At 41.2% G+C, this 121896-nt stretch overlaps 5 protein-coding genes across 11 annotated transcripts; 4 read left to right on the top strand and 1 right to left on the bottom strand.

Annotated features, from left to right (window-relative positions):
* Window positions 1-764: 764 nt before the first annotated feature.
* Olr1 (oxidized low density lipoprotein receptor 1) lies at window positions 765-16151 on the bottom strand. Its single transcript, XM_028881500.2, has 7 exons — window positions 16030-16151; window positions 13006-13107; window positions 10921-11157; window positions 7764-8000; window positions 2594-2733; window positions 1855-1970; window positions 765-1581 (listed from the first exon to the last, which is right to left on the bottom strand). Exons 1-7 carry the CDS (start codon window positions 16112-16114, stop codon window positions 1437-1439), a joined length of 1062 nt encoding a protein of 353 aa, XP_028737333.1. The 5' UTR covers window positions 16115-16151; the 3' UTR covers window positions 765-1436.
* A 7621-nt stretch (window positions 16152-23772) lies between these two features.
* Window positions 23773-31198, top strand: Tmem52b (transmembrane protein 52B). Of its 2 annotated transcripts, none has more exons than XM_037204086.1 (6): window positions 23773-23875; window positions 24191-24339; window positions 25380-25423; window positions 27157-27195; window positions 27666-27832; window positions 29609-31198. In XM_037204086.1, the coding sequence occupies exons 2-6, from the start codon at window positions 24286-24288 to the stop codon at window positions 29851-29853; spliced, it is 549 nt and encodes a 182-aa protein (XP_037059981.1). In that variant the 5' UTR covers window positions 23773-23875; window positions 24191-24285; the 3' UTR covers window positions 29854-31198. The 2 variants fall into 2 exon arrangements, with proteins under 2 accessions (XP_037059981.1, XP_037059980.1); XM_037204085.1 differs by having other exon boundaries at window positions 23773-24082.
* An 11176-nt stretch (window positions 31199-42374) lies between these two features.
* Window positions 42375-51060, top strand: Gabarapl1 (GABA type A receptor associated protein like 1). The gene is made up of 4 exons (XM_028881499.2): window positions 42375-42718; window positions 46627-46705; window positions 47716-47834; window positions 49821-51060. Exons 1-4 carry the CDS (start codon window positions 42629-42631, stop codon window positions 49884-49886), a joined length of 354 nt encoding a protein of 117 aa, XP_028737332.1. The 5' UTR covers window positions 42375-42628; the 3' UTR covers window positions 49887-51060.
* Window positions 51061-82913: 31853 nt separating this feature from the next.
* Window positions 82914-94189, top strand: LOC114701459 (killer cell lectin-like receptor subfamily E member 1). Of its 2 annotated transcripts, XM_037204084.1 has the most exons (8): window positions 82915-83132; window positions 83519-83579; window positions 86786-86985; window positions 89359-89463; window positions 90167-90205; window positions 90854-90999; window positions 92087-92187; window positions 93942-94189. In XM_037204084.1, the coding sequence occupies exons 2-8, from the start codon at window positions 83566-83568 to the stop codon at window positions 94060-94062; spliced, it is 726 nt and encodes a 241-aa protein (XP_037059979.1). In that variant the 5' UTR covers window positions 82915-83132; window positions 83519-83565; the 3' UTR covers window positions 94063-94189. The 2 variants fall into 2 exon arrangements, with proteins under 2 accessions (XP_028737401.1, XP_037059979.1); XM_028881568.2 differs by lacking the exon at window positions 83519-83579 and having other exon boundaries at window positions 82914-83132.
* Window positions 94190-97837: 3648 nt separating this feature from the next.
* Window positions 97838-109164, top strand: LOC114701394 (natural killer cells antigen CD94-like). 5 transcript variants are annotated; one of them, XM_037204079.1, is made up of 7 exons: window positions 97843-98296; window positions 102528-102615; window positions 103874-103966; window positions 104107-104169; window positions 105840-105991; window positions 107278-107381; window positions 108765-109164. In XM_037204079.1, exons 2-7 carry the CDS (start codon window positions 102609-102611, stop codon window positions 108883-108885), a joined length of 540 nt encoding a protein of 179 aa, XP_037059974.1. In that variant the 5' UTR covers window positions 97843-98296; window positions 102528-102608; the 3' UTR covers window positions 108886-109164. The 5 variants fall into 5 exon arrangements, with proteins under 5 accessions (XP_037059977.1, XP_037059978.1, XP_037059974.1 ...); XM_028881479.2 differs by lacking the exon at window positions 97843-98296 and adding an exon at window positions 101817-101976; XM_037204082.1 differs by lacking the exon at window positions 104107-104169 and having other exon boundaries at window positions 97838-98296.
* The last annotated feature ends 12732 nt before the right edge of the window (window positions 109165-121896 follow it).

Raw genomic sequence — 121896 nt, 5'->3', positions numbered from 1 at the left:
TAAACACACAGACACATAACACACACACAACACACACACACACCACACACACACACAACACACACAACACACACACCACACACAACACACACACACACGACACACACAACACACACACCACACCACACACACACACACACACACACACACCACACACACCACACACACCACACACACACACCACACACACACACACACACACACACACACACACACACACACACACAGAATTGCTGGCCCAGAACAATGGAAAGCTTCCTTTGAAGTGGAAGCGTCTGTGAAGTGTGTGGAGAATGGAGGCTTTGAAAATAGAAGTTTCTAAGTCCGTCTGTTCCAATAGAACACTAGTTTTATACCTAGCTCATATTGCTCTAAGAACTTGTCCTGCAACTTAGTTTCCTCCATTTTGGTCGTGTATGTTTCTGAATCATAGCATAGCATGACAGGATCAAGGAGAGGTTGTCTACAAAGGATGTGTAATTTAAGGGGAAAAAAATCTAGGTTTGCTTTGGGGCCACATATTATGTGGTTCTAACAAATACTGTTTTAAAGGATTAAAGTCACAGTACTGTTCTTTGGTAGAGAAAAGATGAAGAAATAACTTATGCAAGAACTGACCACAGGGACTGAAGAGGTAGTTCATGGCTAAGAGGACTGGCTGTTCTTCCAAAGGACCTGAGTTCAATTCCTAGGACCTACATAGCAGCTAACAACCATCTGTAAATTCCAGTTCCAGGGGATCTTATGCTCTCTTCTGTCCTCCAGGTGCATAGACACACATGTTGGCATCCCCCCCATAAAGATAAAAATAAAATTAAAAAATGTAAATGTGGAAATAGTGCAGTATGGAGATGGACCACAGTTACAAAGGTCAAGCTGTGGATGTGGAAATGGTGCAGTATGGAGATGGACCACAGTTACAAAGGTCAAGCTGTGGCTCCTAGCAGGAACTTGTGCTTCACTGTGGCTTTCCCTCTGTTCTCTTCTTGGCATGCTGCTTCTTAGACACACTTCCCTGCTGAGCCCTCTGCCTGCACTTCAGTAGGTTCTCTACAGTCTGTCTTCTGTGCAGCTCCATAATGTCTTGTGTACATTGAGGTATAGGAGACTGATTAGAATGCATTTTCCAGGTCAGGCAGGAGTCATCACTTAAACAGGAAAGGGAGGAAGAATTGCAGGTTGGTTGGGCGACTTGGGAAGGGCAAGGCTAATGCATATGGATAAACAATCGAACTCACGACTTTAGATACAAAGATGTCAAACAACAGGATCCCCTGTCTGTGCGTCTGGTCCTTGCCTCTGCTCAGGTGAACTGAAGTTAGTAGTTAGCTCACAGCTGTCAGGAAAATCATGTTTTACATTCAAGTACGCAATAATAGCTTAAATTTCATGACAACAGTCAAAGGTCTTCTCCTGTTCTTCCAGAATCTTTAAATTCACTGCATTAACAATAGTTTTGCCCGCTTCTGACATAGGCTGAATGCAGTTAAAATGCAGTTGTCAGCAAAAACAACTCCCTCTTGAATGTACACACAGGTGCCTGATGGATGCGTCTGGGGAGGAATACCCCTGATCGTAAATCTGCAGGTGAAGAGAAAAGGAAAAAAAAAGACATGTAGCATCTTTGTGTTAGAAATCAATCCTGACTCAAAGCTTGAAATCAGCAGTAAGGTGAAGGAAACGTCAGCGAATGTCTGAAGGGGCAAATAGCAAACCCCCTTGGGACTTCCATGGATTCCCCCCTCTTCATTCTGACAAGAAGAGGATATATGTGGAATGTGACAGGGACTTCAAATCAGGTCCAGCCAGGGACAGAACACTCACAATGGGCACCCAGAGGAGTAATGGACTTACAAGTGAGGACGCAAAGGAGAACCATTCTCCCACAACCATGGGTCATTTTTTTTCTTCCGACGCAGTCCCATCCAGAATGGGGAGGTGGAATGGGAAGTGGTTTGTGAGATGAAGTTCTGTAGAAAGACACCACTCTGACTTTAGATTCATCAAACTAAATATCAAAATGATCTTCGACATCCCTTGGTGATTTAATGACAATTTACAGAAGCCTACTGAGACACAGACACACCCTGTATGCCCAAGGCCAAGTATGCAATCAGACTGAAAAACAGCTGTTTTTCCTCTCAAACAAGTGTTCCTCCCTGTGGTGATTTGAATGAAAATGACCCCCATAGAGAGTGGAGGGAGGTGTGGCTTTGTTGGAGTAGGTGTGGCTCTGTTGGAAGTAGTGTGTCACAGGGGGTGGATGGGCTTTGAGGTTTCAGAAACTCAAGCCAGGCCTAGTATCACTCTCTTTCTGCTGCCGGTGGATCCATATGTAGAACTCTCAGGTCCTCTCCAGCATCATAGATGCCTATGTACCACCACGCTTCCTGCATGCTGATAGTGAACTAACCCTCTGAAATGTAAGCCAGCACCAATTAAATACTTGTCTTTATAAGAGGTGCCATGGTCATGACATCTATTAACAGCAATAAAACTCTAAGACACTCCTCCAGAGACCTAAGCCTGATTCTTTTTTTTTTTTTTTTTTACTAACCCATAATCTATTCCATCATCACCCCAAATGACTCACCAGATCGTCTATGCTATTAATTTGTAGCAACTGAGCATCCAAAGACAGGCAGATTTCTTGGCTCTTTGCCCAATAAGACTGCTCAGAAGAGAACAGATAACAGTTTTCTTTATGCCATAACCAGTCTTGTGGACACGGACCTAGGAAGTGTTAATAGAACAGATGAGTTCTGAGTAAAAGCATTTCTTCAGTTCTTCCTTAGAATGATACCCAGAATCTGCAAATAGGAGAATGGCCAGAGTCTTTATTTCCTTTTTAATACATCATTATCATTTTTTGCATTTTATTTTTATTTTCTGTGTGTGGGTGTTTTGCTTGCTGGTGTATATGTGCACCAGATGCATGTGATGCTCTCAGAGGCCAGAAGAGGGCATCAGATCCACTGGAACTGGGGTTGCAAACAGTGATGAGCTGCTATGTGGGAGCAGAGAACCCAACCTAGGTCCCCTGGAAGAGGAGCCAATGCTCTTAACCACTGAGTCATCCTCCTAACCCTTATTTCCCTTTATACACTTTTTTCTTTTGTTAAAAATATATTCTTTCATACAATATATTTTGATTATGGTTTCCCCTCCTCTAACTTCTCCCAGTCTTTTATGTTTATAAAGGAAGAAGAGAGTGTTTTTAAAAGAAGAAGGGCTAAAGCATTCTAATTTTAGTAAACTGAGTTAACTTTCCACTTAGCATTTCATTTCCCTTCTTAGGAGACATAAGTTGGTATGCAAGTTTAGAATTTGAATTTTAAAAGTTTTGTTTGAAATTACAAAAATGAGAGTTAAAGAAATGGATGTGTATTGGCTGTTCTGTTATTACAAAGCTAGACATGCATTTAAAAACTTCATTTCTCTGAATAACAGAATTAGTTGTGGCTACTCTCCCTCCTTCTTTTATCCCTGTGTTGTCCAGAACAGTTGCCAATGTGGTTTCTGAAATGAGGTGAGTTTGCAGTCACCCATGTTTGCACTTAAAGCATACATGTGATTTTTAGCGCTTCATCAGAATCATGCAGCCTAGCCCGTTGAGAACCTTATAGGTTCATGTCAAATTAATATTTCATAGGTTTTGATTAAGTAAAGTATGTCACTACAATTAATTCCATCTGCTTCTTTTTCTTTCTTTAAACATGTTCATGGTGGAAAATTACTCTTGTATAGTAGCTCACATTCTTTTGGACAAGTTTGATTTAGGTAGAATGTTGCATTGATATAAAATGAGTATTCCCAGTTTCAGTGAGATTTCAGTAAATAAGATGTTCTCAGCAACAAATTTGCTGGGGCATCCAGAAAATTCCCCTCTGGGAGAAGGAAATAGGCAAGGGTATCAATTTCTACATGTTGATCCCAGATCATCAGCATGGTCACTAAGCGCATTGTGATGGTGACACACAAGGAACTACCTTTTGCTCTAATGTGTGGCCAACATGGGGGAAAAGTCATTAAGAAGAGTTAGATCACAATTTCAATTTTCATTGTGGCACAAACCCACCTGATAATTTTATAAAGCAAGCTTTACCAGAAAGGCAAATGTAGACCTGGTATAGTGGTTCCTGTCTGCAACCCCAGCACACAGGAGACTAAGGCAAGAGGAATTCCTTGAGTTCAAGGCCAATTTTGTCTCAATAATGAGTCCCAGGCCAACCTGGGCTACAGAGTGAGAAGCTATCTAAAACAAAAGAAACAACACAGAACTACAGAACAAATATATATACATAGAGGATAGAATGTGGTATTGTGTTCCCCAAAATATTGTGTACCCTAATAAACTTATCTGGGGTCAGAGAACAGAACAGCCACTAGATATAGAGGCCAGAAAATGGTGGTGCACATGCCTTTAATCCTATCACTTGGTAGGCAGAGATCCATCCTGATCTCTGTGAGTTCAAGGCCATACTGGAAACAGCCCGGCATGTTGACTCGCGCCTTTAATCCCAAGAAGTGAGCCTTTAATCCCAAGAAGTGAGCCTTTAATCCCAGGAAGTGAGGGCAGAAAGCAGAAAGGTATATAAGGCATGAAATCCAGGAACTAGGCTGGTTAAGCTTTTAGACTTTTGAGCAGCAGTTCAGCTGAGATCCATTTGGATGAGGACACAGAGGCTTCCAGTCTAAGGAAACAGGATCAGCTGAGGAATTGGCAAAGTGAGGTAGCTGTGGCTTGTTCTGCTTCTCTGATCTTCCAGCTTTAACCCCAATACCTGGCTCCAGGTTTGTTTTTATTAGTAAGACCCTTTAAGATTTGTGCTACATCAGAGTAGGAAGTTTCCAGAAAAATGAAAGCAGAAAGTAAAGTAGAAAGGGCATGCATGAGTTTAAAACAGGGTGTACAACTTCCTTCATAATTTGTCTATCCCCATCACAGTATATAAATGTAAACAAATCAGGCTGTTGTGGAATAGAGAAATGGTCTAGACAGCTTGTCTTTATTATAACAAAGTGAGAAAGACATGTCTCTCTATGTGATATTAAAATCAACTACATTTCTTTGTGTGTGTGTGTGATATGTGTGTAATATCATATAGCATATAGTATCTACTATTACATACAAAGTTTAATGAACACAGATATTATTTACCAAGTGTACAAACTGTTGGAAGAACTTTGAATATGTGAACTCATTTAATCCTTGTTCAACTCAGAGTTTGATCCACTAATGTCTTCATTTGACAGATCAAGAAATCATGAATTTGAACCTCATGCTCACTGTGTGTTTAATACCTGTGATGGTGTACCTCGATAAGCCTTGGCTGTCAATTTGTCTGCATCTGGAAGGAACTAAAAGCCAAGCAGATGGGGATTTCTGTGAGGGATTTTCTTAATCAGATTGTCTGAAGCGGGACTTCCCCTAAACATGGGTTATTACTTCCTATGGCAACACAGAGACAAGAGGAAGAAGGAAATTTTGCCCTGTGCCTGTGTGTATTCACTCTGCAGGCAACTTCATTGATCACAGGGCAACATTCATTCCTTGGTATTATAACCAGCTTCTTCTAGCTTCAAAAATAGACTGAAGATCAGCAGCTCTTCATAGATACTCCAGGACTTCAGTGCCAAACAGCGAAGTCTTAGACATCCAGCCTCACAGACTAAACAGCTGCTAAATTTTCCACCCATCCAGTGAGAGATAACCATTGTTCCATTCCCCAGATACGTTATGCAAAGAAATCTAATAAATCCCTTTTTAATACATACTCATCCTGTTGGCTCTGTTGCTCTTGAGAACCTAATACAGACGCAGTAGTACATGCCCGCTCAAACTTCCCTGAGGATGAACTAATTGAGGAAGTATTCTGCTGTGGGCTCAGAGTTTGAGGGCCTACATGGAACTTGCCATTTATATCAATCTATTTGCATAGCTAAAGACGAATAACAAGCACCAATTCTGGTGCTAAATGCAAAGATCTATCTTTTTGAAGACCCTGAATCTCCTTAGCTTCCAAGGAAATCATCCTACTGATCAGCTGAGGACCACAGAACTGTAGTAAGACAGAAAGAATCTGCCTCAAATTTGGAAAAAAAAACCTAGTATAAATTTTTCCACTTGGGATTTCAGTATTATGATATTTTCCTGAGGCTCTCCCTAGGGCAACATGAGTAAAGCAGACATTCACCTGAGAGCTCTACTACTTGGCCATATCTAACACTTCAAGGAATGGAACAAAGGACCTAATTATATATGCCAGAAAAGGACATGTGAATTCTGTGTCTGATCCATTGTTCACGTCTGGCCTCTCTAAGAGAAGGTTCTTCATGGTCCTAACACAGATCGAATCCCACACAATTTACAGCTGATAAATGCAAAAATGCTTTACTGCTGTGTCTGTGAAATAAACCATTGGCTGGGATTTTGGCTGTTTACATCTGTAAACACTCCCATTCTTGATAATTAAGCCTCCGTTCCTTAAACCTGGTTTGAAGTGTTGCATCCCTTACTTTATTGAAAGGTCCTTCCCTAGAAAGATTAAATACATATTTGACACTAGTCAAAGGTCAGTTTGTTTAAAAATTTCTGATTATTTTTGCAAAGCTAAATTACCCCTTTTATACTGAAACAATTTGTTTGTTTGTTTGATCTCTCATGTAGCTCTGGCTGGAACTTGTTGTGTAGACAAGTTTGGTCTTGAACTCAGAGATCCCCTTGCCTCTGTCTCCCCAGTGTTAGGATTAAAGGCATGCCCCACCATGTTGGGCCTGAAAAGACTTATAAACTGTGTAACTAAAAGAATTAAAAGCTGAGTAACTTTACATCAAACCACTCATTAATATTATTGTTATTCTCTATCCTGCTCTCAATATATTTTGTCTATACAATGAAGGGATGACTATCTATATATTATTATATAATCTTTATTTAACAAAACTGCACAATTGAACAGTTAGCCACAGAAGCAAAAAGTTGGAGAGACATGCTTTTGAATGGCACTTAATTGCTAATCCTGAGAAAAGCACCCTCTTTCGAGCACTTCCCAAGAAAGGACATTTGATTCTGTCACTCCTAACTCTGTAGTCAGAAGCACATACCTCACTTGATTACACAATGCAGAAAAACTCAACAATGCAGAAAGTTTCTCTACTAGCACAAAAGTTGACAGCACAATCTGTTCTTTGTCTGCCCCTACATTCTGAATCCCTTTAGACAGAGGAAATCATCTCAATTCTTATATAAACTCATTTTCTAGACTTCTTACTTTTCTCAACTTTAAGTACCTACCTAAACCTTCCCAGTCAAGTGGCCTCCACTCTGTACATAGACAGATGTAATGCCCATGTAAGAAACAGTGTCCCAGCATGAAGCAAGCACAGGAGCTGAGGTCAAGAATGGCAGGGACAGGAAGACTCTCAAGGAAAGGGAAGCCAGTGACTAAGATGCATTTGGAGGGGAATAATAACTTGTCTGTGGCAGAGGCTATGATGAGCCAGGATGGCACTTCCACACAAACCTCAAAGCTAGAACTGAAAAGAAGGAAGAAAATATGAAGCCCACGAGAAGGAGAGCTCCATCAAATGAGATGTTCACAAAGCTTAACACAAGCTAGAGTAAAAACGGCACTGACAGAGCTTGTGCAGAACACTCTGAAGGCATGGCGTCTATGTGATGTGGTGGTTTTGTAAAACCTTTTAAAGACTGAACAGAAGAACACCCATCACCACCCCCCTTCACTGACCTTCCCCTGTACCTGTAAAGTTTTCAGCTCTCTGCAGGGCTTGTTGGAGGTCCAGGTTCTGTTGCAGAAGTCCCTCCTGCTCTTTGGATTTCTCCTTCAGCTCCCAGGTGAGAGTGTCTATCATTTCCTTGAGTTTCTTCTGTGAAGCATTTGCTGCCTGCTGCTGGGCTAAGATCTGTCCCTCCAGGATATGTTCCTGATGAGTAAGGTTTGCTTGGTATTGCTTGAGGAGGTTGGATACCTGGAGAACTAACCATAGAGAATTAAAACTCACCCTCCCTTCTCTAGTATAATTGCTGCCAATGGATGCCCAGGGCATTCACAGACTCAAATAATCTATCTTGACAACAGATGAGTGTTGACAAAAATCTTTTATGAATTTGAACAATAATGGAGGAAGAAATGTCCTTGAAAGACTGCTGCAGCACAGGGATCAGAGGAAAATCCACAGTCAGCATGTACTAGACTTTTTTAATCTGAGTGGCTTAGGGAAACAGACACACATTCTCTTGATGGTTTCTTTCAGACATTTTCTTTATTCTTCTTTTACATTCTCTATTCTTTATTTTCCTGTTGATTTCCTTCTCTCATTATTGATGTTTTCCTTCTAACTCCATCTTTATTCTTGATGTTTCCCTTCTAGTTCCTTCTAACTCTCATTCTTGTTATTTTCCATCTAACTCATTTTAATTCTCTCAATCTTTTTTTCTTCTAATTCTCATTCTTGATGGTTTCCTTGTAGCCCATTTTAACTCCATCTTTATTCTTTTTCTTACATCTTATACACCTCAACAAAATCTTTCAGGTAATATGAAAATTACAATGTAGTTACATTCTGTTTTTCAAGTGAATGGTTATAATGAATATAAAACAAACAGTGAAAAAACATGTTTTCCATTTCCCTTACATGATTAAACATTTTATGTATTATAGGTGAAAAACAAATTATCCCAAGAATCCACATACATTCATACACAGCAACTTGTTATAGATTAACTATGTGGGCAAGCAAGGTATTTTTCTCAGTCAGGTCTTTTACTGGCAGGCTACATTTTGCAGTTATAAAGAAAGGGCCAATTACTTTATTACTTATCCTGAAAGGTAATCTTATAAGGAATCTTAAAGGAATCACAAACATAAACTTTTATGTATGAAAAAGAATCAGTCACCTCCACTTTAAATCTTCAGGATGCATACCCACTCAGCAATAGTTTCTTATATCAGGATACTGAGGGCAACAATGGACACAAGAAATTAATCATCACCTTTGATCACCAACCAAATCCAGCAAGGAAAGTGTGTCAGCTAGCAACAATTGGGCTGCTTTGTATTTTTTACCCTAAACTAATGAATCTATAACTCAGCTATGTGTCCTCATGAATTTTAGATTGTTTTCTGGGGTTTTTCATCTCAAAGCTATTATCAAAACATCTGATCTAACCTGAAATTATTTTAAGGCTTTTTTTCAGCTAATGATGCACAGCGAAACTTGTCACTGCATTGTTCAGTATTAAGAGAATTAGAGCCAGACTGTCATCTGGGGACTCTATTGTTTTCCTTAATCACTAACCTGAACTGTAATCTGTGCAGCTCCTTAGGTGAAACACATCGGCCCTAGCTATGTGACATTTCCTTGCATTTATTTTTCTTAATCAAAGCTCTGTATGAACTAACATGATTGTTATCAAGTAGACAGTACAGCTTAGGAAGAAGTCATCTTCATAATAATCCACAGGTAAAAATGCCCAGTAGAATGGGATGTTGCCACGAGACAGGCACATGGCATGACAAGCAGTGGGGTCTCCCCACACTCATTCACACCATGCCAGATACCAGAGAAAGATGGCAGGGGTAAACATGCAAAGGCACAGCAGAAGCAAAAGGCACTCTGGGGTCTGTGGTCTCAGGGCCTTGCCTATCCGAGATTCACCCATCAGGAATTTCCCTCCTGGTGGGCTGACATGCCGAAGTCAGTTGTCATGGCCACTGGCATGACACTAGGCAAAGGTCAGTTTGTCTAAAAATTTCTGATTATTTTTGCAAAGCTAAATTACCCATTTTATACTGAAACAATTTGTTTGTTTGTTTGTTTTGATCTCTCATGTAGCTCTGGCTGGAACTTGTGTAGACAAGACTGGTCTTGAACTCAGAGATCTGCTTGCCTGTCTCCCCAGTGTTAGGACTAAAGGCATGCCCTACCATGCTTGTCTGGAAAAGACATAAACTGAGTAACTTTACATCAAACCACTCATTAACATTGTTGTTGATCTCTATCCTGCTCTCAATATATTTTGTCTATACAATGAAGGGATGACTATCTATATATTATTATATAATCTTTATTTAACAAAACTGCACAATTGAGCTGTCAGCCACAGAAGCAAAAAGTTGGAGAGACACGCTTTTGAATGGCACTTAATTGCTAATCCTGAGAAAAGCACCCTCTTTCGAGCACTTCCCAAGAAACGACATCTGGTTCTGTCACTCCTAACTCTGTAGTCAGAAGCACATACCTCACTTGATTACACAATGCAGAAAAACTCAACAATGCAGAAAGCTTCTCTACTAGCACAAAAATTGACAGCACAATCTGTTCTTTGTCTGCCCCTACATACTGAATCCCTTTAGACAGAGGAAATCATCTCAATTCTTAGATAAACTCATTTTCTAGACCTCTTATTTTTCTCAACTTTAAGGACCTACCTAAACCTTCCCAGTCAAGTGGCCTCCACTCTGTACTTAGACAGATGTGATGCCCATGTAAGAAACAGTGTCCCAGCATGAAGCAAGCACAGGAGCTGAGGTCAAGAATGGCAGGGACAGGAAGACTCTCAAGGAAAGGGAAGCCAGTGACTAAGATGCATTTGGATGGGAATAATAACTTGTCTGTGGCAGAGGCTGTGATGAGCCAGGATGGCACTTCCACACAAACCTCAAAGCTAGAACTGAAAAGAAGGAAGAAAATATGAAGCCCACGAGAAGGAGAGCTCCATCAAATGAGATGTTCACAAAACTTAACACAGGCTAGAGTAAAAATGGTGCCGACAGAGCTTGTGCAGAACATTCTGAAGGCATGGTGTCCATGGGATGTGGTGGTTTTGTAAAACCTTTTAAAGACTGAACAGAAGAACACCCATCACCACCCCCCTTCACTGACCTTCCCCTGTACCTGTAAAGTTTTCAGCTCTCTGCAGGGCTTGTTGGAGGTCCAGGTTCTGTTGCAGAAGTCCCTCCTGCTCTTTGGATTTCTCCTTCAGCTCCCAGGTGAGGGTGTCTATCATTTCCTTGAGTTTCTTCTGTGAAGCATTTGCTGCCTGCTGCTGGGCTAAGATCTGTCCCTCCAGGATATGTTCCTGATGAGTAAGGTTTGCTTGGTATTGCTTGAGGAGGTTGGATACCTGGAGAACTAACCATAGAGAATTAAGGCTCAGCCTCTCTTCTCCAGTATAATTGCTGCCAATGGATGCCCAGGGCACTAAAACACAGACTCAATCAATCTTGACAACAGATGAGTGTTGACAAAAATCTTTTATGAATTTGAACAATAATGGAGGAAGAAATGTCGCAAATTTATTCAAAATTTATGGGTTTAGAAGTTATTCAATTGTATCTTTGCAATTGCAATTCTGTTGTAATTTTTATTAGTAATCATGTAGATGTTTCTGAATAAAAAATTCCACAGCTTTATTTTTGTTGAGATTTATACACAAATTAAAAGTAATTTCTGGTGTAGTAATATAGCCCAGTGGCAAAGGGGAGACAGGTGGGGGTACAAGTCAACAGCAGAGGACTTGGTCTGCATGTACGAGCCCCTGGGGATGGGGATGGGCTCTGAGGTTCCACCTCAGTTGAGGAACTAGTGGCAATTAATGGCTGCTGCAATGGGAGAGTCAGTTTTCTTCATGGATGTGGCTCCTGTGAGGCCACCTACGCTCCAGCAGATGGCCCTATACCCATGCACATGCAGGCAGCATTAAATGGTCTAAAAATTAAGAGCAGAGCACGTGAAGTTCAGAGGAAAATGGGGATGGTGGGAGGAAAATGGGGATAGGTTTGATCAAAATGCATTATATACATGAGTATGAAATTCTCAAACAGTAAGAAAGTAAAATAAAAATTTTTTAAAGTAATGACAAGGTAAGAAATAATATAATGGAATAAATATAGTATTGGTAATCTATAGTAGTCACCTCTCCCCTAGACGCTGATTCATAGGAGGAATTGCCATTAGCAATTTCTTCTGCTTAATTCCTCTTTAGCTCCCCCCACTCTGTCTACACCGCCAGACTTCCTAATTTTATTTAGGAGCTCTGACATTTGCCTTCATTTTCAAGGCAACCGCCCACGAAATATTTGTAAATTTTTGTATGGTGTCATCGAGAGTAAATTTTATTTTAGCCAAAGAACAGTTTGGGAGGGTGGAGAAGAAACAAATGTGTAATCGAGCAGAAATGAACGCTGTGCTAGGAACTCGGCCCAGCTCTAGCGCACCTTGCTGCCGACCCTTTGCTTCAAGGCTTAGTCTGAGCCTGCTGGATGGTGACGGGCACCCCAGAAAGGTTCTTCTGACTGCTGCCATTGAGTGGGATCTCCTGCCCCATCATTACGAAAGGCCTCAAGTGCCCACAGACAATTAAAAACAGGTTACACAGAGTTAGACATGTAGGAAGCAAGTGGTGTTTCTGAGGACTTCAATCTTGGACTGTGGCTGGCAGAATAACCCGGGCCTGAATCCTGCTCGTGCAGCCTGATGCCAGGAAAATATTATCTTTCCTTCATGGCCACTCTGCTCCTTTTTCTCACATCTTCTTTTTCCCTCTCAGTATCTCCACTTTCCTAAGTGTTATAAACTCAAAGTACATTTTGCTGTCCCTGTTTTACTTATTTTAGGGGGACAATTATGATTCCTGGCATTTAATCAGATCCATCAAAACAAAACTAAATGGGACCTCTTTTCCTCTTGGGTTATATATTTATTATGTATTAGAAACTTCAAGTTATTATCAAATTATTCTAGGTTGTAATTAGGTCCCTCCATGAAATTATGAAGCAGAACAAAAACACTTCACAGTGAATAAGCTCCATTCCACGCCCATCTCTAGTGGGCAGATGAACAGAATATATCCATTAATTGCTTGGCTTATTCTCAAAGTATTTAGCCTAAAAGGAATCAAATCCAGGCTGATCTGTAGTTGTTACAAGTTGTGCTCATAACCCTCATTGCCCCCCTCCAGTTCCCTATGTCAACACTTACATTGCATCCGTTGTATAATAAGGGTCACTGATAACCCTAGGCAAAGGATGACCAGAGTCATCGCAGCAGGGCACCACCATGGGGAGGAGAGAAAATGCAAACCTGCAGGGAAGGAGAATCCGAAAAATTGGAAAAGCCGAAGGCAGGTCATCAAGCCGGGCTCGGGGCTCTGGGTCCTGCCTGAGCTCTGTGCTGTGCACCCCTCAGCCCCCTCCCCAACCCTACTGGCTCTGCATGTGTGCAGACGGAACAATGGATGGTTATAAAACTGAAGTAAGTTACTCATGGACTCACATGGGGAAAAAAATAACAGCTGGGATTCAGTAAGGTATCAGACACTTACTGAACGTTTACTTCCTCTATTCTATGCACAATGATGCCCTTCAAGAAACTCTCAATGCAGCCTAACTTCATCTATGGTGCAGAAAGTCTGATGTTTACATACACATGTACACAAGTATTCATAAGTAACATTATGCAAACCACTGTCAGATGTCAAATAAAATATTTTAATCAGTCACCTGAGATTTTCTTAAGAAATTCTATGCCTGATCTCACACCATTCAATTTTTATTATACTAAAATTACTTCTTGTAACTGGAGTTGTTAACCAAAGGAAACTAGGAATGAGACCTTGATATGCACTTGGCTTATAATAATAGCCTGACTTGCACTTATGTTGCATTTATGTTAATTGTGGTAACCCCACTACTGTAAATAGAAAAATAAAGCCTAGCACTAAGAGTATAGCAGGGGGTCATTGGATGTTTCCTCCATGAAGTATAGAGAGTTAGCTGAAAACTTTTACTCCAGTTGGGATTGAAATAATTATGGTGGTGATACGAAGTAAACTCAGGCATCTAGGCCTATTATTCCCAGGTAAGAAGTTGCCTTGTTTATGAAAACAAGTTATGCAGCTCTGACATGAGAATGTACAGTTATATGGCCACGTATTAAATAACCACAAGCATTACAGACTCAAGAGGAAAATATCACATACAATGTATTTAGTTTCTTCCTCTTGTAAGATAAACAGAACACTGACATTATTTTTCCTCCTCTTCATGTAAAGAAGAAACTGAAAGCTTCAGTCACTAGCTTGAGAGAACACATCTAATAAACTTAAAAAGGTAGGTCTTTGGGTTTTATTTTGTTCTTGCTTAAAACGATGCTTACTTTTAGTCCACACTTCCTTGGAACTCACTAAATAGCCCAGGATGGTCTTGGACAGGTGAGCCCTCTTGCCTCAGGCTCCCTAGTGCTGGGATATCAGGCATGCAGTACCACATCTGGTTCCAAACACAGGCCTCTACTCCAATACTGATAAGCCACAATGCTTAGAGTATTACATTACCAAGCTTTCAGTGTGAATGTGGTAAGGGTCCAAGTTAATCAGCTGCCTAATATATTCACAGAGTTCTCACGTGTGAATATTTTTTTGAAGATAGAAATTGTGACAGCTCATTCTCTGACTAAATGATTTCTGTCTCTGCACTTGTGGTGAGCTGGCAGACAATAGAAAAGCTAATATCTTTTACTGATGGTGACCTAATCTTGGCACCTGGCATCATGTATCTGTGTGTAATAACACATTTCTCTTTACACTCTAGTATTCATTCCACATTTTATGCCCACAACTGGAATAAAACACCAATCCCATGAACCACCCATGTGAAAAGAACACACATGTTCCTATTGTCTACAATATACCTTCATCCCATCTCAGTGGTAAGAATTCTTGGTGGTCTAGTTCTCACCTGACTTATGGCATTTAGTCAGAAAGCAACCTTTAGTCAATCAATAAAGGAACAAACAAGCAAAATATTTTTTTCACTGAATTCTGTGCCTAATTTATACAGTTTGCAGTAGGTCACTAATTTAATCAGGAATTTTAAAAATGAATCATATTTATGTCAAAAGTCAGGCAAGCATTATCACACAAACAATGAATGAATGGTTGAACAAATTAATGTTTGGCATTAGTTCCTGAATCTACTATTAAACACCAGGATGTCTTCACATCAAGCTAGATCAGCTGCTGCTGGGTCTACTACTAAACACCAACATTGTCTTCAGTCTGTGCTAGTTCAGCTACTCAGATATTAAATCACACCATACTCACCCTTATTCTATCTATGGAAAGATTCCAATCTTGTTTACAGACACAGTCTGTCTTTCTTCCTCTTCTTAAGGTTTTATTTGCCCCTCCCACAACAGGGCTTCTCTGTGTAGCCCTGGCTGTCCTGGAACTCGATCCATCTGTAGACTAAGCGGGCCTGCTCCTGCCCCTCAAGTGCTGGGATTAAAGGTATGCACCACCACCATCCAGTCCCTTTTCTCTTAATTTTATAAAATAATAGGCATTTTATCTGTAGTTGTCTACAGAATTGAGATTATCAATTAAACCTAAGTGGTTCACAGTTTACTATATTGGCCAATCATAAACTATAATTTTTCAAAGCAATGATAGACAACAAAAGCTAATGTATGCTCATCCATACTGAACACACTGAATTTGCTTTAGATAACTCATAAAGCACTTCATAGTTGTGCAGTACTTCAACAACACATATAAAAAATAATCACTGTGTGCTCTGAATGAATATATTTCCTGCAGTTTTTTATGAAATAGATTCTGTATATGTGGGAATCTGTGGTATGATTTTGGCACTACTGTATATGATTCCATGAAACTAAGTGACTTCATTAATCCTTCTGATTCTGGGTTAGCTCTCCGTAGAAGGCAGATACTATCAGCACCATTCTTGAAAAGTATAAAAGATTCAGAGAAGTCACTAATTTAAAGAGACAGCATGGAGAACAGCTTACAGTAAAGATGTAGTACAGGTAAGTTATTATCTTGAATCCTACCTGCTTTTCTTCCAAATAAATGGTATTAGTCTCTTATATTTCCTGATATTTGAAGGTTTTTAATTTCTAAAGTCATTCTCCAGTACATTTAATTTACATTTCTAAGCTAAGCTTGACATTCTGTCTTTGTAAGCATCCACCCATCCCTGGTACCTTTAGCCTTCTTGTGACATGACTTCTCATCAGGCTGCTCGTTCACAGGCGTCATCTTGCCATTAAAAGTCATTTCCAAACTCATGCCAGGAATGAGAAACTGAAGCAGTCAAGGAACTCAACCAACTGCCAGTGGTTGAGCTTCTGGTGCAGTTTAAATAGCTACTCTTATCTAGCAGAGGATGACTCAACCATCACAGGAGGAAGGGGGAGACTTTGCTTCATATTGGAAAGTTGGCTAACACAAATTCTTAGGTTGTGTCTGTTGTGGGTGGGGAGAATGGTAATTCCAGCCCTGTATTATGACCTTTCACTAAGAAAAAAGGCAGCAGGGAAAAATGCACCGTCCATGACAATCATAGGAAAGACGCCGCCGACTTATCAGATAAGGGCTTGAAACTCGAAGGAAGCGCATACCTCAAGCTAGGTTTGTAGAAAGGAATGTCACTTCATTGTCCACATTTATCTGCTTGCTGATTCACTGAAGCTTATTTTCACTATATGGCATCTTTTTTGTAAGTAGTACATTTTACTTTTCTTTGCTTTAATTGGCAATTAGAAATGTAACATAAATCATGTAAGATTCCCATTTCCAGCCATGGTACCCTGGGTACAGGACTCAGTGGGGGCATTCTTGCATACAGTGACTTTAAACATCATGAGCCCACTGGAACTAAATAGAGTAAGTTTTTGGATCTTGCCCTGGGTCTGCCATCTGGGCATGGCAGACTTATATCAAATCTATCACTTATATCAAATCTATATCAAATCTGTGATTTGAGGATAATGCATATTTGATAATGTTTCTTTAGCCAGGTGTAGTGGCATAAGTCTTTAATTCCAGCACTTAGAGTCGGGGTTACAGAGCCCGGTGGGTCTCCGTGAATTCAGGGCCAGCCTGGTCTATAATACTGAGTCCATGCCAGCAAGGGTAGCATAGTGAGCCCTGTCTCAATTTTTTTTTTTTTTTAAAAAAAAAAAAGATAATATTTCAATAGGAACTTAAGTGATATTGTGAAAATGACAAGCTTTGTGGTTGGGGCATAAAACTCAGAACTAATAGTTAAAACTACTATTAATTGCTATACCCAGGATAGTTAAGTTGACCAGAAAAGAATATGTTTTAGTTTGACCAATGTTTCCTGGGCTTTTTATACCTATACCTATCCATAGATAGAATCTTCACCTAGTTTTCCATCATGAAAAGACACATATTTTTGAAATTATTTCTATTTTTTAACCTGTGTGTATGTATGTGTGTGTTTGCTTGTATGCGTGCACAACACAGGTACATTTGGAGGTCAGAGGACAAGCCAGGTGTTGATGGGCTCTGGTCTCCCACTGTTTAAGCAAAGCTCTCTTTGTTGATGCATGCTCTAGGCTAGCTGATCTGCAAGATTCCAGGATCCTCTCATATCTCTGCCCTCCATCTCACAGTAAGAGTACTGAGATTACAGACAGGTGTGTCTGTAATGGGCTTTTGATGAGTTCTGGGGATCCTAACTCAGGTCCAGCCCTTGCAGGTGCTTCTGTAAAAGGGACCCCTTATCTACTGAACGTGGTTTATGGAGTTTGTGTGTACGCTGGAGTTTGTTTTAAACCACTTAGCGAAAAGGCGGAGTGGGGAAAGGGATGGATAAAAGAATGGGTAAGGTATCTAGGGAGTTACGTAGGAAAAAACAGCAACACTAACAGTGTGTATAGGATTCCACATCCTTCCTCCATGCTAAGCTTTGTGTTTTCCATCTTCCTACGTAGGATATTCAGCACAAACTGAGAACAGCTTTTCTGCCATTTAGTTTTCGTTTTCACGCAGTTTGCAAAACAGCCCACAGAGCCAACACAAACTTATCAAAAGATTGCATTTTAAAAACAACAACAATGCTCCCCTAACCTACTCCTGACCCCTGTTTCCTAGCTGGGGGGTGGATGCCAGGAATCGAATACATTCCTCAATTTCCAAAGTGGCCTTTTCACTTTCACTTTCACTAAGATTCAATAGAATCTCAGGAAATTTCTTATGATGATGAATTAATAAACACTGAAATGGCAGTACAATGAGAAGGACACTTTATTATTCTCACAGTGACTCAGTTATCTCAGACACCATTAATATAAAAAAATATAAACTATACAATGACTGCTACTTTAACTACTTTAGATGTACTGCTTAATGTGGTGTTAAGTGCATTCACATTGTCATAACAGCTTTCACCACATTCCACCTGCACAGTGTTTCCATCTTTTCTACCTGAAAACATTTTCACAGTTCCTGTGATGGTTCATTCTATTTCCTGCCTTGTCCAGACCACTTGGTACCTCGGCAAAATGTTTGAGGATGGAGATTATATTGTACACCTATTTCCTCTGAACTAAAACATTTCTTTGTGAATGAGGGAAGGATGGGATGATTCTTTGGTCTGTTCTTGTTTCCCTATCTGTGGTGAACAGATTTTGTTCATGTCTTGCCATGAGAAGTCACCCAACAGATAAATAAGTCAGTAGAGATGGCCTATTTATATATTGAGTGAGCTTCATTCAAATCCGGAAAGCCGAAAGAACAGAAGCAACCATCCTCCTCCATGTAAGGAGGCATTTTTTAGCAGATGGCCTTTGGGCTTCATTTTCAGCACCTGTTCCCTCTGGTCTTCATACCAGCCTTTGGACTGGAATTAGACCCTCCCTTGACTCTTCCAGATCCTCAGTCTGCTGGGTAGCACTGCAGATTTAGACTAGGCAGCTCCTATAATCACATGATACAATCTCATCTGAGAAATCTCTGTCTTTGTATCTACACTCTACACATTCTATCAGTTCTGCTTCTTTGAGAAACTTCTGTGGGTTGGTATTGTGTTCCCCAAAATATTGTGTACTCTAATAAATTTATCTGGGGTCAGAGAACAGACAGCCACTAGATACAAAGTCTAGAAAATGGTGGCACTCACACCTTTAATCCTAGCATTCCAGAGATAGAAATCCCTCTGGATCTCTGTGAGTTCAAGGTCACATTGGAAATAACCAAGCATGGTGACACATGCCTTTAATCCCAGAAAGCCAGGCTTTAATCCCAGGGAGTGGTGGTAGAAAGCAGAAAGATATATAAGGCGTGAGGACCAGAAACTAGAAGATTTTGGCTGGTTTAGCATTCAGACTTTTGAGCAGTAATTCAGCTGAGACCCATTCTGGATGAGGACTCAGAGGCCTCCAGTCTGAGGAGACAAGACCAGCTGAGGATCCGGCAAGGTGAGATAGCTGTGGCTTGTTCTGTCTCTCTGATCTACCAGCATGGACCCCAATAACTCGCCTCAGGTTTGATTTTATTAATAAGAACTTTTAAGATTCCTGCTACACTTCTGTCCTTATATCTACACAGTCCATCAAGTCTGCTTCTCTAAACACTCTATTAACCACTTCCTGTTCCTCCTTAAAGTCAGCCCTGTATTTTCTGTCCCTTGAAGTTTGATACTTTGTGTCAGATTTCTAATTCCTTAACAAAATATCTGAAGTAATCAATACACAAGCAAGAAAGGTGTATGTTGGCTCAAGGTTTCAGAGATTTGATCAATCAAGGGTCAATTATCGCCACTGGTTTTGGACCTGTGAAGAGACAGAACATCAGCATGAAAAGATGCTCAACTCATGGGTGTAGGGAAGGAGGAATCTCATTCAAGGACTTGTTTCTGAAACCTCTCGTTGCTCCTGCAATCTCCGAGCAGTGGGCACAGGCTGGCAACCAGCCCTTCAACACTTGAGCCTTTGGTGGACATTCAATCTCAACTACCTCATGTTAGTAGAAGAATCCACCAGTTTTCTGTCTATGTTTGACTTAGTTTATTGAGAATTGTGTCTTCAAGGTTCATCCATATTACAGCACAGCTTAGAATTCCCTTTTTTTATGTAGAATACTTTATTTTATTTATCTTTTTATCTGTTGATATGAGTTTATCTCCCCCCCACACACACCCTCTCTTTTGCTCTTGATACAGGTTCTCACTGTGTAGTCCTGGCTTTAAACTTACTAGGTAGAACAGGCTGGGTTCAAACTCACAGAGATCCGCTTGTCTTTGCTTCCCAAATTAAAGGTGACACCACACCACCACACTGGGCCTTTTCTCTTGTTCTTAAACATTCATAGAGAAAAGTTTCCAAGAAACTGTAAAGACTTGAAGGAATACAGGATGTCCCATGACCCCTGCTGCCTGCTGTCATGCATTCTTTGTGAGCATGTGTTCTCAGAGCTATAACTTAAAATGTAACAAAGGTCAAAGAATGCAGGTGACCACGCACAGGGAATTGCTTCAGGCACATGAGGAGTGTGCTGAAGCCTCTCTTCTCCTGTGTCTGTCTCTGTGCTCATCGTTAAAATTTAAAGAACCATTCCTTAGTTGCCTATAGTTCTTTGTCTATGAATGTGGTCCTGCGAGCCTTCCCACTTCCACATTAGCATGTCTATTGGTGTTCAGGTCTAGTTTAGACACTATATTTTTAAAGTACTGTAAGTGATGCCAATGCTGAGAGAGGATGAGCCCCCTCATTGATTATCCAACACCAAGTGCTCAGTCCTGAAATCAATCAGTCATGCACATGCAAGTAATACTAGATGGAGTGATCAGGAAACAATGTAATTATACTTCTATTAAAGACTTTCAAAAACCCTGATTATACTAATCCTATAGCCACTAAGAAATACATTCTGCCAAAAAGAGATTGCAAGTGGATCCTCTGTCATGACAGACTTCAGACAAAAAAAAGAAAATGTTACTAATCAGACACTTTGATCTCAGCCTTGTAAAATTCCAAGCAATGGACCCAGTTAAGCTTTATACACATTTCTGGCCCTACTGTGAATGCTATTGATAGTGTGTGTGTGTGTGTGTGTGTGTATTGCCTTATTTTGCTCACACAATTTGTAGTAATGAGCTAGATGGCATATAAACCATACATCCTTTGATAAACTGAATCCTTCTGGCTTGTTTAATTTCCCAAGTTGAGCGCAAAGCTCTGAGTTTGATCAGCAACACTGCCCAAAGGGGGAGTGATGTCACATGCTTGTAATCCCAGCACAAAGGCAACAGCAAGATCAGAAGTCAAGGTCACCCTGAGCTACATAATAAGTTTGAGGTCAGACGTGAAGCTAACTCAAGGGTGGAACAACCTCCTGTTGAATCCTGTTACTAATTTTCAATGCCTCTGAGGTTGAAATTCAATACTTATGCTGTGATCTTGGCTCCTAAAACAGAGACAACTTCCTAGTGAAACACCCAGGCATTTAAGAATGAATCTGACTTCTGCCACCTTCTCTGCTCTTGAAATCATGGTCATGGCCCAATCCACTGCTCAGCCATGTGCAGCTTGATGTTGTTGGCTCAGCGTACCAGTAGTCCTGGTCACTATTTTATTGAGGGATAGAAATGTAGGAGAGCATGGAGGGGGTGCACCAGACAGCCAAGGTCAAAAGAGAGTAATCACAGGAACCACAAGTTAGCAATTCTTTGGCTACACTTGTTAGAGCGCTTGTATAACAATTCCCTGAAGCACAGGTGAAGAGGTCTGTGTACATGTACCTCCTACTGGCCCAGGTCCCAGTCCTTCACAACAGGAGTATAAGCTAATGATTCACAAACTTAATGGAATGAGGTTATGTAGTTTGGTAATGAGAATATTCCCATCTTCCCTAACTCCATGCTTGCCCCCCCCATCCTTATGACATGCAGACCTTCAGTTTTCTTCTCTGACTAATCTTTCCTTTATCATCATTTCCTACTTAAAGGCTGTGATTCTAATGTGTTACAGGTCATTGACACATTGGAATAAATAAAGTTCTATCTCCTTGGAGGATAAGAAAGAAATGATACCAGTAATTCTGAAAAAGAGAAAAAAAAAAACAACAAGGCAGCCATTCACAGAAGCCTGTTTTGTTCAGGCCTGTTAAGAAGCTTGGGGGCAAGAAAGATGATTGCAATCATGTGGCCAGAAATTGCCATGGGGAGAAAGCCAAAGTAATTGGAAAACCTGTTCATGCAGGTGAAGGCTGGTACGGGGAGAAGTAATGGTGGGGCTAGTCATGTGAACTGTTCAAGAAAAAAGAACACTAGAAAGGTATAGCACAATCTAGAGAGGGCTGGTAGAAAGATGGGGTAGGCATAGTGGACACTAATGATCCGCCATCTAAGATCATGTAATGATCACATCTAAGATAGGGCTGAATTAAAAGCATCTTAACTAACATCAAACGCTTGCTAACAGAACTGTAATAGGCATCATAAAGATTCAGTTTTCAGTTTATCTGTATGAGTATTTTGCCTTTGTGTATGTAACTCACTACACATCTGCCTGCTTCCCAAAGAGGACAGAGGGTGTCAGATCCCTCTGGAACTGGAGTTGCAGGCCATGAGCCACTATGTGGGTGCTAAGAACAAAACTGCTTTTTGTATCAAACCAAACTCAGTTGACAGAGAGATGGAAGGCCCTGTCCACAGCTAACAAGTGGTTAAACAAGGAAATGCTCCAACCCCCTGAACTATGCTTTTAGCCGTGGTTGTTTATGCTTTTTCCCACAAGAAGAGGAAAAGGGAGGAGTTCATGGGGTTTTCCACTATGTGGTGTTTAAACAGAAATACTCTATGCAAGATGCTTCCTTGACCCTGATTTTCCCTTTTCTATGAAACAAAAGCTAATGTAAGTCTAGTGGGCATCCATCCATTATGCTCCTACTCTGTGAGTGGGAGCAGTAAGACCTAGACTGTGACTAACGTCCCTCTCCAGTCCTACAAAATACCTATGTCTTAATGAATTTTCAATTGAAATCTGGAAAACACTTTTCACTCAAGAGTCTGTGTCCTAAAAATAAATGGATAGAGTTGGAAAGACTAAGATTGTACCAGTGAATTCTCTCACTGTTTGCTTCCTTTAGCTGAGAAAAGGAAATTGTTTATATTCTACATTCCCACGTCATATTGTCACAGTGTGATCTTATGGTTTGTGAGCCTTTGATATGATGGAGCCCACCCTGCTGTCTCCTCTCATTAATTAGAAAACATCTGAAATGTGATTTTGTTCAATCTTGTGAAATGGACATGTCACTGTAAATTAACACTGAATATTCTTACTCAGTATTTTGCACTGGGTAAAGGATTCCTGCTTAAATGTCAGGCATTGGTCTGACTGTTTCCATACAATATTTTTCTTTATAGTCATTTTACATCCTTCCATTTTAGTGTGCTTATTTTTAAATGTGACTTTAAGTTTTATTATATTTCGGATAATATGTTTTTTGAGATAGAGGCCTTGCTGTTTCCTAGGGTAGCCTCACGCTCCTGAACTAGACTCAAATGATCCCCTTACCTCAGCCTCCTGAGTAGATAGAAACACAATTGTACACACTGTGCCTGATTCTCACACAGCAACATCACAATAGTGCTTTGAGAGGGGCAGGTACCAAGAGAGACAGAGAAACAGTGGAGTTGTCTTGGAAACCAGTTTTTTAAACCATGCCTGTGTGTCTACCTTGTTTTAATGGGATTGAAACTGAAGTAGAGTGGAGGCTGAGAAGATTGATAGCACCCAGAGAGTTTAGTTTTCAAACCCATTTCCTACTCTAAAGATGGGACCGGTTTTCTGGCTCATTTGGAATCCTTCAGTCCTGCTGAGTGGTTGCAATAAATGACCCAGAACTAGCAGGGTTGATTATCAACATGGGGTGGGGGGAGTTCAAGGAACAAGAAGGGGGATGCCAATCACATGGAGAGAGGGTGGAGGGAGATTGGCAGAGTGGCTTTCCGACTCCAGCAGTCATCCACGAGCCAAGACTGTAACCAGTTTTCTGATGAACACAAGAACACTTCTGGTCACTCGCAATCTGCCTTTGAACTATTTCAAATCCAAGTCTCTTGTTATAGACTGGAAAAAAATCTAATTCAGAGGACAAGTGTGTCCTTGAATGCCTTTCCATTGGGGGCAGAAGGAGAAAAATTAAATACACAGGAAGGTTTGATAACCAAAAGGGAGGAAGAAAGGAACAAATGTGGAGACCATGTGAAGAGAAATAGAGAAAGTAAAGGAAACTAAAAGGAAAGAGGAGAGAGAAATCCTGAAACTTGAAGGCGAGGGGTGTAAAGGGAGAGGGATATTGATTTATTGCTGAGAAAAATTTTCTGTTTAGGAATTCTGGACCAGGAAGTTCCATGTGGCACTGAGCATGGATAGGATACAGCAAATGCACCCGGCGTGACCCTTCTGGACCAGGTATTCGGCCTAATGGCAGCCCGGGCCCAAGTGGTGATGGCTTCTGTCCTGGTTTATTTGATCCCGGTGAGTTCAGTTGTGAAAAGGTGAGAAGAACCTTTCCTTTGCTCATTTCTTTGGCTATACTGACTCTGGGAGGAGATGGATGGGATAATAACAGATTTAGTATGGAGGAGACTCACAGGTGTGTGTGTGTGTATATGTGTGTGTGTGTGTGTGTGTGTGTGTGTGTGTGTGTGTGTGTGTGTGTGTGTGAACGATGTCCACGGAAAGAGGGACAGACAGTAGGACCATCAGAGATGGCACATGCTGCTGTACACCCGGCTTTAGCAAGGTGCTGAGATCCTAACTCAAGCACTTTACCCACTGAGCCGTGTCCCACCAGCTCCAGAGGACCCTTTAATGCTATTTTAATATTCTAAACACTTTATTTTACTCCATGGTGAAAGAAAAACCTCTGAGTTACCCATTAGCTGAGAAAAGGATGGATAGACTGAGAGATTCTGGCCAAATCCCAGGTCCATACAGCTGCTAGGACGTCTAGCAGAGAAAGAAACGGCGCAGAGACTAGCCTGAATCACATTCCTACGCAGGGAGCAGGCTGTCTGCTTGGCTTCCCACACAAGTGAACTGATATACGGAAGCACATTTTTTCTTGTGTGTTCTCTTGGCTTCCTCTTTTCCTTCTCTCCTTTTCTCTTCTTTCTTTGTAACATTTTGTCCCTCCATTGCTCTTCGTGGGTGGTGAGTTACTGATATATTGAAGACTGAATTCAGTTTTCAACTGGGCAGGGGCAAGGAAGATCATCGCAATGTCCCAGGGGATCGGTCAGGAGATTTCTAGGGTGACAAACTGATATAGAAGCATTCCCCAGGGCAGTGATGCTCAACCGCTATCCAAACCACAGTTAAGATCCCCGCCCTGCCTAGAGCTTGTGCTTCATGAGAAGTAGTCATGGGCAAAGGAATGCTCAATGTCACAGCCCAGTGCAGGCCAACCCTATGGCCATAGGTCTGACAGAGCACAGCCCTGAGGGATGATTGTCTGGCGGCAGAATGATGCAGATGTGACCATTTCTCTGTCTGACATTATTTCCTTCCCCCAGCTTCCTGGAGCCAGATGCGAGGAGAACTGTGTCAACGCTGAACAGTAAGTGTCTGAGAGTTCAAGCCGGGAGGAAGGACAGACAGACAAGGCACCCACACCCAAGCTAAAACGTCGGTACATAGCTCTGACTTCCTTTTCTACTTAAGTGGGCACCGCCTACCCACACAGACGTGTATGTCATCCCAAGTGCTCAGAATAACCTGGCCAATAGCACTTTTTTTGTAAACCAGTCTTCCCATCAGCCCAGCACAATTCATTAAAACATACGTCGTTAAGGAGACCTGCAGATGGCTTCTTTGGCCGTGCTTTCCAGTGACTCATCAGGGCAGACTGGGTTCAACAGCCAGTCACTGGTTTATCTATTTGGGCGATTCCCATAGTAGTATACCCACTTCAAATCCTTAGTTTTAAGTGAGTACAGACAATAACAATGCAGTTCATGCTAAAGGAAAACACATATTCCGCTGCAGAATCATTTCCCCGCAGCCAACTCTATCAGATGTGAGGGGAATTAAGCAATTAAGGATCACCGCAATTACTTGGCATGTGTGTATTTGATACTGGGAATGTGACATTAAGATTTGGACAGCTGTCACTATATGGAATCTAATGTAGAAGTGAAAGGCTTTGAGCAAATGATGACTCAAAGGGAGAAGCAAGATGATGCACTGTTTCAGGGAAAATGCAAAGTGTATTTTCTATGCAAGTGTGACCCAAGTTGAAATGCAAGAATAGGTTTCAATATACATTTAGTAGAAAGTGGTTTTTTTAAATTATGACTTTAGTGACAAAACTGGTATATCTTTAAAGACACACATGTTCCTTCTCTCCACCCCTGACTCGGTTTTAGTCTTTCCCATGCTGTCCTCCTTGTAGTCCCTCCAGAGAAAGTTTACAGCTGCCGAAGCTCCTTAGCTCTCCTTGCGTGAAGCCAGCTTCTCCCTTTGCTCCCTTCCTGTTTGGTCTCAGTGCATGCACCCATCGGTTCTGTAGGCCCTTCTTAGGGGGAGGATGTTGCAAGAACTTGTGAAATATAAATTACAAATGTGACTTTTTTCATGCATGTAACTGACATTTTCCTGGTATGTACATTTTATTGACCTCACATGCATATGAACTTAATGTTCATGTCTGTTTTCAAAGCCACTTCTAAAAAGTTTGTATGCCAAATGCTTTCTTGACGATTTCCATCGTAGTAGCTCACAACAGTAATGCAGACATTTTCTTTTCCTTTTGTTTTATATCAGTTTGGAAAGAATTAGGTTTCATCACAGCGTTTTTCAAACAAAATTTGTTGTAATTGTTTTTCTTCTCTTCTCCTTTCTCAGACCCCCCATTCGCTTAATTCTTTTCACAGCCACCCTTTTTTAATGCAATTTTTTAGTGACTAACAAAATGATTTGCACAATGGTATCTTTTTTTTTAATTAAACTCTATTCAACTAGCTACATTGGACTTTTAAAAATGCATGTCTTAGCTGAGCATGGTGGCACACACCTTTAATTCCATCACTGGGGAGGCAGAGGCAGGTGGATCTCTGTGAGTTCAAGGTCAGTCTAATCTACAAAGTGAGTTCCAGTTCCAGGCTAGCAAAAAGGTTACAAAGTACGACTTTCCTAAAAAAATAAAAAATAAATAAAAATAAAAAATTAGGTCTTATTAGGTCTTGATGTTTTGATGTTTTTAATTATAACATAGTATTAAATGTAACAGCGTGATTATTGCAGCTCACACTATTGATTTTTAATGTAACACACTTCTTTCTGTCTCCACAGTTGCCTGTCCACCGACTGGGTGCATCTCTGGTATATATGGTAAGTCTGAGTTATATAATACCCTCAAAGAGACTTCCTTTTGTGTATTTTTTTAAGTTTTTAATATGCTAATAGTGTGAATAAAAACACAGCTGCATTTCACAAGTTTCCTTAGTTCATCTCTAACCTATGTGACAATATACCATGGTTTCCTATTTCAATATAATCTCTTTAGCCAAAGTCAAGAAATTAGTGTCTTTCCCCCAGCATGCGCTTATGAAACACTTTTGCACAGTGAAGTGAGAAGCAGCCTCCTCAAACTGTCTTCAGTATTGTTTGTTCTCATGACTGGCATAGTCTTGCTGGAAAAAATCAGTGACTCATATATGCAAAATGAAACCCTGGGGATTAAAACCTTATTAGTGTTCTATAAAAGATGAACAATGATCAAGATCAGACATTAAGGGGTAATTATGTCAGAGCCGGGAGGCAGCTGGCCACAGCTTCGACTTGACAGTGGGTTCTTGCAGGTTGCTGGTGGTGGTTGGCGCGCTGCTTCTCCTGTGCGGCCTGACTTCAGTATGCTTCCGCTGCTGTCTGAGCCGCCCGGAAAATGGGGAAGATGGGGCCCCATCACCGTATGAAGTGACCGTCATTGCTTTTGACCACGACAGCACTCTGCAGAGTACCATCACATGTGAGTGCACTCCACTCAGATCACCGAGACAGAGGGCTCAGGTTTAAAGAAGTTCTGAAAGGCGAGGAGGTGTAGGGAGAACGGCCGACCAGCACTGAGTGTTTGGGAGTTCAGAGTCATTTTAATTTCCAGAGACCCATTGTGTGGTGACCTGGCCCATCACCGATGCCTGTATTCTCAAGTTTTTGGCTGATGATAAACTGATTAACAAAGTAAAATAACAGAGCCAAGGTTCACATGACTTCTTTCCTCCCTTTCTTTATTCCTTCCCTCCCCTCCTCCTCTCTTGCCCTTTCTTTTTCTTTCTTTCTTTCTTTCTTTCTTTCTTTCTTTCTTTCTTTCTTTCTTTCTTTCTTTCTCTCTCTCTCTCTCTCTCTCTCTCTCTCTCTCTCTCTCTCTCTCTCTCTCTCTCTCTCCCTCCCTCCCTCCCTCCCTCCCTCCCTCCCTCCCTCCCTCTCTTCCTTCCCCTCAGGAGAGCAGGAATCAAAGTGTGTTCTTCCGCCTTGCTACATTCTCTTTCTTTGTTTTTCTTACACTTTTTGTGATGCTGGGTCTGGAACCCAGAATCGGACACAGGCTGGACAAGCATGTTACTGATGAGATCTCCTAGACCTTTACATTGTTTTTATTTCAAGAAATGGTTGTGCTGAGTTGACCACGTTATATCCTTGAATTTACGCTGTAGTCTAGGCGGGTCTTAAGTCTATAATCCCCCTGCCTCAGTCTCTGAAATGGTTGGGATTGCAGGCCTGCAGTACCTCGTCTGGCTTACACTATATTTTTTTTTGTATGTTTAAAGAAATTGGCGGTTTACACTTTCATTTTGGTATTCCTCAAGCCTTGCTATGCTAAATTTTAGCTCTAACACCTCTTTGATGATTATGACAGAACATTTTCCCTCCCTTATTCTGTTTTATTTGTTTATTTCTTTATATTTTGAATCAGAGTCATTCTATGTAGTCCTGGCTGTCCTGAAATGCCCTGTGTAGACCAGGTTGGCTTGGAACTCAGAGAATCACCTACCTCTATCTTATGAGTGTTGAGATTAAAGGCATGTTCCACATGCCCAGCTCTTCCTCGGTTCTCTATGAAATTATTCTTCCTTAAATTGAGGAGCAAAGTCAAGTTAGAACAACAGAGGATAAGACACATATCATAAATAAGAGCAACATAATCTGTGACTAATAAGTGACAAATACGGCAGGCAGGAATAAGTATTTGAAAGGGCTTTGTGTCCTGTGGTAGTAGCTCATGCCTTTAATCCCAGCACTCAGGAGGCAGAAATAGGTGTTTTTCCATGAGTTCTGGGCCAGCCTGGTCTACAGATCTAGTTCCAGGACAATCAGGGCTTCACAAAGAAACCCTGTCTAAAAAAAAAAGGCTGAGTTGTAATATTCGAATATTCGGAGGCTAGGACAAAAGGATCTATATCTGAAGGTGGAGCTGGGGTGGAACTCAGGAGAATAGTGCTTGCCTAGCTTGTGTGAGGACATGGGCTTGATGTCTAGCACAGCAAAACAGGAATAACCTGGAAGAGGAATGAACTATGCAAATACAACTCAGATTATTCAGACAGCAGGGAAAGAGGGTTCTTCTGGCAGGGTGTAAAGTTAGTTAAATAATCTTTGAAGGACTTTTTAAACTTTGCCAAAAGTTGTGACAATGTGTTTAGAAGTGGGTTAAAGACAAAGAAAAGTTAGGTGTAGCTCTCTACTGTCTGAGGATATTACCTTTGTACGTCATCATCTCTACACCAACTGTCTTCTTCCCTCACAGCCCTTCAGTCTGTGTTTGGCCCTGCAGCTCGGAGAATACTGGCCGTGACCCACGCACACAGCAACCTGGGCCAGCTGCACTCCTCTCTGGACACACTTCCAGGCTATGAGGAAGCTCTTGGCATGAGCCGTTTCACAGTGGCAAGGTGTGGGCAGAAAGCACCTGACTTGCCCTCAGTACCAGAAGAAAAGCAGCTGCCTCCCCCAGGGAAGGACTCTTCTCAGACAGAACTCCCACCACAATGATGGGAATGCTGATGGTATTCCAAGTATCCAAGACATCCTTAGAGTTGGGAAAGATCCCCAGACATGTAGAATGTTTTCTTTTGTACCACCCAGAAAGTTCAGGATACCACCTGGACATTGGTGTGTCAGCAAGATAGGTTCTCACTCTTCATTTACAACAATATATTTTTTCTAATACACAATTGGAATTCTAACTTCTTATCCAATGGTCAAAATTTGCAACTTACCTCTAGCTATATTGATTACTACCAAAGCAGGGGAGCATTAAGGTGTCTTGAATTCCTTCAACTATGGCGTGCATACAATGTTCCTTTAACCCAGATGATACCGCAAATTGCTCTTCTCTCTGCTTGACTGTGGTAACCTTGAAGGGAAACACAATGCAAGCATAACCGTTGATGTTAGTGCACCAAACACATGCATCTTTTCTTCTAGGGAGCAACCACCAATATGCTGAACAGTGATGGCCACTTATACATCATATAATACCAACCTGGACTTGTAGATTACAGGGCTGGGGGTACTGGTAAGAGTGGAGAGACTATAATCTAGTGTGTGCCACATGTCAAAACCTTTCTATCACTTTGGCCCTACACAAAATGTGAAACATGGCATAGAGAACAGTAATGGTCCTAGAAACTCTTTAGAGCCTTGTCCTGAAAACACTGGTACACACACACACACACACACACACACACACACACACACACACACACACACACACACAGAGGCTTGTACACATGCTCTTTTTAGACTCTGAAGGAAAGCATTGCTTTGCTTCTTTCCTTCCTGTTTTCAGGATGTAAAGCCTTCCTTCACCCTGTGAAATTTAGAGACTCATACTGGGCTCTAGAGGTGGTCCTTACTGCCACCTAGTGGACTATGGTTGATAATGCATCCCTTTCATTGAGCCCTGCACCTCTCCAAATCTCAAAGTACTAAACGTTACCTTAAGCCTGGAACCTGCTGAGTGAGTAGTGTCAAGCTATCCTGGTCACATACTACCTTCTAAAATATTATCATTGCAATCAAAGAAGTGAGATGTACCCTGGGAAAACTACTGAGAAAAGTTACTGAAATCTTGGAAGGATTTTCTCATCTGTAAATTAGACATTATTGTGCACAAAAAAGAACACAAACACCCAAGGCATGATTTGTAAAGTGTGTGTGTTACTTCTTATTATTTTTCCTGTTGTCACCCGCTCTTCAGTGCCCTGCAGTGACTCCACTGAGAATTATGTTATGCTTTGTCCCTTCTTCCTGTCTGCTGTGTTACTGTAAAGTCATACCTAAAATGACTTTATTTTATCAATAAAAATGTCTTGATTGAGATAAACAGCCAAAATATCTAAGTGATTCTTCTGAACATGCTCTGCAGAGGGGTATTTGAGAAAACAGCTTGTTTTGTAGGTGACTAGCTGGGGTTCTCTGGGGAGAAGTTCAGACCTAGGGAAGCACTGATTAGCGCTGCACCTCATTAAATCCATTCTGGCAATGTTCACCAAAGCCCAGAGGGAAAAGCATTGTATGTGAGTGTGACCTGCTAGTGATCCTAGTGATCAGATCTCCTGCATCACTGAGCAGAGTAGAGTGAGTGCCTCAGGAGCTGTTGACATTCGTCACTTGTGGGTTTTTTTTTTTTTTTTTTTTTTTTGGTTTTTCAAGACAGGGTTTCTCTGTGTAGCTTTGTGCCTTTCCTGGAACTCGCTCAGTAGACCAGGCTAGCCTCGAACTCACAAAGATCCACCTGCCTCTGCCTCCTGAGTGTGCCACCACCGCCCGGTTGACATTCGTCACTTGTTAGAAGCACCTAAGGTGGCCTTATTTTACCACCACCACCACCACCAAGTAAGCCATCCAGTCACTGTGCATTCCACAAGATATTCTTCACTTTCTTCCCCTTCTTTTTTCATCTTTTCTTTTGAGATGGTACTTTGCTGTATGGACTAGGGTAGTCTCCCAGTTCCTATGCAGGCCAACTTCCTGCCTAACTCTGCCTCTTAAGAGCCATGATTAAGTCCTGGGATTACAGAAGTATATCACTGTGCCCCACTTAATGTCCTTGGCTTTTCATCATTCAATATTATGCAGATTTGAACAAGTTAAGAGGCTGACAGACATTAAAAATCCTGCAACTTATTTCTCGGCTCAACCCAAGACATATGTCAATCACTTCAGTCAATTTCGTTATTGTTTTCAATTTTGAATGGCTTTGAATGGCTTCATACCAATTTTTAAAACCTTAAGTCTTGATTCAGTAAAATTACATGATTTCTTCCTAATGCCCATGCTGCTGACCAATGCTGGAAAAAGAGCTCACATGTCCACTCATCACAGTCTTTACTCTATGCTGGACCATCTAGCATTAATGCCAGTTTTTTATGGTAGCTTCTGCATTTCTTTTGATACATATTCAAATATCACTGTCATTTCACGTTCCGTCACATCTTTCCACATACCCATGAACTAATTCTAGGTAGGTTCTTGGCTTGCTTCAGAAGGGAATGAAAACTGTCAGGTAACTTTCTATCACACAGCCCCTAGCATCTATAACCCCTGTTCCTGTAACATTTTCTGTTCATTCCCATTGAAATCAGTGTGATTTCTCCTCCCTAGGAACACTACTACAAACGATGTTTTGCATTAGCAAGAAGTGTTACTTAAGAAATGCCATGCCAACAATAGCAAAGAGACTGCCAGGGAAGAAGAATGTGTACCACGAAGACTTTGATTCTCATCTCTCATATTTTTTAAAATTTTATTTTGAGAAATGATCTCATAAAGTTGATCAGGATAACCTTGAATTTACTCTTTGGATCAGGCAGGTCTTGAACATGAGATCCTCTGGTTTCAACCTCTCAAACATCTGGGATTATAGACCTGCATTCCCATGTCTGGATTACACTATGTTATTTTACATCTTTAGAGAAATTGATGATTTGCAGTTTTCTTCAGGTCTTTGGTGATTATGATGAGAATTGTCTGAAGGCCTGGACATAACAACCCATGTTTAAAAGCTTAAGGAGATGGAGTTTAACATCAGCACATGATGGCAGCCTCACGGAGAGATATCAGAAAAGGAAGGGGCTTGTTTACTCTGCTTCCCTTCTTGATTTGTTTTCATCCAGGTCACCAACCCACCGGAAGGTGCTGCCCACATTCAGAGTGGGTCTCCCTCCACCATATAGTCACTGTCCCACTCATCAGACCTGTCTGGAATCACCCTCCACAGACACAGTCAAACCGACAACTAAGATGAAGTATAATAGTTTATAAAAACAGTTTGTTTTGTTAGAGACTAAAATCACCAAATCTTCGAAAGGAAGAGTGTGAATTAAAACTGCCCTGCACAATGACAAAGGTGGGAATGCAGAGAAATGCAGGGATTTGAGTGTTGCATTGTGGACAGGATTGCCACATCACAGCATGTTGATCAGTTGGAAATGTGTGCCTGGAAAAGAACGTTCTTAGCCCTTTAATTAGTAGGACTATGGTTTGTTAAGTTAATGCATTTAAAAAAATTTATCGGCATGACAAGATGTTAGATCTGGCTTTATGTGTTACTGATGAGATGTTAGATTAACATTGGGTCGGGGAGAAAAGGAGTGATAATTTGGGGGCTAAATGTCTAGCCCAATATAAATTGTACTCAGGCTCTGGATCCTCAACATTCCAACCTCTCCTTGTCAATGAAGTTTCAACCAGCCAAGCAGCCTTTGCAGACAAACGCTTTTCCTAGGAACCCTGAGATATGGAAAAAAGCATTTGTTAGTGAAATGCATAAAAACTTAATCTCAGTCAAGAATGACTTCATTGAATAGCAAGAAAAGCTAAAATGAGCTAATTCAATAAACCAGTACTCTTGCAACTGAGTGAGGAAAGTCTCAATATAGCATGCCCTTCTGATCCTTGAGATGTAGACAGGAAGACATACATTTGAAAGCCAAGAGACTTTTTTGTTTGTTTGTTTTGAGATTGAGTCTTACTACATGGACCAGGTTGGCCCTGGACTCACATAGATCTTCTGAGTGCTGTTATTAAAGGCATGCCCCACCATACCCAGTCATATTTTTATATATGATGTAAAGGAGGTGATCGTTCCCCATCCTCACTGTCTTCCTTCTTTTTGCCCTTGTGTCTTTTTCTTCTTCTTTTTTTTTTCTTTTTTCGAGACAAGGTTTCCCTGTGTAGCTTTGTGCCTTTTCCTGGAACTCACTCTGTAGACCAGGCTGGCCTCGAACTCACAGAGATCCGCCTACCTCTGCCTCCCGAGTGCTGGGATTACAGGCGTGCGCCACCACCGCCCAGCTTCTTCTTTCTTTTTTTTCAACATAATATTTTTATTGATTTTCTGGCAATTTCACATAATGCACCCAGATCACACTTACTTTCTTTGCAGCTTCTTCCATGTGAAAGGGAGGCAGGAAGCATGCAATTGGAGAAGAGAAGGGCCATATGTCGGTATTGGTGCTAAGCGATTTGGACACTAAACTCGACGACAATGAGGAACTAGTTAATATCTTTTTGCAGGGGAGCTCCACGATGTGAACAGTATTTTAGAAAGAAACTGTATTGCACATTTGAGTCTTTGGATGAAGTTCAAGGAAAGAGGATGTTCATTCTATCAAGCAGCATGAAATCCTAGATAAAAACGGTGAGAGGATGAAAAAGAATATGGGTGTGTGTAAAATGACGGCAATTATTATTATTTTTTTTAACCACATTCTTAGCTGTGTCCAAGTTGTAATCAGTCAGGAAACAAAGATGCTGGCTGATTGTTCTCAGTGTCTCCTCATCTCCTTTGAATCAGTGGAGATTCACTGCCTTTTCTTTCTCAACCCACATAAAAGTATTACAGATTTACTCTGCATCCTCTACTACTTACTCTGGAGTTCCTTGGGGGTGACTATAATGTTTTTTCTTCACTTCACATTGATCCAAACTACAGATCCTGCAAACAGTCAAAACTGAGTCTAGTGTGATGCTTGTATGCAAAAGACTATCTATCCAGTAGGACAAAGATCCTGACAGCCCAAGGCTCCTCTTGTTACTGGAGTCATCAGCAGGTAAGAACCCAGGCCCTGAAGGCTGTAACAGTCTAGGTTTGCATCTGACCTTCATAGGCCAATTCCCACCCCAAGTCCACCACCTTCCAGGCCCTAACATGAGGTTTAGGTTTAAATAGAGGGCCAGAGGTGTTCAATCTGGGCCCTAAGCAATCAGAGCCTACCCATAATCACCAGATTCCTGTCTTTCCTATATGGCAGTCTGGCACATTTTTAGAACTAGAGACTAATTCCTCTTCTGGTTGGAGCTAGGATATCTTTGCCTTTTCCTCTCCCATAATGAGGTTTCAGGGAAATTTCTCATTTCTTGGGGTACATGGTCAATAGCTTGTCTGTCAAAGGGGGGCACACAGTGCCTGTTTAGAATAGCTTAATCTCTGCGAGGAGGTTTAAATGTGTGGGGGGTCCTGAAACAAGCATGTACTCATTCACATGATGACGACACAGACTCTGCTTTGTGGAGAGTGAGAGTATGAGAGGAGTGAATTGGGCCAGAGTGAGTAACTCTCTATGGGGGGGGGGGGGGCAAGCAGAAGCACAAGTTACTCTCCTGTGGCCTGCCTCTAGTTCAGGTCTGTACGACAGATTCTTAACTAAGTTGGTCATATGCATGGGGCTCTACCGTCCTTATTAGAGGGTTGTAGATCAGAGTTTAGGAAGAAAATAAACAATGCATTATTTAGCAAGTCTGGAGATCATGAATTTTGCTTTACCATTCTTTGGTTAAATCAGCTAGATGGTAATAAAGAAGCCAGAATGGAAAATCTGTCCTTGAGCAAGCCGAGTGGAAAAATAGTTGCATTGAATTATGGGTTGTTCCAGAAGTATCAAGTGTTAACTCTGGAAAATATTTGACTTGCCCTGTCTGAGTAATGTTGGCCGTCATCCTTCCGTTGGCACACACACCTTAGACAACCCAAAATTGCACCATTTCCCACCCTAGAACTCCTCACAAACTTAATGTTTGAAAAGGGTACCAGGAAATGAGTATCTGAATTTCAAGATGAGAAGTAATAAAATTTTAAATACCAAATGAGCAATAGAAGGACAGTTTCTGTGACAAGTAAAGACTAAGAGAAAATTAATAACAATAATAAGTAGATAACAGAAGAAAGAAAATTTGAATTGTAGAAAATAGTAAAAATTCTGAGAATGACAAAGTAGAATGAGTCCTAGAAGGGAAGTTGGAATTGTTTTAAGATAGTAAAACTGACCATGAGTTCTTTGGACTTTGTCCTGTCTTGGACAACAGCCTTCGTAAGTATTTGAAGAAGGGGAAGGGATAACATTACTCTTTTGGATATGTTCCTCTGATGAAAAGGTGAACACAAGAAAGGAAATTCAGAAGGGGTGTGGCCACTGGCTGCTGGATCACACCAAGGCACCACTGCTTTAGTTTAGATGATGAAAGCTTAAAGTTCTGAGATCAGGCAGACCAAATTAAAGGCCCTCCTTTACATTTCAGATTCTAGGTGTTCACCCTTGAATGTGAGTGATGTCCCTATTCCTGCTTAATGACTCTAGTGCTCCAGGAATCTAGACTTCTCAGGATTTCCACTTTACATACAATGTTTCTCTACCAGGGTCTTCCTTATACTTGAATACTGGTCCCTCTCCTCTATGGTACTAATCATGATGACTATGTAAGTGGTAAAGTTGAATTATCCTCTCTTCCAGGCAGCAATAAATACAGGACCAATTTGGAGGAGACAAAGTTCATATTGAGACAAATAATTTTGATCAGACCAGTTTAGTGGAGAGCAGGAAAAAGATCATTAATGATTAAAGTTCTGAAACCAGGCTCCGAGTGTTAAATTTCTAACTCTGTCCTTTAAACTCTTCCCCAGTGTTGGGATAGACACTTGATTATTCTGAGTTCTAAATTACTTCATGATGATTAAATAGTGACATGATGAGTATGTCTGTACTTAGCACAGGAAAGTAAGGGAAATCCAGTCTATAGTAGTGCATGAGTATTAATATATCCGTAATTAGTCACTTGTGTTATCTTGTAGACACCCCTTCCTATTGTCTTAAGTTCTGTTTTCTTTATCCAGTGTCTTTTCCTTTCTTGGCTGGTTTCTGTACACTGGACCCATTTCCTGAAAATGTGTACATGAGAAAGAAATGCTTGGATGACTTCCTCATCACCAGTGTCCTGACCTACCTCCACACTTGAAGACTAGTATGGCTTAATGCAAAATTCTAGGAATAAAATTATTTCCTTTAGATTTTAAAGGCACGGTAAAGTTTAGATGAATTCTGGATTCTATCATTTTCCCTGCTCGTTCTGAGACTCTTCTTAGGTGACATGGGAGTTGGTGCTTGTAGCTTTCTGAGGATCAGGGAGGTTTCATAGCATAAACCCTTGACCAAAATTTCTGATTCCAAGACAAGAGGCAAGGAAGTAGTGATAGAGCAGGAAATGAGATCCTGGCACCCATGTGGTAGTGTCTGTTATGGAGAGATTCATAGACACTGTCTCAGAAGAATGCCTGCCTTTTTCTGTGGAAGGGGAAAGGCTGCTGTGTGGTGGTATTGTGTTCCCCAAAATATTGTGCATCCTAATAAACTCATCTGGGGTCAGAGAACAGAACAGCCACTAGATACAAAGGCTAGAAAATGGTGGCACTCACACCTTTAATCCTAGCATTCCAGAGGCAGAAATCCATCTGGCCACATTGGAAACAGCCAGGCATGGTGGTACACACCTTTAATCCCATAGAGTGAGCCTGTAATTCCAGGAAGTGAGGGAAGAAGGCAGAAAGATATATAAGGCGTGAGGACCAGGAACTAGAAGCATTTGGCTGGTTAAGCATTTGGCTGGTTAAGCTTTTAGGTTTTGAGAAGCACAGTTCACCTGAGAGCCATTCGGATATGAGGACACAGAGGCTTCCAGTCAGAGGAAACAAGATCAGCTGAGAAGTTGGCCAGGTGAGGTCAGCTGTGGCTTGTTCTGTCTCTCTGATCTTCCAACATTTACCCCAATAACTGGCCTTGGGTTAATAAGAACTTTTAAGATTCCTGCTACACTGCTGTGCTTCTGTTTTATTATACCCCAGTACTTTTCAGCAGAAGAGCACCTAAAGATAAATCCAATCACCAGATGGCAACTACCCACATGGTTCAAAAGAACCCCAAATGGTTCAACAGAGTCCACAGGAAAGCAGGGAAGCAAAGCCTGAAATCCACAGACCAAGAAGATTGTATAAAGGGTCAGATTTTCATGAGAATCCTAAACGCAGTTTCACAAATTTCACCAAGTGTGGATAGAAAATAGTCAATACTGAACTGGAAGAGGAAAACAGTTCTGGAGGAAATTACTACAGCAGCTGCTAGGAAAGTCCATTTTTCTACCTTGCGTCAGCTCATTGTGTGTCTTGTTCCTTCATGGATGCCATGTTACCAAACTTGGGGCCACAAACTTCATTCCAATTCTGATCTAGTCACCCATCCTCAATAGCCAATAGAAAAAGCCAAATCAATAGTGAGAGCAGATCATGGAGACTTATTGAATGTGGCCACATTGGGATAGAGGGACAAAGCTCCAGCAAACCCTTCAAGTTCATTTTCAGGGTCCTGAAGCAGGATCAAAGTTTAAATCAAGGGCCAAGATATGTATGTCTAATTGAGTCCCAGGTGAAGTGAGGTCCCCCACACCACCATTATTATCTGGTTTCAGTCTCATCCTGGAAGGTCATGAGACAAATTACTAGAACTGTTGGAAATCTGTCCCCTTTACAAATTCCTCCTCTAGTTTGTGACTTTTCTGTCTTCTAGCATGAGATTCCTGGGGAAATGGCCATTTGGGGGTCCACTGTTTCAATAATGTGATAGATTGAGAGACACATGTCTCTTCATTTCTTCATTTCTGCCAGGCTGCTTCTAGTGTGTTCTCATTGCTGAGGTGGCCACTGGTTGCCATGAGGCGATAAGGCAGAGGGGTACTGCCTGGGGTGTCCAAGCCATCAAAGGAAGAGTTTGGTTAGTCTGAGTGTCAGTCTGGTCTGATTGAGGCTTTTCCTGTGGCTAGAGATTGTCTAAGCCCATAAGGGAGAGCTTTTCCAATAGGGTTGCTATGTGAAACTAGGACCCCGAATGCCAACAGGATTCTCTCAAACTGTCTACCTTATCTTTCTGAATGTCACGTTTGTTTCTCTTATTTAGTATCTAGTGTCTACCTGAGACTAAAAAACATTGGTTATTTGGTATAGTTCCTCCAAATCCATTTACGGATTTAACCCCCCCCCCATTCCCTCCATTCATCAAGATGGGTATTGAGAGCTGAAGCCTCTGGGAGATGATCAAGTCATGAGGGCAAAGACCTCATAATAGGGATTGGTTCCCTTATGAAAAAGAGACCTAACAGAGACATCTCATTCTTTTCTTTGGGCCCCACCCCCTGAATTTCAGGATGTTCTTCAGCATCCCAAGACAGTATCACCAGTGTGAACTAAGTGCTCAGGAGCCTGTAAGGATGTGGTGCATCCAAACTGCGATAGCAATCTTGACGCAAAATCTGAAGTGCGTCTATGGAAGAGCAGAGAATTAAAGTTTTCTAAGGAATGGATTTTCTTCAAAAGACTGCAGGCTGATAGCTGGGTACAGTGAAGAAGAGATAGGACACAGTGGAAGATCAGCTTTAGTACATTTATTTTGGCATTGCTATCTGTCTTTGCACTACCCACAAGTGATGAAAACAAGATTAAACGCTATTAGGAAGGAGCGTGGATGATAATAGTGGCTTTAAAGCATGTCCATGAGTTTTTCACATCTCCCCTGTACTGAGATACTGTCCTGAATCTATGCAGAATTGTGTGTAAAATAATGAAGCCATTACCTCATGGTGCTAAACACATCAGTGAGATGTCAGAGTGCTCACTGTGTCTGGGGAGGAGACATTAGGGGCAAGAAAGGATCCCGGCATGGGAATCAGTGAGTCTCAGTCACAAGATCTTTAGCATTTGTTTTGTAGGTAACCATTTACTAAAAACTTAAAAAAAAAAACTTTTTAAAAGTCTTTCACAAATACATTTTCTGACGATTGACAGTAACATGTCTAGTTACATCTAGATCAGTACCCTAATTCTGTTTTTTATTCATCGACATACACGATAACAGAAATTATAAACAGAAGAAATGAAACTTAACTTTATATTCAGTTTTAAGTTCTAATGCCTGGCTGAGGAAAATTATGAAATGTATTAGATGTGAGGCATATAACTCTGGGCATAAACTCTGGGCAGTGTTACCTAATTGTGGAGGTACTGGTAATTTTCAAGATGCAGTGTGATGATTGACATGTTCACATTCAGAAGGGAAATGCAGTACTTTCAAACAGGAAGAAAACAGTTGAAGCAGTGGACATGATGATATTGCCGGTACTAGCTTGAAATCCTCTACATGACTGAATATGCATAAAAAACCAAGAAGTTTCAGCCTCATAAACCTAAAAGCCAGAGTGGTACATGAAACCTTTGGAGTGGCTACATGAGAAAATGTGATCTTTTTAACACTGCATTTTTTTCTGGTTAAAGAAAGGAATTTTAAGCTTTTTTTTTTTTTTTAAATCTAGTTGAATGTTAATTTATAAATATACCTCTGTGCAACATTTTAAAGAACCTTCTGAGGACAAATAGTAAAATTGTAGAAATAGATACATTTTGTATTTTTTAAATGATTTTTGTTTTATTTGTGTGGGTGTTCTGCCGACATGTAAGTATATGTACCATGGGCATACAGTATATAGCAGAGGCCAGAAGAGGGGATCAGATCCCCTGGAACTGGAGTTGCAGATAGTCCTGAGCTGTCTTCTGGTCGCTGGAAATCAAACCCTGGTTCCCTGAAAGAGCAGCCAGGGCTCTTAACCCTTGAACTATCTCTCCAGCTCCTAATACATTTTAAAACCCTCTTAGGTGATTAACCAACATTCCATCTTTTATTTTTCATGTACTCCATACATTGTCACTGGACTGAAGAACTGCCCTTCAATTAATTGAGATTGTACATTTTATTTAAAAAAACCTGAAGGTCACTCAGAAAACAACCGTATTACTATTTTAATCCCCAGCGTCTCAACTGGTTGTAAAGTTTTCTTCTGAAGAATTTGATTGTGTTTGAGTCAAAGGTAAAATGGTTAACTAGGTATTAAACTATTTTCAACTTGAAAATAAGGCCTGAAAATTATTAATATAAACATAACAATGTGATGCATTAACTCATCCGTCTTTATATGTAGGGACAATTCAAAGATTCCTAGGACAAAAACAAGAAGCAGTCTATGCATTTTATTTTCTTGTTTCGGTAGTTAAATTTAGTTCATTTGTTTTGCAGGCTTCTTAAGGCCAAGCCACTGAGAGTAATTTGAAAAAAAAAAAAAGAAAAGAAAGAAAGAAGCAGGCTACAAAGGCTGCTTGCGTGGTACCATTTACAAGTTATTCTAGTTGCACATCACAAAGCATCCTCGACCTCTATCTTTACCATGTTTGATGCTTCCCAGATCTAGGTCTGGAGAGTCACTGCTGGTAGGATCAGTAGACTGACCCAGCATCCAAAGATTCCCAGTGGGAAACCCGGTATGCCAGAGGGACCTGGGCTGTCTGACCCTTTCTGTACCGCTTAGGGTCTTTCACTTCGCATGCCAGCCAGGGTTTTTGGTTTCCATGAAGCCTTTTCATCAGGACAACAACCCTGCAGGTGATACCCATCCCCCAGGAAAGTATTGTTGGGGGGGACCATGGTCACCTAAACTGCTTGACCTCTGTGTTTTCAAGAACCCAGGACCACACTTCTGGGCGAACAGGATAAAGTGAATGGAATCGTCTCTCTTTTGAACATGCTTGAAGCCGGGTGTTCATCGCTGGCATCGCTTCTCCTAACCGTGATGACTTCATGCTCTTCACCCTTACACGTTCTTCAAATCCCTGAGTCACACTCTGTTTATGTTGTCTCAGTACCAACTCAAGCACAGGTCCAAACGAAAGGACGCCAGAGAGGCAAGGAAGAGCTGGGGTGGAGAAACCAGGCCAGCCACGGGTGCCAGGCAAAGGTCAAAATGCAAGTACAGAACATTTCAGCCCGGGCTACAGATCTCGTGACGCCTGGCACTTTTCCCCCACCAGACTCCTGATCCCATTGCTCTGGAAACAGCTGGATTTTCTTCCTGTGTGTTTGTTTTGGGCACCAAGCAAGAAACACGAAGGGGAGGGAAGAAGACATTTGTTAGAGCGTTCTTTGGGTTAAAAATATCTTTAATATCAAATCACAATAATAAAAAATAGAAAAAAGATTTTTTATTTTCGTTAGAAGTTTTAGAGTGATTTAAAAAAGCTTATGCGTAACGGACACACACAGGCACAAAGAATCAATGTTTCTGTCCACCCCCATCCAGAAGATCCTTCGCGCCGGGGGCGGGGTGGGGGCGGGGCTTCATGATGTCACAACACCGCCCTGGTGTTTTTGTGTTCCCAGCTCTTGGGGAAAGCCACCCGATTTCTTTACCTGGTGGTCTTTTACCTTCGGGCCGGGAGATCTCCAGATCCCTCTCTGGACGTTTGGCCACGTAGTACGGCGACGGGCGCGTGGGAGCTGACGCGGGTGGAGCGATTGTGATCAGCTTGACATTGATCGGGGGCGGCCAGACGCGAGACACAGTCACCAGCGCGCGCTGCAGGCCCCGTCCGGGGAGCCCGAAAAACCTGCGGTCCATCATGAAGTTCCAGTATAAGGAGGACCATCCCTTCGAATATCGGAAAAAGGAAGGTGAAAAGATTAGGAAGAAATACCCGGACCGGGTGCCGGTGAGTGGGGGCGGGGAGGGGGAGAGCGAGCTGGGGAATTCGGGAGCTGGTTGCCCTGAAGCTGGAGGGTAGCCTGGCGCTGGCGGGTGGCCTGGAGCAGGAGGGTAGCTTGGCACTGGCGGGTGGCCCTGACATAGGAGGGTCCCCAGAATCTTATCCTGATCGGCTTTGACAAACCGATATCCCCAGGGCCTGTGCCCACCTTTGGCATCTCGAAAGCGCAACCTGCGTGGCGGGTGACTCAGCAGGATTCAGCTCTCGTGGAGGTGGGGAATGTGCGCGTGGCACGGCCTGTGTGTGCGGGAGCGACTGGTTGGGGGCCCAGGCCGGATGTTTCTAGAGAACGCAGCGCAACCATGGAGTGGCAGGTGTGGTGAGCCTTGCGACCATCCACGTCTGCTTTACCTGGTTCTCCATGAATCTGAGCTTCGTCCTCATTTCCTTGAGCTTAGGAGGAAAAACTTGAGAAGCCAGTAGATTCTACCCTGCATTTTCTTAGAATTAGGAGGCGGGGGGAGCTCCACCAGGCGGGCCCCGCAAACAAGGTCACACTGCGCCACAGTCAGCTTGCTTCATCATCATTACTGTCTCCCTGACCATGCGATGCTAAAGAAGGCCTTATCCTGCACTGGGGATGGGTTGGGCTCTTGGATCCCAAGAGCGAGGACTGAGAACCATTTCCTACACGAAATTACACCCCGATTTAAACAGTTAAAACCTAGTTCATGCAGTTAGGAGAAAAATACTGAGGGAGTCTTCAGCATCCGGGTGTTTTTCCCTTTACCCCCTCCCCCGCCCAATTGCCTGTTTTTTTTTTTTTTTTTTCCTTCTCTTTTGAAAGCTACGCAGCAGAATTGGAAGCTGAGGACATTACTGTTAGATACTGTGGATAGAGGAGCAGGGGCTTTTAAAATCGTCCTCTTTATCTGTACAGGCAATGATGTTAGATTAGCATTACTAGGAAACTTAAAAGAGCTGGACTTAACCTAATAATTTTTCTTGATGCGTAAGTACTCTTAGGGGGATTCTTCCTCAGTCCTTATCTTAGTTATCATTTCTACAAGATATGTAGGCCCAACTGGAAAAAGTTCCCAGCCCCATTTCCTGTTTGGAAGTGGGTAGTTAACTATCCCACCATTCTCCAGCATTACACACAAGGGTCTTAAGGGAAAGGCTGGAAACACACTAGCCCTGCCTTCTTAGTACACACTCCTTCACATGTTCCCATGGAGGACTGCTTTGAAAATTTGTTTGTCAGTACCCCCCCTTTAATATTTTAATAGACGCGTGGACCACATAGCAGTCAGCACTCTGAATGTCTTGTCTGCATATTCACAGACTCACCTCACACTATCACAATCCTTGTGCCACACATGTAAGCCTGAAGCACAGGGAAGTGAAGTCACCACCCAGAGATCTGACATTGCCGGCTGGCAGAGTGGAATTTCAGCCTGGCTGCCATGCTTCAGGGCTTCTGGAGCCCTTGACCTTCAGGTTGTCCTTTTTTTCCAGTTTGTAGTACAGTTCGATTAACCAGAATTAAGTGTACACCTTACATGGTCGAGTCCTGGACGTAGGTTAAGTCTTGCTGCCATCCAGAGTTCAGCTGGTAGGCCAGTGCCAGTCAGGAAACCCAAGCGAATGTCTACTCGTTATTAAGAACGTTATTAAGAGATACACACTGTGGCATGTACCCATCTCCAAATTCAGTTAAAATCCCTGTATTTCCTCAAAATAGGAGCCTTTCTCATTCAATTGGTTGCTGCACTCAACTAGAATATTTTAGTTTCTCCTTATTCTCCTGCTCATGGCTTGATGTTTAATGTTTAACTTGAGTGATAATTTATAAGCAAAGAAAGCCTCTCTCAGGTCTCGTGGATCTGCAGCCCGAGAGGTTCTCAACCTATGGCTCTTATCCTGGTTGTGAGAGAAGAGCTCTGCTAAATGGCGGAGATTTGGGTTGGGGGGCAGCCCTGGGGATGGAGCCGTTTGCCCAGTGGCCTCTCCATCACTGGGTATACCCTTAGCCCCAGAGACGTGGTTTTTGTTGCAGAGTTGTAGCCAGAGTTCCTAGGCCTTGGGCACAGAACTGAATCTTACTATGCTCAGGTCTACAGAAAAGCCACTAAGTTTCTAAGGCAGTCTGACTCACAACCTAAGCTTGGCCTCAGAAGAGGTACGCGTGGGCCTTGGGAGAGGGGATCATGGGATCCTGAAATAACAGAGTGTTGGAAACCTGTAATAGCAGGAACTGCTGGACACACTATTTTTAAACATTTGTAAACAGCCCTATGGTGTATGAGCCACCTGCCACAGATGGAGAAAACAGTTTTTTTTCCCTCTTCTTTGTGGGAGCTGCCAGGTCTCAGAGTTCCTGTGGTAAATACCAGGGCTCCCCTTGTTTCCTGTGCTCGGTCATATGTAGCCTGTCTTCTTTCCTTCCTCATTTTTGGTCCATTACTAGTCTCCTTTTCAAGCTCTTTTCTGTTTAATTTGAAGCTTTGGATTCACCTCTGTCTACCCAGGCATTTATGTGTACTTACTTGTGTGGTCTTTTGAGGTGTAGCTTGTGCAGAAGCCTAGACAGGTCTGAGACACCCTGAAGGTCACACAGTGTCTAGGGACACTTGTCCAGTGTCTGTTTCTGCTCCCTCACTTTTTGGTATTTTCCATTTCTCATATCTGAGATGAGTTTTTCCAAAATGAAGACTCTAACGTTAATATTCTTGCAATCTATTTTCTGTTTTCTAAGTAAATATATAAACATCTAAGATTTTGTGTGTCCTTTTCTTTGTTACAAAAATGCATAACCTTTAAAAATGTTATAAAAATATTTAATGTAGATATTATAAAATCCTGACATAGTTAATAATGCAGAATGATCCAGTGCATTGCTCTCATAAAGTGTCACTCATAAAACAATTCACAGTAGTTTTCACTTAGCGGTGAACACTGTTTTGCAAAGACTGAAGTCTGAGCCACGTTACCTGTGTATTAGCTGTCACTGTGGCTGTGTCTGAGATAGTCGCCTTCTAGAAGGTAAGAGAGCTCCTGGCTTCAGACGTCTTCATGTGTGCTCACGTGGCTCCATTCTTTGGGCCGGTGGTGAGTCAGCCTATCATGGTGGGAGCATGGAGGGCTCAACGACCTAGAACTCCATGAGGTCCCACCCCTTAAGGTTCCCACCACTTACTTGTGCATAGCACCAAGGTAGGAGCACTTCTTTAACACAGGGGCCTTTGGAAGGCAGTGAAGGTCTAAGCTGTAATGTTATGTCTGTAATAAATGGCGTTTCCCACACTCTGTGTATGTGTGTGTAAGTGTGTGCACATGTGAGGAGGCAGGTGTGTGAATGTGTGCAGGTATGCATGCACGTGGTAGAGGCCAGAGGTTGATGTCTGGTGCAGTTCTTGGCTGCTCTTCACATTTCTCACTATGAACCCAGAGCCCGCCACTTCAGTTAGTCCAGCCAGACAGCCTGGCCCAGGATCTCAGTCTCTGCCTTCCCAGCACTGGGATTAGTGTTGGGCCCACACATCTGCCTGGCATTTACACAGATTTTAGGGATCTCAAATCAGTCACCAAACTTTCACATATAGTGCTTTTATCACCACACCATCTCCAGAGTCCATAAATGGTATTTTAGAAAAAAGAATAAAACTGATAGGTCATTAGATTATCCTAGAAACACAGGACAACTTCCTGATTTTTTTAAATGAAATGCCATAAGGTAAATGGTCTTTTACTGTTCTTATAGGTAATTTGTAGTTGTATAAGATCAAGGAGCGTTGGAAGCAAGGACTGAAAAATTACACTGAGCCTGGATACTGTGGGCAAATTTAAGGTGTGGAAGGAAAAAGGCAATGCTAGGGTCTTCAGTTTTCATCCCTCTCCTGTTCTCCTTCCAGGTCATCGTGGAGAAGGCTCCTAAAGCCAGGGTCCCTGATCTGGACAAGAGGAAGTACCTTGTGCCCTCTGACCTCACCGGTAACAATCTTTCTCTCTTCTGACCCTTCGTTGCAGGCAAAGCATTTTTGATATTTATTTCAAGTCTAAGCTGGTGACCATATGGGTTGTGACTATGCATGGCTTCGTCAGGGAGCTGGCCAGTGTAGTCAGGCACACTGTGCCCTTCTGTTTCCAGTTCTGTTTGGATTTCCCAATGACTCACGTGTCTCGCTCATGAAGACACAGCAAAGCAGTACTCTGGAGTAAAGGAACAATTGTCTGTCATTTAAACCACTTTAAAAATCAGCCACGGTGATCTGGAGGTCCATTTGTTACAAAGCCAGCCCAGTATCATGGGAGGATCACATTTCAGAGATTCATATCTAAATGCTTTATCTTTTAAACATATTTCTGTTTGGGGGACAAAAACTGAAGACACTAGCATATCTTCTGTTTTGAATTACATGTATTTAGACTTTACCTTGTTCTGAATGAAGTGCCAGGTGATTTCAGGATACTCTGGACAAATTCTTTTAGACACGTTTGCCCTGGAGTTCATGCATTTGTCAGCCTTCCAGAAGCTTTTTATGGTTTGCAGGGACAGGCTAAACATTGAATAGACTCATTGCCCTGATATTTGCCCCATTGTGCTGGACTGTCCAGAGTCCAGTGGATCTCTTCGTACTGTTAGCTCTCAGGGTGGGAATGGAGCTGGAAAAGCATCAGGGGTCCGTTTTAGACAGGAATTCTTTGATCTACATCATACTCCCCCACAGTAGTCATTAGGCTGGGTGAGTATGCTAACGTTGGGTCTGAGGTTGAATAAGGAGGAAGAGAAGCAGTCCCGCCGTGGTGTGTCAGGGACCGTGCAGGCCTCAGTTTCTCTTTTGCCACTAAGGATCTTGGGTCTTTGAGACCCAGGATTTGACTCTGAGAAGCTTGTTCTTATGCTAAAGGGGATAGATACAATAGATTTTGGTTTTCCTGAGATTTCCCCTTTTACTAATCCTTTTTCTTTTCTTGCCCTCCTCTCTGTTTCCTCCATGTAGTTGGCCAGTTCTACTTCTTAATCCGGAAGAGAATCCACCTGAGACCTGAGGACGCCTTATTCTTCTTTGTCAACAACACTATCCCTCCCACGAGTGCCACCATGGGCCAGCTGTATGAGGTAATGGATTTGGTCACAATACCGCACAGCCTGGTGTCCCCAGCTCTGGTTCCAGGGTTTGTTAACACACCTGGGAAGTAGGGCAGGAGGTGTTATTTATGGGGATCCTCTTACACATGGCAGTGTGAAGCTGGGAGATTAGATACCCCTGTCCTTTAGGGATGGAGCACCTTCTCGGTTTAATCTTCTGAAATTTCTTTTCAATCTTGCCTGATTTGAGTAGTTCTTGATAGCAAGGGATCACCAGGAGCCCATCGTTCTATTACTTTCTGTGGAAGCATAATTTGTTAGTGAACTGTCCACTCCACCTCCTCGTCAGTCATCCTCATCTAGCCCTAGACTTGAGAAAGGAAACACCAGCTGCACTTGGCCCCTTTTCCATCTGAACCTGGAGCTCTGTCTTCACAGTCCCCGCATAAACTCTACAGATTTGGCTTATGGCAACCACATCCAGAAGCTCTTCTTTCTAGAACAAACCTAAGACCACCAAGAGTTCCCATTATCTGAGAACAGTGAATGAATTAAAATATAAAATTAAGGGAGAATTTGATTGGAGAAAAAGTGTAATTAGGACTTCATATATAAGTGATATGATCTAAGATTGCAACTGTACTTCTTCTTGAACACTGTCACACAAGATGCTGCCTTCCCGTTGTGCCCCATTAGTCACATAATGTCGAGTCGCCTCTAGTCTTGTCCTTATTCCATAGCATTTATTCCCTGTGACTATGCATGTCAGTATGTGTTTTGTGATATCTGTGCTCTCTTTGCTAGGGTGAAGGGGTTTTTTGTTTGTTTTTGTTTTGCATGTGTGTGTGCACACAGGTAGGTGGAAGTCGGAGGACAACTTAGGGTGTCATCTTCAAGAACACTGTGAGCCTCCCTTGAGATGGGTCTCTCTTTGACTTGGAGCACACCAATAAGCTGGCCTGGCTGGCCAGTGAGCCCCAGGGATCCTCCTGTGTGTCTACCTCCCCAGTGCTGGGGTTGCAAGCACACAGAACACTGCACATGCCATTTTTATCTGGTTTCTGGGCATTGAACTCAGGTCCTCTGGGCTTGCAAGGCAAGTGCTTGACTGAGTGACCTCCCTCCCCCAGGCAGAGAATAATATTTTTTCCAAGATAAGAATTATTTCCCAATGTTTTGTTGGTGAAAGCTTTGAAAACATGCCAAGAAAGTTGAAACTTACTGAAAAGACAGACTGGCTTACCAGGGTTCAGCTCACATTGTACTGTTCTTGGTTTTTGATTTTCATACTTGTACGTATCATATTTCAATCACATTCATCCCTGCCCCTTACCCTCTCTCTTTCCCCTCCCACTCTTGCTTATCTTCTTAGCTAGACGACCTATTTCCATTTTTTTTTTTCCAATCCAATGGATGTCGTTAGGGTCATTTATAGGCCAGTGGGAAGTTTGATTATGGAAGCATGGTCACCTTACCAGTGACTTCTCACCCCCATTAAATTCTTTCTTTTTTTTCTACCACGAAATTCCCTGAACTTTGGAGGGGGCAGTTTAGATAAACCATTTGTGGCCAGACATTAATCACTTAAATCTGTTCTTTGACCAATTATTAGGCTCTGAAGTCACTGTTGACCACTGCAAAAAGAAATTCCCCTGACTAAAGCTGACTGTAGAATGAATGTTTTACTGAAGTTATTTTTCTGCTGTTGCTGATATATGCTCTCTATAAAACTTGTGTTTATGAAGTCAGAGACCAACATGTAGTTGATACCTCTTCCTATTTTTTCTTCCTTTTTTTTTCCTTTTTCCCAGTACTAGAACTTGAACTAAGGCCTCACACATGCTAGGCGAATGCTCTACCACTGGGCTGCATGCCCAGCCTTCTTCCATCCTTTTAATGGAGGCTAATGATGACTCAGGTGTCTCCTCTTCAAGGTTGTTCAAGACTCAGAATCACAGAGACAATGAACATGAATGTTTAATATTCTCTGAACTGTTTTCTCATCTCCTCTTTTAGGACAACCACGAGGAAGACTATTTTCTGTATGTGGCCTACAGTGATGAAAGTGTCTATGGGAAATGAGGCAGAAGCCCAGCAGATGGGAGCACCTGGACTTGGGGGTAGGGGTGGGGTGCGCGTGGGACTTGGGGAACCAGAGGGAGGGCTCCCAACCATGGAGGAGACGCAAGGTGAAGACATCGGAAAACATCACACCGCACACACTGTCGTCTTTTTTTCACAAGCTCAATTGTTAGTTTTCTCTGCTTCCTCAGCCCAGGAAGAACTTGTGTTGGATTGGCTGTGAGAGCGGGATGGGGACGACATCATTCACAGCCTTCCTGTGAGTTTTCGTGCAGTTTCATGAGAAGGTTGGGAGGAGGGCAGGTGGCCACTAGAGAAGAAGAATACAGTTCAGCAGCAACTCCTGTCTCTTTGGGCAGAGGTTTGATTTTTGGTATTTGCATAGGCCACATAGGGAAAGGGGGAAAAATGCTTTAGGAGCTGTAGGGGACCATACCTAAGGGACCAAAAAATACCCACTGTCAATGAAGCATTGTGACCCCTGACTTCTGTCTCCAATTCCTCCCTCTCCTAATCCTTTTCTGCCACACAAGTGTCACAGCACCGCCCCAAGTGTGGCAGTGGACGTTCCCACAGACTTTTAGATGGAGTCCTTTTGGGAGATAGGGTTGTGCAGGAACGTAGTTATGATTGCCCGTAGTTTGGACGACATTAAACTGGAGTTCAGGGTTGAACATTTCTGCTCCTCATTCCATAAGTACCTTAGAATTTCAGGAGCCTCAGGATCAGTCCTTTAGCATTTCCTTCAGCTTTCTCATGTACAGGCACAGAGTGTCTACTGGAGGGTCCTGGTTACAAGGTAAGCTAGATTACACACCTGCCAATTATCCTCCCCCTGCCGCGGGCTCTTCAGTCTCACACGCACTGGAATGCTAAGTGATGGCCAGCTGTTTCCCTCCCTGCCATCTGCTATTCAGAAAAGATGGAGTGAGGACTCCAGCGTTTCATGGGGGTTTTACTCATTCATTTTCATCTAGGGGCTATGTGGGGAGGGGGCGGGAGCAGGAACTGCATTCACACATGACATTTCAATTCATCTCTACAAATGAAGAGCGTCCTCCCTGTTGGGAGCAATCTGTATGTCTGCTTTGTCAGCTGCAGGTTCTGATACTTTGAAGTCAATGTTGTCAGGCCAGGGAAATAAAATAATTGCTTACCTTAAAAATCCACTGAATGCGGAATTGTCACCTTTTTTTTTCCCTTTTGGTTTGCATTTGAATGAAGGTTATGCGGACACTTGAGTTTTCAAAGAGGTGGGTGTGGGGTTGGCAGTGTGCGCTTACATAGGGTCAGATGTATATGTGTTCATTTAGTTGTTGCCCAGGGTGAATGTCACAGTGTTGTGTGCCTGAAGTGTTTGTGTGCATGATTTTCTGCCTGGTGTGTAAGTGCCCAGTCGCTGCTTCATGTGTTTCTCAAAGCTAAAGTCTGCCTGCCTCACTGTGGAGGGCTGGTGCGTGCTGTGCTAATTAGGTATGCAAATGTCTATCTAGCCTTTGTCCCAGATTTGGCGGGCAGCTGCATATGCCAGTAATTATGAGCAAGTGACTTAGAAGATTCTGCTGAGCCTTCAAGTCTGATTTCTGCCCCAGGCGTCACTGCAGGTCCCAAACACAGCTTATTCTCTCCATTATGCTTCACAAGAGGCTAACTTCTTCCAGACGAGGAGATAGACAGCATGGCTTGTGGAGTCAAGGACAATTCAGTGTCTTCTAGCTATATGTGGGTCTTTCATTGAGTCAGGAAGCCTATGTGGCTAGGCTGTGGGGTTGGAAATCATAGAGAACAAACAGCCAGGACGAGTGAAGAACTCTTAGTTCCGTTTCTAACCCTCTGAATTCTTGGCAGCTCCACACCTAGGTGGTAGCTTCCTCTTTGTTTTTGAGAAATAAGATTGAGTCATTAGAAAGGAATTAGGAAAGTCATAGAAGATCTATGCCAGGATTCTACCAACCTGCCCACCGAACTGATGGAGAAAATTCAGTTAGGATTGAGAGAAAGAGGGAAGCCTGGACCAGGAAAAAAAACTTTTCTAGAAAATGGAAATGGGTTGAAGTGAGTATAATATATGAAAATAGATGCCTATGGTTACAGAAACGACAGTGTGCTGTAATCTGACAAAGCCAAGAGGAGGCTTATGCTTGGGCTGTTGATATGAAAGCTATTTTGAAACTATTACCCACCACCTAGGAGTAGGACTGGGTGTTCCAAAGGGTGCACAGCAGGACCTGTGCCTTCTGGGCTCATCAGAAACAGCAGGCCTTTGCTGAACTGGACCTTCGAATTCAGGGACTGTCTCCCAGGAGGCCCTGACTTTTTCCAGTCCCACTTTTTGCTAGATTTTTCAGACGAAAAAATTATTATTGGATGGGACATCACTATTTTAGACCAGCACCATTTCACAGATGCATAATTTTAATTAACTTAGCTAAGTTTAGGCCCAGTGCTCTGCTTAGAACTCTGTTTCCTGAATACAGGATCTTAACACCTCATAGTTTCCACAGTCTTATCTGCTTAATTCCTTCAGGCCTTGCTGGCTTCCTGTAAACTGAAAGCAGTATGGGAAATGTTTTGGTAACCTGGGCTCTATGTTCCAAGTCACATTAATTGGCTAACTCCAGATCTGCTCTGTCAGGATGGAGTTTACTGATATACCAAGCAAGTCATTCTTTCCTTTAGAGGCCATGTGACATCAGCATCAGAGACAAGTCTAGTTCTGTATTTGCTGGAAAAATCCGGACTATATGCAAGGGTAAGCTTGGACATTTGCCAAGGGCAATCCTTTCTTATGACTGGTTCTCTAGTGGATAAAATAGCTGGTCGGTCTCCTTATCTTTAGAGTAGAAGTCTCCTCCATCAAGATGTACAGTGGTGGTGCATTTTGGCTGTGTATCCCAGTGGGGACCACAGCCCTGTGTGACTGGAGCCTAGATAGAGAATCCCATTTCTGAATACCAGAATGTTGCTTACTTTTCTTCTAATGCTGAATTGCTTGCTTCTCTCAAAGCATCCTGTACCTATTTAAAGGTATAGTCTGTATTGTATATTCAGAGGCTAAGATTACAAAATAACAAAACATGATGTTAAGTAATGTAAGTGATGAGGCTAATGAGTGTACTTCCTGGCATGCTAACAGCAGCCTCAGGTGACTCTCCAGGGTCAGGTGCTGTTTCCTGGGCCCTGCCCTGATTCTTGGGATGCTACCCTTTGGGAATATTAACATGAAGATTATAATTCCATATAAATAGCTATGAGATGATTTTGAAGGTGTGTGGCACAGAAGCATGGATATACATGTCTGGGGAGACAACATGAAATCAGCTGTAGCAATGAAAATATCCAGGCATTCTGGAAAATAACCTGGTTATTAATTCCCTTTTATCTAGCTTTCACATTGTAATTTGTTTGTCAGTACTGGGCATGAATCCATTGCCTCACATGTACTAGTTAAGTATTCTGTCTCTTGGTTGTATTCCCAGCCCTCTGTGTAAACCATTACTCCACTGTCTTTGTATTTTTCCAAGTATTTAAATAAGTAGCAATACTTATTTAAATTTTCATTTTTTTTTACTAAGAAATTTCCTAGTTACCCTACATACCACCCACAGATCCCACCTCCTCCCTCCTCCCACCTCCCAGCCCTCCCTCCCAAGCCACCCCCATCCCCACATCCTCCAAATCAAGGTCTCCCACAGGGAGTCAGCAGAGCCCAGCACACGGAGCTGAGGCAGGTTGACACCCCTTCCCATGCGGCTGCACAAGGTGCCACACACCGCAGGCACCAGCTCCCAAAAGCCTGCCCATGCACCAGGGATGGATTCCGACCCCCACCCCCTCCCCCGCCTGGGTGTCCCACAAACAGTTAGAGCTAAACAGTATCCAGTGGGCCTAGTCCAGTCCCATGAAGGCTCCACATCCACTAGTCCACAATTCATGGGTCTGCAACAGTCTGGCCAGTCATCTCTGCACGTCTTCCCATCATGATCTCGAGGTCCCCTGCCCACAGAATCCCTCCTCTCCATCAACTGGTTTCCCCGAGCTCAGCCTGGCACCAGACCGCGGATCCCTGCATTTACCTCCATCAGTCACTGGATAAAGGCTCTCTTAGTTCAAGCTGGAAGCCATTTTCATTTTTTTTTAACGTGTGAACCCACTCAATATTTCCAGAAGCTGATTTTTGCTTCTTTAACTGGTTCTGAAGTGAATTATTTCCTCAAAGCATCCTGAGTAATTATTTTCTTCCTAGGTGGTAGCTGTTGCCTACCTGTCTACTCCTCTTTGCCTCAATATTATTTCAATGCAAGCTACACGATCAGTTCCTGCCTGTAGCTTGTTCTCTTGGAAACAGCTGGAAAAACAGTTTTTCTCAGCCTAATAATAGGGCCAACTAGCTAACTAATGAAAGAATGATACAAATGCTGGAGCCTCTACCCACAAACCAGAAGACTTTTATTGTGAACTTGATTGCCCCATTGTGTTATAGGCCCTACCTCTAACAGTTCTTACAATTCTGGACACTTTGGTCCTTGGTAAACACATATGACCAGAGCAGTTCCCAAGGGTGAAGTATCAGGAAGTGGTCACCCTGAGAAGTAATTGCATGATGCATTTTACCATGCCCTTGGCAGGCATGCAATTTTCATCAGTGACTGATGTCCTAAAGTATTGTGCATGGTCAGCATCATGGGGCCATCTATACTGCAGTCCTGTTTGAAACCACAGTGCATTTAAAGTCCTTAGGACTTTCCTTTAAAGTTGCTTAGCTCCATGGCCAGCAGCATGACTCAGTGGGTAGAGGCATGTCCTGCCAAGCTTTGCAATCTGAGTTCCATCTCCAGGTCTCACATGGTGGGAGGAGAGAGCTGGCAGATGGTACACACACACACAAACACCCTTTCATGAAGTTACTTAGCTCCTAAAATTCTAATAAAATGATTCTGAGAATCCTTGGATGAGTAATTTCTGGATTTAAACACATTTGTTTTCTTTCTTGGAATACATTTATTTAACCAGATTTCTCTGTGACACTCCCACACTTAAATTCTATGTCCTTTGATCTTATTCTCCTCTATTGCTCTTTCCTATCACCACACTCTCTCCCTTTCCCCTTACGTTCTTGTAGTCCCCCTTTCACTTTCATACCCATACCCTGCCCCCGATTCCATATTAAGCACATTCTTATAAAGAACAACAGAAAAGTTTGCCTGGGACGGATGTCAACAATTTGGCCCTCAGAAATCTTCTCCCAAGTCATTTTTTAGAATCATTACTTGTAGCTGGAGTTTCCTCCAGTCCTGCCTGGTCCACAGTCGGGACAAATCTCTCTCACCCACCAGTCCCATAGTCCCATAGCCCACTTATAAAATAAACATACAGATGCTTATATTATTTAAAATGCTTGGCCATTAGCTCAGGCCTACCGTTGTCTAGCTCTTACTCTTATACTCAGCCCCATTTTTGTTAACCTATATATCGCCACGTGTTCCGTGGCTTTACCTGCTGCCTTTACATGATGCTCCCTGGACGGCAGACTGGCGTCTCTTCCTCTCTGTCTTCCTGTTCTCTCCATTCTCCTCTCTGCTAGTCCTACCTATACTTCCTGCCTGGCTACTGGCCAGTCAGTGTTTTATTTATCAATCAATCATCCACAGCTTACTAATGGAAAATGCAGGATGTGGCAAGATCAGGGAAACTGAGGCAGAGTTTGCTGAAGTAGACACCTACAAAGACCTGATGTGAAGCTCAGCAATGCACACTCTTTGTTATACCCTCTCCCCCACTTACTGCTGATTCTCTGCATGAGTAGCAGCTGCTTATCCTCAAAGGCATCGCTGGAGGTCACTTTTCCAAAGGAGTAGGTACAAGCTAGCTCTGAGATGGACTAAACTGGTATTGTTTCACCCTTACTAGGGCAGACATCTCACTGCATAGTGCATGATGTCTAGACAATGGTAGTCCTCACCATGGTCAAGGGAAAATTTAGATGTTTGGATTAATCTGTGTGACTTTTTTTTTTTGGGGGGGGGGTTCGAGACAGGGTTTCTCTGTGTAGCTTTGTGCCTTTCCTGGGACTCACTTGGTATCCCAGGCTGGCCTCGAACTCACAGAGATCCGCCTGCCTCTGCCTCCCGAGTGCTGGGATTAAAGGCGTGCGCCACCACCGCCCGGCTATCTGTGTGACTTTTAAAGGGAAAATACTGACACCATTCAGTGTTTCCATTTCCTTTTGTGATGGTCCTTTTCCCTTAGGATACTTGCTGTTGCAGACACATCAAGTTATTTTACATCGACAGCCCTCTCCTTATACTGTTCCATGTATGGACTATTTATTTGTCCCACCTACCTAATGAGTTCTCTAGGAGCACCTCTGTGTGAGCATTTTGAGCAACCTTCAATGGTAGAGTAATTGTGACAGTATTTAATTCTACCTTAATGTAAAAGCCTAGGTTTGGATTCAGGATTACCGCCTCAGACCCAGGCTGCTCCTGCTTCCACTTCTCATCAGCTGGGTATGGTCTTCATCCAAGACAGCTTCTCTGAGGATCATGTGATCATAAAGAGGAAGGGAGGGATGGAGGACAGATCAGCTTTCTCTTAAGGGTCTCTAAAGCCACTAAGGAGTTCCATTTGTGTCTGCTGGATAGAACCTGGTAACACAGAAACATGTAGCTGCAAGGAATTGGGAAATGGTCCTTATTCTGGGCAGCCATCTGTGTGACTAAGAATTTTATTACTGTGGAAATAGATTTTATATATACATACATATATATATTCCTGTTTCTGTTATCTCTTCCAATGTTATCTTGGAAAAATTTGCAAATTAATTCTTAGTTCAGCCACTGCAGCCTGTCTCACAATTCTTCTGTTTAAAGCATGCCTGTATTTTCCCCACATTTTTCATTTTGATTTTTTTTTTAACAAAAATTGCTTCCCAAGTTATATCTTAGCTTTTGCAAGGCCTGGGCCCATTTGTTATTTGTCTCTGCAAATAAGTAGAAGCCAATTCCTGTCGGGGAAAAGCATGAGTAAATGATCGTGAATTCACTTGCTTTCAGAGCACATCCACTTCAGCTTTTCAAGTTGCTCTACACTCTTCTCTATTAACTGTTAACACTAATTGTTCCACCAATGAATACTTATTTCAGTGAAATGATTTTGAGTTAAAATGTGTTAATTTTTCATTACTGTAACAAAACATTTTCAACACTGTTGTGGGATACTTGTACGCTGTGAAGAGGTACTGCTGTGATTAGTGTAATAAAAAGCTGAGTGGCTAATAGCTAGGCGGGACTTCCAGACAGAGAGAGGGGGAGGATAACTGAGGTTCAGGAAGAGACACAGAGGAAGGAGGATGGTGGTACATGACAGAATGTAGATAAATAGAAATGGGTTAATTTAAGTTATATGAGAGTTAGTTGGAAACAAGCCTACCTAAGGCCAAGATTTCACAATAAGTTTCTGTGTCATTGTTTGCAGGCTGACCATCCTGACTAGAAAGTACTGTTACAAGATAGATCAGCTTACAGGAGGAAATGTTGATTTTTGTCTTACAGGTTGCTTAGCCCTTCTTCTTTGGGACTATGGCAAAGTAAAACATAACAAGAGTGAGTGGTAGAGAATCTTTGCTTATTGCAGCCATGAAGCTGAGAGAGGAAGTAGCCAAGGACCCACTAATCTTTTCAAGAATGTGCCAACAGCTGGGAGATGTCTTTCTGTACACTGTGAATACATGTTGTTCCCATTGGTTAATAAATAAGCTGCTTTGGCCTATGGTAAGGCAGCTTAGAGGCAGGCTGGAAGTTCAAGGAGAGAGAAAGGAGGGTGAAAGGCAGAGTCTAGAGAGACGCCGGCACTGCCAGGAGAAGCAAGATGTGAATGTACCCATAAGCATGGCCACATGGCAACTTACAGATAAATAGAAATGGGTTAAGTTTTTAAGGGCTAGCCAGCCATAGAATTCTTAGCCATAAGCCACATAGTTTGTAAATAATATAAGCCTCTGTGTGTTTACTTGGGACTGAGTGGCTGCGGCTGCTGTATTGGTGAGAGAGATTTGTCTGGTCCATGGGGGGGAGAGGGAACATGGGGTGGGGGGTGCGTGAAAAATTTATGGCTACAACTTAATGCCTCATTTCCTGAACCTTAGAACACCTTCCAGTAGTGCCACAGACTAGATCCAAGCCTTTAGCATGTTTATTTCGTGGACATTTAAGATTGAAACTATAACACTCTGTTTCTTCTCCTTAAAGGCTCATGCCTGTCTTACATACAAACAGCATGTGGTCTATCTCTCAGTCCATCAAATCTTAACAGTTCCTGTACAGATCCAAAGCCTTTGTTCTATCCCCTGGAGTCTCAAGGAGAACTGTTCTGTGAGTCTTTGTAAAAAAGAAAAAAAAGGGAATTTGTATCCTTACAAGGTACAGTTGACAATACTCATTCTTAAAGGAAAGACTAGGAAAATAATGAGACACTAACCTAAAGCAAGATTGAAATTCGTCAGGACAAACTACTAAACTCTATACCTCCATGTCCAGCATGTGGGTCTCATGGTGATATAATATGGGCTCCAAAACTGGGACAGTCTACCCCTACACTCCTGCTGGTTTTGGAAGAGATAGCATTTTTGGTCTGGCTCTGTTCACTGCCCATGCTTTTCCTGGTAGGTATTTCATGTTCCTGGCATCTCTAAATCCCAGAGGTCTCCAACTGTACTTGTTAACTTACTCACTGAGCTTTATGGATTACCTCCTCAGTGGCCACTTTTTACACATTAACCTCTCAGGCTTTCCTCTGAAATTCCAGTGGCAGTCTTTAGGACTCCATATTTTTTTGCCATTGTGGTACAATTATAAATAAATGAATTCAACTTAATAATTACATGGCAGTAAATCGATATTCTTAAATTCACATGGTTGGCTTATTGTAAGGTTAGTAGAGAGTAGGTTTTCTTTACAAATTACAATACTACTTCATAGGAGGCATGTAGTAATTGTGCTCACAGATAAGTACTAGGGAAACCAGGAATGTTAAGCACACAAGGTTGTCTCTTCAAAGGGAGAGATGTATAATCTGTTTTCTGCACAGAAGGCTCGGATCAGCCTCATATCTATAATATCTGTATGGCCAGTCCACATTGGCTCCACTAGACCTTTATCTTGAGCCTGTTTATCTCAGTCAATCTATAGTGCTATCCTTTATCACAGATCAGGGGAGGCCAGCTCCCCTGAACTGCTCCAGTTGTGAATAGAAGACCTCAGAGTAACTAGGGAATAGGGAAAAATTCATTTCTACTTATAGGCTAGACTTTTTCTATCTGAGGATATTTAGAAATATGTTTCTATCTATCTGCAGTGGATATTGCTCTGTATAAATAAAATGCTGATTGGCCAGTAGCCAGACAGAAAGTATAGGCGGGATAAGCAGAGAAGAGAATTCTGGGAAGTGGAGGCTGAGGCAGGGAGACACTGCCAGCCACCGTAACGAGAAGCAACATGTTAAGATACCGGTAAGCCACAAGCCACGTGGCAACTTATAGATTAGTAGAAATGGGTTAATTTAAGATATAAGAACAGTTAGCAAGAAGCCTGGTATGGCCATACAGTTTGTAAGCAATATAAGCGTCTGTATGTTTATTTTATAAGTGGGCTGTCAGACAGCCAGGGCTTGGCAGGATCCGTAGAGAAAACTCTAGCTACATCTATCTGAGGGGGAAAACAAGGAAACACATATGCTTTGTGATGATAATTTACACTTCATCTAGAAAAAAATCTCTTTCTTTGAAAAATCTGTCTCCACATAAATACATTCCACATTGTTACTGTAGGGAAAAGAGGCTGACTAAAGAAACCCACCCTGACCCTGGAGCCCAGAATTAGGAAAAGATGGCTCAGATCAGGGCAGAAAGAAAGAGTTTGTCTCAGTCAGATCAGAGCCATCTCTGCCCCTTTCCAATTGACTTGTGAAACCAACCAATCACAAAGTAGCACCCTGGCCTTGGGCTCAGTGAGATCAGAGCCATCTCTGCCCCTGGTGACTTGTGAAATGAACTAATCACAGAGCAGGAAGGTAGCTGGACCTGGGGCCCAGAATCAGGGAAACACAGCTTGGGTTTGGGACCTGAGCCAGAGAAATGAACACTTTATCCCCAAACCCAGAACCAAGGAAACATGCTCTGACTCTGAAACTAGTATCAAAGTAATACTCTTGGTCCCTAGAATCAGAGTCAGTAAAAGAAATGTGCCCTGGCCTTAGAGGCAGTGTCAAAAAGCCAAGAAAGGCCAGTGAAAGAAACACAGTTTGGCTCTGAAATCAGGGCCATCTCTGCCCCTAGCTCATAAAACTGACCAATCCTTGGGCAGAAAGAAACTAGCCAATCACCGGTTGACTCCACCCTCAAGATATCCTATATAAACTCCTGTGCCTGGTCAGTTGTGGGCTGTTCTCTCCACCCTGGTATAGGCAGCTACTCTCCTGGACTCCTCCTTCCCAATTAAATCTCTTTCTCAAAAGAATTTTGGGTGTGAAGATCTTTATTCACTGGTGAACAGAAGACCCTTACTGAGACATCGTATAGTGGACAGTGCAAGGAGGAGCTGAACAGAAGATCCTTGCTGGGACATCCCTCAGTGGATAGAGAAAGGGAGAGCTGAAGAAGTAACACTTTTCCCAGGAGCCAGAGGAGATTGCTACATTTCTGCAGGGGTTTCCCCTTTTGCAGAGTGAAGCAAAGGAAGCAACATCTTAGGCCAGAGAAGCAGAGCTCTGCTAGGAAGCCCCCTTAAGTGGGGCCTGAGCAAAGTTCAGTTGTAGCAGCTCTCCAGAAGAAGAGCAATATTGCTATATCCTGCAGGGAGACCATCCCCCCATCACACCAGGTATAGCCTGACTCTCCTGAACAGTCAAGATCCCCATCCCTGCAGAGCTGACCTGGCAACTCTAGGCTTGACTCTCCTGAACAGTCAGGATACCCTTCCCTGCTGAAGCAGTTCCAGGCCTGACTCTCGTGAGCACTCAGAAAAACTTCACCTCCAGGGCAGACCTGCCCTAAGCAGCTTGAGGTATCTGGGATACCTTACCCTCCAGCTGTTAGAGCTGTCCTCAGTGATTTGTGGCTCGTGGCATTTGGGATACCTCACCCTCCAGCTGTCAGCTGTTCTAAGTGGCTACCTCACCCTCCAGGGCTGCTGTCTCATCGAAGCTCCAGACATTGCCTGACTCCCAAGTGGTCAGAATACCACTTCTCAGAGTTGCAAAACTCATGTTTTGGTGCCATAATCTGGGACCAAACCCACAGAGTTGCAACCATGCAGCCAAGTTACATTTCACACTTGTTACATTCTCCATAAATTCTTCACATAGCCTCATATCTCTTTTGCACAGTTACATCTACATATTTCATCTATCTATTCTGTTACATCCCTTCATATATTATTACATCATTTATTCATTCTTTATGCATTCTCTCATTCATTTATTCTCTCATCTCTCATTTGTCTTCTTCTTTGCCCAACTTTGGACAATTATATGTTACATTTTCTCTCTGCCCATTCAGCTACATCCCTCACTTAGCATACACACTTACACATACTCATAATTCACTCTTACCCCCTGTCCAGCTCTTACACCATTCCTTCATATCATTTGCCCTCATTCATTCTGTCACATTTCTCTCATCTTCCCTAATGCTGCTTCTTCACCTCTCACTCAGCACATCTCCATTTCACCCACATTCTGCATAGCTTCCTCCTCTATGTTGCCACTGCCCTCATCTCTCACTCAGCACACACACAGACTTCATTCACATTCTGTAACAGCTCTCACATAGTTCTACACAGCCATCTCCAAACTGCCACTACTGTCTCACAGCCAAACTCTGGGCAATTATAAGTTACATTTTCAGGACCCTACCCATACTTATAACACAAGATAAGTCACGTGGTTTCTCTTAGGCTAGTAATGTCACACTGACCCATGCAGGTAGCTCTAAGTCGATGAAGGATCTCAGACAGTAAACAGTTGACTGAATCTTGAGTGGTTAGGGTATATGCAGAAAGAGAACTACTGTAAGGAGCTATGTATCAGTGTAAACAGCCTGGCCTTGACTTAGGAATAAGCAACACCTGGGAATTAGTCTTTGTGTATTTTCTATAGGGGCAGTTTAGTCTGTTTTGAATCTGCTCTGAAGTCCAAAATTAGTTGTCTGTATATAAGGCTATCTTTGTGGCTGAAAATCATATGTCAGTCTGAGTAATATAAAATATTCTAGTATTATTTCTATACATCAAAATTATACAGCCTAAACAGAAATCATCTTCCAGAACATCCACAGTCCTATACATGCCCAATAAGTGTAAAACACACCACTGAAGGATTGTAGAAAGAACCCCACAGCTGTTCTTATTAGGGAGGCATAGCAGTGGCACCCAAGAAAGTTATGGACAGAAAACAGCCAGTCATTCACAGTCAATAACCTTATGGCTTTGCCAAGTGGGGCCTCCCAACAGGGAATCATACATCTGGTGGGTCAACCTTTTAAACACTAGTTGTCACTGCTGTACATCCTCATGGCCCCCTGCAATCCTTCCCCAGACCCTTATCATATACTTTGTTAACCTTGAATCTGTTTCCTTAGTTAATGTATAGAACCCATATTTATGAAAGATGTCACTTATACTTTACAAGAGTTTTGATGTAATCATGACTTAAGTTTTGTTGTACACTTGGAATTGAGTTAATTATCACCAGGAAACTTTTCCTTTCCAAAATTGTGTTGTGCTTAAATATGCCTAAAATGAACTACCCAGTGTCAGACTCTTGAATGGCTATGGAGCCATGTTGAACTGAATTTCCTTCTTGTTTCACCTGGATCGACACTTTGCTGGCTTTGGTGTTTGCAGAGACCCCACCCCCCACCCCGAATCCACAACCAGTGTCCACCATGAAAGGCTTGACTTTCAGAGAAGGTAAAATGTTTTTCTTTAGATAGAAACAGTGGGTAGGAGATTAGCCCTCTCATCTGAAGGGTCACAGCTATAAGTGACAGAGTAAAATAAACATGGGTTCTTCTCAGTCCTCTGAGACAAAGCATTTTATATAATTACTGAGATGATTGTTATGATCCAGAGGAGCTCAGCTTGTACAAGTAACTGTAGAATTTAATACTTGGTTTTCTAAAGGAACCATAGATGCTGATAATTGGAAGAGCATAGGAACTAATGACTAATGTAATAGAACCCATGAAAGGAGAGATAAAATTCCTGACCACTACTTTACAATGTGCTGGTACAGTAACATATTGTTTGACCCTCTGGAGAAGGTCATTGAAAAAAAGAGAGAGAAAACTCTCTGTGGGATACATCTTGGCAGGCCTTGGCACAGGGGTCCCAGTCTACTCCAGGACTGTTTAGGCTTTCCTATGGTCACTGAGCCATGTGCATGGGGCTCTTCCTCCCGTGTGATCTGATGGGAACTCAGAGTCCACCTCTGTGTACCACCGAGTGGCCCTTTCTGCTGCCCAGTTCGAGCATGGAATGGTGTCTGACTCAACACCTGAGTTCTAAGGAATGACAAGTGGGGCTCTGCCTCTGCTTGAGCACTAGGGTTTTGCTGCCCCAGAGCTTGGATTTTTGTTTTTTCCTCACAACAGCAATAACCCAGTATAGATTGATCAATGTCCACTTCATGAAGAAAAATTAAAACAGGTTCAATTTCTAGTACATGAACAAATGTAATTAGGACACATAGAACCTTCAGTTAGCATGTGAAACTCCCCTATTTTTGAAATCCATAAAAAGACAAAAAATACAATTTTACTGTTACATGATCTCAGGGGCATATGCAAGTGTGAAAATAATGGAGGCCTCTCTATCCAGGGTCCCCTGCTCCTGCTCTGATTCCACAGGACATTGCATTATTATCCTTGACTTTTTTTCTATATTCCTTTACATCCTGATAAGGAGTGCTTTGTAGTTTCTATTCCTACTTTAAACAGTTAATAGCCAATGATCCCAATATCAATGGAAAATTTTACCATGGAATTAAAATAGCCCCACTATCTGTCAGTATTATGTAGATAAAGTTCGTAAGCCTGTGCTGATTAAATTTCCCGAGGTATTGGTCATTCATTATATGGGTGACATTCTCTTTTCTTGTTTATCTAATCAATACTTAAATGAGTGCTTAGCTTTCACAGTAAATAACCTAAGAAGAACAAAATTTAAACATAACTCCAGATAAAATACAAAAGCAACCACCTTGTAATTATTTAGGATATATTATTACTCAGCAACAAATTCACCATCATCTTCTCAGCTTAAAACTTCCCAAACAATGTACCCTTAATTACTTAAAAACTTTTGACCACATTACTTGGGTATGTTCTTAATCTGCCTATCACTACTCAGGATTTAGTTCTGCTCTTTTAGTTGCTTTCTGGAGGTTCGTGGTTAAACATTATAAGAATCATAACACCTGAAGCAGAACGCATTATTAGTTTATTAAATTAGCAAACTTTTAAAATAATGCTGCTACTAAATGGTGGAGTCCAGTTCCAGCAGGGGTCAAGTCCCAAAGAGAACGTGTGGAGTCGGTGAGTGGAGGAGACTGACAGGATCTGAAGGTGAGTCAGGGTGGCCCCCTGTTTATTAAAATCCGGCCACACCTATATACTCTATAATTGCATTGTAGTTTAACCACAATCGATACTGAAAGCATGCTTAACGTTTGTGGGGTGAAAGCGGTCATGAACATCATTACAGCATTTTCCTTGAAGCAAAAAGCAGCAAGTTTAGCAAGAATCTGAATGTCTATTTTTCTTTAAGGTTCAGTAACCAGCAGGTGCCCTCTTTACACTTCCTTCTGCAGGGTCTCAGCTCTTGTGGTCAGGAGGTGTCAGACATTAAGTCTTGAGAAACAAACCTTAGAGCAATTTTCATTCCTCGAGGGGCTTGATGCGGTGTTTATAACATGGAACACAAGCATTGAGCTCTTTCCTAATTGCATGCCTCTGTGACTAAGTCTTATAAAATGACCCTGTTCTCAAAAGGGAAGGTTCTGACATCTTACTCTTTTTCTCTTATACCAAAGCATTCTGATTCCTTCGATGTATACTCCTGTATATAGCAGAGGGAGATCAAGCAAGTCTAACTTCTTCACGTTCCCTGTGGGGAAACCAGATCTTGCATTTCATCTAGTAAGTCATTAATTGTGGACACTATTCTATTCTTATTAACTGAACTCTTACCTTAAATGTAAGCTCTGGATCTGGGCCCATTGTTCCTCTTGATTGTATGTTTTTCATTCCTGGACAAGGTATGCTCAGAAAGTAAATCTTTAACTTCTCCTTTCCTGGTACAGTGCGATGGGGGAAGGTGCAGAGCATGATGGTGAGTTCTATGTGGGGGATAAGAAGAGTTATCATGCTATACGGTTCCACAGTGGTGGGGATTTTTTTTTCAAAGAATTATTTTGTTTAAAGAGACTGCCATTCTGTATATTTTCATTCTTCACCAAAGCCCACACAAAATTTCCCAAAGAAAAAAGCATGAGGAAATTCCCTTAACATGTATTGAGCATCACTAAAAATGAAAGTAAAAATGTGGTGCAGAGTTGTGACCTGCAATGTCAAAATGCTGGAACATTTTGTCAAGCAGCAGTCATCACCATGAGACCCACACCAACTAAAGACCCCACTTCTAATCCTGATCTTTGAGTTGGGAAGATATAACTTTAATCCAAATCTTTTCAGGAAAATATGAAAAGATTTACTTCTGATCTGGGTCACACTTTCTTTGCTGGCAGCCTATAAAAAGGACATGGAAGAAGGAAGCTTGCTCTTTGCCTGCTTGCTTTTGCTGACAAGCTCATTTCTTCACTGGCATTAGAGCCTACTTATTGCTGCCTGAAGGACCAGCTTCCAGCAGTGCAGGGTCTGAAATGAATCCATGGCATCAGTTTATGCTAGACTTCTCTATCTGAGGGGGTTATGGTAAAAGACACTCACATACTCTTTAGATGTTTTTATTTTCAGACCTATTCTTTATTCTTCTTTTGCATTCTGTATTCTTTATTTTCCTGATTTCCCTCTCTTATTCTTGGTGTTTTCTTTCTAATTATCTTTACTCTTGATGTTTCCCTTCTAGCTCCTTCTAACTCTCTCATTCTTGATGTTCTCCTAACTGTCAAATCCCTGATGTTTTCCTTCTAGTTCATTTTAACTTTCTCATTTTTGTTCTTTTCATTATAACTCTAATTCTTGATGGTTTCCTTCTTCAAATCTCTTTTTAACACTCCTTTTCTTACAGCTTATATACCCCAGCAAAATCTTTCTGTCAATATAAAAATTACAATGTAGCCGGGCGGTGGTGGCACACGCCTTTAATCCCAGCACTAGGGAGGCAGAGGCAGGTGGATCTCTGTGAGTTCGAGGCCAGCCTGGGCTACCAAGTGAGTTCCAGGAAAGGCGCAAAGCTACACAGTGAAATCCTGTCTCAAAAAACAAAAAAACAAAAACAAAAAAAAAATTACAATGTAGTTACATTCTGTTTTTCAAGTGAATCATTACAATGAATACAAAACAAACAGTGAAAAACAACATGTTTTTCATATCCTTTACATGATTAAACAGTTTATGTATTGCAGGTGAAAAACAAATTCTCCTAAGAATCCACGTACATTCATACCTAAGCAACTTGTTATAGATTAACTGTGTGGGCAAGCAAGGTATTCTTCTCAGTCAGGTCTTTTACTGGCAGGCTACATTTTGCAGGTATAAAGAAAGGCCCAATTATTTTATTACTTATCTTGAAAGGTAATCTTAATAAGAAATCTTAAAAGAATCGCAAACCTAAACTTTTATATATGAAAAAGAATCTGTCAGCTATATTCCCTACTCACTGCTTGGTATGAGTATGCAGCCTTGTTGTCTGTTACATGCAAAATCCCTCCAAGTAGCACCAATAGAAACAGCACATGGTGTTAAGAGAAAGCTCAAAACAATTAACACAGGATGAAAAGAACATGAAATGTTCACAGATCACTTCTAGATTTGGTTCAAGATTAAAACTCTAGGAGATAAAAAGAAAGTGGTGGAAAAACAGCTTATGAGAAGGGAGACTGGCTGTGCCAGATGAATTCTCACGGCTTTCTCTGGAAATATCTTCACCCTACAGCAAGGAAATATATATTTTGAAGGGTCTAAAGAAAGCCTGGGTCAATTCTCCTGGGTGCCTTGTACCAGTCATCACCATCTCACAGACACCCTCATTATGGGTCTTTCAGTTCTCTCTACCCACCACCCCTGGCCTCTACATCCTTGGAACATCTACTCTCTTCCTACCTCCTTTTCCACATTCCAGAGTCTGCCCCTGTAGACCATGGAAGTTCAGAATAAAGTAGTGATGATTATTCTGACACAGGGCCTCATAGGAGGAGCTGGAGGAGGAGCCCTATCCAGAGAGGAACCTAGATACTGATTATCCAGGCTTTGAGTAGGGTTGCAGACATGCCCCCCACCCACAACACACATTTCTTTCTCAGCCTCTCAACAGCCGAGAGTGGCACATAGCTGTGGATAAGAGAGTATCTTAGAGATACTGAGAGCGGAGCAGCTCAGATGGGAGCAGTAGCCTCCAGCAGCAGCTCAGTCCCACCTGCCTCCAATTGGAGCACTGTTCCAGGTAGTGATGACTGCTGCTTCTGCTAATTCTTGATTCATTTTTATTTTATGTGTATGAGTGTTAGCCTGAATGTCTGTAAGTGCACTGTGTGCATGTTGGTGCCTGTCGAGAATAAAGTGCTGGATCTCCTGGAACTGGAGCTGTAGATGGTTGAGAGTTTCCATGTGGTGCTGAAAATCAAATCCAGGTCTGATGCAAGAGCATCAAGTGGTTTTGCCACTGGGCTATCTCTCTGTCTGTCCCTGTCTCTGTCTCTCTCCCTCCTTTATCTTTGTTTGTGGAGTGGAATCCTCTTCCCTCTACACACTCATGGTGATTGGATTAATTAATTAATTAATTATACACACATCCCTCATCTGCAGAGAACTACTACTCACTTGCCTTCTTCCCAGTTACCTGTCGGCTCCAGCTTTTCTTCCCAGTGCCACATGAACTCCTTAAGCCAGGTTGTGCAGCCCCCCACTGAGGTCTATTTTAAGAAGTCAGTTATATCCCTGTTTTTCTCCCAAACATCTTTCAGCCAGTTGGAAACAGGATGATTCTCTGTCCACTTGTTATTGCCTGAACCAACATGGAACATTTTCTGTCTATTGAGGCCAGAGTCCCAGGATCAGTAGATATGTCTATTTCCTTCACGTCCTGCAGAATGAGAGACTCTGTCCCTATTGGAAAGAGATCAGCCTCTGGCCTTGATGAATTCTGTCTGCATATCTGCCCTCCCTTCCCATCTCCTGGCCTTGCTCTATCTTCTACATTTTCACTTGTTGGACCTCTTAGGTGAGGCTACCAGTGATTCTTTTTCTTCCACCTTGCTCTTGAAACTTATTCTAATTGTATTATACTCATGCTTTATGTGACACAGTTGCTATTTGAACAGGTCACCTCCGTCTTTCAGACAGTCAAACTATTTTTCCAAGATCTTTGTGGCACTTAGTCTGTTTCTCAGAAGACCAAAGATTTTACATTTGTTGTTGCTACTGTTTAATAGGTTTTTGCTCAGTTGGCCTTGAGACTTTGTAGGATCATGGTCCAGTTACTAATTTAATCAACAGCGACCTTGTAGCAAAGAGAAACATCATCTGTAAAGACAACATGCAAGTATGGCTGGATTTTAATAATTAAAGAGAAAACAGATCATCAAGAGGGTGAAAGCTGCTGTCCTTTGGGAACTTAGGGCTCTTAAGCCCATTGTTTAAAACTCAACCACTGGGGCTAGAAGGATAATGCAGCCGTTAAGGGTGCTACTGCTCTTACAGAGGATCCAAGTTTGATTCTCAGCAACCACAACTATACATGGTGGCTCATCACTACACATAACTCGAGTTCTGGGGCACCCAATGCTCTCTTTTGGCCTCCAATGGCACCAGGCAAATTCATGGTGGGCATTTATGTAATTCAGTCAAATCACTTATAAAATAAAAATATACCCCCGCCTTCCAAATAAAGTAAACCGCCTCAAAGACCGACCCAGTTTACCTTCCTAGGAGAACAGATCAGATCCCAACAGGCTCCACACTAAGTGCAGTCTTTTTTTTTTTTTTTTTTTTTAATGTATTACTTCAGGTATGAACCCCTCTCTAGATGCTACCATGAATGAACGTCTAGTGTGGTGGCTTGACTAAGACTGTTCTCTATGGACTCCTATGTTTGAATACGTGGTCCACAGTTGGTGGCAGCTATTTGAATAGGTTTAGGTGGTGTGGCCTTGCTGAAGGAATTATGTCACTGGAGGTGTGGCTTTGAAACCCCATTCCCAGTTCTCCATCTCTGCATCTTGTTTGAGGTTTAAGGTGTAGACTCCCAGCTTGGTGTAGTGTAATCCTAGTGCCTGTAATCCCAGTAGTAAGGAGGTGGAGACAGGTGGGTCTCCATGAGTTAGAGCCCAGCTGGGTCTACATAGTGAGTGAGGCCGGGCTCTCAGTTTGCTTCTCCAGCCACCATGCCGCCATGCCGGTTGCCATGCTTCCCTGCTGTGATGGTGATGGACTCTGGTCCCTTTGAAACTATAAGCTCCCTCAACTTTTACTTCTGCATGTTCCCTTGGTTGTGATGCTTTATCACAGCAATAGAAAAATAACTAATACAGCTATCACGTAAGTATTGAAGTCTTTGCAGGCAAGACACTCTCTGTTACACCTTTTCAACTTTGCTCTTGTAGGTTGAAGCAATCCATACCTCCACGAAGAGCATGGCTGGACCTGCCTCTAGGGCCTTATGATCCAAGACAAGCTCTCATCCCAAGATGTCACTGCTAGGAAATATCCCTGTGTGGAGTCCATGGCAGTTCCTAAATGGAGAATCAACTTGCTTGGGCAGAAGCTAGCCTGGGCCACCTGCAGCGAAAATATACTCTACTTCATCAGGGCTTCTGGCATGGTTCTGGGCCCTGGAAGAGAGTGGCCTCTGGACTTGGGCTATCAGAAGGCCTAAGAGGCCTTAGAAAAACATCATGAGATGAGCTCTTTCCCACTAGGTTATTAGGTGGACAGGCCATAGTCAGATGAGATATCTAAAAATGAGACATTGCTGTAGGGACATAGTGGTCACTTGTGTGTTGAGAGTTGCCTAGCAGGGAGAAACAAGAACTTTTGTCTAACAGATGCTCCCCAGATGGCTGTGGGGATCTTATCTCACCTAGAGGAAGTGACTGAGGCTGGTTTCTCAACTAAGCTGCCATTTCTCCCTCAGCAAGCTCCCCAGGCTTCAAGGAGTGTCCTCTATGCTTCTGGAATTGAAGGAATCCATTGGGCAGCAACGAGACCAAGAGACCTATTGGTTGTAGTATTAAGGCAACTCCATGTAGTTAAAAGGGAGGTTTATTTTGTGGGGTAACTCACAAGTAAAGGGATAGGTTACAGGGTCCGGGAAAGGTGTAGTGCAGTCCAGCGGTGTTCTCTGGAGAACTCTGCTCAGTCTACCTCCAGCGTCCAGGATCCAGGAACCAAGAGAGCCAGCACATCCGGATCTCGAGTCTTAAGGGTTCCTGCCTCAGCCCCACCTTGTAGGCATGAGAGTCACCGAAGCCTCAATGGGGGTGGTACTTTCAGGTCAAAGCAGGAACAGCTACCCACTACAGAGGCCCTAAACCCAGGCCCCACTTCTGTCATTTCTAATTGATCCAGAAGCCACAGGCAACATTGCTGACTTGGAAACATACAGCTTTAACAATACTTGAGGAACACACTCTCGGGGATGGGCACCAATACTGGTGCATGGGATACGCCCTAATCTGAGGTCTGAAGACTGGAAAGAGGACAAATCTTGTGTCCCATCCATCAGCTGGTTGCTTTCTGCTGCTGTCACACTAAATGCAGAACTGAGTATTTGTTACAGGGGCAGATGCAATGTGGCCTGCCAGGTTGAATGGATTTACTGTCTGCCACGACAGGAAAAAAAAATGAACCTACTCCTTCCTAAAAGATACTGTTATATGATACCATGATACCATCTCCCCAGGAGGTAGGCAAAATATGTTTGGGAGGCAAGGGCAGAAGCTTCCACATGATGCCACCCATTACCAGAGTCCTCCATAGTGGACAAGGTGTGCGAGCCCCTGATTAGCTGAGGCATCTTCAGGCATGAGCAGAGATTGCCACCTGGTGGAAGAGGGGGTAAAGGCACTTTGTGGATAGGAAAGGGAGTGCTGCAAATTCTGTAGTGTGGTTTAAAGTGTGAAATCCCACCTTAAAATACAACCACAGCAACAAAGGAGGAAAAGAAACAAAAAGTGAGTACATGGGTGGTTGTGGCTGTCTTTTCCCTGGAGACATCTGTTGTGATCTGCTGGTAAAATATGGTGGGAAGATGGAAAAGAAAGTTCAAGGGCAAAGAGGTCGGGGAACTGCCGAGGGCTTGTGAGAAACCCCAGGAAGGGGCATTCTTTAGAACATAAAATCCAGCTGGGATCACCCGCTCCCACAGGCTCTCTTTCCCTTGACCCTCGCCCTTCACTACTCCCACTCATGTCCAGGTTGTTCATGTAGATCTCAGCCATTTCTCCGTCATTAGGCGATCCTCCTATCTTTCTTGGGGTCCTGTTTTCCAGGTAGCCTCCCTGGTGATGTGAGTAGCAGTCCAGTCATCCTTGTTCCACCTCTAGTATCCTCCTATGAGTGAGTACATGCCATATTTGTCTTTCTGAGTCTGGGTTACCTCACTCAGGATGATTTTTTTCTAGATCCATCCATTTGCTTGCAAACCTCACAGAGACAAATAGCCAAACGAATGGAAACACATGAGCTATGAACCAAAGGCTGAGAGGCCCCCAACTGGATCAGGCCCTCTGAATATGTGAGACAGCTGATTGGCTTGATCTGTTTGGGAGGCATCTAGGCAGTGGTACCAGGTCCTGGGCTCATTGCATGAGTTGGCTGTTTGAAACCTGGGGCTTATGCAGGGACGCTTGGCTCAGTCTGGGAGGAGGGGACTGGACCTGCCTGGACTGAGTCTACCAGGTCGATCTCAGTCCTCTCAGTCCTCGGGGGAAGCTTTGCCCTGGAGGAGGTGGGAATGGGGGATAAGCTGGGGGGAAGGGGAGGGGGGCAGGAAGGGGGAGAACAAGGGAATCCATGGCTGATATGTAGAACTGAATGGTATTGTAAAACAAAATAAAAGGAAAACAAAAGAACATAAAATGCCTTAGGTCTAGGGGAGCAGTCTGAAACCGCCTCCTGGGGGGAGGGGGGCCCGCACTGTGCCCGTCACATCCGGTCGTGGTGACTTGGTTTAGTCTTCCTGTGGATCCTAGGAGGGCAGAGGGAGTCACCAGTACTTCCCTGTATCCTTCTCATTCATGTAGCCCCTGCCCTGCCCTCCTGCAATACGTTTCCCTAACTTTGCCAATCCAGTGTAGCCTAGATGGGAAATGGGGCTCCGCAAAGACCCGGGCCATGCCAGATTGGTGGTTGTGAAGAGGAGGAGAAGCCCAGGAGCTCCCTGCAAGACCTTTCAGACCCAGTAGCTCAGTGCCCCACCCCTCTCTCCAGTTAGATCCTGGTAACTCACTGGCCTGGAGCGTGGGTACAGACAACTCAGTCGAGCCAAAAGGCACAGAGCCAGTGTGGAAGAATTGCTGCAGTCTTTGCCAAGGTTCCTTCCCGAGGCCTGGCCAGCAACAGGAGTGAGTGGAGCCGAGGAGAGAAGCGGGGAGTCCTCAGTACCACTTAGCAGGATCCCGCATAGAGACTTAGGGAAGTTCCAAGCATCTGGGCTGTGAATTCATGCGGTTCCGTCATGCTCCAGCCACGGGGTTCCTACTTCCTGTCTTTGCCTACATCTCTTCAGGGATCACTTCGGGTCCCTGTGGCTCTGGTCCTCCCTTCCCATGGACCACTATCCTCTCAGTCTTGCTGGGGCACATGAGGGCTACAACTATGAACTGAGAGGTGAGGTCACTGTCATTCAGGGTTCCCACACCTAGCTGTCTCACTCTTTAGCAGCTGAGCCCTGAGGAACACTCAGCAGAAAGAGAAAACAGAGACTTCAGTTGGTGCCTCTGCAGACCACAACCAGAATCTGACTTTATTACTGATGGCCAGTCCCGGTCCCGAGAGGTGTCCACGCCCACATCCACCCCATTCGCCATCACCCTTAGGAGTTCTTGCCCCGATTAAATAGTCTTTGCTCTCCCATTTTCCACTGCTCCTCACCAAACTTCAGACATACGTTGCAACTTCAGACACACAGTATCTGATGAATCTCTGTTGTGGGTCTTGGGGAGCTCTCTGTCTGTTAGAGGCCCCCTGTGAAGGGGAGTTTGCTGAGATTCTGTCCTTTTCTCTACTTGACTTGTTTTTATCAGACACTCAGCCCTCTTGTTGCCAGGCAATTAGAAGGTAATCTTACTGAACTTTCTAGTCCTCTGGTTTGGCAAGGTGCCAAGACCCATTCTTGAGCTCCTAGGAGTGTAGGGCGCCCCCAACCAATCTCCTTCCAATCCCCCCTCACCCCATCCCCTACCCCACCCCAGACTGCTAGAGCTCCTCTTAGTTTTTTGTTTTTGCCTCGCAGCAATAATGACTTAGTATGGATTGATCAGTGATCTCTTCATGGGAAAAAATTAAAACAGGCCCAACTTCTAGTACAGGATCAATGGCAACTAGGACCTAAAGAACCTTCAGTCCTTTGGAACTCCCCTATTTTTGTAACGCATAAGAGAGAAAATATATTTCAACTGTTACATGATCTTGGGGGGGGGGTGTAAATACACTATGAAAACAATGCCCATCTCCTACCGCTCCCAGACAGAGATTCCTGTTCCTACTCAGATTCCTGAAGGACATTACATTATCATACTAAACTTAAAAATCTGTTTTTTTCCCTCTCTATGTACATCCTGATAAGGAATGTCTTGCATTCTCTGTTCCTACTTTAAACAGCCAATGACATGATATCTGTGGAAAGTTTTACCACAGAGGATAATAAAGAACCCCACCGTCTGTCAATATTATGTAGGTAAAGCACTTAAGCCAGTGCTGATTACGTTTTTGGAGGAATTGGTCATTCATTATATGGATGGCATTCTCTGCTCATGTAATCAATACATAAACGCTTAACTTTCATGGCAAATAAACCAAGAACAAAATTTAAACATAGCTTCAGATAAATACAAAAGCCATTACCTTATAATTATTTAGGGTATATTATTACTTAACAACAAATTCACCATCATGTCAGCTTAAAACTTCCCAAACAATGTACCCTCAATTGTTTACAAAAAATTATGGGTACATTCTTATCTGCCTATCACCACTAAGGATTTGGCTCTGCTTTTTAAGTTGCTTTCTGGGGAAAATCTGTGAAATTCTATAAGAAAAGTAACACCTGAAGCAGAGCAAATTATTTGTTTATTAAATAATGCTGCTGCTAAAGTGGTAGCTCATAGAATTAATCCCTTACTTTCTTATCAATTCCTTATCTTTCCTCCTTGTCTTTACTGAAATTATATATCAAAAAGGTATTATAGAAATTTATGTATGTCATAATTCTCTACAATGACCTGTAATTCCTTATTTAGAAGAAATTTTAGACTTGATAATGATGGGAAGGACACATCTTAAACAGCTTACTAGTAAAGAGCCGACAGAAATCATTGTTTCTAATAAAGTGACTAAACAAAGTACAGGTTTATTACTTGTTACACTGAGACTAATTGGCAGGTAGCATTAGCATGTTATTCGTAATCTATAGATAATTATTATTCAGAAGATCTCATTTTAAGATTTTTTTAAAAGAAACCCCATGAGTGTTGCCTAAAATTAAATCTAAAAAGTATATAGAGATCACTTCTAATGCTTTTACAGGTAGCTCTTCAAAAGGACAAGGAGCATATATTTTATTTACAAATTCCACATGTTCCACAAATAAGATTTTACTCATCCCTGGTTATACAGCTCAACTGTCTAAACTTTAATTAATCAGCTTTTATTGGCTATTTCTCAACCACTGAATATTTTAACTAACCTCATGTATAGGTTAGCATATGAAGGATAGTGATGCACTGGGAATGAAAACCAACCTAACTTGAGAGAAAAAAAAATATTGCATAGGGGTGTGACTATGGAGAGGGTATAATGAAAGAATGAGAACCTTTAAAATGAGGTTCTGGAGGATGGAGTATAGTAAACGGAAAATGAGCATGAATGGGACATACGTACCTTGCAGATCGAAATTGTAGATAGAATGGTTTAGTGTGCTCCTTTGGCTGAGTTTCTTTGCTTAAAAAATAAAAAGTAAACAGGTAAATAAATCCAATTCCAATGAAACATAACAGTAATACTGAGTGCTGGCGCCTCTGTCTCTAGAGAACACAAGCCAGGAAAAGTCTGCCTAGGAGAGAAGCCAGGAGTATGGGTGGCCACTGCTGGTAGGGGCCTGATCCAGAGAGTTGGTGCAGTGACTTGTCTGTCCCTGAGACTGTAGGAGATGCTCTTCCTGCTGATGCCTGGTCAAATTACACGTGTCTTGTTAGGGTTTCTATTGCCGTGAAGAGTCACCATGAACATGGCGGTAACTCTTATAAGGGAAAAACATTTAATTGGGGTGGCTTACATTTTCAGAGGTTCAGTCCATTATCATCACAGAGGGAGCATGGCAGTGAGAAGGGCAGACATGGTGCTGGCTACATCTTGATATATAGGCAAAAGGAAGTAGTCTGAGACACCGGGTGGTGTCTTGAGCATATGCGAGGCCTCAAAGCCAACCTCCATAGTGACACTTCCTCCAACAAGACCACACCTACTCCAAAAAGACCACACCTCTAATAGTGCCATTTCCTTTGGGGGCCATTTTCTTTCAAACCACCACAACATCTATCCAATTGTGCCTTGCAGCATTAGCAAAATAAGGAATTTTATCTTGTCCTTTATATAAAAAAATGGAGACTTTCTCATTCCAGGTTTTTCAGGCACTGTCAAACATTACCCAGGTTCCTTTGTATTTATGATTGCCAAAACCTCATTATTTAAGTTTGTATTTTTCTTCAATGTAACAAAAAAATTTAAAAATAACAATGTGAGCAGGCTTGAGATGGATCTAAGAAGGAAAATGACAACAAGTTGAAACAAGAAAGTTTTAAAAGTATTTCTTCTGGATAATACAGTGACCAAGGAATGCATACATAATTACATGTTCCTCAAATTCCCTTAGAGGCTGGAAGGGATTAAATCAGAAGTACAGTCAGTAGAAGTGAGATTATTTTAAAGTTTTCTTTCTTTTTTTCTTTTTTCATTTATTTTTTTTCTCATACATCTCCAATGAAACTTCCCCTCCCTCCACTCCTCCTAGTCCTTGCCACCTCCCTCTCCCCTAAACAGCCCTCTCTCCTCTCAGAAAAAGGCAGGCCTCTCAGGAACGTCAGCCCAATGAGGCACAAGATACAATAAGACCAGGCACAAACCCTAAGGCTTAATGAGGCAACCCAGTAGGAGGAAAAGGGTTTGGAGAGTGGGCAAAAAAGTCAGAAACACCCCCACTCTCACTGTCAGGAGTCCCACAAAAACATCAAGCCAATAATCATAACATATATACAGAGGACCCAGCGCAGCTTCATGCAGACTCCACAATTGTCAGTCAGTCTCTGTGAGCCTACATGAGCCCTGCTAAATTGATTCTGGAGGCTAGGCTCTCCCAGTGTCCTCCACCCCTCTGGCTCCCACAATTCCTCCTCCCACTCTTCTGTGGGGTTCTCTGAGCTCTGGGGGAGGTACCAGAAGGAGACCTCTAACATGGACAATATCTCTGCCTGATGTTTGTCTGTCTCTGTGTGTGCTCCCATCAGCTGCATGAGGAAGGCTCTCTGATGAAGACTGTGCTAGGCACCAATCTCTGAGTATAGCAGAACACCATTACGAACCATTTTTTATTGATTTTATCCCCCCCCCTTTTTTCTTTTTCTTTTTTTCTTTGCTGCTGGTGTTTGGTTTTACCCTAGGTCTCTGGGCTATCCAGACTCCAATTCCTGATCATCCAGGCAGTGTTGAGCATGGGCTCCCTCTTGTGGTGTAAACCTCAAATTAGACCAGTCATTGGCCTGCTTCCTTGGTTAATCCATAGAACCCATCTTTATGGAAGATGTCTCTTGTACTTTATAAGAGTTTTGATGTAATTATGTCTTAAGCTTTGTTGTGCATGTGGGGTTGAGTTAATTATCACTAGGAAACTTTCTCCCAAATTATGCTGTGTTTCATATGCCAAAAATAAACTACAAAGTGTCAGACTCCCAAAGTTAGAACCAACACTGGCTACTGAGTTGTGTTGAACTGAACCGAATTTCCTCCTTTCCTCTCCTGGATCAACAATCTGATGGCTGTAGTGTTTGTGAGACACCCAGTCACCCCCCTATCCCCTACCTCCTATCCCCACCCCCTATACCACACACACACACACACACACACACACACACACACACACACACACACACAATTTCTTCTTTTGGACCTTTTTTAGCACAGTTAATCATGGCAGCAGAAGCCATGCTGAGGATAGCACTGTAGACTGACTGAGATAAGCAGGCTCACAATAAAGCTCTGGGCAAGTCAATGTGGCCTGGCCATACAGATAGCAGAGAAGTCACTAGGCTATTAACCACCTCTACTATTAGCCCTCTGGGCAGAAAACAGGTTAAATACATCTCTCTTTTTGAAGATGCAACCCTACATGTTTAACATTCCTGGTTTCTCTAGTGCTTCCATGAGTACAAGTATCTACATCTCTCCCTTTTCATTTTTTAAAGAGAAAATTGTTGCTGTTAATAGAGGACAAAATTGGATATGTTGCCCACATGGCTAGTCTAATACAGGCAAGCATAAGACAACTATAACAATGGTTAACAGAAGACTGAGGAAGGAGAAATCCATCTTAACCATGATGGTCATTCAAAGGGCATTTGAGAGAATTTTTATCTCTTTATGCATACCATTAATTTGACCATCAATAGTATGTGAAAAACATGACACATTAAAGCAACACATGCCAGGAAATTCTTGATGACCAAAATTATGTTTGAGCAACAAATAATCTACAGTAGCTCTGCTTTTTAAAACTGTGGTTTTCAATTCATCCATCTCTTTATTAATTTCTCTTCATTTATTTTATGCTGTAAATTACTTACCCCATTCTAGCTGCTAAACAAGAGATCTCCTTTTCCAGGACACATCCCCATCACCTTTCTACCAGTAGGACCACCTCAAGGATACTATCATTTTCTATCAGTGTCACAGGTGAGGTGAGTAAATGAGTCTTTATATCTGTGCTTTTGGGAGACATTATTAGTTTTTTTTTAACCATTTATAAATTCATAATGGAGGATAAAAATATTTGTGCATGGTTTCATTTCTAATGATGGACGGAACTAAAACTCTCATCCAAGCCTGGTTCCTTCCTAAAGACATTGGATTGTCAAACAACCTTACAGGATGAGACTGAAGCTCAGACAATGACAGGTCAATGATGGGCTAGAGCACACATTGATCCTATCCTTAAGTAAGGACCAAGAAAGCAGACATGGGAGTGGGGAATGGTCACTGGAACTCCATGGACACATTGAATATATCTCCTTTTTCTGGTTTTTCTTAGTTCTGCATTTTCAGCTAGCTTATCAAAACAGGATTATTTGTCTATAGGAAAATAAGTCACATATCATCTGTTTTTACCTGCCTGAGTGACCCTAACTAACTAATTTGCAAGGCATATTTGTGGCCCCCAAACTTTCTTCACTGCTTAGATGGCTGTGAGGGGCACCCTGCAGGCAGGGAAGTGAACCACAAAGAGGTGCAAATGAAAACTCAGATCAGATTGACTTCATCAACCTGGATCAAACCTCAGAGAGTCTGATGCCAGCTGGTTTATTGCTGGCACCCTTAAACCCAGTATAACTTGGAAAAATGTTTCCTGGTGTAATACAATCTCTAGTGCATAAGAAAGCATGAGTACATTGAAACTCAACTCTGGTTACATGTTATTTCTTCCAAGAAGATGGGTTCTAGAGATAGGCTACTTGTATTATCTTAAAGGCCTAAGGAAGGGTCTGGCCCAGTCTTGGTCATACAGGCAGTTTAGAGATCATTTGGTTTATTAGCCATCTTTGTTCCTGGCTGTGGGAGCTTGGGTTAGCCTCTGGCTGTACAGTTAATGTATGGATCATTTTGTAGTTGGAAGTTTTCCTATGTCCCACCTGGCCCCCAGCTGCTGAGAACCAAATAAATACACAGAGGCTTATATTAATTACAAACTGTATGGCCATTAGCTCAGGTTTATTATTAACTAGCTCTTACATTTAAATTAACTCATAATTCTTATTTATGTTTAGCCATGTGGCTTGGTACCTTTTCTCAGTTCTGCCTTGTCATCTTGCTTCCTCTGTGTCTGGCTGGTGACTCCTGACTCAGCCTTCCTCTTCCCAGAATTCTCCTTGTCTGCTTATCCTGTCTATACTTCCTGCCTGGCTACTGGCCAATCATCATTTTATTTATTAACCAATGAGAGCAACATATATTCACAGCATACAGAACAATATTCCACAGCATCATTTAGATTACTAGCCACTTCCAGTCCTGGTTGTGGGAGCTTCGGGAATCCCTGGTTGTAATGGTTGTTTCGATTACTAGTTACCTCCCATCCTGGTTGTAGGAGCTTGATATGACCTGGTCCAACAGATAATACAGATGACTAAGCTAGGAATCACTTCCAATTCCCAGATTTCTGGATAGGAGAACAGGTTTTATGTCAATTCCTTTGAGAGGACAATCCTGTGTGCTTAACATTCCTGGTTTCTCTGGAGAAATGTGAGTGAAAGGACATTCGTGCTGTATTTCCAACAAGGCTGGATTTCCAAAATAACTATAGTCATTTTCTGCATAGACATTAGGTGGCAGTCTAGATCCATTTATCAACGTTTTTGTAGCTTTAATTGTCATAGAAAAACCAGTAACACATTAAAAACAAAAGTAAACAAAATTTCAAATGTATCAAAGACTTTAATGTAAGACTGCAAGTTTAAATGTTAAAAGAACTAAACACCTTTCAAGTGAAAGTACAAAGAGTCAATAAATGCATGAAAAAATGTCTTGTAAAAATATAAGGAAGAAACACTTCAAGACAAAAAAAAAAAAAACCCACAGGCAACAGCCTTCTATAGGATTCTAACAGTGCAGGAAATCACAGTTAGAATTAACAAATGAAATCAAAAAATCAAAAGCTTCTACATAGCCAGCAATGACCAGAATGAGGAGACAGCTTAGAGAGAAGGAGAAAGTCTTTGCTAATTACTTATTCAGTGACAAGTATGCACATGAAAGTTCCTGGAAAGGATCTCACCTGCCTAGACTAAAACTTAAAAAGATTATGTAGAGGGTGAAATGTTTCAGATCCAGAGCTGTATCTTCACAACTCAAGTAGTAATTTCTGCACACCCATACTATGATGTAACTATTCACAATTGCTGAGTTACACAATCAACCTATGTCTGTGAATAGATGGACACACACACACACACACACAAGTATTATTTAGCTATAAAGAAAAAGAAATCATGCTATTTTCAGGAAAATAACAGACAGAAATAAAACTAAAAAACAAAGAGAGAACATGTGTAAGAGTGTCTTTAAAAGGGGACAAGCCCTGTATTCTCCCCTCCCTGGATCTGTTCCTTGCTGGCTGAGTCAAGAGCTTGGGCATAGTTGGCTGAAGATTTGTCAACACAGAAACTACCACAGATTATACTGCCTAAAATGTATCACACACAGAATTGCTATGATGGCTAGTTGTCTGTACCCAGGATAAAATATGTTGCATTATTTTGTGACCTATGTACTTTAATTTATTTTTTACTCATGGCTTTGTCTTTTTATTAATCCCTTCCTTGTATGTCTGTGGTGGTATTGTGTTCCCCAAAATATTGTGCACCCTAATAAACTTATCTGGGGTCAGAGACAGAACAGCCACTAGATACAAAGGCTAGAAAATGGTGGCACTCACACCTTTAATCCTAACACTCCAGAGATAGAAATCCCTCTGGATCTCTGTGAGCTCAAGGCCACATTGGAAATGGCCAGGCATGGTGACACATGCCTTTAATCCCAGAAAGCGAGCCTTTAATCCCAGGGAGTCGTGGTAGAAAGCAGAAAGTATATAAGGCAAGAGAACGAGAAACTAGAAGCATTTGGCTGGTTAAGCTTTTAGGTTTTGAGCAGCACAGTTCAGCTGAGAGCCATTCGGAAATGAGGACACAGAGGCCTCCAGTCTGAGGAAACAAGATCAGCTAAGAAGTTGGCCAGGTGAGGTAGCTGTGGCTTGTTCTGTTTCTCTGATCTTCTAGTATTTACCCAAATACTTGACTCAGGTTTGATTTTATTAATAAGTACCTTTAAGACTCCTGCTACATATGTCAGCCTGTCTAATGTGCTCATAAGTCACCCTATGATTTCATATGTACTTAAAAATTTGTCAGCAAGGAGATGAGTGAGTCAAAATGTTTTCTTTCTTTCCTTTAAATAGTGTAACTCCCAAAGCCCCCAAATCACTTCCCATGCTTGATGACACATTGAGGGATACTTCTCTCGGATGCAATTCAAAATACATATGCCCTTTTTCCTAATCAACAACCAGCCGAGTTTGTATCATTTTGACTTATCTTGGAATTCTTTACTGCAACCAGAGACTCTCAGCTGCACCCAAGTAAAGGCCCTTAAGACTTGTCAGACTGCACCATCAAGAGTATTGATCCCTGTTTCCCAGGCCACTGTCTGAAGGGTGACTCTTAGGGACATGAAAAGGGACCCAGGATAAGGGCAATAGGAAGATATTAGACTTCCCACCAGACTGCAGCTCAGGGGAACCTGATTCTTCCTTAGGGTCCCCACCGTACTGCCTATTGGTGCCTGTGTTGGGGCCAGAATTCTTCAAATCCCTGCCACTCTGTTGTCTGTTTGGACCTCTCATTACTAGGATATTTAAGAGACTTAGTGATTCTGAAAGTCTGGACTGGAAAGATTAACAATCACTAAAGTTTTTTTTTTTTCCTTTTTTCTTTTACTTGTTTTCCTTTCACTCAATCACTTAACTTTCAATGTTACAAAAAAGATGCAAAGCATGGGACAGAGCTTCTGCAAAGAGTATACATGTATATACAGTCAGGGAAAATTTATACTGGAAAGAATTAGATGGGCAAAAAACTTGTTCAAGATGATTGACATAGGGGAAAATGGGGTTCAGTTCTTCTGAAGTAAAAAGCAGAAGCAACAGAGATAGCCAATGTGAACTAATGGGAAAATCCCAGAGGGCATTATGGAGGAGGTCAGCTAATGGCTTAGATGTCTGCTTTCCCAGTGTGTGCTGAAGTTAGGCAGAGGCCCTTTTTCTTTCTTAATGACTGAATCCTAAAGGAATGGCTTCCAAGTCTTTGACAGAGACATTCCTAGGGTATACATCTGGAAACAGGCAGAAGATTTATATCTCAAAGGGATATAGAAAGAATTCATAAGCAAGTCTTCAAATGTATATGTTTTTAAAATCATGAAGGTCAGCGAGCTTTAGTCTGGGAGAAAACTGTCTAAAATTTAGTTAACTTCAAAGGAAGGTTACTACACACACACACACACACACACACACACACACACACACATACACATACACACACACACACACCACACACACACACACACACACACACACACACACACACGTTTTTCATGCCATTATGACTCAATTGAGTTTAAACTGTGCCTCCAGAGAGGTAGATATGACAAAATTTTGGTGAAAATATACTTATGGGAAAGGTATGTTTGATCTCATCAATGTTTTCCTGTTTTTTGTAAGAGCACAACCTGCTGTGGCTGGGAATGAATGCATGGTCTCACCTGAGTTCTAAGCTGTGCTTTCACCCATCTTGTGGGTGCTAAAGGGAAATGAAAAGTATCAGTGAGGACTTTGCTGTTGGGACTGTGAAATGTGAACAAGTAGCACGCTTTCTCCCAGGCTTCCAGTTCTCTCTCACATATCCTGCTCCCAACTCTGCTGATTACATCATATTAAAGTTTTAGCATACGTTCCTGGGATTTCCTCCTTGCTTCAGGTATGTTTAACTACTTCTGGTTGAAGTTTCGAAACATATAGCTAATATAATTTGTTCTTGGGGAAATAACTCCCTTTTAAGGCATGTTTGTAGTTTTTTTATTTTATAAATATGGGTGTCATACCTTCATGCATGTGCATACCTGGTGCCCCAGGTGACTACAAGATAGCATGACATAGCTTGGGTCAGGAAATGCAGAGGATTATGAGCCACCATGTGTGTTCTGGGAATTGAACTCAAATCCTCCGGAAAAGCAGCCAGTATTCTTAACTACTGAGCCATCTCTCCAACCTCTCTTAAGGCAATTTTAATGAAAACAAAATTAGCCAGAGTACATAAGAAAGCAAGGTTTCATTTTATTTGACTCATTATTCCCAAATCTACAGAAATTCATGGCAGATCAAACTAAGGACACCATCAACTCCAGCTCTGTATGGGAACTTTCAGGTATGGTAATTTTTCACAATGAATCTTTTCTGGAAATCTGAGTCACAAACAAGTGACTGTGGTCTGGTCAGTGTTTGCCAGCTCTTCTGCAGAGTACCACAATTAGGAGATAGCATGCAATGAAATTTTCTCATTTTAAGCTTTAGATATTTTGATATTTGGTATGTATTGACTGTTTCTGTTTGTTTGTTTTTCATGGACTGAATCAATGGGGTATGGACTTGCTTAAATACTGACTTGATACAATGGTAGTATTAAAGAGTCATTCATAGCCACACAAGAGGAAACAGTGAAAAGCATATCTTAGCCCCATACTCTAATTACAGGCTCTATAATGCTAGAGTTCTAGGCACATAAGCAGAAAATCACTTGGTGCATTGCCTGGATTTCATTGTGTGAGCATCAGTGGTCTTAGAGGAGGTTGGGTCCAGAAACTTTGAAGATTAGTTCATTCTAGAGTTATAACTGACTTTTCTCAGGTTCAATAATTGGTTCATTTGATGAATCACATTCCTAGAGTATCAATACAGATTTTAAAGAATTTTCACAAGCTATTTTTATCTTTTTTGTGGATGTATTTTTCTTTCATTTTTAATTAATTAATTTATTTTACATCCCAAACGCAACCCCCCTTCACCCCTCTTCTCTCACTCTCTCCCCCCTCCCCTCTGTCCCCCCTCAGTCTGCTTTTCTTCCATAATAGCTCAGAAAGGGGCTGGCCTCCCATGGGCTTCAGCAAAGCATTGCATATCAAGCTGCCATAAGACCAAGCACCTCCCCCTGTATTCAGGTTGGGCAAGGCAATCCAGCATGACAAATAGATTACCAAGAGTCAGTCAAAGTACAAGAGACTGCCCCTGTTCCCATTGCAGGGACTCCCACATATAGACCAAGCTACACATCTGTCACATATATGCAGAGGGCCTATGTTGGTCCCATGTAGGCTCCCTGGTTGTTGGTTCAGACTCTGTGAGTCCCCATGAGCCAGGCTATGATTTCTGTGGGTTTTCCTGTGATGTTTTGGACCCCCTCCCCCAGTTTCCTACAACCCTTTCTCCATCTCAGCAGAGCTCCCTGAGCTGAACCAGTGTTTGGCCGTGGGTCTCTGAATCTGCCTCCATCAGTCACTGGATGAAGGCTCTCCGATGACAACTGGGGTAGTCACCAATCCAATCACAGGGGTTGTCCAGTTCAGGCTATGCATCTACTGCTGTCAGGAGTCTAGCTAGGGCCATCCTTGTAGATTCATGGATGTTTCCCTTGCATCAGGCTTCTACCCAACTCTGTAAAGCCCCCCACCTTTCCAGTCATCTCTCTCATTACTGTCCCCTTTGCCCACCCCCTAGCATGATCCCTCAAGTTCCCATGTCCACCCTCCCCCAGCCCAACCAGGAGATACCTTTTATTTCTTCTTCCCAGGGAGATCCATGGTCTTAACCTTGGGCCCTCCTGTTATCTAACCTCTATGGGTCAATGGATTGCAGCATGATTATCCATTACTTTACAATTATAGGAAAAGATCTTCATCAACCCCACATCCAACAAAGGGTTGATCTCTAAAATATATAAAGAACTCAATAAATTAGACAATAAGGAACAAAATAATCCAATTAAAAATGGGGTACTGACCTAAACAGAGAATTCTCAACAGAAGAATACTCCCATTGTGTAAATGTACTACATTTTCTTCATCCATTCTTCAGTTGAGGGACATCAAGGTTTTTTTCCAGGTTCTGGCTATTGTGAATAATGCTGCTATGAACATAGCTGAGCAAGTGTCCTTGTGGTATGATTGAGCATCCTTTGGGTATATGCTCCAGAGTGGTATAGCTGGGTCTTGAGGTAGATCCATTTCCAATTTTCTGAGAAACCATCATACTGATTTCCAAAGTGGCTGTACAAGTTTGCACTCTGACCAGCAATTGAGGAAGGTTCCCTTTGCTCCACATCCTGGTCAGAATTAGCTGTCATCTGTGGTTTTGATCTTATCCATTCTGACAGGCATAAGATGCATAAGATGAAATCTCAGAGTTGTTTTGATTTGCATTTCTCTGATGGCTAAGGATGTTAAACATTTCTTTAGGTGTTTCTCTGCCATTTGAGATTTTTGTGTTGAGAATTCTCTAATTATATCTGTACCCCATTTTTAAATTGTGTTATTTGCTTTTTGATATCTAGTTTCTTCAGTTCTTTATATGTTTTGGAAATCAAGCCTCTGTCAGATGTGGGGTTGGTGAAAATCTTTTCCTATTCTGTAGGCTGCCATTTCATCCTGTTGACAGTGTCCTTTGCCTTGCAGAAGCTCTTCAGTTTTGCTATGGAGTTTTGTGTGTGTGCTATTGGTGTTCTATCCTGGAAGTTGTCTCCTGTGCCAATGCATTCTAAGCTATTTCCTACTTTCTCTTCCAAGAGGTTCAGTGTAACTTGATTTACATTGATGTTTTTGATCACTTGGACCTGAGTTTTGGTGTTGGTTTTTGTTTGTTTGTTTGTTTGTTTGTTTGTTTGCTGACTTGTTTTTGAGTTTCACTATGTAGCACTGGCTGGTCTAGAACTTGCTATGTAGACCAGGTGCTGGCTTCAAATTCAGGAATCTGCCTGACTCTGCCTCCTGAATGTTTGAATTATTTTTCGGTTTATATTAAAGACCTTACTTACTTCTTCCTTACTTCTTTGTTTGTGATACTACAGTTAAATTTAGTACCCCATACATGCTAAGCAGGCACTGTACTAATGAATTATGTAGCCAACCTAGTTACTTTTATTTAAGAACTAATTTGGCCAGTCATATGCCTGGAAACCACCTCTTTGGAAATAAAGGCAGGAGAATTAGAAGTTCAAGGCCTGTCTAATATTGTGTAATGAGACTCTGTCTTACAAAACCAAGGGCTGGGAATGTAGCCCACTGGTAAAGTACTTATATAGCGTGGAAAGTGCTGGGTTAGAGCATTAGGATCACAACATTTTAGAAAATAAAAGATGACTTTGAACCCCTCTAAAGTTATTTTATTTCATTTACTTGTAAGTTTTTGGTAATGTGTTTACATATATTTTAAGCTTTACAGTTGGAAACATACATTCATAAAAGCTTATGGGCATGTCTATTCCTCAGCACAAAATCTTTTAGAATTATTGCTTTATTCATTTTTACTAAAATATACTTCCAAAAATTAATAAATGCTGATATTGCATTCTCTCCCACACAGCTTTTTTCTCTTTATGATGATGAATGAAGAGCCTATAACTCATTCTACCCTAAATGTGAACTCCCAGCAGAAGTGCAAAGCAAAGAACAAAGTTAAGAATACATTTCATTCAACTGAATTATCATTCATTGAGCAGAGGGAAAAATACCGAAAACATAGTAAGAAGCAAAAAAACACAGCAGAAGACATCTCTGGTGAAGGTATGATATTGTATTTGATGAATAAGGAGAGATTGTTGAAAAATTAAGGTTAGGATTAAGGTTTGTTAAGTACTAGCGAGATACAAAAAGTGGCAAAAAGGTTTACTTCCTGAATTTAGTTAGAAATATGTGGAGACCTAAAAAGGCTTCCTAGTGAGATCTGAGCTTGCTTGACCCAGCAGGGATGCATTAGAAATTTGCTTGACCACATGCATGGTTACAAGGTAATTGGAAGGGTCTACATTTGGCTGAGCTAGGGGGATATCTTTTGCTCCACCCTTTGGCATTCCTATAAATAGAAGAGACAGGAGGGGCTGGTGGGTAGTGATCCAGGCCCTCCTGAGGCTATCATGAGTTTCTATCTGTTTCTCTCCCCTCTATCCCTCTAATATCTCTTATCTCTCTCTCCTCTAGAGTACCCTGTTGGAAAATGTGGGAGCTGATCTCCCAGCTGGGTTCCCACAGAAATACATAAGTTAAAATGAAGTACCAGTTTAATCTATATCATAAGAAAGACCAAATGGTCAATACCATAACAATTTAAAGAGTAATATGGATAGTTTAGACGTTATACTAAGTGAGAGCTGTTTGAGCCTTGAATGGAAAAATGAACTTTTGACAAGTGAAAAAGGTTGGAACTGAATTCCCTAGCTACAATGTTTTAGGAACTAAAGTGTAAAATAACTACAGGGTGTAGCTCTCCAGGGCACTGGGTTTGGGAGTCTTGTTCTCGGTACTGAGAATTTAGTTGGGCTGGTGGGTTTCTGGACAAGGGTAATGTGTAGCGGAGACTCAAGTCTTTATTCTCATTATATCCTGAAACAAACAAAAGATGAATGTATTTCCTTCAGACTTGGAATTCCAAACAAGTTGGATATAAACAAAGATAAAATTTTGTTAAGGTTTCTTGTAGTTAATATAGTTACAGGTTATAGCGTATTTGTGGAATATTCCTCTAATTTTAACAGGCTTGTCTTTTCCAGACCTAAATATCTGGAAGATCCAAGGTTAGATAAAGGAAGGGAGTTTAGGAATTTAGGAATTTGCAGAAGCAATTCACAGATATATATATATATATATATATATATATATATTCCAATACATATATCTGAGCTTGAGTGGCTAAGTGCTGGGAACCATAACGCCCCCTTCATTCAGTCCTACCTTATTTCTTTAAAGACAGGGATATTCCCAGTGAAGGATACTGTTAAAGCAGAGAAAGTAGAAAGTGAATTAAGTTTTCCATAGCAATTCAGGTAATCTGAAAACTAACCCCAAATGAAAAGAAAACAAAAGCCTATTGCAATGAAGCATAAGCCTTTGACACTTGCTTCTATAGAACGTTTGCTTGGAGTCTATTGATTTTTGTTGATTTCTCCTAATGGGAAATTGCATCCAGTCAGCAGTGAGTATTTGGAATAGAATATTGGCAGCAAAGCAAAACAAAACAAAAGAATAGAGTAAGAGGGCACTGAAGTATGGCACTGCAGATCAAGGTGAGGTTAGAGTCTGTCATGGATGGGAATTAGCCCCAAGCCATTTGCCTGCAGAGAGAAGGTAGAATCCATGGTTAGCCTGTGCTAACCAGCCAGGTGAAGTGGGAAATGCTGGCAGTGGGGCCACCCCTCATTCTGAGCTCCATTACTAAGTCTCCTCCTGGCACTGTCAACCATGACATATGTTCATTAGATTAAAGAAAAGAGTCATGAAATATGGAAGGGAAAAAGACTGATCAAATGATGCTCCTCTGGCTTCCTAATTCAGGATGCAATCACCTTTACAGGGAAGAATTCAGAGCTAGACCAATCTTTTCCCATTTAGGTTTCAAATTGTATTCTTTTTTAGTTCTCCCCATACAACCTCTTTAGGATTAAGAGGGTGATAGAGAGTAGGGTTTGGAGACCAAATATAGGAATTACAGGCTCAGTTCTATTAATTGATTATTTCAGCCATAAATGCTACATAAAAAGCTTTTTACTTCAGTTCCTGCATTATACAAACTGTGAATTATTCACTGATATTTTTGGCTTATTTTTCAACTGTGGTATTTGTGTTTCCTACACTGACTACTGAACTCTGTTTTAAATTAAGGACATTGAAACTAGTTCCATGGAATATCTCAGGCACATTAGTTTGTCCTGTGATCTTTAGTAAGTAAATATATTTCTGTTGTTCAGGAATTTTGCTAACATGTCATTATTTGCTTTAACCCTTGGGTGAAAAATATTTAACAGACTTGCTATGAGAATCAGAAGTAAATGAGCATTGGGATGCTCTTATGATGAAAGCAGCCCATGGCACAACCCTGTCTGTTCCATCACCTCACTCCCATTGCCAGCTGCTTTTGATCTCTCTTTGGTTTCTCTTTCTCAGAGAATTTCTCACCTTCTCCATGGAGGCTCATCTCTAGTGTGCTTGGTGCCATATGCCTTCTCCTGATGGCTGTAGCCATAGCGGTGAGCGTTTCCATGACACACTGTGAGTGTTCCGAGTGCTTCTCCCCTTTCTCCTTTGGGGCAGACTTGCAGCAACTTACCAAAGTTCCTCCTTACCTGTGGGCACAGGTGGAGTGCTTGTCTGCTATGTGTGAGATATTGGGTTGGTTCCTGAGTACCATCACTAGAAAACAGCAACCAAAATAAAACAAGACTTCCTTTTAAACATTTTCTCTAACATTGCTTATCATTATTCTAGAACAGAGGTTTTTATTAAGTTTGTTGATGTGTCAAAATAAAAGAAAGAGGCCGGGCGTTGGTGGCGCACGCCTTTAATCCCAGCACTTGGGAGGCAGAGGCAGGCGGATCTCTGTGAGTTCGAGGCCAGCCTGGGCTACCAAGTGAGCTCCAGGAAAGGCGCAAAGCTACACAGAGAAACCCTGTCTCGAAAAAACCAAAAAAAAAAAAAAAAAAAAAAAAAAAAAAAAAAAAAAAAAAAAAAAAAAAAAAAAAAAAAAAAAAAATAAATAAATAAAAGAAAGAGCCAGGCGGTCACGGTGCATGCCTTTAATGCCAGCACTTGGGAGGCAGAGGCAGGTGGATCTCTGTGAGTTCAAGGCCAGCCTGGTTTAATGCTGGTCTACAGTTGCAGGACAGGCCCCAAAGGTACTCAGAGAAACCCTGTATATAAAAAACTGAAAATAAAATAAAATAAAGCACTAATTATTATGTGGACATTTTTGTAGTATCTTCTGAAAGAACATGTTCCATGATCCAGCAAAGAGGTAAGTGCTTGTTTCCTAGCCTTTGTGGGCAGATTCTATCAGGAAAACAATTTCATTGTTTGTATTAACTCCATGAATAGTAGACAGTCTTCAAAAGCAAGATACTTCAGCATAACTAAGAAAAGATTTGACATGGTCCCAGAAATTTAACAACTAACATTAATATGGAACAGAGGTTTTTGTATAACAAACTGTAACAAAATATTTCTATTGTTGGTGTTATTATGTACCTCTGTATACAGCATAAACAATCTTGCAAGATTCCGTGGTTTTGTGTGGGAATAGGATTAATGTGAGAACAAATTTTGAAAGAGCAACTTCTCAACAAAAAGCAGAATCCAATGATTATGTAAAGGGGTGTTTCCACTCCAAGTGCAGTAGACTTAGGCAAACTAACAGTTCAGCAATGAGGATGGATAGGTCTCAGCAGATGTATGTTCTATGAAGTAGAAAAGGTCTGAAAGTTCAGATAAAAATAGGGCCAAAAATATGTGTTTCCATTTCACAGATTTATTACAACCATTTTAGTTATCTTTATAGACTATTGTTACAGTATATTAAGTGTGCATGCTCTGTGTTTTAAACAAGTGAAAAGCAAAACTAGAGTCTATGACCTCTTCAGTAGAGTGACAGACACTCCTTCCCTAGGACCTCATTATCCCTGTCCAGAGAACTGGGTCTGGTTCAGATGCAATTGTTATTACTTCTCCAAGGAAATGCTAAGTTGGAGAGAGAGTCAGCGTGCCTGCTTGTCTCTCAATTCCAGTCTCATAAGGATAAGCAAAGAGGAGATGGTAAGTTGCTGCAAATGTGAGTCACAAGGTATGAGATCCCCAAAGGGATTAACTGGGTTAAACTGACTACCAGTCACACTTGCTTAAATTTAGCACTAGATCAATGGCTGAAGGATGAAACTGTTCTATCTTTTGCTTCAGTTTTTATGTGCAAAACATAGGGTAGATCTATGTATTGTGTGAAAAAGAGAGAGAGAGTAAAATAATATTTGGAATTTCATTCATGAAAAATATATTGAAGCTGGGCCTGGTGGCATCGGCCTGTAATCCCATCTTCTTGGGAATCCAAGGCTAGAGCATTAAATATTCAAGGCTACAGAGTGAGTTGAAAGAAAGCCTGGACAACTTAACAAGCCCCCCCTAAAAAAAAAAGACTATACGGGGTTGAAGCATGTAACTCAGTGATAAAACAGTTCTCATACATGTAGGACCTAAAGTTCAATCCTCAGCACTACCAATAAATAAATAGACAGACAGACAGATAGACACGTGTGTAATGAATTCAGAGGGAAACTTGTTTTCAGTAATATCTCAGCCAGAGAGATAGGAAAAACAAAACAAAACAACCCTGCATAGTCTAACACAAAGATGGCACAGGCATCTTGGTCTAGAATACCAAGTGACAATGTAAATAATTTTTTTCTAACTCTGGCAATTATGTCAGCATCAAGTTAAATTGTCTACTGTGTGTTTCCCCAGTAGAGGGTCTCTTCATTATATATATGAAGGTACCAGAGTAAAGTTAGTCTCCAAAAAAACTATGCAGACGCTTTTAAAAATATCCTCATTTTCTTTCATCTCAAACCAACACTATCCTTTTACTCACTTAGTTTTTTTTTTACTTTTTAATTTATTTTTCTTAACTTTTACTCAATTTGTTTATTTTTGAATCTCCAATGGGAGCAGAAAATTTTTACTTTTCATTGCTGAGGTCTGTCTCATAATACAGCATCATTTAGAGAGGCTGCAGACTTCAGACACAGAATAAATATATACAGAGGGAGCTGACCCTTTCAAAGGCACTTCCATAGCGCTGATGAAAAGATAATGATGGGAACCTTATGTGTTTGTGTTTTCTCACTTTCAGGATTTTTTCAGTTTGAAGTCTTTCTTTTGGGTTGGAATTTACTATGATGAAACTGTGAGAAAGTGGCAGTGGGAAAACCATTCTGTTCTACCCTATGAGATGTAAGTATCCACACTGAATCAGGAGTTTAATTTAGTTATGGTGTGAATGAAGGGCTCTGGGTACAATTTCAGCAGCATTATAGAACTGAGGAGACAGTCTTTTTTACCCATCCATGTTCAGAAGAAAGATGCATTACTTTATTCTTTCATCGAGTTTCCGCTGAAAATTTTCTTAGGAACTTCTCCAATAAACTAAAGAAACTGTGTGGCATAAACAAAAGGCTTTTTATTTTCTTTTTATAGTTTCCCAGCTAGAAGTCTTAGCCTAATACGTCAGCAGGTCTGAAGCCCTCCTCAGCTTAGAGCTAGCCCTCCTTTCTCTGTCCTTTCACCAATTCCGCTTCTGAAGATGCCAAGTTGCACTGGGGCTCACCCTAAAACCTCATTTTAATTCACTTCTTTCTTAAGGACTCCACCTCCAAACAGATTCTGAACACTGGAGGTAAGGATTTGGGGTAGCATAATAAACACTCTGCCCTCTTGCTCCCCCAGTGCAAAAGTATTTGCACACTGTTCTAAAAGCACCAAGGAGATCTATTCTATCCCAACACTAATTTTCAGTCGACTAGAGATCTGACTCACCCCAAGGGAAACCTTCTCTCCAGTGTGAATCTGTGGATCCAAGCATGATTTGTCTATGAGATTTGAAAGTGGGACAGACATGTGGCACATTTTCCTCATTCTGGAAAGAAGAAGCAGAAACAAATGCATATTGAACGCCAGGCAAACTAGAAACTTTTGGGGAGGCAAAGTTCACTGGTGTTTGTTTTGTTTTACTTTAACAGTTGCTTTTATTCTCTACTTAACTTTTAAAACACTGCAAGAACTCAGTAACAAAACCAATAGCAAACAGTGTCTATAGTCCTCTGTTTACCCATCACTTCATAAAAAATGCCAGCAGGGGGAGATGCTCCTAGAGCTGAACCTAAACACGTTTCCCTGGCAGATGAACATTATCCTCACATACTTGTCTTGAAACCTTATTTCCTGATTTGAATCCACCACTTCTCCTCCCCATCAGGAAGGAACTTTCCTAGCAGTTTACCAGAAGAGAGACCAACATTCAGGAAATGATATCATTAACTAGATGATCAGGCAACTCCTATTTGACTGAAGATAAGTTGACATACCTTCATTTAACACAAAGTTCTTTAGTTGTAAGTCTCAAGAACAACCCTCCTTAGTTCAGCATTCTGTCCCCTGGCCTGTCAGACCAATGACTGCATTATATAGGATTAATATCATCTTCAATATGTCATTAATGTCCTCCAGGGCTTTAATATTCCACTCACCATGAGACTAAACACTATAGTGCCTAAGTGTATATTTATACCACTGGGAACTTTTAATTAGGTGAGTTATCCACAGTCTGTTTTGCTCTATTTTTTTAAAATTATGGATCTAATGCAGGGCCCCGATCTTGCCAGCATCATGCTCCCTCACTGAGTTACACCTCTTAGCCCTATTCACAGGCTCATATTTTAAAAAATTTATCATTTTAACCTGACAATCAATTGACAATCCTTTCCCATCGACTCTTTCTTCTTAGTTGAAATATTAATTAATATTTACAATTGCATACTGGTTTGATAACTTTGCAGTTTACTAACATTTTACCAATATGAATTATGGGTTATGGAAATCACACAGATTGAATTTTTTAAATTTTATATGAAGGGTAACAGTTTTGTAGTCTCATGGGGAGTTGAATGCCATGTAATTTCTTGATAACAGTGGACTTTCTTTCATTTTAGGTTTTATGATCTTGATACTAATATGCAATACTTCTGTGCATCTTATAAATCAAAAGGAACTTATTTGGCTGAAAAATGTACAAATAAATTGGCATATATTTGCAAGAAGTACCATATTTAATCCTACGAGGTCACAGAAGATATGAAAATGAAACATTTCTTATCAAATGTTTTTCCTTGGGTGCTTATTTTCTGGAGAAAACCTTGCAAATGTTTGCCTTTGCTTGAATAAATTCTATTCAAATCCATTCCAGTATCATTCTTTGTCAATGTTTCTGCTAACATATTTATTGCATATTGCATGCATTTTAGAAGACACTATGATAAATGGTTTCTGAATGAAATAATGAGATAAAGCCTATGAGTTCAGGTTAAACCATTCAGGTTAGACACTTAAAAGCTTGACCTATGTAAAGTTCTCTGCTCAACATATTCATCTCTCTGTGTGTGTGTGTTCCACAAAGTGTCAAAATGTATTGTTAGCTGAAAACAGAGATATTATAGTAAAAAACATGAGTTGTCTGACCACACAAGAGCGATAATGATTTTAAAAATTTTAGGATTAGCTATCAATACATTGTCCAATTAGCTTTACTATCTAATTCTTCAATACAACCAACTAGGGGCAAAAGTTTAAGTCAGGTTTTCTTGTAATTTGATTTAAAAACTGAAATAGCCAAATTTTCATTTCTTTTCTTTGTATCTTACACAGTTTTTAAAAATACTAGAACTAGACAGTTATTAAGCATTTATTTTAATTCAGCCATTTTAGAAGTTTTGGTGATTGCTGCAATACTGAGGACAACCTGCAGACTTTACTACTAACATTGTGCTTTTTATCTCACTATCACAAATGTATCCATCTCCCCTCTCACTACTGATTCATTGACACATCTTAAAACTTATGGCTTTCAGAATGGTTTCTCTATGTCAAGACAGTTCCCTCATAGTTTTAGAGCATGCTTACCAATGACTAGTTTCATAATCTGTTTACAATTCTTTCTTTGAAGATATATATAATATATATAATATATATATATATATATATAAATATATATAAAAACTCACAAATCTTAACATAGTACTCAATAAGTCTGTAACTACTGGTCAAATACATAATATTATGAAATCCTTAAATAAGTCCATTTCAGTAAATCCCTACCATTTCCCAGAGCAAATTGCTGCTCTATTTCTTTGCAGTATCTAAGCCTTTCCTTTTCTTTGTAAAAAAAAAGATTGATAAACATAGCATTACTCCCCTATATAAAACATGTTCCCTTAGTGTGATATTTTGAGACTTATTGTTGATAGTGTGTGCGGTGTGCACGTTCAGGCAAAGAGTGATGTCAAGTACTTTTATTTTCCTAAGCTGGTCCATGTTTTATTTGAGTGGCCATCGCAATTCTACCCGTAGGTCAGTATTTTTAAACATATTTTCATCTCTTTTTTTAAAAGATTATTTATTTATTTATTTATTTATTTATTTATTTATTTATTTATTATGTACACAGAAGAGGGCGCCAGATCTCATTACAGATGGTCATGAGCCACCATGTGGGTGCTGGGAACTGAACTCAGAACCTCTGGAAGAGTAGTCAGTGCTCTTAACCTCTGAGCCATCTCTCCAGCCCCATATTTTCATCTCTTGCCTCTGAAAAATCTGAACCTTAAAGCAGCTTTTGCCCCCAAAATTTTAAATAAATAACATCACATTTATATTTGCACAATATACTTTACTAAAGTTGAGTTCTAATTCCTTAAAGAGATGGTGAGAGAATATTGTGTATAAAAGAGCAATCACTGACTATTTTATCTTGATTTTACTTTATTTCCTGACTTTGTTGTCAAAACTGTACCTCGACTGAGATATGCTCCTTGTAATCCTGAATGAGAATATCATTTCCATATTGAAAACACATTTGGTCTAATTTTTACACCATGGATGCATATAGCATTTCAGGGTACTTATGATGTAGAAAATTATTGTCAATTAGTAATAAAATGATGAGATACTGGAAAGCATTAAAAAACTGAAGACAAAAGTTCTACTTGCAAAATAAGTTCTTAATCTAAGATTGTGCTCATGCTAAATTATCAGAGTGGAACAGCCACATGGCTGACTGCTAAACTTGGGTTGATTAGACTACATTATGAAGTTCACATTAATGGTCTTTGCCTGGTGTCAACTTTCTTTTCATCTGAGCTGAATAGCTTTTATAAAACCCTTTCTGGACTTTTCCTGTTCCAATTCTGGTGACAGGAATTCAGTGAGGACCAGGAGAAGAAGATGAAGAACTTCCCTCACCTTGAGTTCAATGTTTCCATATTTGTTTTTAAATCAGTGGCAGCATGACACTTTTCATCAGAGCATTAATTTAACTCTTTTTACTGCCTTGGGCTTGTCTCTGATGTCAGGAGCTATGATAAGCATCCTATAGTTGTGCATGGAATTCTTTCAAGTCTTTCTCCAGCCATTGCCTATTTATTATTTCCATGCACAGGTCATTCCACCTGAGTCCTCTAGTAGAAGACAGTTAAAGGATCCCATGGAAACAGTGAGTGGTATTTACAGTCCACTCAGTGTTTCATGTTCTTTGGGTTATCTTTGTGGTTGACATTTATTTTTACCTTCCTTTTATATAGTAAATATTGTCATGGGCTCAAATTTAATGTTATTTCCTGTGGCCATGCTTTGCTAGAATCACACCAATGTTGCAGTTACAAAGATAACGATCAACCACAGCTACACTTGCAAACCTCTCTTTTGCCCCTTCTTTCTTCCCTCCTGTATCTTCTGCTACTTGGTCAGTGGCAATGCTTCAACTCCAAAGCCTTTTGCAATAGCCTCTTATTTTTAGGATATAGCATTCCCCCTGTCAATCACCCTCTACTTCTCTCCTAGACCACATGGTCACATCAAGGCTCAGGTAAGCAAGAACTGTTATTTTAGGTGGTAGTACTTTTATGATTGGAAATATTCAGCAGTGTACAGTGAGATGTGTCAGGCTTGCCTTTTATGCTCATGCAGTATACTGATCTATTGACTCAAGTCAGATCCAAACAGTGGCCAGGCTCATATCACAATTCAGAGAGGTCCTTTAAAAGCTTATCTCCAGGCATGGAGAGATGGTTCAGGAGTTAAGAATGCTTGCTGCTCTTCTAGAGCACCTGAGCTCAGTGCCTAGCACTCAAGTCTGGTGGATCACATGACTATTATCCCAGCCCCAGGGGAATACACACCTCTGTTTCACAAACAACTGTTTTCAGGTGGACATACCCACATAGACACAGACACAGACACAGACATAGTCAAACACACACACACACATACACAGACACACACACACACACACACACACACACACACATACACACACACACGTTTTTTAAAAATAATAAAATTAAATCCTTTCAAAGAGTTAGTCTCCAAACTCTTTGTAGTCAATGATAAATGGCCATTGTCTTGAACTCAGGCAAGCTAGCGTATGCCTGGAATTTCAGCATTTGAGAGGTTGAGATGGGAGAATTACCTCAATTTCATGCTCCTCTGGACTTCATAGTAAGCTTCAGGAAAGCTTGATGAATAGTGAAAAAAGAAAAAAATAACACGTAAATTGTTTGACACTCACTTCCCAAGTGAAAGCTTAGTGTCCAAAGACTGTACGCTGAGCCCTTTAGATGGCCTTACTGATTCCTAGTCTTCTGTCTGGATACTCATGTGCCTTTTGTTCTTAGTTACGGAATCCTTATATTTCTCACAATCCCTCTTCTTTTTGTCCAGGTTTCCTTGGCAGACAGTTACCTAGAGAATAACAAGGTAGACATTTTGCTAAAACAAATAAACAAACAAGAAAGAGAATCAGTGATATCTCACTGATAATCCATGGGAGTACTTAAGCTTTGGATGTCAAGAACTGATCAATCAGTCAACCTTGCTGTGATATTTCAGAATGATGACCCAAAGACCCACCCAAACTCACCACAGTTAAACTATTTTCAGCTACCCAGGAGGTGAGGAGCCATAGCTGCAGCTCTCTGAGGAAGTTCTTACATTTGCTTAGACGTCCTCTCTAGTGCACTCAAATAATATTTAGAAAAAGTGTACATTAGGGACTAAAATTACAAATCAAGTTGTATATGCTTTTCTACTCTGGCTTTATAAACATCCTTATACCCTAAACAACCAGGCAGAATGTAAACATTTTTGTTTCAAGTATGTTATCATTGTGTCATATTCATCTGGACACTTCCGTGAAGATATCACTCCTGTGTAAATAGTCACCTAGACAGGGTTGGGTGCTCAGAAGAAACTTCAGCATCCCGCAATCGCATACTGTCACGTCTTCTCATCCAGGGTGAGTAAACTGCCTGAACAAAGGTGAAGGTTGCTGCTTTGACATTCTTCTTAGTTCTTTGTGAGAAGTGTGTCTCTCGGTACTGTTAATTCAGTGTGAATACAGAAACGTGGTAGTGTACTTTGCAATGTCTCTAGTGAATAACCATGACTGAATCTGCAACCTAGCTTGAAACTGTAAAACGATATTTTTGCATTTGTTAGGAAAATGACAGGATTGAGTACCCAAAGTATAACTTCAAAATTATTAGACAGCATATCAGAGGTCAAGTAAAACATGGTGCTAAATTAGAATGGCAAGCATTTATACTCTGTCAAACACTTCCTCATCTGGATGGGGGATACTGGGTGGCTGTTTCTAAAGGACCTTAAAGAAATCCACAGAAAGCTGATGAGAGAACAGTCTTAGTAAATTCTTAGCAATGTTCTATGGCAGGGATCAATGACAAAAAAGAACTTGGCTGCTTAATTAAAATGATATCAGAATCTTAAGCTCCAGGAAGAAAGTTCAGAGATAGGAGGATTTGCTTTTTGCTGGGTACATTTCTGTGATTCTCTTTACATACAGATACTATTGAGAATAACAATTTTTCCATCAATGAAAGAGTGGAGTATCAAAATACTTCATTAAAAATACATACACTCATATACAAATGCAATATACATATATAGATGTATCCACATACATGTGCATGTATATTCAAATGAGATATGTAAGTCAAACTCTAAAATCCGCATATAATGTATTAATTTTTTCCCTATTGAACCATTTTCACAAAAATTGGTAAACACTGGTAAAAAAATTTTGTTTATCCTGTTTTTCTATAATAAAAAGCCATACTTCAGATTAACAAAATATTTAGTAATAACTATTTTGTACAATACAAACAAAGACATTATATGGTCATGATTAAAAATATGTACACTATTTGAACTATATATGGTTTGCTCATATATGCACACAAAGTAATGGATGTTTATGTAACTGGCAAAATCTGAGTAAATTCCTATGGATCCCAACAATGTTAGTTTCCTGGTTTTTGCTTGCATTCTAGCTGTGTAAGATATCAACACTGGGGAAAATGAAGTCCATAGTATAAGTGATTTCCCTATGCTACTGTTGCTAGTCTATATTAAAAACAGAAGCTAACAGTATTTTTATTGTCTTGATATCAACATGAGCTAACACCATTTTTCCCATCCTTCCTTTTTCAGACCCTCTGTTGGCTCTCTTTCTAAAGCACAATTCTATTTATTATATTGTTTAATAAAAGACTTAGCCCACATCAGAGATAAAAGTTCAAGGGAGTGATTCTTAATCTAAGTTTCATTTTTTACAGACATTACACACATCACACTCTGATGTATATCTCCTTTCGTCGTCTTTCCCCAATGATTATACTTCAGAGTAAACTTTCACAGGTAGATTAGTGAAAGCCTCATGCAGAAACGTCAATCCTAACACAGGAAACTAAACAAGGAAACTCAAAGAAGTATCAATGGGGTCAATCTGTTTGCCGTGCTGTGTCCTTGTACATCAGCATCTCCTTGAGATGATTGCTGCTGTCCATCTAACTGAAGCTCCATGGCTGAAAATGGGAATCTCACTCATGACGTTCAAGCCACCCAGAGTTTCTTATCCACTATAGGAAGTTTCTATTTAGTCCATTCAGGTACAAAGCAGAAGGGAGGGATTTCTGGATCACTTGTACATAGGAGTAAGTTTGTACTGTTTTGTTCCAGGTACGTTTTTTTTTTTTTTGTTTTTTTTTTTTTTTTGTTTTGTTTTTCGAGACAGGGTTTCTCTGTGTAGCTTTGCGCCTTTGCCTGGAACTCACTTGGTAGTCCAGGCTGGCCTCGAACTCATAGAGATCCGCCTGGCTCTGCCTCCCGAGTGCTGGGATTAAAGAGGCGTGCGCCACCACCGCCCGGCCTTCCAGGTACGTTTTTTTAAAAACAGGTAAATTAACTATCGTATCAGAAGTCAAGAGAAAGTCCTAAAACACAGAAAGAGGAAGAGAAGTGACTAGAAGGCTAAAAGGATAGTGAATTCTGAAAATGTTTGTTTCTTGGTTTGTAGGCAAAAGGGGAAATTTTAGACAAAAAAGTCATATGATTCAATAAAATTTATGATTAATAAAAGTGGATAATAACATATTTGAAAAGACACCTATATTTCTGTGAAAATGAAATGGACTTTGTCATGAATTAAATATGTTTACTCAACTTTCTTATTGTTTTCTATTTCAATAAAGATGTAACTAAATACATTAGCTGAGACTGGCCTTGAACTCTTGATTCTCCCATCTCCACTTCCCATGTGCTGGGAGAACAGGTGTGTGCCATCATACTTGGCAAGAAACCATACTTCATCAAGTTAGAAATTCTAATTTGAAAACTAACATAGCCTGAAGAAAATATCCAATATATAAGGATTTTATCAAGCAAAACCCACTAGAGTTTGTCAGATTTTTCATTATAGTGTTTACTTTATGACAGGCCAGACGTTTTCATTTTCAGGAAGCCTTCACAAAAAAAGACTGCTTTGCAACCTGGTGCACCATGGGAAAATATATCTTTTCAGAAGCAGTGAAATGAAAATAAATCTCTCCTTTGGAATGCTTCTTGCCAAGACATTCTACAGTGTTAGCTGTACATGCCTAGGTATAGCAAATACTCCACTACTCATATCTTCAATGGGAATTAGCTACCTTTCCCCAGCTTTTTCATCAAGTTTTAGAGATGTAGATATTAAAATCAACATTTATTCTGAAATAATTCCATGGGAATTACAGAGAAAGGGCAGTGGACAAAAGAGTAGGGGAGGCAGCGGGAGAGAAATAGGACATTTGGAAGAATACATAACTATCTGAAATAGATACAGTAAAGCTCAACATCCTGCTTAGCATTGGTTTGGATGTTTCTGTAAGTTCTGAGAAAAGTTTTGAGTACAAAATTTATTTGGAATATATAAAAAATTGGGGACTATTAACACAGGGAGAAGAAGGCGAACACAATTGTGATTGTTCTTTCTCTTAACCAGTTATTTGGAGTAGGACCCTGCAATGGTTAGCTGATTCTCAGGACTGGGACAAATAAGAGTATCCACATATTTTGCCTGGAGGCCAGTGTTGCTGACCTGTGTCAGATTCTGAGATACGTCCATAAAGGTCAGCCTGATGATAATTAGTCAGCACGGTGGACTGCCGTGTGTGAGAGCATCAAGATTTCCAGCAGTTCTAAAAGAAAAACAATGGAGACCATATATACAGGGGTTCAGACAGTATTTGGCCGGAGTTTATCAGATAGTCAAGCAAGATGACTGTGGCAGATAAACTTGGTTTTGAGTGAAGATGAGTAGGAGGGATGCCATGGTGTGAAAACAATTTAGTTATCTGTGTACAAAAACAGGAACAGATTCAAATGGAGTTTGCAGTTTAGAAGAATTACAGGCAAGTTTAAAAATGTGTGTCTGTGGAGAGATGGAGGAATGGAGGGAGGCAGAGGAGAGGTGGGGGTGGGAAGAGCACAATGGTAGTGACGTTGCTTTCAATTTTTTCGGAGTTTTGTCTGCTGTGTTTAGGTTAATACCTCAGGGAACAGAAACACAGAACAAGACATGGGTATTCCAACCAGTCTGTACTAAGAAGGGAAATGTCAACCTAGGAAATGCAAATACAGGTAGGGGTTTGGTTTGAAATAAATTCCCGTGTGCTTTGGAGAAAGACTGGGCATCAAGTTTACGTAGCCTTAGGCAACTTAACGCTATTTGCCCCAGTTTTCTCACTATTGAATTTGACATCTTCTTGATTAAGCCATCAAAAGCAAATATTTTGAAAAATGATATGTGCTTTGAAATTTGTTTAACACAAAATAAATAAGTATTTGTTATTATAGAGGTGGAAATTCTGCGTGGGATTTTATAATACTAAATGAATTTATCAATTGGTTTGTACATCTTGTCCTTATTTTCTAAACAGATTTTTTAGAGACAACTTTGATGTTCACTCACTGAAAACAAGCTCCCTCCCATCTCCTTCTGCTCTAGTGTTTTGTGACAAAATTACAGAGGGAGTTTCCTGTGCTGTGGTTCCTAGGTCAGGTTAGAAGCTTGTGGCCTTTCTTCTGTTCATTCCTACTGTGCATCCGTGTATCACCAACAGATGATTCAAGAGCATCACTGCAACACACGATGTTCCTTCCTCTTCTAATGCTTAATGTCTCCTCCTTAGCTTCCTGCTCAGCTCCGTGATCCACATCATTCTTAAACATAAACACCTCTCCTCTGAATCATCCTTGGAGCATCACTTCTCATGGCAGGTACGTGTGCCCCTGTCATAGCAATGATTAAAATAATAACCGGAAACGATGTCTCACGGATTAAGTAATTTCAGGGCATGCTTTCATAAAAGTAAAACAGAAAGGTCATAATTAGCATTGTATATTTTTAGACTTTCCCTGCTTTAATGTTTTCTGCATTCATTGTTTTCTTGATTCCACATTTTGAAACTTGAACATGACTTTGTGAAGCTAAACCTTGTTTAAACCTTTTTTAACTGAGTTAGGGAGTGGTTTTTGTTAAATTCAGACTGAAACTGAAACTAAATTGATTAACTCGTCAGAACCATGCTTCTAGCATGGGAATAGGGAATGGCAAATACTAGGGACACAACACGTACAGATTTATAATCTTCCTTTCTGTGTTGTGGCCTCTTCACTGATACTTTGTACTGTTGTTAATGGCAGCACTATTTCTGACAATATTCTAATGTTAAGAGAGAATCATCTAATATTGAAGTGTTTCAGCCAATAAGGAAGTGACTTTAGATATGAGCTATTATAATGCTGAGAAAACATAAAGTCAAAGAATAGTTTTATATTATAATTCAAGGTGCTGTGGACTGAATTCAGATCCTCAATTCATACATCAGTGTGGGACCTCCCAACACACCAGGTCTAGAAGGTTTCTCTCTGTTTTTTTGCATACCTCTACAAGTTGCTAGTCTGATCGTGGTCGGCATTCAAACTTGGAGAGAGTACATCCGCAATGTTATCCTCTTGACAAGGATGGAATATGATTAATGACAAAGTGGATCTTGACACTATTCTGTTAGATTTCTGCCAGGCACTTACTAGTTTTACACCATAAGAAAATAACATTGTGATTAATCCTTTAGTTTTCTCATCTTTCTAATGCAGAATATTTTTGTGCATGATATTGCTGAAAGAAAAAAAAAATGTCTATTTAGTAAGCCCACTAAACACCATGACTGCTTGTTGAACTATTCTTACTGTAGAGATAAATTTCACTACTGACTTAAAGAGTCAGTGATAAATGATTCTAATGAGGCAGAAATATGTACGAATAACCTCATAAAAAAATAAGGTACACCACATCAAAAGATTGCTATTGGGTGGAGTTCTGAAGCAATGTTTTCACTTTCCAGTGTTCCACTGGAGCAACGTCTGTGCCCCCATAGGAAGGATTTGGGTTCTTTCTGTTCTTAAGAACGCCATCTTCTATGTTAGTCCTTTAATGTGTCAGTTACTAATCTATGTTTTTGGTGTTTTTCTATAGTTTCTAGGACCACTATGTGGAGGTTGATGTCTGTGATCTTTGGAATAAAATGTCTTTTGCTGATGGTTACTTTGGGAATTTTAATGAAAAACTGTAAGTGTTTCTAGGCAAATCTATAGAAAAAAATCAACATGGTGATGAACTAATTTAATAATGAATATTTAGTTTTCTAATGTATAATTTTTTTTCATAAATGAATGTCAAACTAAGCAAATCTATATCATGTTTTATAGCATTTACTATGCAGAGTATTCAACCAACACTTTCTCCAACTTCCACTGTAGAATTCCAGGAAGGTAGGTTTCATTTTTTTCCCACAAACTTTGATTGAGACGGGACAAGACAGAGTGGTTCATTCTCATGTACAGTAGCATGGTTGCTCTCAGTGAAATGGTCTCATGGCATTGTGATGTAGTATAAGAAAAATAAAAATAAAACTGAACTGTGTGCATTTAGATCACTTAAGAAGTATTTTAAACACTGAATAGAGAAGATGTTCACTTTTTCCTCACAGTTTTACAAGTTTTGGTCTGTGGTCAGCTGGGCTTGTTAGTCTTGTACCTATGTTGAGACAATGCATCGTGGTGGAAGCATGTGTGGGTGCAGAGCCTCTCATGTCATGGCTAGAAAAAGAAGAAGATGAATAGGAGTGTTTCTCTATTCAAAAGTTTACCCTGGTCCTATTATATTCTACATCTGAAGGGCTGTGTGACTGCCTCATTGCACCAAATTGGGTGCCAGTTTTCTCATGTATGGGCTTTGGGGAAGATTCCAGATACAAAGTCTAGCAAAACATCATAATAAATTGGCATAGGAGATCACTTCCTAAATATAACACCAGTAGCGCAGACACTGAGACAATCAATCAATCAATGGGACCTCTTGAAACTGAGAAGCTTTTGTAGAGCAAAGGATACGGTCAACAAGGCAAAGCGACAGCCTACAGAATGGGAAAAGATCTTCACCAAACCCACATGTGACAGAGGACTGATATCCAGAATATATAAGGAACTCAAGAAATTAGACATCAAAACAACCAACAGTCCAATTGAGAAATGGGCTTTAGAACTAAATAAATTTTACAATAAGAGAAGATACCAGCCTGAAATGGCAGGTATATGTTTCTTAAGGGTGCTCATGAATAATTAATGAACAAAATTAAATGACAATAAACATTATAGAAAAATCTTATTTTGTGTTTGCCAATAACCTATGTTTTCATATTCTTTCTTTTATTCAACTTCTGTGATTCAGAATACAGTGTAGACATCTCTGTAGTAAACCTTGCTTACACTCAAGAGATAGCCCCAAACTCTATTTTAATATTCTTTTTCAAATGCTTCTGAAATTTATAACCTTCTGATCATACAGTTAATTTTCTCTTATTTCAATTTACTGTCATTTATATGATAAAGATTTGAGTGGCTATTATGTGTCATGATGTTTATTACTGAGAAAGAAAGATGCTGAGGACACACTGTCACCCATAAACTATCAGTCTTGAAGCTAATTGGTTTACTTATCCTCATTTTTAGAACATGTAACAATTCTTTTAAAGTACCTTATCCTCCTCTGACTTAGAGAATTGGTAGGAGCCTTCCCTGTATGTCTCTTTCATCTAGTTATTCCTATGGTCACCGAAATTCTCAGCTGTGGGTTCATCGTCAAAGTCATTCTTCTGAGTTCTGCTCCATCCTGTTCTCTGCTACATGCTGGATTTCTTTTTCTTTCTCATCTAATTATCACTAGACATAACAAGGACAGAAAATGATTTCATTTTGAATTTGTCTTCAGCATATCCTCTCCATGAGGCAAAGTGTTTGGATTAATAGTCCCAAATTGTGATGTATATAACATATACTGAAGGAGTATTTAGAGAAAAAAAATGTGTAGTTAGCAAGTATTTTTTGAATATCAAGTAACAACAAAGAAGTTGAAATCTGTAATGACATGTTTTGTCTTTTAGTTTCTGAATGCTGTGCTTGCCTAGAAAAGTGGATTGGATATCAATGCAACTGTTACTTCATTTCCAAAGAAGAAAAATCTTGGGAAGAAAGCAGAGATTTCTGTGCCTCTAAGAACTCCAGTCTTCTTCAGCTCAAAACCAGAACTGAAATGGCATGTACTTCATTCTTGTTTCTTACATTCTTTCTCACCTACTAACATGTGCTACCTAACTAAAGTGAGCACTCGCATGTAAGTCTTTATTACCAGGTAGAAATGGTGGTTCTTAAGACCCTGAGTTTGATGTACCTTGTAATATTCACTAGAAAGCCTACAAAAAAGCCTTCAAAGATTTGTAGTATAGGAGTAAATTTTTAAATAGGTTAGGAACAAATGTACAAAAGAAACCCAACTTTTCCAGAATTAGTAGGCTGTTACTTTTAACTGGGACAAAAGAACCAACAGAGGGACTTTTAATTCTTATTTACTGGAGCAGAATACATAACCTCTTGCAAGTGTTATATGCCTTTTTGCTATCTTTCTGGAATGTAGTGTAGAACCAGCAGAGAATCATATGAACATAAAATCAATCAGATTATGATTGTTGTTATTTAGCATCTCATAGGGGAATGAACCTAGGAACTGACACATGCCAAGCAAGCATTCTACCACTGTGCTGTATACCCAAGTATCTTAAAAACAATGACTGAAGCCGGGCGGTGGTGGCGCACGCCTTTAGTCTCAGCACTCGGGAGGCAGAGGCAGGCGGATCTCTGTGAGTTCGAGGCCAGCCTGGGCTACCAAGTGAGTCCCAGGAAAGGCGCAAAGCTACACAGAGAAACCCTGTCTCGAAAAACCAAAAAAAAAAAAAAAAAAAAAAAAAAAAAAAAAAAAAAAAAAAAAAAAAAAAAAAAAAAAAACGATGACTGTGTTTTGAGACAGAGGGAGCTATCCCTGGTTTACATTTAAACTCCCTCTGTAGACAACAAAGTGAAATTCTGCTTCAGTCTCCTGAGCACCAGGGTTTACAGGCCTGAATCACTAGGTTTCTCCTGGAAATCATTCAATTCTTATGAAGAAATTCTCAAGCTGTTCAGCTCAGATTGAAGGGGTTCTAGGTATGAGAGTTATCCCTCATGATGTTGTCTTTGGGGTCGCATTTGAGCATTGATCCCATGAATGAGATCAATGTATTACAGAATCTCATTCTCTTTATGACAATTTTCATCTCTCAAGAAGCAAGATTTTGTTGTGTTTTTCCACATGAGTCAATGGGCCTGGTAAATGAGAAATTCAAGACATGATTACTACGCCTCCCAAATTAGAAGTTCAAAAAGATTTCAATTTGCTCACCCACTATCTGAATCTTATGCTGGATGCCTTTTAAAATGTATGTTGTTCTCAAAGCACATTCAGATTTGGTTAATCTGTCCTTTAAAACTCTGCTTGCCTCTAAGCAGAGTTTTATGAACGCCAGTCAAAACTTTTTCTGGATTGGAATGCGTTATAGTGAAGAATTGAATGCCTGGCTATGGGAGGATGGCTCATTCCCCTTAAAAGATCTGTAAGTTTCTGGCTACTGAGGATTTTTTTTTGGGGGGGAGCATTTTTTGTGAATTTGTCCTAGTTGTGACTTCTAAAAACTCATTTTCAGGGACTCAGAAGTTCAATATCCTGTGTGGAGCATGAGAATATATAAAATCCTAGAGGGCAAACAGGATGGTAGTCATTGTTCCATCCTTAACATTCACGCTCAAGTAACATGAGAGTTGTGTAACAGAGACCATAAGAGAATTTTAGTCTTTTCCTTACTGTCACGTAATAGAAAGCATCAGATGTGTCTATGCATGCCCAGGTGGTCTCAGACACAGGCATGCCCAGAGAACAAAGCAGGTTTATTTTTATTGTTCTAGAGGACTCCACTATTTTTTTTTATCATCTTCAAATATTCAGCAATTATTTTCTGTATAAATGTTATCCTTGGATCTCATTCTCATTCACAAGCATGAAATCTAGAGACTTACACAGTGACAAAGTTTATGCTCTTTCCCTCCAGATTAGGTCAACTCAGATTTTCTTTCATACATTATAATCCAGTTGCAGTTTTCCTTATCTCAACTCCTCCCAGATCTTCTCACCACCCCCCAAAATATCCTGTACAAACCACACTTCAGGGCAAGTCCCATTCCTTGAAGTTGCTGACCAACACAAAACAACACAAAATGAGCTCAGTGGTAGAGAGTTTTTGTTGTTGTTGTTTGTTCCATAATGCTTCATTGAGACACTTTTTTCTAACCTTTCATATCTTTTGTTTATATATTATGCTTTCCAACTTTGTTTTTATGGGTTTTCTGTGTGTGCTAATCCATATATCTCAGCATGTGTATATGTTTCTTGTGCTTTTTCTTTGTTTCTTTTTTTCTGATTGGTTTTGCCCAACACATACTTCTTAACCAAATAGAAGACCAACATATAATCAAAAACATTTCTGGCCAGGCATAGTGGCACAAATCTTTAACCCTAGCACTAGACAGACAGAGACAGGCATATGTGTTTGAGTTCAAGGCTGGCCTGGTCTGTGAGTTCCAGATCAGCCAAAGTTGCATATGAGACCTTATTTCAAAAAACAAAACAGGCCACATAGCCATTTGTGTGTGACAGAGGTAAAAAACCAACAAAGAAATAACAAAACCACACCTAGAATCCATTCTCTGGTCTTAGTGTTAGTGGCCAGTGAGTAAGTAACTGAGTTTTGTGCAGCATTATACTTTGGAACTGTGAAAGTTGTTGATGAAAGGCAACAAAACAAGACCAAATAAACAAATCCCCAAATTACACTGTTAGTAAGTATCTCACTCAAATGTTATCTCACATTCTGAGTTAATAAAAAACAACCTTAAACATCCTTACTGTTTTTCAAATGTTAACAATTTCTTCTTCATTACAGATTGCCAGTGTTCTCAGATACCAAGCCAAGGGGATGTCCTGTTTTTAGTCCAAGCAAAGCTGTTTCCATTGACTCCTGTGAAAGTAAAACTCGTTTTATCTGTAAGCAATTGCTTATTTAAATATTTCTTAAGGCAAAGAGTATAGACAAGAAAGGTCCAGGATTATTTAAAAAGTACTTACCTCTGACAGTATTACTGTCTTTCCATCTTGAGTTGGTAGAATGTCTCTATGTGCTATCATTTTTTATACATTTGAACCCAATTTACCCTTGATGGATTTTTCACACTTATGTTTAAAAATAGGATAACAAGGTAGAGAGTTTTTATCAATATTTTGATTTAATGCATATTTGATATGTGCTGTGGATATCGCTCTGTATAAATAAAATGCTGATTGGCCAGTAACCAGGCAGGAAGTATAGGCAGGACAAGCAGAGAAGAGAATTCTGGGAACAGGAAGTCTGGGTCAGGAGCTGCTGCCATGAGTACCAACATGTAAGATACTGGTAAGCCATGAGCCATGTGGCAAGTTATAGATTTATAGAAATGGGTTAATTTAAGATAGAAGAACTAGATAACAAGAAGCCTGCCACAACCATACAGTTTGTAAGCAATATAAGTCTCTCTGTGTTTACTCAGTTGGGTCTGAGTGGCTGCGGGACTGGTGGGTGAGAGAGATTTGTCCTGGCCGTGGGCCAGGTAGGACTGGAGAAAACTTCAGCTACAGATATAAAATATAATTTATTCACATATTCTTGTAAAGTTTTTTGGAAACATTTAATAAAATTTATTCTAAACCAAGTCATATGTATTCTATGATATATATTGAACAGGGGACCCCCGAGGGTATTCCACAACTGCAGGGAAACCTGCTGGCATGCTGGGCAGATGCAGCAGAAGACTGGTGGGTGACCCATGCCAGCATGACAGTGGGGTGGTGGGTGGACATTCACAACTCAGACGCTGCATCTGCATGGAAATAAGTTTACTATAATAGAGAGATGAAGAGAAAGATAGGAAACAGGGAGAGAAGAGAAAGAGAGAGGAAGAGAGAGAGGGGGTCATGGGAGGAAAGGCAGAAGAGAGGGAGGAAGAGGAAGGTTTTTTCCTTAAAAATGAGGTTTTTACATCAGGACACAAGGTGGCACCAAAGGGTGAGCCAGAATACTGACACTGGTTTCCAATGGTGGGTCAGAATATTAACATTCCTCCATTTAGATTATTATAAAAAAGGTGAGTTATGGATAGCCAGTGGGGGAACAAGGATCTCGAATTCCTGAGACTGCTTCAGGCTGACAAGGGCCAAGGTGGGGAGGAGGAGGCCAGGAGTCACCCATGGTGGGAGGTGTGAGTAAAGAAGCAAAATAGTTGGCTGTCCTTTTGGAGATCTCAGATGTGGAGATTTTTTTTTTCCGGTTTTTCGAGACAGGGTTTCTCTGTGTAGCTTTGCGCCTTTCCTGGGACTCACTTGGTAGTCCAGGCTGGCCTCAAACTCACAGAGATCCGCCTTGCTCTGCCTCCCGAGTGCTGGGATTAAAGGAGTGCGCCACCAACGCCCAGATGTGGAGATCTTAGGTGTGTGTTCCTAGAGGTTTCTAGGAGAAAAAAAAAATAGATTTTTTTTCATTGGCCTTATGAGATGGGCTGGCCATGGAAGAGTGATAACTGCCAGAAAGAATGGAACAGATAAGTGTCCTGATTATACAGAAGAGGCAAGGGTGAATAAGTAAGACATGAGAGCAAATATGCTCTTTATTGGGATACCATGTTAATCCAGGCTCCAGTTGCTGGGCAGGTGCCTACCTGAGCATAGAGAGGTGATACTGGCAGTGAATTGAGGGATGATGTGTTTTTAGGAGTACAGAAGCCATCACATCTGCCATTTCTCTGGAGGTGGGGGAGCACCCATCCCAGTTGGTGTCCTTGGAGCTGGTGCCAGCTGGTGCAGGGGCTGGCATATCTGGGAAGCCCTTTGGCCCAGGAAAGAGGAGGGAAATTGCAAAATATGCTTGAAATGGGTGAGGTCAAAAACGGTTTTGGAGACTGCTAGTTTTCATCAGACCAGATTTCTTGATACAGTAACAGAACTTTTCCCAGGAGCGTGTAGATATCTGTAAGATTGGTGGAGTAGATTGTTATCATAGCAAAAGGGTTAAAAAATCAATTTAAGGACTCTTAAGAACTCTTTGTAATCAATGTTTTATCAGTTTACCAAAGCTTTATTTAACAATACTAAAACTTTGAACCTCTGGGGTTATATCTGAAACCAGTTTATCCTGTACCATGAAGTCTGTGAATAAGGCATACCTGTCTGTAATTGGAGAGCACACACACACACACACACACACACACACACACACACACACACACACACAATCTTGGGACTGGGGCTATTAAATTGATACCCTGGTCATTAAACATTATCAAATCTGAGAAGGATAAATTTAAGAAGAAGTGAAACAGCATTCCAGCTACCTAGGCAGTAATCCCATGTCTCTCCCTGGTCATTGGGGGACAGAAGCCCCAAAGGTAGCACTTGTTCATCTGATAGGCCCAAAAGATCTGACAATTTTTTTTCTGTGGAGTAGAAATTTGGGGAGGTCATCTTACCTGTCTTGGCAGAGAGGACAATTGATCCCTATTGCTGCTCTTATTCACAGTCTGGACAGGATCTCAGCTTTTTGCTGTGTGCTGTGTGGTCAGTCTTGCCATGAGCTTCTGGGTGGAAGTTCTTCTGCGGCCATTCATCTTCTTGGTGGAGATACAGGATGCTGCCAGGAGTTGACGTGTCTCTCTATCATCAAAAGCTTTTATACTAAATGCCATATTCTCAGATCTCAACGGGTATTTAAGGACTGGGGGAACAAAATCTTTTAAATGTATATACATAATTTTGACAGCACATATATAACTCTGAGAGCATATATAAAAATTAAATCTGAATATACAGGTTTACCAGTTGGTCACATCCTAATAAAGTCAGCAAGGACAAGGAGACCTATATTCTTAAGCCTGAATAGATCCTGAGCAAGGAGAGACATTTTTTTAGCCCTTGGCAGTGATATCAGAATCTATTATATATTTTTAAGGCCCTGTATCTGTGATTCTGATCTTTGAGTACAGCCAGATTATAATCCTGAATGATTTATATTGAAATAATAATTTCTTAAGTTCATACACTACCTCCCTGATTCTGCATAAAGAAGGTCAAGTTTCTCATCCTATTGCAAGCCCATTCTAGCCAACAAATATCAATTGACAATATTGAGTCTAGTTTCCAAGTATGCCAATGGGCATTAGATAGCCTATTTGGTCCCCTATGCCACGATTTCCATCCTTAACCTGGCCCCTAGCCTGTCCTAGGAATAGGGAGCATAGGGCAATGTATTCTCCAGAGCTGCTTCAAGATGAAATGGGCCACAAGGGGTCAGGACTCCTGCTAGTTAAGGTTAAAGCGGGAACCGAGGAAATGGGGTATTTATCAGAAGTATGTGATCATCTGGCATAGCTATAGAGACTAGGAGCAATTATGGTTGGTTGGACTGGTCCATGTCACATAGACACGAGTCTCTGCTACCATCCGTAGCAGGGAAAGCACTGTAGGTTGTGGTCCACAGTTGTTGCTTTGATGTTTCTGCCAGCCTGCTGAAATATAAACTAGAGATGAGAGTTAAAATTTATGAATTTATTTGGAACCTTTTGGCCCATAGTCTTAGTGATTGGGAAAAGGAGATCAGGAGGGAGAGAAATACCATTCTCAGGAATAGACATGTGAGGAAATTCATTTATCTGGAGCTCATTTGACCTCTGTGAAGTGGATCTAATGGCTTCTTTTGATCCTCTGAGGCTTATATGAATTTTTATCTTATAAAAAAATAAAAGTTTTAGATAAATTAGTATTATCAATCAGTACTGAAATCCATATCATAATAGAGGAGACAAAAGTATCTGCAAAACAGCAGAAGTAGGCTCATAACCTTAAATTTTGGCAGAATTACAGTTTTGTATTAAAAACTATTTATAATTGGTATTCATATTCTGAATCATTTCCTAAAAACTGTTCCCAAGGAAAAGTTCAAGATCTCTCAAATGTCTTCTTGCAATATCAAAAATAAAGTACATGGCATTTTAAAAAGATTTAAAATCTCTTAAGCATTACTATTGCTACATTATCCCGGCATAGGAGCATGCTGCCCCTACCCACAACTGAGTCAGGCAATGAAGTGGGCTGACAAGTTGCCTATATTGCCAGCATGTGGGGAGGATGGGTCTCCAGTCCCCACCTGCTCAAGCCTGAGAATGGCCACTGGGGAATGCAAAGCCAAGACTGGAAGACTTTCCTTGGCCTGTAAAACAGTGCTCTGTGTAAGGCAACTTCCCTGTTGCAGGAATCTTAAAAGTTCTTATAAATAAAATCAAACCTGAGGTGAGTTATTGGGGTCCATGCTGGTAGATCAGAGAGACAGAGCAAGCCACAGCTATCTCACCTCACCGGATCCTCAGCTGGTCTTGTCTCCTCAGACTGGAAGGAAGCCTCTCAGTCCTCATCCGGAATGGGTCTCAGCTGAATTGCTGCTCAAAAGCCTGAAGCTTAACCAGCCACATGCTTAACCAGCCAAATGCTTAACCAGCCAAATGCTTAACCAGCCAAAACCTTCTCGTTCTCACGCCTTATATATCTTTCTACTTTCTACCACCACTCCCTGGGATTAAAGGCTGGCTTTCTGGGATTAAAGGCGTGTCACCATGCTTGGCTGTTTCCAATGTGGCCTTGAACTCACAGAGATCCAGAGGGATTTCTATCTCTGGAATGCTAGGATTAAAGGTGTGAGTGCCACCATTTTCTAGCCTTTGTATCTAGTGGCTGTCTGTTCTCTGACCCCAGATAAATTTATTAGAATACACAATATTTTGGGAGACACAATACCCCCACATCTCCTCTCTTTTTGTCTAAAATTAAAAAAGCTTATAACTAATACAAGAAAAACTATCTTCAATAAGTATATGCAATATACATTCAAGATTACATTAACAATGTCTAGTCCATTAACATCTGACAGATCCAGACAAAAAAAAACTCCATTATATATATTAACAATGTCCGGTCCAGTAACATCTGATAAACTCAGACCAAAAAATTTTCATTACTTATCTTATTTAAAACAAGTAGTTCCTTTTTAAAAGTAGATTCCACAATCTCCCTTTTTATCTTATCATATCCATATTTTCTCTTTTTTCTTTTCATAATAGATTCATTAGTCTACCTTTTGTCATTTTTATATCTTCCCCTTTTTCTTCAGTGTAGATTCAATGATCTACCTACTTATCCTATTATTTCTTTATCTTTTTTCTCAGAGTAGATTCAATGATCTATCTCATATCTATATTCTCTTTTTCTTTTTGCTTTCTAGGGGTGAAGATATCTTTAGGGAATCTTGAAAAGAAAATTTTGGGGTTAATCATCAAGTCCTGTATCGTTTGTCTAGTCTCTGCATAATAGGAAAGTTCAGGGCTTATTTCAAGTCCTTGTTTGAGTAGTCTGTCAGACTGTATCATCTCAGCTAGTCCTCTCGAAATTGTCCTGACCAGTTTGTAGTCCAAAGTCGATTTTTCCATGGTGTTAATCGGCTTAATGGCTTTATCATAGTCTATGTGGAATCATCGTTGTAGGATCCTGTCATCTTTTTGAAGATTTCAAAGTCACTATTAGGCGTGGTCATGGTTTCCTGCAGACTTTTTTTTTTTTTTTTTGCCTCCTCTGTGGTCTGGAGCAATCATAGTCTGATAAATGTCTGTCTCTCGGAACCATGAACATTCTTCCCTAGAACAGAAAATCTTCACAACAATTTCTTCCCAACATTTGTCTTGCCAAACTTTTCCAAACTGACCTTTGCCGATGCTTTCTTGTAACATGATGGTCCTGGCAATTCTTCTCTGAACCAGCAGCAGTAAACCCTTCGTCCTAGGTAGCAGCATCACCACAGTCACTAACATGATGAGAAGGAGCTGGCAACGTGGAGCAGTAGCCACTGCTTCCATGGTCCCACCACTGTTTGTGGCTCAGTCCGGGCCAAAGCTTCTCCCAAGCCTCCTAGGCCGGCCTCAAACTCGGGATCTTCCTGCCTCTGTCTCCTTCAGCAAATCCTACCGGTGTGTGCCACCACAACCGGCTGAGTGTAGCTTGGGCCTGAGCTGGGGCTCACAAGGCCACAGTCAAACAGCTTTTTCATGAATTCGTAACATGAACGTTGGGCGCCAGATGTTGCAGGAATCTTAAAAGTTCTTATAAACAAAATCAAACCTGAGGCGAGTTATTGGGGTCCATGCTGGTAGATCAGAGAGACAGAGCAAGCCACAGCTATCTCACCTCACCGGATCCTCAGCTGGTCTTGTCTCCTCAGACTGGAAGGAAGCCTCTCAGTCCTCATCCGGAATGGGTCTCAGCTGAATTGCTGCTCAAAAGCCTGAAGCTTAACCAGCCACATGCTTAACCAGCCAAATGCTTAACCAGCCAAATGCTTAACCAGCCAAAACCTTCTCGTTCTCACGCCTTATATATCTTTCTACTTTCTACCACCACTCCCTGGGATTAAAGGCTGGCTTTCTGGGATTAAAGGCGTGTCACCATGCTTGGCTGTTTCCAATGTGGCCTTGAACTCACAGAGATCCAGAGGGATTTCTATCTCTGGAATGCTAGGATTAAAGGTGTGAGTGCCACCATTTTCTAGCCTTTGTATCTAGTGGCTGTCTGTTCTCTGACCCCAGATAAATTTATTAGAATACACAATATTTTGGGAGACACAATACCCCCACACTTCCCAGTGCAGATAGCCTGAGTGCCAGGTGCATTGCCCATGTTCAAGCCATAGACAGGGAGTAACATTTTGCTGCCCTTAGTAAAGATGGTGAGGAGGCCATATGACCTGTCTGTTTTTACCTTGTTTAAGATGGCTTTGACCACGTGATCACCTCTATCAAATATGGTGCCTGACCACATATTCATGTGGGAATTTTTTTTTTGTTCAAAAATGAACTGAGCAGATAAGGAACAGATAAATCAAAGCATTTAAATGTCAATCAGAAAGAAATATAGATGGCCATATCAATCATACGTTTCCATTTGCACATAGGAAAGACTTTGTGAAAGAAGGCAGAGAAAAGTTTTCCTGAGAAACTTTTATAGTTAATGCATTGGAGCTCAGAGGCGGTGCAGTGGAGGGGACTGGGAAACAGAGTATCAGTGCAGCCAAGCAGGAGAAAGGGATCCCTCAGGCTGCAGCAGAGGAATAAACACAAGCCATGGGTCGGTGTCAGTGGTGGGGGTGGGGGGGGCATAGGCACATTTCCCACAGTGAGGTATAAGGCCCAGTGGACTGACCTCCAATGTCCCATCTCAGAGGGTCAGCCAGGGCCAATGAATAGCACAATTTAGCCAATGGACCATTGTAACAAAGGCTATGGGCCATGGTGTTGAGTGGGCACTGGTCGTCTCTATATGCTGTCACATAGGACAGGGGCTGAAGGGCTTAAAGTCTGAAGACAATTGGTGCCTGCACCACTATTGAGAAATGAGCGAATCTTCAGTTGTGGGAAAAAGGCCAAAAGGGAAGGGAAGAAATCGTACCAATAGGGTAAAGAGTCCCCGACAGTGCTCCTGTCAGAAAAATAGTGGGTGGTACAGGGTCCAAGAGCTTGTCATACTACTGACAGGCAGGAGAAAGCAGTGAGACTGCCTGCTGATGTCACAGGCACCAGTGTTATGAATTATATATTGCATGGAGGACCGTGCCAGTACCCTAAGTGTGCAGGGAAGCATGCTGGCATGCTAGGCAGATGCAATGGTGGGCTGGCGGATGACCCATGCCATGCAGGCATAGTAGCAGGGTGGTGGGTGGACATTCACAACCCAGATACCGCATCTGCATGGAAATAAGTTTATTATAATAGAGAGATGAAGAGAAAGTTAGGAAAGAGGGACAGAAGAGAGATAAAGAGAAAGGAAGAGAGAGGGGGCGTCGAGGGTGCACACCTTGTGGGAGGAGAGGCAGAAGAGAGAGAAGAAGGGGAGGGGATTTTCCTTAAAATAAGGCTTTTATGTCAAGATGCAAGGTGGAGCCAAGGTGCAGGTCAGAATATTAACATTGGTTTCCGAGGGGCAGGTCAGAATATTAGAATTGGTTTCCACGGGACAGGTCAGAATATTAACAGTTATCCACATGGTTTCAGTATTTGTATCAGAACTGAATTGAACCTGAAGAAGACTTTGACAGATACAATTGCTTCACAACAGTAATCCTAGTCAACCATTGCCTGGCAGTGGGTCTTTCTTCACCTAGCATCTTCATATTTTCTTCAGCATTTTAAGGTTTTCATTATAGAAGTATGACATACACTTGGCCAGGATTATTCCTTTTTTTAACTATTGTAAATAGATTTGTTTTCCTGATTTCCCTTTCCACAAGTTCTTTATGAGTATTTAGAAATGCTACTGAATCGTTTGTTGATTTTGTATCCTATTGTATGCTGAACATGTTTCTCACATTCAAGAATTTTCTGAGGATATCTTTAGGGTCTTTTAAGAACAAAAGAATATCATTTACAAATGGACATTATTTGATTTATTCCTTTTCTAAGTGCATACCTTTTATTTATTTTTCCTGAACTATCTCTGAGACTTTAGGCACTACATTAAATATCAGAGACCCTTGTCCTATCTCTGATTTCATAGGAAACAATGTCAGTTTATCTCCAATTACTGTTATTTTGGCTGTAGGCTCGTCATATATTAAGACATGTGTTATACGGAAGTGTGCTACTGATATTTCTGATTTACAAAGGGTTTGCACTACAATGAGAAGCTGAATTTTGTCAAAGGGCTTTTCTACACCTATGCTATTGAGAACAGTTCAAAAATAACATGTAAACATTTATAGACAATTAGATTTTAGTATGTGCTTGCTCTGAAATTTGAGTACGTGTTGTGACAGCTTGCAGTGTCTGCACCAATGCTGCAATGAGAGAGTTACTTATACATTACACCCAGGCTAATAATTATGGCCAAAGCAACTGAGCAGCAAGGAGTTCATCACTTCTGAAGATAGACCTGTAGACTCTTTCTATCTCCTCAGTTAATCAGGGAGTACCTAGGCATAGTACCATCAACATCTCTGCTGAGCAGACTGTAAGAAAGAAATGCTGTGTATGTCAAATTGCTCTGATTGGTCAATAAATAAAACACTGATTGGCCAGTGGCCAGGCAGGAAGTATAGGCAGGACTAACAGAGAGGAGAACTGAGATAACAGGAAGGCGGAGGCAGACACTGCCAGCTGCCACCATGACAAGCAGCATGTGAAGATGCCGGTAAGCCACGAGCCATGTGGCAAGGTATAGATTTATAGAAATGGATTAATTTAAGCTATAAGAGCAGTTAGCAAGAAGTCTGCCACGGCCATACAGTTTGTAAGCAATATAAGTCTCTGTGTTTACTTGGTTGGGTCTGAGGGGCTGTGGGACTGGCGGGTGACAGAGATTTGTCCTGACTATGGGCCAGGCAGGAAAACTCTAGCTACAAAGAAAGACTGAAAGGCAGTCTGGAAGGACTGACATCTGTTTTCATCATCTACATAATGAACAAGCCTTCTTTGCAAGGACTCTGTGGCTGAAGTCAAACTTTCAAATGACCCTAGCCCAGTCAGGCTCTTGGTAACAATCTCACAACTTGGGCACTTCTAGTAAGGCCAAGAAAATGGCACAGATATTAATTTCCTTTGCACTTCATTAGCATGTTTTTCACGGTGTCAGCTAAATATAAGTTGGCTAGAATAAGTAGCTATAAAGATAAAAATAGAAAAATGCAAGGATCTGTACAGCACCAATCACATCTAAACAACCAAGTCAGTGATAAACCTAACCTCAACAATCATACTTCAGCAAGTTAGCAGATTAACTTAATGAAATTAATATGCACAAGCCCAATAGCATTGATTTACACAAATAGTAATCAGTTAAAGAGACATAATAGACGAAAAGCCACACTTAAAGAAACAAGTAAGACAAAATATTTAGAAGTAAATTAAAAAAAAAGCTATTAGAAACATATGCAAAAATCTTTACTGAAAGATGGAGAAGTAGACAAGAATATAAAGGCATTTATTTTTTGAACCTTTTTATTAACTTTTTTTAAAAAAAGAAATGAATTGTTTCCATTAGAAACCTAGTGACATATTTGATGTAGCTGAGCAGTTTGACAGAGATAATATGTAAAATTAGCCACAGAGTAGCATGGGGTGGGGTGGGGAGGGGAGATGCCCACTCCCCAACAATGCCTCAGGCAGGTGGGAGACTTGGCCCTGAGGCCATATGACTGAGAAAGGTGCAACACTGGGAAAAGCAGGACCTGAACCTCACCTGGGCAGCACAATAGAGTCAACGTCATTGGCGGAGGTGTGGGTGAGCAAGCTCTGAAGTTGTGAGCATGGGAGAGCTGTACCATTATTCATCTGTTGTGTGGCAGCATGGGTAGGGGGGAGATGCCCACCTGCCCACAAATACCCGAGGCAGGTGAGAGAGCTGACACTAAGGTCATAATAGTGGGAGAGCTGACCCTGTCTCCCACCAGCTGCAATACCATGGAGAGCAGGTCCTGTACCTTGCCTGGACAGCGCAATAGAGCCAATCCTGTTGGAGGAGGTGTTCGTGAGCCAGTCCTGAAATTATGAGCATGGGAGAGCTTTCCCCATTAGTCATCTTCTACGCGATGGTTTGGGCAGGAAAGACATGTCCTCCCCCATCCCCACAGCCTTCCACCCCTTACCCTGCCCATCAATACTGAGGCAGGTGGGAGAGCTGGCCCTGAGATCATAAGAGCCAGCAGGAGAGCCGTCCCTGCCCCTCATCAGCTGCAGCACTCAGGAGAGTGGCTCTACACCTCGCCTGGGCAACACAGCAAAGCTGGCCCTGAAGGTGTAGGTGAGGGAGAACTGACCCTGAAGACAGGAAAGTGGGAGAAATGGCCTTTCCCCTTGCAAGGAGTGATCCAGCCAGGGCAATGCAGGAGAGTTCACCCTGGTGGTGAGGACAAGGGAGAGTTGGTGGGCTGACCAACTCTGCAACTAACCAGGCTCAGAACCAGGGTTATGAGTGGGCCCTATCCCAACATCTGCCCCACCTGTGATCCTCTGAAGCACATGAGATCAATCTTGAAGACTCAAAGCTGCAGGATCTCCACAACACTAGACAACAACAGGATAATCAAGAGGAGTTCCAGTGGTCCAGCACCAAAGGTGCAGCAGAAACAGGAGGCTTAGAACCAGAGCAATGACTCTTTGTAGTGAACAGTTGAAAGTAAAGACATGTGGATAAAAGGGTTTATTGCATGACTTACTGTGTCACACTACAGCTTCCGTGATGAGATTGATTTTTCCTTTTTGTATTTGTTTTTTCTTTTGTTTTTTTTCTCTTAAACATTATTTTATTTTATATTTGGAAGGGGAGATTGCAAAGGGCAGAGGGTAGATATGAAGGAAATGAATGGGATGGAGATGAATGATGTGAAACACACAAAGAATAAATAAAAAGGAAGTTAAAAAAAATAGCCACAGAGATAAAACACACTGAAAAGGTACATCCATGTGTGGTGGTATTGTGTTCCCTGAAATATTGTGCACTCTAATAAACTTATCTGGGGTCAGAGACAGAACAGCCACAATATTAAACATAGAGGTTAGGCAGTGGTAGCATACGCCTTTAATCCTAGCATTCCAGAGGCAGAAATCCCTCTGGATCTCTGTGAGTTCAAGGCCACATTGGAAATGGCCAGACATGATGACTCACACCTTTAATCCCAGAAAGTGAGATTTTAGTCCCAAGGAGTGATGACAGAAAGCAGAAAGATATATAAGGCATGAGGACCAGAAACTAAAAGCTTTTGGCTGGTTAAGCTTCTAGACTTTTGAGCAGCAGTTCAGCTGAGATTCATTCTAGATGAGGTCACAGAGGTTTTCAGTCTGAGGAAACAGGATCAGCTGAGGAATTGGCAAGGTGAGGTAGCTGTGGCTTGCTCTGCTTCTCTGATCTTCCAGCATTCACTCCAATACCTGGCTCAGGTTTGTTTCTATTAATAAGACTTTCTAACAATTCTTGCTACATCCATGACAAAGAACAGCATCTACTAAGTATGGGATGCATTTGCAAATATTAAAACAGACAGACCACAGGAAGAAGCTAAAAGGCCTCAAATAGTCTCAGCTTTATATACAACAAAATTGCATAGACTGTATGTATGACTAAATAAAGAAACTTTAACAGTGCTGGCTTTTCCAATCCATGAACAAGTGTTCTCAATCCTTTTTTATATTGTTCATTTCCAATTGAATACCTCCAGTTTTGGCAGAAATGATTCACTTTTATTAGGCCCTTTCTTATGCATTTGATAGTTTTTGAGATAATGGGAAATAGATGTCATATATTTTTATTTCTTAAAGATTTGCCAACATGAAGTTAAAGGATATTTCTAATCTTGAAAATTGAGATTGCTAGTGCCATTTGATATTAATTTGAAGTTTTTATTTAACAAGATGAAAAAATGTAATAATATGAACTAAAATAGAATAAAACCAACGTGTGTGTGTGTGTGTGTGTGTGTGTGTGTGTGTGTGTGTGTGTGTGTGTTTGGTTTAATCATTTGTAACAAATGACTGTCTACATTATAGTTGTGGTAGTTTGAATGTAACTGACCCCCATAAGCTCAGGGAGGGTGTGATACTATCAGGACGTGTGGCTTTGTTGTATAGGTATGGCCTTGTTGAAAGAACCGTGTCAATGCAGAGGTGGGCTTTGAGGTCTCATATATGTTCAAGCCACTTCTAGTGAGACAGTCCACTTCCTGTTGCCTTACAATCAGGATGTAGCCAGCACCATGTCTGCCTGCATGCTGCCATGCTCCCTGCCATGATGATAATGGATTGAACCTCTGAAACTGTAAGTGAGCCACCCTGATTAAATATTTTCCTTTATAAGTGTTGCTGTGGTCATGATGTCTCTCCACAGCAATAGAAACCCTAACTAAGACAGTAGTTTACCATCAATCACTATACCTTAAAAAATGTTCATCTTCTTAGTTCTGTCATGTA

Source organism: Peromyscus leucopus, chromosome 3 (genome assembly GCF_004664715.2).
Source record: "Peromyscus leucopus breed LL Stock chromosome 3, UCI_PerLeu_2.1, whole genome shotgun sequence".
NCBI classification, from domain to species: Eukaryota; Metazoa; Chordata; class Mammalia; order Rodentia; family Cricetidae; genus Peromyscus; species Peromyscus leucopus.
The sequence above is the reverse complement of the archived record's forward strand: the minus strand, read 5'-3'. Positions and strand labels throughout refer to the sequence as shown.

Coding starts and splice junctions, on each gene's coding strand:
- Gabarapl1 (XM_028881499.2), top strand. CDS start 42,629: ATGAAGTTCCAGTATAAGGAGGACCATCCCTTCGAATATCGGAAAAAG. Junction 42,719..46,626: donor AATACCCGGACCGGGTGCCG/GTGAGTGGGGGC, acceptor TTCTCCTTCCAG/GTCATCGTGGAGAAGGCTCC. Junction 46,706..47,715: donor TGTGCCCTCTGACCTCACCG/GTAACAATCTTT, acceptor TCCTCCATGTAG/TTGGCCAGTTCTACTTCTTA.
- LOC114701459 (XM_037204084.1), top strand. Junction 89,464..90,166: donor GAGCGTTTCCATGACACACT/GTGAGTGTTCCG, acceptor ACATTTTTGTAG/TATCTTCTGAAAGAACATGT. Junction 90,206..90,853: donor TTCCATGATCCAGCAAAGAG/GTAAGTGCTTGT, acceptor CTCCTTCCCTAG/GACCTCATTATCCCTGTCCA.
- Tmem52b (XM_037204086.1), top strand. CDS start 24,286: ATGGCAGCCCGGGCCCAAGTGGTGATGGCTTCTGTCCTGGTTTATTTG. Junction 27,196..27,665: donor GTGCATCTCTGGTATATATG/GTAAGTCTGAGT, acceptor GGGTTCTTGCAG/GTTGCTGGTGGTGGTTGGCG. Junction 27,833..29,608: donor TCTGCAGAGTACCATCACAT/GTGAGTGCACTC, acceptor CTTCCCTCACAG/CCCTTCAGTCTGTGTTTGGC.
- Olr1 (XM_028881500.2), bottom strand. CDS start 16,114: ATGAGTTTGGAAATGACTTTTAATGGCAAGATGACGCCTGTGAACGAG. Junction 11,158..13,005: donor TATTATACAACGGATGCAAT/GTAAGTGTTGAC, acceptor CTCTATGGTTAG/TTCTCCAGGTATCCAACCTC. Junction 8,001..10,920: donor GAGAGCTGAAAACTTTACAG/GTACAGGGGAAG, acceptor CTCTATGGTTAG/TTCTCCAGGTATCCAACCTC.
- LOC114701394 (XM_037204079.1), top strand. Junction 105,992..107,277: donor TCAAAACCAGAACTGAAATG/GCATGTACTTCA, acceptor GCCTCTAAGCAG/AGTTTTATGAACGCCAGTCA. Junction 107,382..108,764: donor TCATTCCCCTTAAAAGATCT/GTAAGTTTCTGG, acceptor TCTTCATTACAG/ATTGCCAGTGTTCTCAGATA.